Source organism: Canis lupus, chromosome 10, assembly GCF_048164855.1.
Source record: "Canis lupus baileyi chromosome 10, mCanLup2.hap1, whole genome shotgun sequence".
In the NCBI taxonomy this organism is placed as follows: Eukaryota; Metazoa; Chordata; class Mammalia; order Carnivora; family Canidae; genus Canis; species Canis lupus.
In genome coordinates this window covers 2,913,335-3,056,771 of record NC_132847.1, presented here as the reverse complement: position 1 = coordinate 3,056,771, position 143,437 = coordinate 2,913,335, and the positions used below count along the sequence as shown (strand labels likewise).

Here is a 143,437-nt window from a genome sequence, read left to right as displayed (position 1 = left end):
GGCGGGATGGGAAAAATGGGTGAAGAGGAGTAGGAGATGCAGGCTTCCAGTTCCGGATTAAATTAGTCACAGGGATGAAAGGTACAGCAGAGGGGATATCGTCAAAGTAATGTAATAGCATTTTATGGTGACAGATGGCAGCTACACTTGAAACAGAGCAGACACTGGACTCGGGTCCCCTTAACCCTGACCACAAAACCCAGCATTATTTGGCTACCTCCATTAACAACAACGATAACCACAAAAGCTAAAGCTCTAAGCCTCTTGAGTAGCACATCTTGCAGGAATGGGGGGGAGAAGATGCTTACTACAAAGACTGGCAAAGACTGAATCAAACCAGTCTGTGCCAAGATGGCCCCCAGCACTGAACTTGCACCCACTTTCCCCCTCATTCTCATACTAAAAATCACACCCAGGGATGGAGATTAAACATTCAAATGAAACACAATGCAGGAGGAAGCATGTTCTGTCCACTGCGCCTGCGCCCCAACTTCCTGGGGTTCCCCACAACAACATGCTCATACATCAGTCTTTCCTACCTCAGTCCCTTTTAAAAATCCCTGGCAGTTGTCTAGTGAGCTAGTCTGACACTTTGGTCGGGTCTGTGTCTCCCTTCAGCTGCACCTGTCGCTCCAATAAAGCCTTGACTGTGTTCCTAAATTTGGGTTACTAATCCAAGGTTACTAATCTGGTAACACATTTGTGATACATATATACTTGTCGAATCTCTGTATTGTACACCTAAACTAATGTAACACTGTGTGTCACCTATACTTCAATTTTATTTTTTTTAAAGATTTTATTTATTTATTCATAGAGACAGAGAGAGAGAGAGGCAGAGACACAGGCAGAGGGAGAAGCAGGCTCCATGCAAGGAGCCCGACACCAGACTCAATCCCGGGACTCCAGGATCACTCCCTGGGCTACAGGCGGCACTAAACCGCTGCGCCACTGGGGCTGTCCATATACTTCAATTTTAAAAACAAAATAACAGGGGCACCTGGGTGGCTCAGAGGCCGGGGGTCTGCCTTTGGCTCAAGGCGTGATCCCAGGGTCCTGGAATTGAGTCTTGCATCAGGCTCCCTGTGGGGATGCTTCTCCCTCTGCCAGTGTCTCTGCCTCTCTCTGTGTCTCTCATGAATAAATAAATAAAACCTTTTTAAAAAATAAAAAGTAGAAACAAAATAACATAAAAGCAGGGGGAGGGGCACCTAGTGGCTCAGTTGGTTAATCGTCCACCTTCAGCTCAGGTCAGGATCCCAGGGTCCTGAGATCAAGTCCCATAGGGATCCCTGCTTATAGGGGAGTCTCCTCCTCCCTCACCCTCTGCCACTCCCCCTGTTTGTTTTCTCTCTCTCTCTCTCTCAATCTGTTAAATAAATAAAATGTTTTGGTTTCTTTTTTACATTGGTGGAAAAAGTCAATCTATCAGAATAAAAATTAAGTAATATTAGGAAATTCCTAAAAAAACAGGACCTGCATGCTCTCTGGGACATGATGAACTTGTGGCACAGCTACCAAGAGGGAAGGGTGGAAGCTGATGAGAAAGTTAAGAAATAGTCTGAAGTACAGCTAGGATTGAATATATGAGAGAGGAGAACCATCAGATCAGTCGGCAAACGTAGGTCATTCAATAAAAGGCACTGAGACAACTGGAAAGGTGACCAATTAAAGAAAATACTAACAAAAATTAATGCCTAGCAGAGCTGTACTCCTTTCACTAAAATAAAATCCTGATGGATCAAATATTTGAAGTTAAAAGATTCAAACAGAAATGTCCAAGTCAAGATGGTGAACCATATTCATATCATACCTCCTATTCCCCTAATAGTTGAGAAATGGCAAGAGAAAACAGCATTTTCAAATGTATAAGTGCCACCCCTCCCCCAACAGTACAGGGAAGAGGAGAATGATGCTTTTGGTGGACCATCTAGTTTGAGGAATTACTGGAAAATAAGAAAGCAAGTGAGGTCCAACTTACAAGAAAAACAGAACAGAGCAATTTCATGGTGAGGTAAGAATTTTCTCACCAAACCTCTGTGGTGCTTCTTGCAAAGGGATCCTCGACACCTAACTTTTCAGGAGACCCGGGGCCAAGGATTCTGGGAGGAGTGCCTAGGTGGCTCAGTCACTTAAGCATCCGACCCTTGATCTCAGTTCAGGTCTTGATCTCAGGGTCTTGAGATCAAGCCCTGCATCGGGGCCTGGACTTGGAGCTTACTTTAAAAAAGAAAGGTGGAGGGGAGGACAAGGATTCTCAGAGACAAAATCCAGCCTTCTAATAAAAAAATATCACTAATCAGATAAGATTTTCTTTCCATCTTATAAGGCATCTTCCATTTGCAGTGATTTTACAAAATTGAAACACACTCAGGAATTCCAGAAATCCAAAGGCTTTTGCCTGAATAAATTAATGTATAAGACATAGCTGATATTGTACGAGACACTGCGTAAACCACCATAAAACTCCCCGAGTATATTCCAACCCCACCAAGTACCACTTGCCATGTTTTGCTCACAGCTCTTTCTAAGAGGGAAATAAACAATCGGGAGTGCAGGGCTGCCCATTCACCCCACCATAGAGAGACACAGAAGATGCTGAGTTCAGACAAAACCCAAATTCCCTTCTCCTTCTCTCTTCCTACACAAATACTTTTCAGAGACTTCTCAGGCTTTTGATTAGCTATTCTCCAAGACCATCCCCCTGCAAGGACTGCATCTGCTAAAACGGAATCATCCTTCTGACAACATCGCTGAGTTTGGCCGAGTCCTGCTCATGTTCCGGCAGCCTAACGTGTGCTTTGACTTTGTTCCAGAAGTTGTGATGGATTTTCACTTTCACTTCCTCAGCCCCTTTCAGGCAGCCTGCAGAAACAGAGCTGGCCCCGCCATGGGAGCAGAACTTCCTGGCCTTTGCTGCACAGTTGGAAATGGGCTCCGAGTGTTCTTAAGAAAAGGGGAGCCAGGCCCCGCTATCCTGATCCTCGTCCCATGGGCAGCCAGCTGAGGAATAAACACAGCTGATTGCCACAGAGAAAACAACCAGGCCAGACAAACCCTGAGACAGCCTCACCCCTTGTTAAAATTAAAGCAACATTGACGTTTCATTTCACACCCACTGAGTTAGCAAAGGGAAGGAAAGTTACATGATGGTCCCAGATTCCAGTAAGAGTGCAGGAGCCAGACCCATCCCCACACACAGGCCTACTGAGCTTGACCATCCCCGGGGCCAGATCAGGACCCAGTATGCTCCCATTCCCTCAGCTACTCACTCAGGTCATCTCTGTTGCTTGCAACCAGAGTCCTGACTGCAACAGGAATCCAACACAGAGATGTTTAGCACATCCTTGCAATATTAGAGATGGCCTCAGCTTATCAGACAAGTTTACTAAAAATACTGATGATAATACTAATAATGACATATCAGCACAACAGAACTGGATGGGGCCTTAAAATGATAGAAAGACTGGGAGTGCCTGGGTGGCTCAGTGGGTTAAGCATCTGCCTTTGGCTCAGGTCATGATCTCAGGGTCCTGGAATCAAGCCTGGCATCGGGCTCCCTGTAGTGGGGAGTCTGCTTCTCCCTCACCCTCTGCTCCTCTCCCTGCTTATGCTTGCGCTCTCTCCCTCTCTCAAATAAAATAAAATAAAAATCTTTTTTAAAAAAAGAAGAGATATAACTGAAACAGGAACTCATAGAGATAGAATCATACAAGGATGAACAACTTCTATCCAAGAAACACAGCCAAAAGAATACAGAGACGGTTATATTCAGGATAAATAGCATTAAATAATCCAACGAATGGCTCTTTGTTATGGTAAAGGGTACAGTTCCCAACCTGAATACTGATGCCCACATAACAAATGGCATAGCACCAATGTTCATCAGGCAAAACTCACAGGAAGTACAAAGAATAGCAGACACTTCCACAGTAAAAGCCTGAAGGGCCCTCTTTTTTCCAATGATAGCACAAGGAGACAAAAATAAGGATTAATTAATTAATTAAAATAAATATATAGAAGCTTCGGCAAATAATCTCTTTTGTGCATCTTCCCTTTAAAAAAGCCTCCTCAAGATATTCTCTCTCTCACACAGACACATACACACACACACACACACACACACACACAGTAGCAATAGGATAAAACCCTCATGACCGCCAGCTAAGGAAAGGAAGAACCCAGAATGAGCCCCACTTCATCCTTCTAAATGTATAAGCAGTGGAGCCTGTGCTAGGGCAAGAGTGGAACCTCTGGCTGGCCTTCGTTCAACCCCCGTTCTGCACCCCAACCCCACTTCCAAGTGACCTACATACATGGTCACACTTCGTGTTCACGGCCCTTCTGAGGCAGATTCATTTTACAGATGAAGACACCAAGCTGTCAAGAAGTTGAGTAGCCTGACACGACCTCCGAACCTCAGATCTCAAAGGAAAAGCAGCCCCTGAAGGTAGGGTGGACAGTTCAAGGGGCTTTTCTTTTTTTCTTTTTTTTTCTATTTTTTTATTTATGATAATCACACACACACAGAGAGAGAGAGAGAGAGGCAGAGACATAGGCAGAGGGAGAAGCAGGCTCCATGCACCGGGAGCCCATCCCGGGTCTCCAGGATCGCGCCCTGGGCCAAAGGCAGGCGCTAAACCGCTGCGCCACCCAGGGATCCCGGGCTTTTCATTTATTGGCTTGTTTTCAGATTCCATTTTGGGTTTTTCCACCATCTTTTCCATTGAAAATAAAATCAATAAGAAAATCTGTGAAAGGATTAGCACCAGCCTTCCTGTCTAGGAAATCTACCTGGCTCCCTCCCATCACCTCTGGGCTCACCACTCTGACCCCTGTCCTCTTCGGGGCACGGCTATGGCTGGACGTCCACCCTTATCTGCGCATGAGGCCGATTCATGGTGGACACTCAGGCCATCCAGGGTGGATGCATTGATGAGGTCACCAGAAATGGTAGGAGCAAGAGGCACAGAGGCCATTCTCACTATAGGATCTCCCTCTGTCCCCAGGGCCCCCCAGGGGTCTGTTCTTGGCCCTCCCCCCACCCCACTGTGATTAAGCATTCTCCCTGGATCTCAAATCTACGTCCTCTTCCCCATACCTGGTTTGCACCTGCCCGGGGTTCAGCCCTGGCCTCAGTTGCCTGCTCTCCATTCTGGAGCACTCTTTCTTCTGCTTGCCCACTCCCCTATTCCTGTTTCTCCCTGGCCCACTGTGTCCTTCAGAGGAAATCTAGGCCTCACAGCCTGTGTGCTCCCCTGCCCACCGCTGCCCCTTCATACATCACACCAAAAATTCCACTTTCCTAAAGACACCCTGCATGCCCTTCCCACTGGCTAGGGAATTCTGTATATGTGGGTTTTTTTAAGATTTTATTTATTTATTCATGAGAGACACAGAGAGAGAGAGAGAGAGAGGCAGAGATACAGGCAGAGAGAGAGAAGCAGGCTCCATGCAGTGAGCCGGATGTGGGACTTGATCCCGGGACTCCAGGATCATGCCCTGGGCCAAAGGCAGGCGTTCAACCACTGAGCACCCAGGTGTCCTGGGAATTCTGTTTGGTTTTTTGTTTGTTTGTTTTTTTAATTTAATTTTATTTATTTATTCATGAGAAAGATAGAGAGAGAGAGAGAGAGAGACAGGCAGAGACACAGGAAGAGGGAGAACCAGGTTCCATGCAGGGTGCCGGACATGGGACTCAATCCCAGGTCTCCAGGATCACGCCATGGGCTGAAGTCTGCACTAAACCATTGAGCCACCCAGGCTGCCCATGGAATTCTGTTTTTTAAATAACAGCTTGGGGACACCTGGGCAGCTCAGTCAGTTAAGCATTCGATTCTTGATTTTAGCTGAGGTTGTGATCTCAGGGCTTACATGTTGGGCATGGAGCCTGTTTGAGATTCTCTGTCTCCATCTCCCTCTGCTCCTCCCTAGCTCTCTCTGTCTAAAAAAAAAAAAAAAATCTGTTATTGAGACATAATTCAGATGCCATAAAATTCAGTATACAGGGGCACCTGGGTGGCTCAGTGGTTGAGCATCTGCCTTCGGCTCAGGGCGTGAACCCAGGGTCCTGGGATGGAGTCTCGCATCAGGCTCCCCACAGGGAGCCTGCTTCTCCCTCTGCTTGTGTTTCTGCCCTCTCTGTGTGTCTCTCATGAATCAATAAAGAAAAAATCTTTTTTAAAAATTTAGTATACAGTTCAATCGTTTTTAGTATATTCACAGAGCTATGCAACGACCATCACAATCAATATTATTTTTTTAATATTATTTTTTTAATATTTTATTTATTTATTCATAAGAGACACAGACAGAGAGAGAGAGGCAGAGACACAGGCAGAGGGAGAAGCAGGCTCCATGCAGGGAGCCCGACGTGGGACTCGATCCCAGGACTCCAGGATCACACCCTGGGCTAAAGGCGGCGCTAAACCGCTGAGCCACTCAGGCTGCCCCACAATCAATATTAGAACATTTTCATTACCCTCCCCCCTCAAAAAAAAAAAAAACCCATACCCACTAGCCTCCCCTCCCTTTCCTCTCCCAATTCAAGGCAATCACTAATCTACTTTCCGTGTCTGCAGATTGCCTCTTCCAGACATTTCACGTACATGGAATCACATAGCTGGTCGTTTATCACCGACTTCTCCCATGGATCATGTTTTTGAGGCTTATCCACACTGTCCCATGTACCAGGACTTTATTCCTTTATCTTGCCAAGTGATATTCCACTGTATGAACATGCCACATTCTGTTCTATGCATCAGTAGAAGGATTTTTCACTTTGTTTCCACTTTGGGGCTATTGTGAATAATGCTCCTATGAATATTCATGTTTTTATTTTTGTCGGGTACATACCCAGGAGTGGAACTGCCGGGTCCTATGGTAGTTCCATATTTGACCGTGAGAGGAATGGCCCCCTCCCTGTCTTCCCAGCTGGCTGCGCTGTCTCATGGTCCCACCCGCAGTGTGTAAGCCTCCCCCAATGCCTCCATCCTTTCACCAACACTTGTTATCTGACTCTTTTATCCTCACCGTGATACTGAGTGTAAAGTGGTTCTTACTGTGGCTTTAATTTACATTCCCATGAGAGCTAATGATGTTGGGGGTCTTTTTATGAGTTCATTAGCCACTTGTCTATCTTTTTATTTAAAAAACAAAATAGATATTCCTGGGTGCCCAAGTGGCTCAGTCAGTTAAGCTTCTGCCTTTGGCCCAGGTCATGATCCCAGGGTCCTGAGATTGAGCCAAGTCAGGCTCCCTGCTCAGTAGGGAGCCTGTTTCTCCCTCTCCCTCTGACTGCCACTCCCCCTGCTTGCGCTCTCTCTCTCTCTCCCTCTCTGTCAAATAAATAAAATCTTTTTTAAAAAGTAGTGAGAATTCCTTCACAATCTCTTTCATTTCTGCAATGTCAATGGTACACCCCCTCTTTTGCCTAGCAAAATTGCATTTCTCTCCTCAAACCCAGATTTTACTTAACCAGCTCATCACCTTCCCATCACACACACACACACACACACACACACACACACACGCACGCACACTTTCCTCACCACATTCTTCCATGTTCATGTCTGCCTCAATTACACCGTCACTTTGTCACCACCCCGTGTCACAGCCTGTGTGCTTACACATCAGGCTATGAGCTTTCCAGAGGTCAAGACGTCACCACTTCTGTCTTAGTGCCTGGCCCAGGGTGGGGCTGGCTGGACAGTCACTGAACTGGATGGGTCTGTGTTGATATCAAAGAAGAACATCAAGAACATCGCTGCTCTCTCTGGCAGTGCCTGGAAGGCAGGGAGTGAGGGTGGAGAAAGCAGATGTGAAGATAAGAGCCAGTAAGGAGACACCCTTCCACAGGTGAGTGACACCCCTATGGGTCACAAATTCTAAGGGTCCTGCAGCGTAACAGAGTCTCCCTACACCATATAAATCAGCTGCAAAGGAAGCACAGTGTGTGGACGGCTCTGGAGGCAACACTACACTATTAGCTATTCATAAAGTGCCTCTATGTAGCCCTTTTGCTTTCTCCAGAGGTATTTGGCATGAGGGACTTGACAGATAAGTTTGAAAGTTAAAACCAGTTCCCACTAATGCTTTCCGGAGGTCCTTTGGACGCTATCGCCGGCCATCTGAGTCTGTAATAAACACCCAGGGCTGAACAAAGCCTGGCAGGGCTGCTTCATCAGGGCTCAGGAGGTTTTATGGGATCCCTTTGCTAATTAAAATTCACTCTTCCAGACAGCTGTGATCTTTGGTGTCTTATGTACCTGAAAAATATATCTTGACATTTAAGCCATACTCGCCGGGATGGTGCTAGTAGCAATAATAAGCCACAAATTCCAATCAGAATGAAAATGCTAAATTCTGTGTTGAGGCTTGCTTTGAAGGGCAAGGACACCCAAACTCCTAAGGTTTGTCATGAATCCATCAACATCCAGAGGACCAACCCCTCTCCCTGTCCTTGGAATACAAGGCCATCACAACCCAAGGTCTGCTGCCCACTCCTGAAATCTGAGGCCATGACAACAATGAACCACCTTTTTGCTCTGGACAATTTGGGATGCTGTTATGGGCCAGCTGGCATCTGCACAGCATACGGTTCAGAAGTGCCCTGGGGCCACACAAGGTCAGGAAGCTGGGTGAGCAGAGTCTCCACCCCCACATCAGTCTCAGCCCCATGCCCACGATGGCATCCAGCCACCACCTCTGAGGGTCCTTGAACAGTGGAGAGGCACCTGAGCTGCTGCTGGGTCTCTGCTCCCAGGCATCCCTATCCTGGGCCCCCTGGCTTTCAGCCACCCACATAAAAGAAAGCTCCCAAGGCCTCCACCACATTCCCTCCCAGGCCCCCAGGAGAGAGAACCCACATAGCTGGGTGGGAATGCTCTGTAAGAGCAGCAGGGCTTTTCTGTCTTTGGAGGTTCAGGCCATTCACCCTGACCAGGGTGGCTCTATCATGTGAGCCCCAAACATACTCCCCCACCATGCATTTGCAGATACCACTGTTCAACCAGAATGCCCCTCTCCATCTGCCCCCAGGCCAGGACCACCCTCCTCATGGTGTCTCCCTTCACCTGTACCCCACCAACCAAGAAAGATCAACCACCTTCCTTCCGGGATCCCCTCATGCCTCTGGTGCAGACAGCCCTGAGGGGTCTGTCATTGCCTGTTCCCATATGCAGGGAACACAATGTCGACTCAGGGGTGCAGCCATGGCAGAGAGCACAAGGGGAGCTCTTCCCCGGTGGTTAGGAAGACCCACCATGGGCCTCATGGTCGTATCAGGCTCAGGGAAGAGGGGGAGCCCTGGGGTCTTCCCTAGTGAGAAGACCATTCAAGGAAACATTATCTTTGTTTCTTCTGCTTCCTCTAGGGGATGGCCAGAGAGCACAGCTTTTTCAGGGTACAGAGTCAAAAGACAAAGGCACAGTAGGACGGCCCAGAAATGGAGCAGGAGGGGGAGGGATACGGAACAGGTGCCCTGAGACCCCTTGATGATGCTCCGTGTCACCAAGCTGCTTCCTATTCTTTGCTCTGGGTCCCATCTGTCACCCGGCCACAAAAGGATTGTGTTAACAATACAAATGTATTACCTATTCACAAAATAAAATTTGTCTTTAAAATATGTACAAACGTGTGAGGTAGGTGCCAAGCGAGAAGCTGGCTACCAACACCACTATTGCTCTGGGACCCCACAGGCATGTCTGTGGGGGTGTCTGGGTAGGAGTGGTCGGAGGCACCCTGGGTGGGTCAACGCACCTGCTGTACCTCGGGGATGGCAGGAAGAAGTGGCCCAGCTTTTGCGGTGCTCGCTGCTAGGGATCTTCCTGAGCTCTCCACTTAATATTCTCTTCAGTTCACGACATTCTGACTGTGCCCTGGCTATTTGACCACTATTTGGTCTCCCTTTTTCTAACTCTTTTTTTTTTTTCCTTTTTCTAACTCTTATAGGTAGAATTTCTTTCTCTTTGTCTCTCTCTTTCTCTTCTCTCTCCCACTGTCTGGGACAATACTGAATGAAACAGTGCCCTGGGTATCAGCCTTATTCCTGATCAGCTAAGGATTATCTCTAGCCTGTCACCTCTAAGTGTAATTCTTGCTGTAGCTCCTTAGTAGATACCCTCTCCTAGTCCAAATCTACTAAGAGTTTGGGTGCTTTTTTGTTTTGTTTTGTTTTGTTTTAAATCATGAATGACTTTCAAATTTTATCAAATTATTTTTCTGCATCTATTGAGAAGGTCATCTGCACTTTTTATTCCTCTGCCCATTAAAGTGTTGGATTCACTAGTAAACTTTCCAATGTTAAATAAACATTGAGTTTCTGGAATGTCACAACCCTGACATAAATTGTTGGTATCTTTACCAACATATTGTTTTGATTCAATGTGCTAATATTTTACTTAAAAGGCTTTTTCATCCATGTTCAAAAGTGGATTGGCCCATAATTGACTTTTCTCCTAATTTTCTTGTCTAGTTTTAGTATTTCAGGTTTTAAATATTATGAGATGGGCTGAAGAGTATTTCCTCTTTTATGACCACAACAGTTTAAGACCAAGATGATCTAGGAGCACTGACGCTCAGTCTGCGGAGCATGTGACTCTTAATCTCAGAGTCGTGAGTTCAAGCCCCACACAAGGCATAGAGATTACTGAAAAAAAATTTTTTAAAAAGTCTTTCAAAAAGAAAAAAGGCCAAGATGATCTTCTCTTTTAATATTTTTTTAAAACTCACCTCAGTCTATTGTTCCCTGTATGAAAGATTATTTGCTAATAATTTAGTTCCTTTAAATGTTACTGGACTATTCATTCAGGTTGTCTATTTCTCCTTGAGGCAATCTCTTTAATTGCATTTTCCAGATGTTTTTAGAACGTTTTGGATATAAGGGCATGGAGTCATTCATATTTTTTCCTGCTATCATTTTAATCTTTGCTGTATCTTGTGTATATCTTCTTTTCATCCCTGAACTTTTGTGGGCACCTTCCATTTCTCCAGCTTTATTGAGATATACTTCACATTGCATAAAATTCCCCATTTACCATGTACAAGTCAGTGGTCTTCAGCATATTCACACCATCATGCAACTATCACCACCATCCAATTTTAGAACAAGTTCAAAATCCTCAAAAGAAACCCCATCCTCCCCCACCAGTAAAAGAAACTATATACCCATCAACCATCATTCCCCATTCCCACGGCCCTCTATGGCCTGAATTGTGTATGTCGGATGTTTAATTGTTTCACAAGTCAAAACAACAGGTTCCCTGGGTGGCTTAGTCAGTTAAGTATTTGACTCTTGATCTCAGCTCAGGTCTTGATCTCTGGGTTGGGATCCATGCTGGGTGTCGAGCCTACTTTATTTTTTTTAATATTTTTATTTATTTATTCATGAGAGACAGAGAGAGAGAGAGAGGCAGAGACATAGGCAGAGGGAGAAGCAGGCTCCACGCAGGGAGCCCAATGTGGGATTCGATCCCAGGACTCCAGGATCACGCCCTGGACCGAAGACAGGTGCTAAACCGCTGAGCCACCCAGACGTCCCAGCCTACTTCTAAAAAAAAAAAAAAAAAAAAGAGTCACAATAACATTAACAGGTATAAAATAGGTATCAAAATATACACAGAAAAAATATATATATACACAGAAAATTCTAACTCCTATCTCCACAATCCATAATCATTTTGGGCGGTTTTTTTCTGTATTTCTTTCTGCAAATATCAGGAAATGCAAATATATTTATTCCTGTTTTTCACCCTTTCCTAAAGGGAAGATAATATAATTTGCACACTATTAAATACCTTCCTTTCCACTTGTTATATCCTACAGCACATTGTCCTTCCGTTTTACAGTGGTGATGTTTATTTAAGCAGTTCCCTGTTGACAGGCCCTTGGCTGCTTTCCAGTCCTTCTGCCATTACAGATGACGCCATGGTGTATGACCTCATTCACAAGCCATGTCATACCTGTGCATATCTATCTATACAACCGAGCACCAGAGGCGGGACAGCTAGGTCAGAAGATAAATGCATTTGAATTTTTTATAGGCGATGCCACACCGTTCTCTGTAAGTGCTGTACAATTCTGCGTCTTCACCACCCGAGCTAATTCCTTACAGCCACACCACGTCATTTCAAATGTTAAGTTTTTTTTCCAACTGGCTTGTGAGAAATGGTGTCTAGGTAGTGGATCTCTCTTTTTTTTTTTTTTATAAGATTTTATTTATTTATTCATGAGAGACACACAAAGAGAGAAGCAGAGACACAAGCAAAGGGAGAAGCAGAAGGAGAAGCAGGCTCCCTGCAAGGAGCCCGATGCGGGACTCGATCCCAGACCCCAGGATCACACCTTGAGCCAAAGCAGATGCTCAACCGCTGAGTCACCCAGGCATCCCTAACATGGATCCCTCTTAAGAGTGAGATGGAGCATCTCTTGATGTTTAAGGACCATTTGCATTACTTTTTCTATGAACTATTTCCTCTGCTCATTTTTCTATTGGGTTCTGGGTCTTTTTCACACAAAAGAAAAAGGTCTGCTTAAATTGTCTATTGCTATGTATGATGTTGTGATTTATAAAAAGAAATGTGTTTGATCTTTGTCCTATTCCCTCTTCCCTCCTCCCCCAGGGAGCTCCCCAAATCCTCAGAATTTATGAGACTAGTGAGCATAACAAAGGTGACTTTTGTTATGTTTATGAGACTAGTGAGCATAACAAAGGTGACTTTTGACCCCCACCCAAGGATGGGAGCTGGCTGTAGAGAGAACCAGCCAGCATAGAATATTGGACCTTTCAGTCCCAGCCCCCTGATCTCCTGGGAGGGAGAGGGGCTGGAGATTGAATCAATCTTACCATTGGCCAATGATTTCATCACTCATGCCTATGTAATGAAGCCTCCATTAAAAAAGGACAGGGTTCTGGGAACTTCCAGGTTGGTGATGACATGGAGATTTGGGGAGAGTGGCTCCCCTAGAGAGGGCATGAAAGCTCCGTGCCCCTTCCCCATACCTTGCCCGATGCATCTCTTCCATCTGGCTGTTCCTAAGTTCTATTCTTTCATAACAAGCCAGTGTTCTAGTAAGTAAAGGGTTTCCCTGGATTTTGTGAGCCACTTTAGCAAATTAAGGAAACCCAAGGAAGGGATCGTTGGAACCTCCAATCAGAAGCACAGGTGATGGGACACCGGGGTGACTCAGCAGTTGAGCGTCTGCCTTTGGCAGAGGGCATGATCCCCAGAGTCCTGGGATCAAGTCCCACATCGGGCTCCCTGCCTCTCCCTCTGCCTATGTCTGCCTCTCTCTGTGTGTCTCTCATGAATAAACAAATAAAATCTTAAAAAAAGAAAAGAAAAGAAGAAGTACAGGTGATAACTTGGATTTGTCACTGGCACATGATGGAGAGAGCAATCTTGCAGGACTAGGACCTTAACCTGTGGGATCTGACTCTCTCTCCAGGGAAACAGTGTCACAGTTGAGTTGAACTACAGAACACCTAGAGGGTGTCAGAGAATTGTTTGTTTGATGGTGCGGGGAAATCCCTCATGTTAGAATTAATGATCACAACCTTTATTATGTAACAATCCATTCCAAACCATAGTGGCTTAAAAAAACAATGATTTATTGTTCCTCAGGATTCTAGGGTCAAAAGGGCTTAGCTGAGTGGTTCTTCCCAGATTGTACCCAGCTGGGCTTACTCACCTGGGTGCGTTCAGCTGGCAGCTGGGCTGAGCTGGACAGTCCAAGAAGACTTTACTTACTTGTCAGATGTCTTCATGATTCCTATGTAGGCTCTTCAAGTGGCTGGCTTGGGCTTCTTCACAGTATGGTGGCCCCAAAGTAGTCAGCTTTCTTGCATGGTGGCCGCCTGTCAAGAAGGAGGACACAAGAAGCTGCCTATCCTCTAAAAGCCTAGATTGAGAAGTCAGAGAACATCATTTCTGCGTTCTACCAGTCATAGAGAATCATGGGGAGCCCAGACCCAATGGATGGGAAATGAACTCTACCTCTGGATAGGAGAAGTGATGTGGGGTACAAGGAAGGAAAATTTAGTGGCAGCCATCTCTCAAGACCATCTGCCAGCTACGTCTATATTAGGCAATTTATCCCTCCATGTAATTAGTTAGAAATATTTTTGCCAGGGTATATGGTCTACTTTGGTGTATGATCTGTTGATGCTTGAGAAGAATATGTACTCTGCTGTGTTGGGTAGAATGTTGTGTAAATGTCAATTAGATCTTGGTACTGATGATTTTTTTTAATGTTGGTATTAATGATTTTCTGTCTAATTTGTCTTTTTAATTGATGTGTTGAAGTCTCCAACTAGAGTTGTGGAGTTGCCTATCTTTTCTTTCAGTTTTTTCTTCAGTTTTTACTATGCATATTTTATGGTTCTGTCATTTGATGTATACACATTTAAGCTTAATATAGGGATCCTGGGTGGCGCAGCGGTTTGGCGCCTGCCTTTGGCCCAGGGCGCGATCCTGGAGACCCGGGATCGAATCCCACGTCGGGCTCCCGGTGCATGGAGCCTGTTTCTCCCTCTGCCTGTGTCTCTGCCTCTTTCTCTCTCTGTGTGTGACAATCATAAATAAATAAATAAAAATTATAAAAAATAAAAAATAAATAAATAAATAAATAAGCCTTAATATGTCTTCCTGGTGGGGCAGGGGCTCCTTGATAGTGCTGGGCAGGGTTTATGAGTTCAGCTCCTAACTAAGTTTCTATGGATACCACCCAGCCTGGTCAAGGAGGGATGCCTTAAGTAGTGTTCCCCACAGCCCCCCACTGACACATTGAGGGGATGGTCTCATTACTGCTGAGCAGTGGTTAAATTCCTGACTCTCCCCTAGGTCTCCTCCAACAATACCCCAATAAGGAGGCAATGGGGTACTCTATTATTGCTGAGAGAAAGTGGAGGTCTAGACTCCCCACATAGTCTCCACTGACACAGCAGGGTGCTAGGGTGCCATTGCTATAAATTCTAGGTCCTCATTTGGCCTTCTCTGACACCACCCAGTGATGAAGACATAGATTGGGGTACCTCATTAGAGCTCAGCAAGTATGGAAGTCTAGGCTCTTCACACAGGTTTTGATGATGGTGAGGGGCGGGGAGTCATTTTTCCTGTGGAGTCTGGCTGACATAGAGTGGTTACTGTCTAAAAATTTTCTGTCTTGGTAAGCTGTCTCTCTCCCAGTCCTTTGAACACAGACAGCTGGCTTTATTGAGGTCTTACATCACTCTGCCTGTTTCTCTCCACCTTATATTTGGGTTTTTTTTTTTTTTTGTAGATTTTATTTATTCACGAGAGACACACAGAGAGAGAGAGAGAGAGAGAGAGAGAGGCAGAGACACAGGCAGAGGGAGAAGCAGGCTCCATGCAGGAAGCCCAATGTGGGACTTGATCCCGGTACTCTGAGATCACGCCCTGAACCAAAGGCAGACACTCAACCGATGAGCCACCCAGGTGTCCCTCTCCACCTTATATTTGTATTTCAGGACGTTTAGGTATACTTAGGAGGAATAGGGAAAAGTGTATCTACTCCAATTTCCAGAAGCAGAATGAAAGTTTCTTCTTAATACAATGAAATTTATCAGACCTATTTTATGGCTTTTAACTTTGAGTGATAGGAAAGATGTCCCCATTCCAAGGTCATAAAGAAATTTGTCATGTGATCGTCTAGTAATTTTATGATCTCATTTTTTTAATACAAAATTTGATCCATTTGATACTCGTCATCATGAGCATTGTGAGGTATGAACCCAACTTTATATTTTTCAAAATGACTAACCAGTTTTTCCAACAGTTGCTGCTATTTAATGTATAGATATGTCTATCTTTTTTTTTTAATTTTTTTTTATTTATTTATGATAGTCACACAGAGAGAGAGAGAGAGGCAGAGACACAGGCAGAGGGAGAAGCAGGCTCCATGCACCGGGAGCCCGACGTGGGATTCGATCCCGGGTCTCCAGGATCGCGCCCTGGGCCAAAGGCAGGCGCCAAACCGCTGCGCCACCCAGGGATCCCTAGATATGTCTATCTTTACTATATTAGGAGTACACCTCTAGAAGCATCTGGGTGACTCAGTCAGTTAAGTGTTTGCCTTTCGCTCAGGTTATGATCCTGGGATCCTAGGATGGAGCTCCACATCAGATTCTCTGCTCAGCTAGGAGTTTGCTTCTCCTTCTTCATCTGCCTTTCCTCTCCCCTGGTTGCACAATCCTTCTCTCTCTTTCAAATAAATAAAATATTTTAATTAAAAAAAATAGTACACCTCTAATTTTTTTGGCATTTAGCTATTATGCCTTGCCTATTCTTTTATTTTTAACTTTTCTTAATCTTTGTTTTAGACTTGTCTGTAGTGTGCAACACACAGGTTTTATTTTGTGATCTAATCTGAAAATCTCTTAAAAGATGAGTTTAGTGCATTTATAATTAATAATACAAAATATGTTTCTTCTTGGTTCTGTTATGTAATGTACTTGCCTACTACAAATACATTAAATTATTTTATTATTGTTCTAATTTTGGCAAGGTTTGTATTTTTATTTTGCTAATTACTAAAATTATGCATAAAGGATGCCTGGCTGGCTCAGTTGGAAGAGCATGAGATTCTTGATTCTTTTTGGGTGTCGAGATTACTTAAATATTTAAAAATAATAAAAAAATAAACTAAAATTATGCAATAATTAGATGTTAAATCTTTTTCTCCCAGGCTCTGTGTCTCCAGGACCTGAAACAGAGAGCCATGAGTCAGTCTGCCACAGTGTTGCTGTAGCTGCTGGAGCACTGGAATGGAGCCCATTAGCCACCACCAGATTAACAGGCCATGAACAGTGCCCATACGTTAAATCTTTATATAACAACTCTTGCCTCCTTCTTTTTCAGATATTCTTTATCTCCCCACTATGAATGGAGTGGGGGGAAGGGTGCTTCTAGCCCTCTCTTTCCCATTCTCTCCCTGTCCTCTACATCCCAATTTAGGACATTCATTTTCTTTTTCTTTACTTTGCTTGCCTAAAGGTTTCTTCATCTTTGTTTACCTTTGACTTAAGTGTGCTTAAAATCCTACTGCCTGATTTGCTAGTTTTAAAAATACCTTTAACTCTTAACTACAGAGAACACACTGATGGTCACCAGAGGGGAGGTAGGTGGGGGGATGGGGTAAACAGGTGATGGGGATGAAGGAGGGCACTTGTCACCATGAGCACCGAGTGATGTAGGGAAGTGTTGAATCACTATATTGCACACCTAAAACTAATAGTACACTGTATGTTAACTAAACTAGAATCAAAATTTAAAACTTGATTAAAAAGTAAATAATAGGGGCACCCAGGTGGCTCAGGAGGTTAACCGGCTGCCTTTGGCTCAGGTCATGATCCCAGGATCCTGGGATGGAGCCCCATGGGCTCTCTGCTCAGCAGGGAGCCTCCTTCTCTCTCTTCTTCTGCCCCTCCCCCTGCTTGTGCTCTCTCGCTCTGTCAAATAAATAAAATCTTTATTTCTTTTTTTAATTTATTTGGTTTCTTAGACAAGTGCTCAAGGGAACCCTGTGGTTGGTTATTGAATGTTTAACACTTGTCTCTAGCCTTCATACAGTTTAACTTGACTAATAACCCTTGGCTCACATTTTCTCTTATTGGCAATCTTGTGACTGTTACCCTGCTGTCTTCTGACTCTGTGTTGACTTTGAGCGATGGAGAAGTGTGATGCCAGCTGATTTTCTTTCCCTCAAGTAACAGTTTTGCCTGACTGTGCAAAACTCTTTATCTTTAAAGTCCAATCATTTTCTAAGATAGGTATTAACATTGACATTCTGTGTCAATTTTCTCTGGAATACATTGTGCTTTCTCAATGTATAGATTAAAATCTGTGTTTCGGGAAGCTTTCTTAAACACTTTTTTAAATGTTGGTTTTGATTCACTCTTTTGGTTTCTGCCTCATAAATTCCAATAATGCATCTATTGGGTCTCCCTTATCTGTTTTCTCTACCTATCACTTGCTATTTAAAGATAATTTTTAATTGATTTATGTCATTGTGTTAAAATTTATATAAAATAATATTTACAATTGTACCCATTTTTAAATTTTTTAAGATTTTACTTATTTATTGTAGAGAGAATGAGAGAGAGCATGAGAGAGTAAGAGAATCTCAAGCAGACTCCCCACTGAGCACAGAGCCCAACATGGGGCTTGATCTCAGGACCCTGAGATCATGACCTGAGTGAAACCAAGAATCAGATGCTTAGGGGATCCCTGGGTGGCTCAGCAGTTTAGTGCCTGCTTTTGGCCCAGGGCGTGATCCTGGAGTCCCGGGATCGAGTCCCACATCGGGCTCCTTGCATGGAGCCTGCTTCTCCCTCCACCTGTGTCTCTGCCTCTCTCTCTCTCTCTCTCTCTCTCTGTCTCTCTCATGAATGAATAAATAAAATATGTTAAAAAAAAAAAAGAATCAGATGCTTAGGGACGACTGGGTGGTTCAGCGGTTGAGTGTCTACCTTTGGCTCAGGGTGTGATTCGGGGATCTGGGATTGAGTTCCACATCGGGCTCCTTGCAGGAAGCCTGCTTCTCCCTCTGCCTGTGTCTCTGCCTTCTCTCTCTGTGTCTCCCATGAATAGATAAATCCCCCCCAGAAAAAGAATAAGATGCTTAACTGACTGGGCCACCCAGGTGCCCCTGTTCATTTCTGAAATTGTTTTGGTTTTTCTTCTATTTCCTAACTTCTACTACTCCCTAATATCCACCCACTATCCACCCATCTCTTTCTCTCTGGCTATTTCTATCCCAATGTCCTAAATTTCTGCTTTGTAATCTTCATCATGGTTTCAACTACTTAACTAAGGTATTTAGTAGTAGTAGTAGTAGTAGTAGTAGTAGTAGTAGTAGTATGTGTTGGAAGGTTAGGGTACAATTTCCCCCACTTTTGAAAACATTTTTTTTAAGATTTTACTTAATTTGACAGAGAGAGAGAGAGAGCACAAGCAGAGACATAGGCAGAAGAAGAAGCAGGCTCCCTCCTGGAAGCCTGATGCAGAACTCAATCCCAGGACCCCAGGATCACGCCCTGAGCTGAAGGCAGACATTCAGCCACTGAGCCAGCCAGGTGCTCCTAAATAAATAAAATCTTAAAAAAAAAAAAAAAAAAAGACCCTGGGAAAAAATAGCAAAGTAAAACTAAAAGAGGATTCATTCCCAAGCTCTGAGACCCTTCAACAGCCCCTCCAGCAGCTGGGTGCCCCCAGGGGATCTTGGGTCTGCCTTCCAGGGATGCATCCTCTTCCCAAAGGGGTTCTTTCTGGGTTGGCCACTTCTGAGTGCCCTCCTAGCCCACCCACTCCTTCTCACCTCTTCCCTTTGATTTTCAATCCTATTCACAGCAATGCCTCCTCAGGGAAGAGCCCTCACCTTCCAGGATCTGCCCCCTCAGATTCCTCCTCATCCCCCCTTCCTGTCCTGCTGCCCCACTGTGACAGCTTTGGGCTACAGTTATGTCATTTGAGTCTTGGAGCTTTCTTCTGTCTCCTAGATTCATTAATGGTGCAGTTTTGTGTTGTCATGGGTGGGGGAGGCAGGTGTCAGACAGAAATGAAGAGATCTAGAACTCAGCTCCTGCCTGAACCCCTCCAGGTGGTCCAAGGAGCTTCATCACCAAGTAACTTGATCTTGCCCACAGCTCACTTGGGAAGGCACAGGGAGCCGTCCCAGCCCATGATACTGGGGGGCCCTAGGCTGCCCTAATGTGGCTTTCTCACCAAGGAGCTGAGGATACTGCCCTCTTGCATGCTTAGCACCACATTTTTCTTGGATTTTTTTTTTTAAGATTTTATTTATTTATTTGAGAGAGAGAGAGAGAGAGAGTGTGTGTGTGTGTGTGCGCACGCACACACAGCAAGGAGGGGGGGCAGAGGAAGATGGAGAAGCAGGCTCTCTGCTGAGAGGGGAGCCCAACATAGGACTCAATCTCAGGACCTTAGGATCATGACCTGACCTGAAGGCAGACGCTTCACTGACTGAGCCACCCAGGCACTCCTTTTTCTGGGATTATTGAAACAGGATGCAATATTGCAGTTCAGTTCTGATGCTAACCATCAAGAACTAGCTAGCATCAGACTCTGCAAGTTAAAGCACAGACCCCAACAAGATTTCTCTGACTTCAGATGCAAGCTGCAGTTTCAGGGGTTCCCAGGCCACCTGCACTTCTGACCAGCTGGTTACAAATTTAGGAGTTCTCATGATCCCCTCGGTTTCACTAATTCACTCAAGTGGTTCACAGAACTTAGGAAAGTACTAGGCTTATAGTTTTATTATAAACGATATAAATCAGAAGAACCAGCCTAATGAAGAGACACATTAAGGCAAGGTCTCAGAAAGACCCAAACACTGGGCTTCCATGTCTTCTCTCTCAGCATCAGGATACAACACCCTCCCTGCACTTAGAGGCATTCACCAACCAAGAAGCTTACCCGAACCTCAATGTCTAGAGTATTTTTGTTTTTGTTTTTATTTTTATTTTTATTTATTTATTTGAGAGAAACAGAGAGAGAGCAGGAGTAGGGGTAGGAATATGGGGAGAGGGAGAAGTGACTCCCCACTGAGCATGGAGCCTGATGCTGGACTCAATCCCAGCACCCTGAGATCATGACCTGAGCTGAAAGCAGATACTTAACCGATTGAGCCACCCAGGCCCCCCTCAATATCTAGAGTTTTCATTAGGGTTTCATTACGTGGATATGGTTGATTGGATCATTATCCATGTGATTAAATGTAACCTCCAGCCCCTCTTCTATCCCCTAGCTCAAAGCCCTAAGCCTCTAATCACAAGGCTGGTCTTCCCCGGGTCATTGCCTTAACATAAACTCAGGTGTGATCCAAGGACCACCATGAATAACAAAAACTCTCCCATCACTCAGAAATTCCCAGCCCTCAGAAGCTTCATCCCAGCAACCCAAGACAAAAAGCAGATGAATTCTTTATTACAGCACATAAGGACTTTCGGGTGACTGTGCCCAGAACAGTGGGAGGCTAAAACCTGTCATCAGAGCAGCCAAAGAGACCAAGAAAAAGGCCCCAGAAAGAGAGGATGGCAGACAGGAGAGCTGTTTCCATAAAGAGCTACATAAAGAACTGTCTTGAGACTTGTTCCTCTGGCCTCAGAAGGCAAACCAGAAACGAGCAATTCTAGGTCCAGGAGACAAGTTGCTCATTAGGGAAAATGTTCTTCCCGTTTGAAGTGATTTCAGAGAGTGCCTGCCATCCCTGCAAGTGTCCTGGGGCTCCCATGTGTTAGGAAGAAAGATTCTTTCTGAAAGAAAGACCCTGCTCTGGGGGAAGGGACCAGGTGACTTCCAACATTTCCTGCAAATCACAAGAGCCTAGCGCCGTGACCAGATACTCCACACACACCCAGTTAACAGTCAATCTGTGTCACTGCCCTCCAGGTCTTGGCATATGATGGGGTGGGGGAGATAGAAGAGTACCCGAGAGCCCACCCTCATATACAACAGGTTGCAGCATGAGATTGAGTCATAGACAAAGTCTGCAAAAGGCCCCCTCGGAAGGACTCACTGGTCCTCTTTCATCCTCACGTCTCTCCTTGCCATGGACTGTGTCTACTCGGCTCTTTCCCCATAGCACTCTTATCCTCAAATGCCTATTCACAAGCCCCAAATGAGGCTCCAGGACAACCCTGCTCAGCCAGAAACTCATAAAGGTGAATCTTGAGCAAAGTGCCGTGGTCTCTGTTCTCCGTGGCCAGAGCAGCTTTGACCTCTCCTTCCTCAACATCCCCTGAGTCTGCTGTTAGCAGAGCCCTTCCCTGAAGGTGGGCTGGGGTGAGGTGATTCCTCCCTGTCCAAGCACACCTTGTGTCCCTCTCCTGCTCACCCAGTCTGTCTTCCTGGGCACTTTCTCTAGACTCGCCCTGCACAAGCTCATTGGGATTCTGCTGGGATTCTGCAGAGCAAGGTTCCAGCATATCCTCTCACCTCATCCCCTGCCTGTCCTGTCCCCTCTGCATGGTGTTCCCAGAGGCTACCCTTCTCTTGCTGTGTCCATGACTTTCACACTCTCCTTAGGTACTCCTAAGACCCATGGCTTCCCGTCCTCCCCAAATAGACCCCCAGTGCCTATTTCCCGGCCAAGTCCTCCTCCCATCTGTGATGGAGACACTCAACCATGGTTGAGTTTGGGATGGGAGGAACACATTCTTCACTTTGTTCATCTCCAACTACTTCAATATTTCACAATTCGGTGGCTGGCCAGCTATGATGGTTAGTGTTTTGTTTGTTTGTTTTAAGATTGTATTTATTTTTTTGAGAGAGAGAGAGAGACCACCATCAGGGGGAGCAACAGAGGGAGAGGGAGAAACAGACTCCCCTCTAAAGCAGAGAGCCCTATACAGGACTCTACCAAACCACCCTGGGATCATGGCCTGAGCCGAAGGCAAACATCCAACCCACTGAGCCCCCAGGAACCCCTATGATGGTTAGTTTTATGTGTCAACTTGGCTAAGCTGTGGTATCCGTTTATTCAACTCTCCACTAGTCTAGATGTTGCTGTGAGGGTATTTTGCAGACATGATTCATCCCTACAAGCAGTTAACTTTAGGTAAGGGAGATGATCCTCGATAATCTGGACGTGCCTTCAGCAAAGCACAACTTTTCCTGAGTAAGAAGAAATCCAGCCTTGGACCACAGTGTCAGCTCCTCCCTGATGGTTTCAGTCTGCCCTTCCTCACTGCTTCCCCTGCAGATTTCAGACCGGTCTCGGCAGTCTACAGCCATGTAAGCCTTGCAATGAATAAATCAATGTCCTCTCTGTCTGTCTCTTTCATGTACAGGCTGATTCTGTATAGGCCCCGACTGATACACTCCCTGACAGCATTGATTAACCTCAAATTCATCATTCTCCTTCTCTCGGCCCCCACCATCATGCCCACCAAGATGCTCTCCCAGGGAGTCCTCATCCTGGTGAATGGCATGGCCTGCCTTGTACCTGTCCACATCAGAAACCCAGGGGTGTCCTCCCTCACACTCCCAGTCAGCTGGCCCATCCCATCTCGAATCTGCACCCAGCCTTCCATCCTCTCTGCCTCTACCTCTTTCCTTCTGGCTTCAGCACAACCATGTCACTGGGCTCTCTGTCCCCATGATACATTCGTCCTCCTCATCCCATCCACCAGCTGCATGGTCTCTGAGAAGTCTCCTTCCCCTGTTTATCTTTTTTTAAGATTTTATTTATTTGTTGGACATACAGAGAGAGAGAGAGAGAGAGAAGCACAAGAAGGGGGACCAGCAGCCAGAAGGAGAGGGAGAAGCAGACTCTCCTCTGAGCAGGGATCCCGGTGTAGGACTCGATCCCAGGACCCTGGATCATGGCCCAAGCCGAAGGCAGATGTTCAACCATCTGAGCCACCCAGGCGCCCCCATTCCTCTGTTTAAAGGCCTCTCCTGTGTGTAGCATGAAGTCCACTCCCCATGCCAGCAAGCTCTTCCCGTCCCTCCCCATACCTCTTACTCCAACAGATAAGCCCCCAGTTCTGTGCCTGGAATGAGCTTCCTTCTCTCACCTCTGCACCTTTGCTTCAACTTTGCCTCCTCCTCAGCCACCTCACCTGAACAAGGCCAGATCCTCAGGCCTCCAGCTAGCACCTGGTTGGCTGCTTGCTTCCCCAAAACCCCAGCAAACTCAGCTTCCCTGGGAGCCTACTTCCAGGCCGAAAAATGCAATAAGCATTCAAGAATATTTGCCCAAAGAATATGAGGACAGGCCGATTTACCCGCTCTTTCCTTTCTCCCTTTTCCTTTTCCTAGTCAGAATGCAAACCAGAGAAATGCATTTAATTAGTTTGGGGGTTTACTAAAGGGAATTTCCTGGTCTCTGTTCATGACTTAACTGCAGATGATTAGGACAAAGAAGATTTCGCCCCTCAAGAACAAAATAAAACTGCTTTGACTCATAGGCAGGCTTAAATGGAGTTTTTTTCTAAATAAGTTCCCCTCTATTTGGTGATTCTTCAATATGTCCCAGAAGAACAGGTGGCTTCAGGTCACTTCTTTGGGGTCTGCAGCAGGTGAGAGGAGCTTTGCTCTGCTCCATGTTCTAGCTACTCCTGCCACTGGTGCCTTCATGACAGTATCAGATGGAACTCGCCCAGAGCATCTTCGCTTCTCAAAACAGAATCCTTGCCCTTGACTTTGAACCTTTGTCTCCAACCCTGTCATGGAATTCTTCTACGCATTAACTCCTTAGATAAAGCTCCAGTCCAACACAATCATCTAGACAGCAGAGCCCAGAGTCTGGTCCTGCCTGCTGGGCAGGGCCACCGGGGTCCCAGGCCTGTGGAGCTGGCCGGTCCCACCACCACAGGACAGCACACACAGCCTGCTGAAACGAGTAGCACTTGGCCAAGAAAGCACAGATGAACTTGCACCTGACTTTGACTTCCTTCCCACTTGAGATCCTTCCCTTCCCTCCCACGGCTCTCAATTCCTGGAATCCTGTGACAATGGGTCCTCCCTGGAAAACCAGGGACAGTGACGAAACCAGCATTTCTTGACTACTGCAAGGCATAATCTCCTGCAGTTAATTAAATGAAGAGATCAGAGGAAACAAAGATGGCAGACCCTGAATCCAAACAGTCTGGTGCCCATCGCATTGGTGAGGACAATCCCGGGGTCCCTAGGGGAGCCAGCCTCTCTTCTCACCACCAGGGGCTCCTCCTGCCGCCTTTGGCCCAAAGCTCAGTGCTCAGAGTTGGCCTCACCCCCCCACCCCGAGTTCTAGCCTCGCTCCAGAGAGACACACCATCCCCCAGTAATTTTCCACCCTGGCATTCTGGATTCCTGCTACTCAATCCGCTTGGAGACAAAGTCACACTTTTTATATGCTCAGAACTTTAAAGTCCTCTGATACAGAGATCAAACTCAAAGGGAAGAACAAAAGACATTCTATAGCTCCAGCAGCTAGAGGAACGAAGGGGGTGGCTGCCAACGGCAAAGCAGGTGAGCCAGCACCGAGCCCAGCAGGCCTGCCACCTGGCCGCCTGTCCCCGCGGCCCACTGCTATGGAAACCGCACACAGCATCGCGGCTCCCAGCACTCTCCAGGAGGAAGAGGTTTGCCAAGGCCACTCTGTGGGTAGAGAACAGCCAAGCAAGCCTCTGCAAGCTGGCCTTCCTGTCTCGGATCTGACACCTGCTCTTCATGGGCGTCTGGGACCTGGGATCGTCTCTCACCCAAAAGTGGGGAATAATATCACAAGATGAGGGGATAGATAAGAAATGTTGATTCAAAGGCTCTGGCCACTTCATGAGCTTGAAGTGACTCGGTGTTTTGATGACTGTGCATTGAATGGCAATGATGAGGATGGCTCTTGAGAAGCCAAGTGGGAAAGTGACCCTCCACTGCTTCCAGTCAGGACACATAATAGAGAAATTACTCTTCTTGGTTCAGGGATTCTCTCCCAGAACCCTTCCATGCAATGTGCAGACAACTGCCAAACAGCAATATTACACATTTATTACCACACCAAACTACAGCAGGTCTGTGCTAAGAATCAAAAAGTCGTGGGACACCTGAGTGGCTCAGCCGGAAAAACATCTGCTTTCGGCTCAGGTCAGGATCCCAGAGTCCTGGGATCAAGTTCCATGTCTGGCTCCATGCTCAGCAGGGAGTCGGCTTCTTCCTCTGTCTCTCCCCCACTCATGCTTTCTCTCTTAAATAAATAAAATCTTAAAAAAAAAAAAAAGTATAGTCACTAGTCTCTTCTGCATCCTGCACAGGCCACTGGAATTAAAACCAGCCTGGACATGGCTCTAACCATCTCCTTCCTCCACTAGGAAACCTTCGGCGACTGCCCATGGCCTGCAGGAAAAATCCAAAGCTCTTGATGTATGGCAGCACAAGTTCTCCACAATCTGTTTCTGATCTTCCCTCCCACAGCTCAGCAGCTTGGACCTGGCCTCCAGCCACCCGGTGCTCCACATCATCCCTTAAACATTCTGGGTTCCCTTCCACGATTCCTCATCTGGTTGCACCACAAAGCAAATAGAACACACTGTCTACTTCTGAGCAGCTTTACTTGTGCTAATAGAAACCTGGATAATACCTGGCAACTAATACAACACTGTGGAGAGAAGGTGCAAGTGGGATTACTTGGTACCAGAAGACAAGGAAGGATTAGAAATTTTCCCACGGGGGAGAAAGAGATGCTCTCAGACATTGCTGGAAAAGAATAAGATGGTTTAACCCCTGTAAGGGGAGACAGCTGGCAAAACCTGCCAAAATTATAGATGCAAGTACCCTTTGAGGCAGCAATCTTGCTTCTGGAAATTGATTCTGCAAACACCCCTGCATGCATACAAATGGCAGACGTACCAGATTATTCATTGGCACGTTCGTTGGAATGGCAAAAGATTGGAAACATCCCAAGTGGCCCTCAATAACAGGCTGGTTAATGTGCTATGACATCCACCCAGAGGACTCTAAGGCTCTGGGAGAAGCAACAAGGGAGATCTCTGTGGACCCCTATATAAAGATCTCCAGACTATATTGGTACATATAGAGCCTGCCACCCTTTACAGGACAGCAAAATTAAAATACATATTCATATACAATTGCATAAGGAAATATTAGAAGTAGAAACAAGAATCTAATAAAAATGGTTACCCAGAGAAGGTGTGAGCAGAGTTGAAATAGCAGATGACAACAATTTCTCATAGCAGTTGATTTTTGTTTTTTTTTTTGTTTTTTTTTGTTTTTTTTTTTTTTTAGCAGTTGATTTTTGAACCCTATAATTTATCTCACATTCAAAAATTAAAAATAATTTGGAAAGGATTCTACCTACACAAACATAAAACATTTTTAAGTTCAGTAGCTACAAAGACACAAAGTTGGGGTCCATTCTGATCCAAGGCATCTACGTCTTTTGCCTTTTCTTCCCCATAGAGAGCGTTCTAGAGGGAAAGCATTTTGTCCTTTTGATCTTTGTGCCTTGAGGAGCAAGCACATACTAGGCACTCAACAAATATTTATTGACTAGATGGCTGCTGTTTTGTGGAAACTGACAGCCACAGGAAAAATGACAAGGCGCCAGTGCACATGATCAGGACTGTTCACTTTATTTAACGAGAATCACCATAGTGATGAGAGACAAGTGAGAAGAATGGCAATGTGGTTGCTAACAGCAGAAGATCCAGGCCGACGGGCCCTCTGAGGCAAATCCTGGACCATATCCGAACGAGGGGCTCATTGCTGACTGGAACTTCATGCTTTGGGGGGATTTTATTGTAAAGTTTTATCCATTTCAACAGCAAATGCTGAAAATGTTTAAATATGCATTATCCCTTAAAATGAGTAGCTAAAATACAGGAGACTTGGTTTTCTTGCCATTTTTTCTTTGCTGATTGAAAAAAAAAACAGGAAATGAAATCTGGTTTATATATAATTTGTCACACATGTAATATATCCAACTTTGTAAGCACTCCAAGTTTTCATTAACTCTGCTGAAATATATTTACATTAAGAAATCTCTCAGCCCTAATGTCGTTAGTTTCAAACTTCCAAACTTAGTTGTTTTGCTAAAAATGCAGATTAGAGCCAGATGGAGGACTGAGCACCCCCATTTGACCTCCCTCCTAACCAAAATCCCATTAAATAACAGAAAAGTCTTGTTTAATTAGAAAAGGCAAAAGAGAAAGAAAAGGAAAGGAAAAAAATTCATAATGGCATGGGAAGATAAGAAAGATCACGGGATCAAGTCTCACATTGGGCTTCCTGCATGGAGCCTGCTTCTCCCTCTGTGTCTCTGCCTCTCTCTCTCCCTGTGAGTCTCTCATGAATAAATAAATAAAATCTTTAAAAAAAAAAAAAAGAAAGAAAGAAAGATCACCATCGTTGGAACATAGCATTTGTCCCCAAGCTAAACCTGAGGGCGTGAATACTTAGTTCAGAGAGGCAAGGCAGGGACTATCCTAGTGACTACTGACCCTCCAGGAAGGTCAGGTCACCTCTACACTCTCAGAAGAGTAGAGCCCGCCCTGCTCCAATAATCAATAAAAGCAAGTATGATCAATAAAATAAGCAAGCTAGTGGGGATTTTTAGATCTACAGATGGCAGATGGCCAAGAATTGCCAAACATTTGAGAAAACCAACACCATAATAAGGTAACATAGAATGTAACCTAGAAGAATTACAACCAGGGGCACCTGGGTAGCTCAGGGGTTGAGCGTCTGTGTTTGGCTCAGGTCATGATCCCAGGGTCCTGGGATCAAGTCCCACATCAGGCTCCCTGCAAGGAGCCTGCTCCTCCCTCTGCCTGTGTCTCTGCCTCTCTCTTTGTGTCTCTCGCAATTAAATAAATAAAATCTTAAAAAAAAAAACTGCAACCAAAGGAATCAATAGAGAAAAACATTCTAATAACTATAATTTCTATCTTCAGAGAGATAATAGAATATATTTCATCCATAAAAAATTAATTTCAATTAAGAAAAAACAAAGATTAACTTCAAACACTGAATAGGTGAGGTGAATATTAACACCAACACAGGTAAGGGGAAATTAGTAACCAAAGAATGGAAAATCAAACCAAAGAATTCCCTTCAGGCTTAGTGTGAAATGACAAACAAATAGAAAAATGTCAGTTAAAAAGTCATAAGATGTGGAAGGTAGACCAAGAAATTCCAATATCTGTATGACAGAAGTTCCAAAGAGAGAAAACAGATAAAATGAAAGTAAAAAAGTACTCAAAGAAAGAATGGGTTTGTAGGTGGGGATTCAGAGCTGAAGAGAGACACCAGTCTTCATACCAATAGGGTTAACTGGGTACCAAGCAGAGTGAATAAAAAGTGAAAGAGAATTTTCAGAAATCTAGGCATATCATGGTAAGAGACACACCATGGTAAGAGTTTGGAAAATCAAAGATGAGAGGAAAACCCAACTAGCTTTCCAAGAGAGGAAATAAGCTATCACAATAGAATTAAAATCGGCTTGACATTGGACGTCTTCACCAACAACCCTGAACACCGGAAGATAATGTTCTGAAAAGAAAAAAAGAAAAACAAAAAAGAAAACATTTTTAACCTAGAATCCAATACCCAGATGAACTAGCATTCAAGTGGGGATCAATATAAAGACATTTTTGAGCATGTGTAGGTTCATGCCACCTGTAAACTGCCCCCCAAGAATCCAAGAAAGTGGAAGATACAGGATCCAATAAATAACAGAAGGGAAAACAAAGTAGAAACTTAGAGTTGATGTGTTAGGTTGTTTAAAAAGTTAAATTTCAGTCTGGAATTAAAGTCTTAAATGCACTCAGTGTGGTAGGGATAATGGGAACAGCAAGGAGAAAAAGAAGCAAAATCACACACAGGTCCACATATTACTGTCCTACTGCAAGAACGGATCTTTTTTGCAAGTTACCCCATTAGAACTGCCAGACTTCCAAAATAACCTAATTTGGGATTTTTACTAAACTGTTCTGATTCCTTAAATAATTGGACTAGACAACATAGAAAGAGATGGAATACTTCCAAACTCGTTTTATGAGGCCAGAATCACCTTAATTCCAAAACCAGACAACGACTCCACCAATAAGGAGAATTATAGACCAATATCCCTGATGAACACAAATGCAAAAATTCCCAACAAAATATTAGCCAACCAGATCTAACAATACATTAAGACGATTATTCACCATGACCAAGTGGGATTTATCCTCGGGATGCAAGGCTGGTTCAACACTCATAAAACAATCAATGTGATAGATCATATCAACAAGAGAAAAAACAAGAACCATATGATCCTCTCAATAGATGCAGAGGAAGCATTTGACAAAATACAGCATCCATTCCTGATCAAAACTCTTCAGAGTGTAGGGATAGAAGGAACATTCCTCAGCATCTGTAAAGCCATCTATGAAAAGCCCACAGCAAATACCATTCTCAGTGGGGAAACACTGGGAGCCTTTCCCCTAAGATCAGGAACATGACAGGGATGTCCACTCTCACCACTGCTATTCAACAGAGTACTAGAAATCCTAGCCTCAGCAATCAGACAACAAAAAAATAAATAAATAAAAGGCATTGAAATTGGTAAAGAAGAAGTCAAACTCTCCCTCTTTGCAGATGACATGATCTGTACATAGAAAACCCAAAAGACTCCATCCCAAGATTGCTAGAACTCATATAGCAACTCAGCAATGTGGCAGGATACAAAATCAATGCCCAGAAGTCAGTGGCATTTCTATACACTAACAATGAGACTGAAGAAAGAGAAATTAATGAGTCAATCCCATTTACAATTGCACCCAAAAGCATAAGATACCTAGGAATAAGCCTAACCAAAGAGGTAAAGGATCTATACCCTAAAAACTACAGAATTGAGGAAGACACAAAAAGATGGAAAAATATTCCATGCTCATGGATTGGCAGAATTAATGTGGTGAAAATGTCAATGCTACCCAGGGCAATTTACACGTTCAATGCAATCCCAATCAAAATACCATGGACTTTCTTCAGAGAGTTGGAACAAATTATCCTAGGAATTGTGTGGAATCAGAAAAGACTGAATTGCCAGGGGAATATTAAAAAAGAAAACCAGAGCCGGGGGCATCACAATGCCGGATTTCAGGTTACACTACAAAGCTCTGATCATCAACACAGTGTGGTACTGGCAGAAAAACAGACACATAGATCAATGGAACAGAATAGAGAACCCAGAAATGGGACCTCAACTCTATGGTCAACTAATATTCAACAAAGCAAGAAAGACTATCCACTGGAAAAACGACAGTCTCTTCAACAAATGGTGCTGGGAAAATTGGACAGCCATGTGCAGAAGAATGAAACTAGACCATTCTCTTACACCAGACACAAAGATAAACTCAAAATGGATGAAAGATCTAAATGTGAGACAAGAATAGAGGAGAACACAGGCAACACCCTTTTGAACTTGGCCACAGCAACTTCTTGCAAGATTCATCCATGAAGGCAAGAAACAAAAGCAAAAATGAACTATTGGGACTTCATCAAGATAAGAAGCTTTTGCACACCAAAGGATACAGTCAACAAAACTAAAAGACAACCTACAGAATGGGAGAAGATATTTGCAAATGACCTATCAGATAAAGGGCTAGTTTCCAAGATCTATAAAGAACTTATTAAACTCAACAGCAAACAAATAAACAATCCAATCATGAAATGAGCAAAAGAAATGAACAGAAATTTCACAGAGGAAGACATAGACATGGCCAACAAGCACGTGAGAAAATGCTCTGCATCACTTGCCATCAGGGAAATACAAATCAAAAGCACAATGAGATACCACCTCACACCAGTGAGAATGGGGAAAATTAACAAGGCAGGAAACCACAAATGTTGGAGAGGATGCGGAGAAAGGGGAACCCTCTTACACTGTTGGTGGGAATGTGAACTGGTGCAGCCCCTCTGGAAACTGTGTGGAGGTTCCTCAAAGAGTCAAAAATGGAACTGCCCTACGACCCAGCAACTGCACTGCTGGGGATTTACCCCAAAGATACGGATCCAGTGAAACAGCAGGACACCTGCACCCCCATGTTTCTAGCAGCAATGTCCACAATAGCCAAACTGTGGAAGGAGCCTCGGTGTCCATCGAAAGATGATGGATAAAGAAGATGTGGTCTAGGTATACAATGGGATATTCCTCAGCCATTAGAAACGACAAATACCCACCATTTGCTCTGACGTGGATGGAACTGGAGGGTATTATGCTGAGTGAAGTAAGTCAATTGGAGAAGGACAAACATATGTTCTCATGCATTTGGGGAATATAAAAATAGTGAAAGGGAATAAAGGGCAAAGGAGAGAAAGTGAGTGGGAAATATCAGTGAGGGTGACAGAACATGAGATTCCTAACTCAGGGAAATGAACAAGGGGTGGTGGAAAGGGAGGTGGGCGGGGGGTGTGTGACTGGGTGACAGGCACTGAGGGGGCACTTGATGGGATGAGCACTGGGTGATATGCTATATGTTGGCAAATTGAACTCCAATTTAAAAAATTAAAGGGATCCCTGGGTGGCGCAGCGGTTTGGCGCCTGCCTTTGGCCCATGGCGCGATCCTGGAGACCCGGGATCGAATCCCACATCGGGTTCCCGGTGCATGGAGCCTGCTTCTCCCTCTGCCTGTGTCTCTGCGCCTTTCTCTCTCTCTGACTATCATAAATAAATAAAAAAATTTTTTTTAAATTTTTTAAATTAAAGAAAAAAAATAATTGGACTAGAAAGCCAGTTTAGCTTGTCTAAGTTAATGAAAGTGTTCATAAATTTTTTGCCTTTGAATTTACTCAAGGGCAGGGTTAAGGTGGGAGTACATCTAAGAGATTCATTTCAGTGATCGCATAGCATTTTCAGCACCCTCTAAACCACAGTATGTCAAGTTGTGCTACATGGAGAGCCGCCTGGGATGGAAGAGAGACCACATATGATTAGGAACTGTACAGAAAATGCTGTATCCTGATAGGTTCTCTTAAAAAGAGCACTGGGTTGACAAAATATGAAAAATAAGAATTCTTGGGGCTCCTAAGTGACTCAATCGTTAAGCATCTGCCTTTGGCTCAGGTTGTGATCTCAGGGTCCTGGGATCCAACCCCACGTTGGGCTCCCTGCTCAGCAGAGAGTCTGCTTATCTCTGCCCCTCCCCTGATCATTCTCTCTCTCTCTCTCTCTCTCTCAAATAAATAAATAAAATCTTTTGAAAAAGGAAAATAAGAATTCCTAATATATCAACATACCGAATTAAACAGAAATCTCTTCCATCCTTTCAAGTCCAATAAAGAAACTTCTTTTAGGAAAAGAAATAACAAGTGTTGGTGATGATGTAGGGAAATAGAACCCTTGTGCACTGTTGGTTGGAATGTAAATTGGTGCAGCCACTGTGGAAAACAGTATGGAGGTTCCTCAAAAAATTAGAAATAGAAATACCATATGATCCAGCAATTCACTTCTGTGTATGTATCTGAAGAAAATACTAATTCAAAAAAGATATTTGCACCCCCGCGTTCACTGCAGCATTATTTACAATAAACAACTTAAATGTCCATCAATGGATGAATGGGTAAAGAAGAGGTGGTATATACCCACACTCAGCCATAAAAAAAAAAATGAAATCCTGTCATTTGTGACAACATGGATGAACTCCAAGGGCATTATGCTAAGCGAAATAAATCAGACAGAGAATGATAAATTCCATATTATCTCACTTATAGGTGGAATCTAAAAATTAAAACTGAGTTCATAGATACAGAGAACAGATTGGTGGTGGTCAGAGGCAGGGGAGGTGAGGAGCAGTTGGCCAAGTGGTTGAAGGGTGTCCACAGGTACAAATGTGTAGTTATAAAATAAGTAAGTTCTGGGATGTAATGTACAGCATGGGTACTATAGTTTACAATATGTATAGTATATTGGTATAGTATATTTAAAAGTTGCTAAGAGAATAAATCTTAAGAGTTCTCATACTCTTATTCCTTCCTCTTATTCCTCTCATATGAGAGGAATACTATGTAACTACAGGTGGTGAAGGGTGTTAACTAGACTCACTGTGGTGATCATTTTGCAGTATGTACAAATATCAAATGATTGTGTTGCAGACTTGGAACTAATATAATGCGATAGTCAATTATACCTCAATTTTTTTTTAAATAAGGGGGAAAAAACTTCTTTGATTTACAACAATCAGAAGCAGGAGTTGTAGTCTGAATTATTAAACCCGATTCTTCAGCCCTTCTACATCCTTGCCACAACCTCATTGTGGGTGGGATGCACTTTCCCATCTCCTTCATGCAACCAATAGATTGTGAGCAGATATGATTCAAGCAAAAATATGAAATGTTTGTGTGCTGAGGTGTGCCCTCTCTCGGCCCCCACCATTACCCATGATGAGCATGGCCCTGCCCGTCCCCAGAGAAGGATAAGAGACATGAGGAGCACAGTTGCCTGGCCTGCCTGCAGCATGAAGCAAAGCCACACTAGCCAACCCGCAAACCCACAAGTAGGAAATAAGCAATCATTACTGTATGCCATTGATATTTGGAGATGATTTGTTATGCAGCATAACTATGGCAATGGCTAGCTGATACTTGGAGGGGCAGGGAACAGCTGTTACTGAATCGCTGCCTTATTAACATGGCTTCCCTCATGTGTAGGTAGAACATTCCACTCTGGCAAAAGTCGCTGCTTCCTGGGATGCAGTGGTGACACAGGCACTCTCATATGCTGCTGATTGATGAGTACCTTTCAAAGAGCAATTTGGAGATGACTATCAAGATTCTAAAAAAATGTGGGGCACCCGAGTGGCTCAGTCAGCTAAGTGCCTGACTCTTGAGTTCAGGTCAGGTCTTGATCTCAGGGTTGTGAGTTCAAGCCCCACATGGGGCTCCACCCAGCATGGAGCTTACTTTAAAAAAAAGAAGAAGAAGAAGATTCTAAAAAATGCTCACATCTACTGACCCAGTTAATTTCATTTCTGAATACTGATCCTAAGGGAGTAATCCTAAAAAGCAGAGAAGCTTTATGCACGATGGCAATGTGGTTTCTAATAGAAAGAAGCAGTGACTGCACACTTACCCTTTATGGTTTTCACATGCATTTCTCCTTCAATGCTTACAAACTCTGAGAGTTTTGCCGAGAAAGACTGAGAGACAGAGTCACCTTCCGGAGGCACTTCAAACACAGGGCCCATGGTCTTAACCTCCATACTCCACTACCTAAAATGGCCAAAAGAAGATATGTGATTCATTCACATTCTAAAATATTATGCAGCCATTTAAAAATACACAATCATTTTTAAATGCTTCAAAAATAGATGATGATATAAAGCTATACAGAAAAAAAAGTAGAACACAAATTAACCATCTCAAATCTTGGAATAAAGCAGTAAGCAAAAACAAATACATACACAATCAAGCACACCAAATTAAAGTTACAAGGTATTACTACACACTCACTAGAGATGCTCACATTTAAAAGCCTCGACAAGGGACGCCTGGATGGCTCAGTGGTTGAGCGTCTGCTTTCAGCTCAGGGCGTGATCTGGCGGTCCTGGGATCGAGTCCCACATCAGGCTCCCTGCAGGGAGCCTGCTTCTCCCTCTGCTTATGCCTCTGCCTTTCTTCCTGTGTCTCTCGTGAATAAATAAATAGAAATTTAAAAAAATAAAAGACTTGACAAGACCAAGTGTTTGCTGGGCTGTGGAATTCATACATTATTAGTGGAAGTGTAAATTGACACAAGCATTGTGGACAAGTCTTTGGCAGTTTCTTAAAATGTTAAACATTCTCCTACCTGATGACTCAGCAATTCCACCCCACTGCATTGACCCAAGAGAAATGAAAACATGTATCCACACAAATCCTTGGAGAACAATGTTGATTGCAGATTGAAACAACTGGAATGCTCAACAAGGAAATGGATAAATAAACAGTGGTGTATTCACTCAATGGAATACCACCCAACAATTTTAAAAGGAATGGTTTGCTGATGCGAAGGGAGAATCTCCAAAAAGTGTGTTATAGCTAGACAAGACAGATTCAAAAGAGCACATAGTTTATGATACATTAATATGAAGTTGAAAACCAGAAAGAGGGGCACCTGGGTGGCTCAGTTGGTTAAGTGTCTGCCCTCAACTCAGGTCATGATCCTGGGGTCCTGGGATCCAGCCCCGCATTGGGCTCCCTGCTCAGCAGACAGTCTGTTTCTCCCTCTCCCTCTCTCCTCCTCCCCACTTGTGTTTTCTCTCTCTGTCTCAAATAAATAAATAAAATATTTTTAAAAGAAAAGAAAACCAGAAAGAAAAAAAAAACACAAAAACCTAATAATTTGGAATAGAAATCAGCACAGTGGTTGCTTGGGGAGAGAGAGCAGTTAGAGTGGAAAGAAAAAGGATAGAATTTTCCAGCAGTAATGACAGTGTTCTATATTTTGATTGTGGTGTGAGCTACATAGATATATAAATATTTGTCAAAAATCATTGAACTCTACACTTAAGATCTGTGTACTTCAGTGTACTGTACCTCAATTTTTTAAAAGATTTTATTTATTTATTCATGACAGACACAGAAAGAGGCAGAGACACAGGCAAAGGGAGAAGCAGGCTCCCTGCAGGGAGCCCGATGGGGGACTCTATCCCAGGACCCCAGGATCACGACCTGAGCCGAAGGCAGATGCTCAACCCCTGAGCCACCCAGGTACCCTGTACCTCAATTTTCAAATGTGTATCAGTGGAGTTGGATACAGTGTCCCACTGAAGCTGAGGGGCAGATAGGCCAATCTGTGGAGTTGGACAACCCCCAAGACCCAGCGGGCTCTGGGCAGACCAAGCTTGATGCTCTCCTGGACAGTCTGGAGTGCTTTTTTGTGGGGCTTGGGGATCTAGCCACTTCTCTAGACTTTCTGAGGTCCCAGCCATACCATGGCTCGCCAAGGGTCTTATGCAGCTCTATCGGCTCATTCCCTCTGAGAGTTGAACATGGACCAGGCAGGCTTCCTCATCGCTCTCACAAGAGGAGATGGGGTGGAGGGTCTTGGGTGACTGTGACAGAGCTGGCCCTGCCCCAGGTGTTAGAGAAGTGGACACCATGGGGGCCTAAAATTAGTGTCAGCTGGTGGTAGGTTAGGACAGGGGCCTTGACCCGGGCAAGCAGAGGTCAGCAGAGCAAGAGCAGAGTGTTGCAAGGCCGTGGCCACCTCTCAGGGGATGAGAGGCTCCCTCCCAGCCCACAGAGCCAGGAGGGACCAAGGTAGGAGGGCTGAGGGCTGCTGCGTGGCAGGAAGGAGCATCTGGAGACGTACCTTAGCCAAACCCCACAAGTTGACAACCCAGACGTAACTGGGATTACCCAAGTAAGGCTCCCTGAAAGCCCTGGAAAGATGGAAAGAGACTGGCACACCCCAGGAGCCTGGGCTGCATCACTAGCAGGTGAACGTGCGCTCGTGGCGCCTTGGAGCAGCCAAGTTCATGTGCAGACAGACTGCACGAGACCACATTTGGACCTGTGGGCTGCACTACATGGGACTCCAAGCTTATATTCAGAAGGTATCAACCACAGAGAAATATGTGAAGAAACACAACTGAGAGAAAACAGGACAAAATGTCAGTAGCAACTGTCTTCCATCTCTCAGCGATAAGATTACAAGTGATTTTTCCCTTCTCTGTACATGTTTATTCTTATAACTTTATAATTTAAAAACATTGAAACATATCTGTGGACATGTGATTACACAGAGAACAATGATCGCCAAACGTTTTGCTTCGTATCGTGTTGTACGTATATTCACATATGCGCGCATACATATCCTGTACGCATATACTCACACACCTGTACGTTTGCCTCATGTTCTTGAAAAATTCTTGGAAATACCCTGAAGAACTTCTGTTTCTGTGAATTACACCTATCAATTTTAGCTGAATTAGATATTAAGATAGAGATTTCAAAATATTTATTTATTTTAAAATGGCAATTAAAAATCCAAGCCCATGTTAATATAAATAACATTTCTGTGAAAAATAAGCATGTTTTTGATCATTTCAGTGAGAAAGGTAGCATTCTGCTCACATTTGAGAATCTCTTAAATGTCTGGCTTTAGAGAGACAGCTGGATTCTCGGATCTATTCCCGCCTTCTACCTGCTGCAATGTCACACAGAATGTGGTCTCTGGAAAATTCCACTGCATGCTCAAGGGAGAAAGAGTGAAAAAGGCAAATGATATCTTCATGTTATTATGAAAATAGTTTTGGCCACACTTTTGGTGCTGCTAGCTTCTCTAGAGTATAATCACAGCTATGTAAAAGCAGACAGAAACATTTCTGAATCAAAGTGTCATGAAGCCCCCTAGTGGTGTCTCTAATTATTACAATTCCTGGCGACCAGAGGTGTTTGTGCGCATTTGGGGTGTAGTGTGTGTGCTTGTGAGGCAGTGTGTGCATGTGTGCTTGTGGTGTGGTGTGTGTGCTTATGGTGTAGTGTATGTGCATGCTTGTGGTATAGTGTGTGTGTGTGTGTGTATGTGAGTGATCACGAATCATGTCCACACGTGATAAGTGTATCTGTGGGTAGTATGGGATGTGTGTCATGTGTGCATGTGTTGCCTGTATGTGGTATTCTTTGCATATGGTGTGTGTGGTACATGTGTTTGCATGCATGTGTTACATTGTATGTGGCATGTTTGTATATCTGGCTGTGTGTGTGTGTGTGTGTGTGTGTGTGTGTGTGTTCAGGACTTGTATATAGGAGAATGGAATTACTACTTCATCGGCTTTAGTACATGTGCCTACCCTGCATAGGTGCTTTCCGGTTATGGAGACATCTATGATGGTGCACAGCATGGAGCTGTAAGTCCTCAGGAGAGGCTCACTGTCCACCAGCCTCATGATTCGGGCATAACCTCTCTTAACGAGGAAGACTTGCTTTTGTTTTGTTTTTGTTTGTTTGTATATTTTTTATTAGAGTTCGATTTGCCAACATATAACATAACACCCAGTGCTCATCCTGTCACCTGCCCCCCTCAGTACACATCACCCAGTCACCCCATCCCCCAACCCACCTCCCCTTTCACTACCCCTTCTTCATTTCCCAGGGTTAGGAGTCTCTCATGTTTTGTCACCCTCTCTGATTTTTCCCACTCATTTTCTCTCCTTTCCCCTATTATCCCTTTCACTATTTCTTATATTCCCTGTATGAGTGAAACCATATAATGATTGTCCTCCGATTGACTTACTTCACTCAGCGTAATACCCTCCAGTTCCATCCACGTCGGAGCAAATGGTGGGTATTTGTCGTTTCTAATGGCTGAGGAATATCCCATTGTATACCTAGACCACATCTTCTTTATCCTTCATCTTTCGATGGACACCGAGGCTCCTTCCACAGTTTGGCTATTGTGGACATTGCTGCTAGAAACATGGGGGTGCAGGTGTCCTGCTGTTTCACTGGATCCGTATCTTTGGGGTAAATCCCCAGCAGTGCAGTTGCTGGGTCGTAGGGCAGTTCCATTTTTGACTCTTTGAGGAACCTCCACACAGTTTCCAGAGGGGCTGCACCAGTTCACATTCCCACCAACAGTGTAAGAGGGTTCCCCTTTCTCCGCATCCTCTCCAACATTTGTGGTTTCCTGCCTTGTTAATTTTCCCCATTCTCACTGGTGTGAGGTGGTATCTCATTGTGCTTTTGATTTGTATTTCCCTGATGGCAAGTGATGCAGAGCATTTTCTCACGTGCTTGTTGGCCATGTCTATGTCTTCCTCTGTGAAATTTCTGTTCATTTCTTTTGCTCATTTCATGATTGGATTGTTTATTTGTTTGCTGTTGAGTTTAATAAGTTCTTTATAGATCTTGGAAACTAGCCCTTTATCTGATAGGTCATTTGCAAATATCTTCTCCCATTCTGTAGGTTGTCTTTTAGTTTTGTTGACTGTATCCTTTGGTGTGCAAAAGCTTCTTATCTTGATGAAGTCCCAATAGTTCATTTTTGCTTTTGTTTCTTGCCTTCATGGATGAATCTTGCAAGAAGTTGCTGTGGCCAAGTTCAAAAGGGTGTTGCCTGTGTTCTCCTCTATTCTTGTCTCACATTTAGATCTTTCATCCATTTTGAGTTTATCTTTGTGTCTGGTGTAAGAGAATGGTCTAGTTTCATTCTTCTGCACATGGCTGTCCAATTTTCCCAGCACCATTTGTTGAAGAGACTGTCGTTTTTCCAGTGGATAGTCTTTCTTGCTTTGTTGAATATTAGTTGACCATAGAGTTGAGGTCCCATTTCTGGGTTCTCTATTCTGTTCCATTGATCTATGTGTCTGTTTTTCTGCCAGTACCACACTGTGTTGATGATCAGAGCTTTGTAGTGTAACCTGAAATCCGGCATTGTGATGCCCCCGGCTCTGGTTTTCTTTTTTAATATTCCCCTGGCAATTCAGTCTTTTCTGATTCCACACAATTCCTAGGATAATTTGTTCCAACTCTCTGAAGAAAGTCCATGGTATTTTGATTGGGATTGCATTGAACGTGTAAATTGCCCTGGGTAGCATTGACATTTTCACCACATTAATTCTGCCAATCCATGAGCATGGAATATTTTTCCATCTTTTTGTGTCTTCCTCAATTCTGTAGTTTTTAGGGTATAGATCCTTTACCTCTTTGGTTAGGCTTATTCCTAGGTATCTTATGCTTTTGGGTGCAATTGTAAATGGGATTGACTCATTAATTTCTCTTTCTTCAGTCTCATTGTTAGTGTATAGAAATGCCACTGACTTCTGGGCATTGATTTTGTATCCTGCCACATTGCTGAGTTGCTATATGAGTTCTAGCAATCTTGGGGTGGAGTTTTCTGGATTTTCTATGTACAGTATCATGTCATCTTACTTCTTCTTTGCCAATTTGAATGCCTTTAATGTCTTTTTGTTGTCTGATTGCTGAGGCTAGGACTTCTAGTACTCTGTTGAATAGCAGTGGTAAGAGTGGACATCCCTGTCGTGTTCCTGATCTTAGGGGAAAGGCTTCCAGTGCTTCCCCATTGAGAATGATATTTGCCGTGGGCTTTTCATAGATGGCTTTACAGATGCTGAGGAATGTTCCCTCTATCCCTACACTCTGAAGAGTTTTGATCAGGAATGGATGCTATATTTTGTCAAATGCTTCCTCTGCATCTATTGAGAGGATCATATGGTTCTTGTTTTTTCTCTTGTTGATATGATCTATCACATTGATTCTTCTTTTAAAGATTTATTTATTTATTTATTTATTTATTTATTTATTTATTTATGAGAGAGAGAGAGAAAGAAAGGAGAAGCAGGCTCCATGCCAGGAGCCTCACGTGGGACTCGATCCTGAGACTCCAGGATCGCGCCCTGGACCAAAGGCAGGTGCCATACCGCTGAGCCACTCAGGGATCCCCCACATTGATTGTTTTACGAGTGTTGAACCAGCCTTGCATCCCAGGGATAAATCCCACTTGGTCATGGTGAATAATCTTCTTAATGTATTGTTGGATCCTACTGTCTAGTATCTTGTTGAGAATTTTTGCATCTGTGTTCATCAGGGATATTGGTCTGTAATTCTCCTTATTGGTGGGGTTTTTGTCTGGTTTTGGAATTAAGGTGATGCTGGCCTCATAATATGAGTTTGGAAGTATTCTGTCCCTTTCTATCCTTCGTAACAGCTTTAGTAGAATAGATATTGTTTCTTTTTTAAACGTTTAATAGAATTCCCCTGGGAATCCATCTGGCCCTGGACTTTTGTGTCTTGGGAGGTTTTAGATGACTGCTTCAATTTCCTCTGTGGCTATTGGCCCATTCAGGTTTTCTATTTCTTCCTGTTCCAGTTTTGGTAATTTGTAGTTTCCAGAAATGCATCCATTTCTTCTAGATTGCCTAATTTATTGGCGTATAGCTGCTCATAATACATTTCTTAAATCATTTGTATGTCCTTGGTATTGGTTGTGATCTTTCCTCTTTCGTTCATGATTTTATTAATTTGAGTCCTTTATCTTTTCTTTTTAATAAGTTTGGCTAATGGTTTATTATCTTATTAATTCTTTCAAGGAGCCAACTCTTGTTTTTGTTGATCTGTTCTACAGTTCTTCTGGTCTCTATTTCATTGAGTTCAGCTCAAATCTTTATTACCTCTCTTCTTCTGCTTGGTGTAGGTTTTATTTGCTGTTCTTTCTCCAATTCCTTTAGGAGCGAGGTTAGCTTCTGTATTTGAGTTGGTTCCAATATTTTGATGCTTGTATTGCAATATATTTCCCTCTTAGGGCTGCTTTTGCTGTATCCCAAAGATTTTGAATGGTTGTATCTTCATTTTCATTAGTTCCCATGAATCTTTTTAATTCTTCTCCAATTTCCTGGTTGATCCATTCATCTTTTAGTAGGATGCTTTTTAACCTCCACATATTTGAGTTTCTTCCAAACAATAAATGTGGGAGAGGATGTGCAGAAAGGGGAGCCCTCTTGCACTGTTAGTGGGAATGCAAACTGGTGCAGCCACTCTGGAAAACTGTGTGGAGGTTCCTCAAAGAGTTAAAAATGGAACTGCCCTACCACCCAGCAATTGCACTCCTGGGTATTTACCCCAAAGATATGGATCCAGTGAAACGGCAGGACCCTTGCACCCCCATGTTTCTAGCAGCAATGTCCACAATAGCCAAACTATGGAAGAAGCCTCAAATACCTTCGACAGATGAATGGATAAAGATGTGGTCTAAAAAAAAAAAAAGATGTGGTCTATATACACAATGGAATATTAATCAGCCATCAGAAATGATGAATACCCATTTGCTTCGATGTGAGTGGAACTGGAGGGTATTATGCTGAGTGAAGTAAGTCAATCGGAGGACAATCATTATATGGTTTCACTCATACGGGGAATATAAGAAATAGTGAAAGGGATTATAGGGGAAAGGAGAGAAAATGAGTGGGAAAAATCAGAGAGGGTGACAAAACATGAGAGACTCCTAACCCTGGGAAATGAAGAAGGGGTAGTGAAAGGGGAGGTGGGGTGGGGGGTGGGGTGACTGGGTGATGTGCACTGAGGGGGGCACGTGACAGGATGAGCACTGGGTGTTATGTTATATGTGGCTGTATGAGCATGCTGAGTCAAGAATATTAACCACAACCTAAGTAAATTTCACCCTAGTTGATTCTGAGGGGTCCTAGAGGGTGATCCTCTTGGTTCTGAGTGTACTAAGTTCTGTATGTTAGAAGATGCTCAGTTCCAAATTTATATAAACCAGGAATACTTGTAGAAAGCCCCAACATTGACCATCAAAACATAAGCGAGGTAAAGAGAGGGGCAGAATGGGAATGAAGAGAGAATATAATCTCACAGAATGAGTATTCTACTTGGTTCTGGGTGCATGCTGGTCATGTTTTAGAAAATATTAACTTCCAACCTTTAGAACAAAATGAGGCAGAGAAAACAAAACACACATACACACACACACAAAACATATCTCGTATATCTCCCCAAATTAAACTGAGTATGTTGAAGGGAATCTAGAAGTGGAAAATATATCTAAGACATGTAATTGTAGAAATATGAAAGTCAAAAATGAAGAGGTGGTAGAATATTGTAGTTAAGGTAGGAAAAGAGGAAAAATACTGGAAATTTTTAGTCCAGTGCTGCTTGGTCAAGAACTTGCTCTTCCCCTGTCCTTCCAGCTGGTCTTCTGGGGGTGGGGCCTGCTGTGAGGATTCTCAGGTGTGTGTACCTGGGGGACCTGCCCCGCCCCCTGCGGATGCTGGGCTCAGTGGGAACTGTTTATCCTGTGAGGCCCCTGTTCCCTGGTGGCCCCACCCCTCCCAGGCACAGGGTGACACCAGGAGGAACAACCACACTAACAGCGGCCAGATCTCCAGCCCTGGAGTCAGCTCCCGCAGTAACTACCACAGTCTCCCAGTCCGCACTGGCCTGGATGCTCCTGGGGCGGGGCGCTGATCAGCACAGCCTGGGGGCGCCGGGTGGCAGCAGGAGGGTCCTTGCTGTCCTGTGCCCTCCCTGCCTCCGCCTGTCCCGGGGGAAGCACAGGATCCTGGGCTGTGTCTCCCAGCGCCCGGGATCTGGAGCCTGCGCTGCTGGAATCGCGCTCCCGGGGCCACCGATCCCAAAGGCAGCAGAGCGCAGCCCCCTCCGCCCGGAGCCCCCGCCTGACCGTCCCGCTTCTCCCCAGGCCCCACAAGGCAGGCAATCCAGCCCTTTACGGAGACCCACAGTTTGGGTGTGCTTTCCCCAGGGGGAACTTCCTCTGTTAGTGACTCCGGAAAACTGGAGGCTCCACTGCCCCTCCTACGATTCTGATTTCCCTGCTAAGCACTTTTCTATCCAGGAAGAATCCGGTGCGGATTTTTATTATTTTTAAAGTTCCCACTTATCCGGGGCTGGGCTTTCCTGTCCCAGAGGCTTTCACTCCCCGGCTTTAGCGGTGCCCCTCCCCCACTTGATTCTTTTTTATTTTATTTTTTTCCGCCTTCCTACCTTGCTAGAAGTGAAAATCCTTCTCTCTGTAGCATTCCAGCTGTTCTCTCTTTAAATCTCAGGTCTAATTCGTAGGTGTTCAGGATGATTTGGAAGTTGTCTAGGTACGTTGGTGGGACCAGGTGAGTTGAGCACCAGGAAGACTTTTGAAGTGCAGTGCCTCGCTAAAGGTTCCAGAACTAGTTAGTGGTAGTAGGCCCAGGACTCAGACCCGACTGTGGTATTTAATCACTTTGTATTGAGGATTATCTCTAAGATTAAAAAATCATCAATGGCATATGATCAAAAAATGTGTTAAAAGGCAGACGAATTTCTGAAGAAAAATAATATGACAGCATCACCGTGGCATCCTCTCTGCTCAGTTATACTTGGTGTGTGTGCACATGCTTAGGCTCCCTGCAAATTTGGAAAGATATGATCTGTCCCCTACAAGGCACCAATGAGATGCCCGGCACCATGCAAGATACTTTCACATTCAAGTGTAAACAGAACAAGTACAAATTCTCCATCTCAAAAGTCAAGTGCACAAAATGTAACTATTTTTTCATAACTCGTTTTTAATTTTTTTAAAGATTTTATTTATTTATTCATGGGAGACACAGAGGCAGAGACACAGGCAGAGGGAGAAGCAGGCTCCCTACAGGGAGCCTGATGTGGGACTCAATCCTAGGACTCCGGGATCATTCCCTGAGCCAAAGGCAGATGCCCAGCCGCTGAGCTACCCAGGTGCCCCTCAATTTTAATTTCTGATTCCAATTTCTGTAAGCATAATTTAGTTCCTCCCAGAAAGACAGCCCTGTCTATGGTCACTCAGCACTTCAGGCAGAATCATCCCACTCAGTCCTCCCCCTTTTCCTCAGGTGGAGCCAGGGCTTTGGGGCGATGAATGCCTGTCCCCAGCCCCCAGCCCCCTCCTGGGCTGGCACCCATACCCACCAGCACCCACTGAAATCCAGCCCACCCCCAACCACAGCCACCTGATGGGAGGAGAAGCACCCTGCACGCTTTGTCAAACACTGTGAGTACTCCAGAGATTCAAGAGAGAGAGATCCAGGGACACACAGCTGCTCTCCTTCTCACCCCCTGGGCTCCCGGGACCTTTTAACCTGCCTGGTCTCCTGGCCAAGTGCCCTTCTCAACATATACACTGCCCAGCCCTGGGGGCTTCTCCTGCCAGTGGGCTTACCTCCCAGCAATGGCATCAACCTCCATTCTGCCCCACTCTGCTCTTTCATGCAGGAAAACATTTAGACAGAGTCCTTCAGTATTTGTTCCTTGAGAGTCAAACCAAATAAAAAACACCTCAATTTTCAAAGTAATGTTGCCTCTGCTGTGAATTTCTCAAATCTTATGTAGAAACTTGCTGGCTTTTTGTTCTCTCTGGGTCTGAGATCTCTGTGTCTTCCCTTGGCTGAGCCCAGGAAAAGCCCTGAGAAAGCCCAAAGGGACCACAGTGAAGGTTAAAACAGTAATTAACATGTACGGGACCGACCACATGCCAATATGACCAAAATGTATATCTGGAGCCCCCAAGAAACAGGGAGCCAGATCCTTGCTGGCCAGCTTGCACACCACCATCTTCCCCCTGCCCTGAAGGAAGGAAGGACTCACTTCCATGCCTCATGCCAGCTCCCCAGATCCCAACCAGTGCAAGTCTGGAAGGGTCCATTTCCTTGACATGAGTAGGAAGGCAAAGGCCACGGGCAATATAAGCAGATGTTCTCAACAGAATCCCTGGGGAAGTAGTATATATGCACATACCTGGGCCCCACCCCAGAGGTCTAGGGCAGAGCCTGGAAATCTGCTTTTCCAAGAAGCTTCCAGGTGGTCCCGGTGCCACTGGTCCAGGACCACACTGTGTGAAGGAGCCAGTGGCTTGAGGGAGGGGGACAGAGACACTTGGAGAGGTGGTCTTCAGAGAAAAAACAAAGGTAGCATTGAGAGAAGCAATTGTATGAGAACCTTTAACAAGATAGATGTGTCACTATAGATGGATATGGATGCATAAACATATACATACATACACAGATTAGATATAGATGTAGATATAGATACAGATATATTAGATATATTAGATATATTCCAAAATCTTTGTTTTTTCTTATTGTTTCCTGGTAATATCTTCTTGACTCTCCTTAAGAGTTCTCATTGCAGGGGTGCCTGGGTGACTCATTTGGTTAGGTGTCTGCCTTAGGCTCAGGTCATGATCCTGGAGTCCTGGGACTGAGCTCCAGGTCAAGCTCCCTGCTCAGTGGGGAGTCTGCTTCTCCCTCTCCCTCTGCCCCCCACGGCTTGTGCTCTTTCTCTCTCTCTCTTTCTCTCTCAAATAAATAAAGTTTTAAATAATAATAGTAATAAAATAATTTTCATTATAATTACTTTCTAAATTTTTGTTACAATTTTAACTTTTTCATTTACTTATACATTTTTTGTTTTTTGCATATTTTATATTTATATCCTATTTTTATTTATTTTTATTACAGTTATTTATTTTATACATACATACCCATACATATATTATATATAACAAACATACATCCAGATTATAAAATTCAGTAGAGGTGGTAGAAAATAAACTATATGTTGCTGGTAACATAATTCATGATCCAAAAGGTCAAAAAGAGCTAACATTCTCCCAATCATCATCCGCTGCACACACCCCAAATCCTGCCCCCTCCCTCACTTCCTTGAACTCTTGTGATAAAGCCCCAACTGGGTTAACTCCAACTCTCCCAGGGCAGCCCCAGTGGCTTAGCGGTTTAGCACTGCCTTTGGCTCAGGGCGTGATCCTGGAGACCCGGGGTCGAGTCCCACGTCGGGCTCCCTGCATGGAGCCTGCTTCTCCCTATGCCTGTGTTTCTGCCTCTCTCTGTGTGTCTCTCATGAATAAATAAATAAAATCTTTATAAAAAAAAATCCAACTCTCCTGCAGAAGGGGGTTGGAAAAAGTCACAAGCCACATGGACCTGACCGTGAACCTCGAGAGACAATGCAACCTGCCCGAGCCACGCTGCGCTTCCCTCTTCTGTCCACCAGCCGGGGTGCAGAAGGCTGGTCCATGCTTCCTCCTCCCTACATACCCTCCCACCCCCAGAATCTGTCCCACCTCCCCTCCTCCCACCTACTACCTGAGATTCACAGCGGGTCCCTCCTCACTTTTCCAAGGCTTGAATCCAACAATGCTCCCCTCTCTCCTACCTCATCAGTTCTCACTCTACAAGATCTTCAACAGCATATAAAAAGGCTGTTATCTCTTCCAACCAAGAAGAACAAATGAAAACACCTTGGCTTGTACCTACTTCCCCTGCCAGTATCTTCCCCATTTCTGGTCTATACTTATCTCTAATTCCTCCCCATCCACCATCTCTCTTCAACTTACTTCAGCCAGGCTTTTTGCACACAGTTCTGACAAATTGACCTTTTCAAGGTTACAGATTATTTCCACCTTGATCCCATGGCCAGTCCTCAGTCACCATCTAATACATCATCTTGGTCACTCTTTTCTCCTTGTAGCATTTTCCTCCTTGGGTTCATACTATCTGCTGGGCCTCCCTCTGCCCACCTAAACATTCCTTCTCTGACTCCTTGGCTGGTTTCTCCTCTTCTCCATGACCTTCTCTTCCCCTCTAGCTCCCCTGGCTTTTTTGGTGACTGCTCATGCAGAGACCCTCCCACCTCATCCCAGCAAGTGGAAGACCATATGTGACTGGCTCTTGTCAATGAGTTGTGAGAAGACACAGATCACTTCCCAACAAAGCCTGACACATGACTCTCCAGCTGTCTTTTCTCCTGCCACAGCTATTTGGAGAAATCCTCACGTTGACATGCGGGACCAAAAAACCAAAGCAGCCTGATCGTTGAGTCACTCTGTGAAAGACAAATGTCCTGGAAATGAGCCTGGACCTGCGTCGGGCTTCATATGATTGAGCAATAGGCTTCTGTGTGTCCAGCCACTGGGATTTGGGGGCTACTTGTTACCAAGGCAGAAAAGCCTAATCTATCCTGACCAATACAGCCACCTCATCCAGTATTACAGCTTTAAATACGATGTGCATGCCAATAACTCGTAGGTTTATAGATCCAGCCAAATTTATCTCCTAGACTCCAGACTCAAATATATATACCTGCTTACTAAACACTCCATCTGAGATGTGAAACATCTCAAACTTAATGTATCCAAAACCGAATTCTTGATTTTACCTCCACAAATTTCTCATTTCAGCTGGTGGCAACTCTACAAACCACCATAGTCCATAGTTACCAGCCTCCACTGCTACCTCCCTGATCTCACCTATTGCTACAATACCTCCAATTAGGGCTCCTGCCCCTACTTTAACAAACTATTTCTATACACTATCTACCTATACAATCTATTCCTAGCAGCTTAGTGAGAGAGAGCCTTTTACAACCAAAGTCAAATCAAGTCATTCTTTCTCAAAATCCTATCATGACCTCTCATTTTAGGTAGAGTAAAACCGAAGTCTTTACTGTGGCTGCAAGACCATAGAGAGTCTAACTGTGTTAGCCATTAGAATCCCCGCACCCATTCTGGCCCAGGCATACCAGCTTCATTGCTCTTCATCCAACATGTAGGGCACACTCCTGTCTTAGGACATTTATCCTAGCTTCTCCCTAGAACACTCTTCCTCCAGGTCCTGAAAATCTCATTCCCTCTGCTTATTTTTTTTAGATCTCACCTTCCCAAGGAACCTACCCTGAATACCTTTTTTAAAATTACAGAAAGTTCCCATCTTGCCACTCCCAATCCTTCTAACCCAATTCTACTTGTCTTTTTCTTCCTTAATACTTATCACTTTCATATATGTCATAAAACCTACTTCTTTATTCATTATGTCTCCTCACACTAAAATGTAAGTCCCATGAAGGTGTGTTTCTTTGATTGTTCATTGATATAACCCAGATGCCTATATTTGGGCACAGAAGCAGTCCTCAAATGTTTGTCAAATAAATATGTAAATAAATAACTCTCCAAACACAATAAAAGATAAAGTAGCCATTCATGAAAAGAAAAGCAACATGGACAACAAACAATGAATATTAACCCCAAGATGAAAGAAAGAAGCAAAGATGAGTAATAATACAAGATACAACACATGAAAACTTCCCCTATCTTAAAAAAAAAAAAAAAGACTTTGAAAACTTCCCCTATCTGAAAAAATAATAATTTTCCAGTTGAAAATGTCAAGCTAAGTACCAGGCAGAATTCATTTTTTTTCTTAATTTTTTAAAGATTTTATTTTTTTAAGTAATCTCTATACCCAACATGGGTCTTGAACTCACAACCCCAAGAACTCACAACCCCAAGTAAGCTGCTTGCTCTACTGACTGAGCCGGCCAGGACCCCCCACAGAGTTTTATTTTTAAAGTCATAAACATAGGCATTTCCTGTGGAATTTTTTTTTAATTTTTTATTTATTTATGATAGTCACAGAGAGAGAGAGAGAGGCAGAGACACAGGCAGAGGGAGAAGCAGGCTCCATGCACCGGGAGCCCGACGTGGGATTCGATCCCGGGTCTCCAGGATCGTGCCCTGGGCCAAAGGCAGGCGCCGAACCGCTACACCACCCAGGGATCCCCTCCTGTGGAATTTTTAAACTACAGTGATCAAAAAACCAAAAACTTACAGCCTTCCTTCCAAAAAGGAGGAACAAGATACTCACCAAAGAATATCACACTTACAGCATATTCATCAAAAAATCCACCATACATATACCCTTTCTGAGGGAATTATTTAAGGACATTCTTATCAAGATGAAAATCAAATCAGAACAATGACCTCAAGGTAGGAGAAAGTATACAAGTATACTTATATATAAGAAATACTGGTGAGTGGTAAATCTAATAAAAATATAACCTGCTTTATGAATTAACTATACCACACTGTGCATGAGAAGCTGGGTACTACCTCTCCACCAAATCATGAAATTCCCAGCTTTCCATTATAACATGGAAATAGGATATAGGAGGTGGGCCTGAGCGGGTCCAGAAAGCCCAAATAAATAATTCAGGATCAGATCTTCTAGTACGGGGATCCCTGTGTGGCGCAGCGGTTTGGCGCCTGCCTTTGGCCCAGGGCGCGATCCTGGAGACCCGGGATCGAATCCCACGTCGGGCTGCCGGTGCATGGAGCCTGCTTCTCCCTCTGCCTATGTCTCTGCCTCTCTCTCTCTCTCTCTCTCTCTGTGACTATCATAAAAAAAAAAAAAAAAAAAAAAAAAAAAGATCTTCTAGTACCAGTCCCTACTGCTTTGGGGTCATTCCTGCAGCCCCACCCATGGCCTCAAAAGGATTCCCTAGGACCATGAAATGAAGAAGGGAAAAAGCACAATATGTCAGTACCTGCCTGAAGTGGACAGCCACACAGGAAATAACAACAACAACAATTTTTTAAATAAGTGGAAATTTTAAATGTCAAAAATATAATAGTAGAGGGGCACCTGGGTGGCTCAGTCAATTAAGTGTCCGACATTTTTCTCTTTTTTTAAAGATTTTATTTATTTATTCATGAGTGACACAGAGAAACAGGCAGAGACATAAGCAGAGGGAGAAGCAGGCTTTCTACAGAGAGCCTGATGCAGGACTCGATCCCAGGACTCCAGGATCACCACCCAAGCCAAAGGTAGATCTCAACCACTGAGCCACCCAGGTGCCCCTAAGTGTCCAATTCTTGATTTTGGTTCAGGTCATGATCTCAGGGTCATGGGATCGAGCCTCGTGTCAAGCTCTATGCTGAGTATGGAGTCTGCTTGAGATTCTCCCTCTCCCTCTGCCTCTCCCCCACCTGTCTCTTTCTCTCTCTCTCCCTCTCTAAAAATAATAATAGCAAATAATAATTACTAATATAATAATAAGTAAAAATATTTAAAATAAAATAATAATAATAAAAGAAAGATCACAATAGATGGTATAAATAATAGGAAAGGTAAAACTGAAGAGAGAACTGGTCAATTGGAATATCAGATGAAGGACCCCTCCCAGAAGGAATCAAGAAACGTTAGTGAGTTAGAAAAATATTAAAAGGAATGGAAAGAGATTTAGAGGATGGAAGTAGGAGTGTCAATACCTAGATAATAAGAGTCCCACAAAAGAAAAATAAGAAAGGACCAGGAGAAGGAGGGAGGAGAGACAGAGGGAGAGAAGGAAACTAAGAAAGGTTAGGAAGTAAAAAAAAAAATGTATTACTAAATCATTCTTACTAGAAGGCAAATTAATAAATGTCTAAAACTGAACCAGAGAGATGTGGAAATTTATGGGATACAACTAATGGAACTTGAAAGAAAATGTGTAGGGACATCAGGGGGCTCAGTGGTTGAGATGAAGGCATGATCCCGGGGTCCTGAGATCGAGTCCCATATCAGGCTCCCTGCAGGGAGGCTGCTTCTCCCTTTGCCTGTGTCTCCGCCTCTCTCTGTGTCTCTCATGAGTAAATAAAGAAAATCTTTAAAAAAAAAAAAGAAAGAAAGAAAATGTGTAACTCTACAGGTATTTATTTGGAAACAAGAAGTATTAAAAATAAATGAAATAAGCATTCAACTCCAAACACTAGAAGAACAGACGAAATCCAAGGAAACGAGAAAGGGAAACAATGAAGAGACTTGCAGATAAAAAGATAACAGAAAAGAGTAGTAAAGATGATAGATATTCATAAAATTATAAAATGTTAATAACTTTTAAATCTGGGCAAAATGGATACTTTCACAGACAAAATTTAAAAGACCAAAATTGCACAAGAAGGAAAGATAATTTGACTAGATTAATAATTTTGTCTTCATTGAAATGGTGGTCAAAGACCTCCTCCCACCCAAGACTAGACAAAAAGAAAAAAGCCTGGCTCTAGCCTGGTTATTTTACAGGTGGAATCCTTCCAGACTTACAAGCAACAATTAGTTCTCTTATACAAGTTGCTCTCTTGAACTGCACCATCTAATACAGTATCCACTAGCCCCCTGTGGCTCTGAGCCCTTGAAATGTGGTCAATAGAACTGGGAAAGCAAATTCTTATGTTTAGCTCATCTTCATTAAATTTAAGTTTAAATGAACAACTGCTACTGAATTCCATTATTGGGGAAAATTTTTTTAAGGTTTTATTTATTTGACAAAAAGAGATAGCAGGAGCAGGGGAGGGGAGGAGCAGAGGGGGAGGGAGAAGCAGGCTCCCCGCTTGATTTCAGGAACCCTGGGATCATGACCTGAGCTGAAGGCAGATGCTTAACGGGGATGGGGACGGAGCCACGCAGGTGCCTCTGGAAAACTTTTAAATGTTAATTAAATTTAGTACTTCCTAAACTTATTCAGTCATGAAATCTTTTTAGTTTCTTTTTTATTTGCATGAAGTAAATTATAATTCACTACTTTTAGTATGCAGTTCTGTGAGTTTTGCTAAAATGCATAGGACCATCTAACCAACATCACATGGAAAACAGTTCTCTAGCCTCACAACTGTCCCTCATACTTCTCCTTTTTAGCAAAACCTTTCTTCCACCCCTCACCCCTGCCAATCACTGACCTATTCTCTGTTTCCATAGTTATGCTTTTTCCAGAATGTCATATAAGTAGAACCTCAAGTGTGCAAACTATGGATGCATCTACTCGAAAGCTTTTCCAGATGTTTGAAACAAAGCGAGTATGTGGATCTCCTTTTTCAGCTGTAAATTCGTGAAATCTAAAGACACACCCTGTATTCCTTATAAAAATATCCAAATTAATTAACATTGGTCTACACTAGCATGAACCAATACAAAACTAATTTATTTTTTTTAAAGGTTTTATTTATTTATTCATGAGAGACAGAGAGAGAGAGAGAGAGAGAGGCAGAGACACAGGCAGAAGGAAAAGCAGGCTCCATGCAGGGAGCCCGACGTGGGACTCGATCCTGGGTCTCCAGGATCAGGCCCCAGGCTGAAGGCAGGCGCTAAACCGCTAAGCCACCCAGGCTGCCCCACAAAACTAATTTAAATAAGATACCACACACAAAGGCAAATATATATATGCAAATATAAAAATTATTTATACAAAAAAGTATTTATAGATTAACCATTTGTACAAGGCCACTATGGAGAAACCTTTAACACTCTTACACTATTTTAAAGGACATAAAAAGGGGCGCCTGGGTGCCTCACTCTGTTAAGCATCTGCCTTCAGCTCAGGTCATGATCTCAGGGTCCTGGGATCCTGCTGCAGTCAGGATTCCTGCTCTGCAGGGAATCTGCTTCTCTCCCCCTCTGCCCCACCCCTTTTCCCCTCTGCCCCTCCCCCTCTGCTCATTCTCTCTTGTTCTCAAATAAGTAAATAAATAAGTTTAAAAAATTTTTTTTTTAGATTTTATTTTCTTATTCATGAAAGAGAGGCAGAGACATAGGCAGAAGGAGAAGCAGGCTCCATGCAGGGAGCCCGATGCGGGACTCGATCCTGGGACCCCAGGATCACGCCCTAGGCCGAAGGCAGGTGCCAAAAAGCCAAGCCACCCAGGGATCCCAAATAAAATCTTTTTTAAAAGAACATAAAAGATCATCCGAAAAAAAAATTAAAAAATAAAAATAAATAAAAATAAAAAGATCATCCGAAGAAGGAGCTTAGCAGCACTTTAAAGGTCTCCCTCAGGGATCCCTGGGTGGTGCAGCGGTTTGGCGGTGCCTGCTTTTGGCCCAGGGCGCAATCCTGGAGACCCGGGATCGAATCCCACGTCGGGCTCCCGGTGCATGGAGCCTGCTTCTCCCTCTGCCTGTGTCTCTGCCTCTCTCACTCTCTCTCTCTCTCTCTGTGTGACTATCATAAATAAATAGAAATTTTTAAAATTATTTTTTAAATTTTTAAAAAATAATAAATAAATAAATAAATAAATAAATAAAGGTCTCCCTCAAATTAACCTATAAATTTAATGCAATTCCACTATAACTCCAACTGGATTTATTACAGAACTTGATAAACTGACCCTGAAATTCTGATCCTAGCAATGGCAGACTGGTTGATTTAAGCCAAGCTTCCCACAAGGAAAAATTTAAATGCAACTTAAGATATCTCTTAGATCTTCTTAAAAAGTATTTAGAGGGATCCCTGGGTGGCGCAGCGGTTTGGCGCCTGCCTTTGGCCCAGGGCGCGATCCTGGAGACCCGGGATCGAATCCCACATCGGGCTCCCGGTGCATGGAGCCTGCTTCTCCCTCTGCCTATGTCTCTGCCTCTCTCTCTCTCTGTGACTATCATAAATAAATAAAAAATTTAAAAAAAAAAATTAAAAAAAAAAAAAAGTATTTAGAGATTCTGGCCCTAAGGAAGATAGAGTGAACACAGTCCACTCCATCTCTGCCACTGAATGTAGCCAAAAATTCCAGACACAATCCATGCCACAGTTCTCTGAGGACTCTGAAAAATAAATGGTGATGGACAGATTGGAGAAGAAACTGGCAGTCAGTCGCTTGGGGTCTTTTTCTCCCATATCTCATGGTCCAGGTTCAAAGGCAGCACAGATTCTAGAATTATATCCAGGATACCAACAAAAATGGCTCCAAGAGGAGAAAAAAAATGTTCTAAGAGAAGCCCTCCCTTTATTGTCTGTGGAGCAAGCAGAGAACCCCTAAGAGATAGAGAGAATAGGGACTCCCCTTGGTTGATGGGTTGGTTGGTTTTTCTCTCTGGGCCCCGATCCCAAGTAAGCTTGGTCTTGAAGCTTCAGCCCTGTGCTTTCTTATTCATCTCTCTCCTTGGAGTCCCATAAAGTTGTATATGCAGTCCTGGGCTCACTCCCAACATGCACATGTGTGGCTCTGACCCCAAACAGGACACCAAAGGCTTTGAGGACTTAATGACGTGTTAGCCAAGTGACCAGGACTCATGCCTCTTTAATATACAAAGAACCAGGCCATTGTGATCCATTTCCAAAAGAAATTACAACACATCAACTTCATGATGACCAAGCTGTTGGAATTATCAGAGCTCGTAAACGGTCTGGTTCCTCTCGTGGCACACGGTAGGACTGCATACCCCCATGCCCTTGAAGTGAAGCCTGGCCATGTGTCCACTCTGGCCAACCGAATGTGAGCAGAAGAACCTGGGTTACTTCTATGAGGAAGCCTTTAGGAGCAGAGATCACTATTCCTCTGCTCCTTCCCGCTGCTGGGATAACAAAGAAGTTCCACAGGATGGGGCCTCTGCCAGCCCCGTGTCCAAGAGGAAAGGATGGGGAGAAACTCTGGCAATGAAGGTAGCTGTGTGGCGTGATCATGAAATAAGCTTTTGTTGTTTAGTCACTAACACATGGGTGTGGTTCTGAGCCCCAGGAATATAGCAGTGACCCAGAGGGACAAGTTTCCCTCTGAGCTCCATTCTAGGAAGGGGAGATAACCCTACTTAAATAAAATTCGGCAGGAAACCATCATTCCCATTGAATTTTTTAAGGTAATTTTTTAAGGTAATTTATTCCTTACCCGTCAGGAACTGATAAGTAGTACCACTAGAGGAAATAAAACTGGGTCAAGTGCCCAAGAGGGCCTGGAGGCTGGGAGGTGTGTGTGTTTTAGAGCAGTTAGGGACTGTGTCTCTGGAAAGTTGAATTGAGCTTGAGTATGAAAGATGTTGATAAAGAGTCAATCAGGCTAAGATTAGGAGAAAATCATTCCAAGGAAAGAGGGAAAAACATATGCAAAGAATAAATGTGGTGTGCTTAAGAAACAGAAAGAAATCATGTGGGACTTAATAAATATACAGATAGGGGTGTCTGGGAGGCTCAGTCGGTGAAACATCTGCCTTCGGTTCAGGTCATGATCCCAGAGTCCCAGATCAAGCCCCGCATTGGGCTCCCTGCTCAACGGTGAGTCTGTTTCTCCCTCTCCCCACCCCCTGCTAGTGCTCTCTCACTATTTCTTTCAAATAAATAAAGTCTTAAAAAAAAAAAAAAAAGAAGAAGAAATCTACAGATAATGATAATGAAATGGAATCAGAAAGGTTGGCAGGGGTCAGATCACACAGGGCCTTGTAGACTGCAATGGCTACATGAGGATGGACAGAAATTGTCAAATCCACTTTGGACCACTAGATGGAGCCAAACATTGATATTTGTTACTCAGTTCTGGTTTTTCTTTGGCAGAAATTTAAAAGCATTCGTAATATTCTTTACTGGAAAGTAGACAGACTTCAACTCCCCTTAAAGCAGAGCAAAGCTTCTCAACTAGTGAGGCTCTTGGGCTATTAGCTGTGCAGAGATACTGATGTCCTTGGCCCCGGGGTGACCTGGTAAAGTCTGAAGAAGCCAGATTCCCCAAGTGTTACCTCTGTCCATTCATAATGCTGTGTTATACAGCAAATATTATCATGTCCTAGGTGGGTCTTGATGTTAAAAAAAAAAAAAAAGGAGGTACAACATTATAGAATGTTGTTGCTTCACATTGCATCGTTCAGAAGAGCCATTTGCTTCAATGGGCCATTCCTGGCCACAGAGTACCAGCTATGGCCAGATACTGAAGATTATAAAATGCCAACAAAAGTGTAAACATCTACATGTGAGATACAGGGGCTTTCAGCTGATGGGCCAACTCATCATACCAATGAAGCCACGAGGTTCCATGTCTTTGGATACCACTTTGGAACAGGCAAGTCACTGAACCCACTCTGCCGTGCCGCCTAATTCAATCCAAAGTCCACATCAAGGAGAAAATGAGCCGCCTGCAACCACAGCATGCAAACACGAAGCCTCTTGCAATGGGAAGCAGTGAGAGAAAGCTATAAGCAGGGGGCTGAAAGGATCAGGCCTAAGTCTGGGGAACAGAGGAACAATCTCGCCTAGAACAGAGTAAAGCCCCAAGATGTAAGATGTCCTGGAGAGTGTCTGCAAAGCGAGGTGAGAGTCCACGCAGGCAGGGGCACTGGGAAAAGAAGGGCAGGGCCAGATGTGAGTGACAGATGGAGTCTGAGAAATGTAGTGAGAAACCTTCAGACAATTAGAAAGAAAAATGAGGCAGAGGGTAGACTCACACTCAGAAGGAGGCAGCAGGCAGCTGAAATTCAAGGCATAGAAAAACAGGTCTGGAGAAGATTGAAGAAAGGACCAGGAGGATGTGGAGAAAACATGGGGAGGGGGGATTGAGCTACATATTTGGAGATAGGGCCTTTCTAATTAGTATGGGACATTTCAAGCATATGAAAAATCATAGAAAATAACAAACCTGTACAGTTTTTAAAATTTTACTATTTGTACCTAAAATAATCATATACATCCTCTTCACCAAGTGGGCTCCAAACCACAGGTTCCTCTTACCAAATTTTCTCCAAAGTTGGCCTCATATATAGTAAAATTACAAAGAATTTTAAACTACTGTGTGTTGCTAGGCTTGAAATAGTTACATGCAAATTCAGTTACCTTCGCTATGGGGCCCATCATAACCTTTCGATAATACATTTTTTAAAAAGATTTTATTTATTTATTTATTTATTTATTCATGAGAGACACAGAAAGAGAGAGTCAGAGACACAGGCAGAGAGAGAAGCAGGCTCCCGGCAAGGAGCCTGTTGTGGGACTCGATCCCAGGACCCGGGGATCATGACCTTAGCAGGAGGCAGACACTCAACCACTGAGTCACCCAGGCATTCCCGATAATACTTTTTTTTTTTTAAAGATTTTATTTATTTATTCATGAGAGACACAGAAAGAGCAGAGACACAGGCAGAGGGAGAAGCAGGCTCCATGCAGGGAGCCCAATGTGGGACTCGATCCCGGGTCTCCAGGATCACGCCCCGCGCCAAAGGCAGGCGCTAAAGTGCTGAGCCACCCAGGGATCCCCCAAGATAATACATGCCTTATAATGCCCACTGACTATTCTAAAATGCAATTCATAGATAATAAGCTTGCCAACACTCAAAATTCCAAAAAAATTAACATAAAGTCCTATTATATAAAGGAGAAATCAATTATAAAGTGTATTTCAATATATAAATAAGGCACAATCACTGCTAAAAGAAATAAGGCAACCAGGCACTTGTACCTAAAATCCCTGATGGTGACAGTACGGGTATTGCCTTTTTTTTTTTTTAGATTTTATTCATTCAAGAGAGACACAGAGGGAGACAGAGACACAGGCAGAGGGAGAAGCAGGCGCCTCACAGGGAGCCCGATGCGGACCCGATCCTAGGACCCTGGGGTCACGCCCTGAGCCAGACAGACGCTCAACCGCTAGGCCGCCCAGGCGTCCCTATGTAGGATTTTTTAATTAAAAAAAAAAAATCTTGATTTTCTACCTCGCCTAGAGCTTGTTCTGAAGAGTGCTGCAGAAAAGTGTCGAAATAGAAAAAGTAAGTCATGAAACGAAAATCAGAAAGAGGAAACAGAGCCAGGATGACACCAAAGCCCTCGGGCTGTGTTCCGAGCCAGGGGAGGGGGCAGGACCCAAGTCCTCTCAACTGCCAGGAATATGGGTGCTGCTTTTTAGGTTATGATTTGTACTTTCCTGAACTTTTTTAAGGTTAAAGGAAGGAGAGAAGGAGGGTGATGAAGAGGAAGGAGAACTTCGCGAAGATGGAAAAAAAAAAATCCCTGCCCGCCCGGACGGAGACCGCCGCCCCCCCGCGCGCCCGCCCGCGCCCAGTCCTCCGCCCGCCGGGGCCACGTGACGCGGCCAAGATGGCCGAAGGGGAAGACGGCTCCCTGGCGGGGCGGGAACCGAGGCCGGAACCCGGAGAAGAGTTCGAGATCGTGGACCGCAGCCAGCTGCCTAGCCCCGGCGAACTGCGGAGCGCGGCGAAGCCTCAGGCGGGGTCGGAGGGCTGGTCGGCGCCCATCCTGACCCTGGCGCGGAAGGCCACGGGCAACCTGTCGGCGAGCTGCGGCGTCGCGCTGCGTGCGGCCGCAGCGCTGGGCGGCGCGGACGGCGGCGGGGACGGCGGCGCCGCCAGCGGAGCGCGCGCAGGTAGGCCGGGGCGGGGCGGCGGGGGTCGAGGGGCGGGGGGCCGCGCGCGCCCGCTGAGCGGGTGGGGAGCCGGGCTGGCGAGGGCGTCGAGGCTCCGAAGCCTGTCAGACGAGTTCTGCAGAACCAACCTGCTACACGTGTGCTTTACGCTGTGCGAGCCGAGCCAAGAGAGGTCAAGAGAGGTTTGGGTGCCCGGAGATCCGGCGGCCCCGCTACCGCACCAGGCAACATCCTGACCCTCGGTGCTGGATAAGAAAATGCACGAGTTAAAGCTTACGTTGTCTGTATTCATTTTTTAAAAACTGAGGAGCTGAGTCTCCAGTTCCGCTCTGGGCGGTGAACCTCGAGATGCGCGCTCCGACGTGGAAGTCAGGAGGCGGTGGTTCCAGGTGAGCCGTGTAGCCAGCTAGCAGTCTGATGCCCAGACTGTGCAATGGGGACTTTTGGGTTCCCCGGGGAGCTCTTCTCCTTTTCAGCCCTTGTTATCGGGGATAGACTTTCAGCATGTTAGAAGAATGGAAATAATGGAAATACTAAATGATGATTTTGAGTGTGAACTGGAAAGCCTTTTAAAAGCCAGATATGAAGAGCTGTGCTCACCCACAGAATAGCCACACGTAAGCAATGCTTAAATGTTAAATTAAGGGACGCCTGGGTGGCTCAGGGTTGGGCATCTGCCTTCGGATCAGGGCGTGATCCCGGGGTCCTGGGATCGAGTCCCACATAGGGCTGCCCCCACAGGGAGCCTGCTCCTCCCTCTGCCTGTGTCTCTGCCTCACTCTGTGTCTCATGAATAAATAAAATCTTTTTTAAAACATTAAATGGAAATTAAAATTTCAGTTCCGTCTTCATAGAAAGTGCTGTGGGGCAGAGTTGAAGAAAGTCGGGTGTTATATGTTGGCAAATCGAATTTAAAATTGAAATAAATAAAAATAAAAGTAAAAAAGAAACCACTGAGGAGGGCACTTGATGGGATGAGCGCTGGGTTTTATACTATATATTGGCAAATTGAATTTAAATAAAATTTAAAATAAATAGAGGGAAGTCGGTAGTGCTAAGAATCATAATGTGCCATCGAGGTTTCTTGATTCCCTCCTCCCCACGGGTAAATTTGCTGTTTAGAAGTCATCACTGAACCAGCATAGTGAATCCTGAGAATTTCAGTGGTTGGGAAAGTAATGAGTAGAGGAAAGTTTACAAACGGACTTGTTTTGAGATTCTGGCAGTGGCAAAGAGGTGCAGAAGGTAATGAAGGCGGCTGTTCACACAGGAATCTAGTTCCCACTGCCTTTGCACACACCTGTGGGTGTTTGATTGTGAACCAGCCATTGCCTCCAGTGGTTTTCAGTGATTTCCAAAAGTCAAGGCATGAGGCGTTCTGGAGGCTTCTGAGATCATGGAGCAAAAGCAAATAATAAATGTTAGTCATCCACTGATATATGACATGTGCCAGTACCTAGAATAGCACCTGGCACAGAATAATAATAAATATCAGTTGAACACATGTATTTGGAAAATACTTGATTTCAATTTATAGTGGCGCTAAAAGTAGCAGCCAACATTTGTATCATTTGTTTCATGCTTACTAGGTGCCAGGTATTATTAGTCTTAGATCTGTACCTACGTTATATTCCTTTAACCCTCAAAATAACCTCAGGTGATAGCAGGACTGACTTCTGGGTGCGCATCAATGCATGGTTTGGCCAATGTGATCACCCAGGTACTGGGTGAGGTGCCCTACACTTTAAATTCTTATTATCTTCAAATGTGTGTTTTGTAAGTGAAACCTACTGGGACAGAGGAGCCCTGAGGGGCCTTGGAGCCAGCTGGTGTATGGGCCCACCTTCCACAGACCGGGAGGGGTACCTGCTGCAGCTGCCCTGGGGCTTCTGCCTGCCCACCCTAGCCCCTGCTCCATGGCCACTGCTAGCCCAGGGAGGGTTGGGGTTGTGCCCTCTGAATCTCAGGGCTTGGCTGGGTGGCCCCTTGCCAACCCAACCAGATACAGACTTCATCTCTGCAGGAAGTGGCAATCCCCTAGGGCCTTTAAAAGGGGAGAGGGAACTTCCATACCTCCACCCACGGAGCCAGCCTATGTGCCAGCCCATGTGCTTAGCCCCATTTTATAAAGAGGGAAACCAATTTTTTTAAAGATTTTTTTTTTTAATTTACTCATAGACACAGAGAGAGAGAGGCAGAGACACAGACAGAGGGAAAAGCAGGCTCCATGCAGGGAGCCTGATGTGGGACTCGATCCCGGGCCTCCGCTGCACCACCGGGGCTGCCCAGAAACCAAATTAAAGAGAAGTAATTTGACCAAGTTACTTCAAAGTAGCAGAGCCAGGGCTTGAGCCAGGCTGTTTCTCGAGCCTGTGCTTAATCATGACATTCAGTGCCTCAATGCCTATATAAGCAGAATGCCATATACCATAGGGATTATTTTAAATGTAAGGATAACATTAAAGGAATAACTACCCTCGGATTTGGCACAAATGGTGAATGAACATGGCTTACCCAGGGTGGCAGTGTGGGGAACTGCTGGGCTGTGTGGCCAGTGCAGAGGTAACTAGAATTTGAAGCCATCAAGTAGTATAGGAATAGGGATGGGGGGCAGCAGGCTCTGAAGGAGGCTTCAGAAAAGCAGGTCAGGAGAAAACAGTGGCCACCACTTCAGCCACGGCCAGGCCAGGGCCAGCTCATTCATCTCTTTTCCACTGATCCACATACACAAGCAGTGAGGACAGAGATTTTTCAGAAGAGCAGTGAAGGAGCAGAGATTAAATGTGAGCAGCGCTCTTGCCAGATAAAAATCCATTGGTGATGGAGGTTAAAGGAAACTGATGTGGATTAGTGTAGAACGCTTTGAATAGTTATTTTATTTTTTTAAAAAAGATTTTATTTATTTATTCATAGAGACACAGAGAGAGAGAGGCAGAGACACAGGCAGAGGGAGAAGCAGGCTCCATGCAGAGAGCCCAACGTGGGACTCGATCCAGGGTCCCCAGGATCACACCCTGGGCTGCAGGCGGCGCTAAACCGCTGCACCACCGGGGCTGCCCTGAATAGTTGTTTTAAAACGTTATCCCCCATGGGCCCTGTTAGCGCAGCGTGCCACTGTGATCCTGTACTCCGTGGTTGACAAAAAGAAATCACACCATACAAAATATCAGTGTAGAGTATGTCCTCCTGCACAGAAACTGTCCCCAATCCTATCAGAGCTTTCAGAGAGTGGTTGCAAAGCCTGCTTGTTCCTAAGAGTTAACATGACCAGCACAATGCTTGCGCATGGGTGCTCTTTTCTTCTATAATTACTTAGATATGTATTTGCGTCAGACAGGTGGTATGTATGATTATGCCTTTCTCTGTTCTCGTCCGTGGGAAATTTTATTTTCCATGTGTCTAAGTGTAACAGGTGTGTCTAAGTGACCCTCCCCAGCCAGTGGAGAAGCCCAGTAACATTTTCCATGTCATGCTGCTGAAATCCAGCTAGCCCTTGAGATAATGAGTGGAAATTCCTGACAGTTGGGAAAGCATTAAGGTTTTCTTCCTTGTCAGTAGAGAGGAACACTGTACTGTATTGTAAGATTCTCCAAGACACCCTAGGGCTACCCAAAACTAAAACTCAAATTTATAAAGAATCTATAATGTAAAGCCCAACAACAACAACAACAATAAAAAAAAAACCTGTACTGCCCACCAGACATCGTGCCTACTCTCTCTCTATACCAAAGGTGACAAGCTGGCAGCCCTATGAGTTCTCTGTGTCTGGTAGTTGCATTTTATATGCTGCACAGTATAAAAGCATTTAAACAAAACAAAACAAAATGTTAGCCAATGAGCAGACTACCTAAAAACCCAGATGTCCAGCTTCTGAAAACTCTGCATCCGACACTGTTGACCAGCATTTCTCCTGCTGGAGGGTGGTGCTCAGCTGGGTTGCTCCCTGGGTATCTATGGGGCCCCGGTCCCCTCCACCTCATCCTCCCTCAGCAGCACTCGATTCTGTTCCCAGCCTGGCTCCTGCACAACAGTCAAGATCCAGATCCCTGAGCAGACTATTTATTTGGCAATTCAGGAAGTATAGAACTTGGTATCATTCTGTGTGTTGTGCTGACTATTATTAATGAAGCCTTAAGAGGTGACTAGCTTGACCAAAGTCACAAAACCAGTAAAACTGAGAGATGGAATGGCTTAAAGATACACTTCACATTTTCCATAGCTCTCTAAATGGAGCACTGATGGGAACAGGTGAGTCATAAAGCAGAGGGATGGATAGGATGGCTGCAGAACACAGCCACGTACCCAGGAATGGTGATAGTGATGTGGGGAACAAAGGCAAAAAATTAATTAATTAATTAATTAATTAATTAATTAATTAAATTTCCTTACAGCCTACAGCCTGCTGACAAGTCCTTGAAACAAGCAGAGTGACATTCCTCTAGGGACTCAGCTGCCTTGTGTTAGTTAACACTTTGCCAAGGGCAAAAGGTAATCTTAGCCCAAACCCCGGAGTCTTGTAAGTCTATTTTAACAAATAAAAATTACTTCGGAAACTTGAGCCAGGCTTCCTTTGTCTCTACTCTCCCAAGACCCATGTTGGCAGTCATCCCCCAAGCATATGGTCCACCGAAATATATCTGAAGGGTCTTACGACTTACGGTTTATTAGAAGGTAATAAATGACCTTTCCCCAACAATAGCTAGCCCCCTCAAGGTCCTGGAGACCTTGCTTCCAAAATTCCTTAGAAACTTAGGCTATCCCTAACCCCGTTCCAACTTGAGAGCATATAATGGGCCACTCCTCATGACCCCAGTGCAGCTCTTTCTGCCCACAAATCCTGTCCCTGTGCTTTTTTAAAACCACCTTTTTCCACCAAAGACGTCTCAGGAATTCTTTCTTGGCCATCGGTCCCGCACCCCAACATCTTTCCTCATCAATAGGAGCCACTGCCACCCAGTTCTGATCACCTGAAACACTAGCCTTCATGTTTTTTGCTCATATGAGCCCCTAAAAAAAATCTTCAGCTTTTAAGGTTGACATGTAAAATTCTTCATCATGATTTTAAAGTTCATATTTTCTGGCTAATTGAAAATATTAGCTTTTTATTTTTTTTATTTATTTTTTTAAATATTAACTTTTTAAAATAAAAGTGCTACATCATTCTTTAAGTGGTATGTAAATATCTAAATGATTTGATAAGTACTACCATCCATCTTAAAAATAAATGACAAGTTATTTGAAAACTTTACATTTTATTTACAGATTTTTATTTTTAAGTAATCTCTACTGAGTGCAGCATGGGGCTGAAACTCACAACCCCAAGATCAAGCAAGAATCATGCACGCTCTACCAATTGAGCCAGCCAGGTGCCCCTGAAAACTGTATATTTTCCCTTTTATTCCTTGAACTTGAATTCCACTTCCATATGTTTTTAAAAATTTTATTATTTATTTTATTTGAGAGGGAGAGAGCAAGAGAGAGAGAGATAGCATGAGCAGGGGGAGGAGCAGAAGAAGAAGCAGACTCCTCTCTGAGCAGAGAGCCTAATGTGTGACTCAATCCCAGGACCCCGGGATCAAGAGCTGAGTTGAAGGCAGATGCTTATGCCACTGAGCCACCCAGGCACCCATCATTTCTTATTATTTTAATGGTTATTCATGCCATAAGAAAAATATTTTATACACTGAGAACTTTAGTCACAAGAAAAGTTTATTGAATTTTAATTTATTTACATTTTTTTCCTGAGATATATGATAGGATGACCAATAGAAATTTTCTCTTAAAAATCTTTTAAAAGAGATGCCTTATCAAAAGAAAATTATCAAAAGAAAATTATACTTGTAATTCTTTCACTTGGTTACCTTATTTAATCCAGAGCACTCCAAATGGTTGGAGACTCCTGAGTGTTGCTTATTTCATTACGCCTTTGCCGATATGATATTTTTTGACAAAAAGACTTAGTTTGTGTGTACTTCAAATCCATTTTCTTCAAAAACATGGAGCTACAGTTTGGGCCTACAGTTTTCCATCTAATTTATGGAACATGTTCATCAAGTTAATGGTACATCCTAGGAGTATTGAGACTGGCTGAGAATAATTACGTGTATGCATGGGGAAAATTTTTTTAACCTTCTAAATTCAGGCTAGCCGCAGAAAACTAGAGACCAGGGGATCCCTGGGTGGCTCAGCAGTTTAGCACCTGCCTTCGGCCCGGGGCGTGGTCCTGGAGTCCCAGGATCAAGTCCCACATCGGGCTCCCTGCATGGAGCCTGCTTCTCCCTCTGCCTGTGTCTCTGCTTCTGTGTGTGTGTGTGTGTGTGTGTGTGTGTGTGTGTGTCTCATGAATAAATAAAATCTTTAAAACAACAACTAGAGACCATCCACTCCAAGACCAGGTTTTCTTAAATGAGTACAATAAAGCAGTGAGAGATTGGATGCTCTTCATGTTTTGTTTGGGTCACTTGAAGGAGGCTTCACTTCCACTTGGTGTTGTGACTCTCTGGACCCCAGATCCATGTGATATAGTTTTGAGTAGTGTTGTTGGTGAGGTCCATGGTCAAGAAAGAATTTTTAAAGATTTTTTTTTTTTTTTTTTTATTTATTTATTTATTTATTTATTTATTTATTTATGAGAAACAGAGAGAAGCAGGCTCCCTGCAGGGAGCCGGATGCAGGACTCTATCCCAGGACCCCCAGATCATACCCTGAGCCAAAGGCAGACCCTCAACCACTGAGCCACCCAGGTGCCCTGAGAAAGAATTCTTGAGACGTCTTTGGTGCAAAAAGGGGACTTTTTTCTTTTTTTAATGGGACAGGACCCATGGGCAGAAAGGGCTGCTGCACTGGGGTTTATGAAGAATGGTTGATTATATTCTTGGGAATTGGGGGAGGTAAGGAAAAAGGTGTCCAAAGGGACTTCATATGCTAAAGACGACTCCGGATACCAGAGGCCTTGCTATTGTCAAACTAAGGTTGCTTTTCCCTCTAGGAAAGCTTTAGTGTTAGACGGTTGGGAGCTTCCTGGAGGCGTGTCAAACTCTTTCAAGTATTGGTTAATGGGTGCAGGTTATAGGGAAATTTAATTTTATTTGCATTCCCTTTTGCCTTGGTTTCCTACATCTTTGTGGAGGGGAGGGTGGTGTTAGGGCTCCAGGAAATTGAGACTATGTGTCTCTGGAAGTTAGGCTATTGGTAGCAGGATGCTTTTTCCTTTTAAATCACTAAGGCATTGGCAAACCGATGGAGACTCATGTCCTGCAGGACTGTGATCTTTATCAGTTAACCATAACCGTTTTTCACTTCCCTTAAATTTAGGGCCGCCAGGAGTGCCTGGGGAATATCACAGATATCCCACCTGGGGTGGGAGGGATGCGGTGTGTCAGTTAGTGCTCCGTCCTCAGCTTGCCTTCTGCTCCCTCTTCAGATGCATCAGAAGGAAGATGTGGGATAGGGAGTGAATCTATAACCAGGCTGCCAGGACTGGAGTGCAAGAGCATCCTGGCTCTGGGGGTCCCAAACAAGACGAGGTTCAGCCCCTGGCTGCTGGTAAAATCCAATAATAGAGAAACGAGTGGTGGTGAAACGGGAAAAGAATTTATTGCAGTGTGACAATACCGGGAAGACGGTGGGGTAGCGTCTCAAAGGTGGTCTACAAAGTGCTGAAAATACTGTAGATTTATATAAGAAAAATGTGGGACAAAGGACAGTGGGTGTGGGCGAGTGGTCAGGTCGGGTTGATCCTTGTCTTGGGCTCAGTCACATGGGGTCTGGCTGGCTTGGAGTAGTCCTTATTGCTTGAGGGGGTAGTTTGGGTTCCCATCAGGGGGTGCCTTGCCCACAGTCTTTTGCTGCAGGTGAGAGGCTGGAAAGAATTTAATCAATTAGAAAGTATAGACTGAGGTCAGAGTGGAAGTGAAGGAAGCCCTCTTTCACATGGGGCTAACCTGTAGAGCTGTGAACTTGAGGGGCAGAAAGGATCTCCTTCAAACATCTGGGCTTGCCTGGCGCTCGGCACATCCCTGTTCTGATGAGCATAGCTCTGGTTTACAGATCTGGCGTGGTGTCTTCTTCAGTAATCTTTACAAACTGCTTCTATGTTTATTGGCCTACTCAGGGTTTCACCCTCCTCTTAATGAGGCTTTACAATTTTTTTCTTTGCCAATTAACCAGTCCATTAACACTTGGAATTTATAAATGGAATACATAGGATTCTTTCAAAATTTAAAATAATTACACCACCCCCACCCATTTAATCAACCCATTTTTCTCTGTTGAAACGTTTAGACCGATTTCTCTTTCCCAGCAGCTGTCTTTCGTGGGTGTTTTGAGAGACTTTAGAATTTTTAGTCCCAGGCTGTTGGAAGTCTCAATAATATTTACTTACTTAATACCTTTATTATAAATTCACGATCATATGGCTCTCTTTGATGTAGCTATCTATGTGTGCACTCTTTTATCTATATGGACTTTTTTGTTGTTTGTTGTTGTTCTTAAGATTTTATTTATTCATGAAAGACACAGAGGCAGAGAGACATAGGCAGAGGGAGAACTTTTCTTGCAGGGAGCCCGATGGAGGACTGGATCCCAGGACCTCTGGATCGCGACCTGAGCAGGAGGCATATGCTCAACCACTGAGCCACCCAGGTGCCCCTATCTTTAGGTTTATATTAATGATAATGAAGGCAAACAGCTATCAGCAAAGGATTCCTATCAATGTTACTTTATACAGAGTATATAGTTCAAAGGACAATTGAGCAAGAAAGTTAAAAGGTTTCCCGTGCTGTTTTCAGAGTCCTGGCAGACAGTAAACATGGAAAGCTATTTAACCTCAGTAGACAGGTGCCCGCTGGCAGGACGCGACTCCAGCCCTACCCCCGCGTCAGGATGGGGTGCGGAGGACTTGGGGTCCTTCTCCCGCCAGGACTCGTGCACAGCGTGGAGGGTCTGATACCGATAGCTCACAAACTTTTTTTTACTCTCAAAGCAAAGCAACAGTAATGGGAGTTGAAGTGGAAACGTAGCTGAGTTCTTTTCTAGCGGTTTGACATACCAAAAAAAAGCGTAAAACTGTTTTCCACTGTGGCTCAGGCGCAGAGGCTTCCTTGGAAGCACTTGAGTTGACACCGTCGGAGTCAACGGGCTCCGGGGACCCGCAGCGGACGCGCCCAGCTGGAGGCCACGCCCACGAGGCTCCCGGGCGGAGAAGCTCCCGGGCGGAGAATGCAAGATGGCGCCCGGGAGCTTCGTGGGCGTGGCCTCCAGCTGGGCGCGTCCAATCGGGATGTCCAGCGGCGGAACGCTTGCTCCCCAGCTCGCCCTCTAGCTTGGGGCGGGCTTTCTGGAGTTTGGCGCCTTCCATTGGTCGAAAATGAAATGCTGGTGAAGTGCCAATCGCGGTGGGTCTTAGTAGGGCTGTCGCCTTAGCAACGCGCGGAGCCGCCTGGGAGAGGTCCCCAGAGACTGGCCGGAGAGCGGCCCAGGTGCCCAGGTGCAGCCGTGACCTCCAGGAATCAGAGGCGGGTTGGCGGCGAAGCCCAGTTATCCGTCCAGCCTCACGTCCGCGCTGCGGACAGATCGCCTGCCCCCCCCTACCCTCCCTTCCCCCCACGGCCGGTCCTGACCGACCTCCTCACCGCGGACCACCCTCAGTCCATTAACGAGGCTGTCCTGATTTCTGCCCCAACAGCTTCCAGGTGCCAGATGATGGAGGAGCGTACCAACTTGATGCACATGATGAAACTCAGCGTCAAAGTCCTGCTCCAGTCTGCCCTGAGCCTGGGCCGCAGTTTGGATGCAGACCATGCCCCCTTGCAGCAGTTCTTTGTAGTGATGGAGCACTGCCTCAAACACGGGCTGAAAGGTGAGCCTGAGAGGGCGTTCGGAGTCGGGTAGTTGGGGCCAGCTGTTTGCTCGGCACGTATTCATCAGTGCTGGGTATTGTTCTGGATGCTGGGATGACAGCAGGGTGCAAAACAGGCGGGGTGCCCGCTCGCCAGATCCGACGATGAGAGCCGCACCGTCCGAGGGGAAATGCCAGGCAAGCGGCATGTACAATATTTAGCGTTCTGGTAGCCACGTTAAACGATAAATAAATAAAAAGAAACAGCTGACATTAATTTAAGAGCACATTTTATTGCCCCAGTATATCCAAAATATTATGATTTTGACACTGAAGCCGTATTTAAAAGCCTTATTGATGAGATATTTTAAATTCTACTTCATTCTACTAAGGCTTAAAAACCTACCATGTGTTGTTTCATAGCTCATGGCAATTGCACTGGCTACATTTCAGGTGCTCAGGAGCACATGTGGTCACTGACTCTCGCAGACAGCACAGTTCTAAGGGACCAGACAGACAATAAACCCAGAAACACACTTAATTACAAAATGCTACACATCCAAGGAAGCAGCAAGGGTTTTGGCTATAGTGAGAGGGGAGGTCTTGCTGGGGCGGGCAGGGTGGGGTCGGTGAACTATGAGCTGAGACCTAAAGGAGAAAGAGCTGTGCAGAGATTTGGGGCAAGAGCATACCTTGCAGGGGTGGGGAGAAACAGGTGGGCAGAAGTTCTGGGTGAGACCAAGCTTGGTTTGAGGAAGATGCCAGTGGGTTCTGGGGAAAGTGGAAAGAGATGAGGTCAGGGAAACCAGTTGGCCAGGCGGGGAAAGGCTGGATCATATAAGCCATTATAGGTCATGTGAGGAGTTAAATTTTATTCTAAGTATATGTCTGCAGGATTTTAAGCAAAGGAAAACTGACCTGACTTACATTTTTAAAAGAACTTCCACGTTGTGAAGAGATTGTGAAGGGAGGGAGTGGCTATATTAGGAGCATGGAGACCCACTAGGTTATTGGCAGCAGTTCAGATGAGAGATGGTGGTGCTGATATGAAATCCAGCACTGATGTTGGTATCAGGTAGGAGTTAGAAAGGGGAAGGATTTCTACAAGCTGTATAAGTTTACATATATACTTGTTTTATTTCATTGGAGTAAGAGGATATAGTCAGGATATCACAGAAACCCTGTCACCAGAGAAAGGAGAGGTCATTTGTTAACTTGACTTCTTTGAGTCCCCAGGACTAACTCAGAATTAGCAGTAGAGCTGTGAATTGTCCATTTGGCTTTTGGGAGAGACTGTGGGTGCCTGAGGACATTTTTACAACCTGTTCTTATGAATAACACTTTTGTTTTCCCTTTTAGTTAAGAAGAGTTTTATTGGCCAAAATAAATCTTTCTTTGGTCCTTTGGAGCTGGTGGAGAAACTTTGTCCAGAAGCAGCAGATATAGCCACTAGTGTCAGAAATCTGCCAGAATTAAAGTGAGTGAGAAGTAGTTAACACTGAATTAATGTTTAATAAAAACTCCCTCGTATTTACCAATTTCTCAATTCCTTGCTGATAAAAACTTTTTCTGATTTAGAACAAATTGTAACATGAGCCATCATATTCCACTTAAACTTCAGTCCCAGCTCTGCTGCTCATTATCCTCAGGATTTTGAGTCAAGATTTGCCCCTCCCTGAGCCTCAGTTTCCTTATCTTTAAAATGGGGACAGCAATTCCTGTATGTCAAATGAGGTTGTATAGTTTGAAAAAGTGTGGGGCACCCGGCTGGCTTAGTCCGTAGAGCACTTGACTCTTGATCTCAGGATCATGAGTTCAAGTCCCATGTTGATCATAAAGATTATTTTTAAAAAAGGGGGGGGGGGCACCTAGGTGACTCAGTGGTTGAACAATTGCCTTTGGCTTGGGTCATGATTCAGGGGTCCTGGGATCAAGTACCACATCAGGCTCCCTGCAGGGAGCCTCCTTCTCCCTCTGCCTGTGTCTTTGTCTCTCTGTATGTGTCTCTCATGAATAAATAAAATCTTTAAAAAAAGAAAAAAAGGAAAGATGTTGTCACCTGAGGAGCAATTACAAGAGTAAAAGAGGTCATCATTATGCCCTTGGAATCCATGCTTTGGATGCATCTGGGCAGTTTTCTGAATAATATAATTCAGGCCGGATTTTAGATTATGAGACATGGGACATTTGTGAAAAACTGAGACTGACAAATCATTTGCCATGTCTGGGTTTGCCCTTGGGATCCCCATGCATAGGTTCAAAAATGAAAAAAACAGATAGACTACAAACAAGGCGTCATCATGAAATCTGCATTTAGAGGGGGAAGTAGAGATCCTTGGGCCCATGCAGAAGAGCATTCTTCAGTCTCCCAGAGGGGGACACCGCTGTCCAGCCTCTGATGCTTCTCCTGTAGAGCCATCCTGTTCCATCTTCAGATAGTAATATAGCATTTACAAAGAGCCTGCCGTGTGCCAGGCATTGCGTTAAGGACATTGTAGGATCTCATTTAAACCCATACAACAGTCTCCAGGAAAGCCGTTGGCATCCCCACTGATAAGTTCAGAAACTGACACTGAGCAGCTAAGTAAACTGCCCAAGGTCCCTTGGCAAGGGAATGGTGGAGCCAGGAAGGGAACACAGCTCCGTGGGACTCGAATCCTCTAAATCCCACTGACCTCCATTGCTACGGAGCCCTGTGCAGTCTCCTTGATGAAATTGAACCTCTGTGCCTGTCCGTAGTTAAGCCCTCGGGCCTGTACCACAGAAGGCAAAAGCCTTTTGCACCATGACAACATTCATATACGTATTTGTTGACCTCTCAGGAGCTCCCCAAGTCTACTTTGTTTCAGCAGTTCCTTCTGTGGTCCTGCTGCCCAACCCTTCTGACCAGCTCACCCCCCTCATGAGTGAAGCAGTGGAGATGGAGTTCCGGCGTGTCCAGATTGGAGCAGACCTGGGCTGGCTCTCCTACCCTCAGACCTCTGTTTCCAGTTATGCATGGGAGGCATTTTCAAAGTCTTATGCTAACAAAGAGCTTACTGTCCACTAAACCCCACTATCTCTGTTCCCTTTATTGCTCTGTGGCTGTGCACAAGTGATAGGCTTAGGTATGGAAATCCTCCCCTGTCGCCAAAAAGGAAATGTACAGTAGTTCCCTTCTCGAGGCCTCCAGAGGAGTAGCCTCTGTGAGAGAGGTATTTCTTTCACTCTTTCATTAAATAGTAACCTTCTGAAATTTTGACATTATTTTGGAGGTTATGACTAGTGTTTTTTGGGGTGGAAGGGTTGTTTGAAACTTGCAGGATGCATTTTGCATCCTGAGAGGAATCTCTAGTCTGGCATTTAGTCCCCCTAATTGAAATGAAAATATCTTTTGCAGTATGACCCCATGACCCCAAATTTTTCATTGTTTTCAAGTCAGTTTTTTTGTTGTTATTTTAAGGTTTTTATTTATTTGAGAGAGAGCATGGGGCAAAGGAGGCACGGGGAGAGGGTAAAGCAGGCTCCCAACTGCGCAGGGAGCCTGATGTGGGGCTTGATCCCAGGACCCCAGGATCATGACCTGAGCCGAAAGCAGATGCTTAACCCACTGAGCCACCCAGGCGCCCCACAACATCAGTTTTGAGGTGCCTGCGTGGCATTCATTTATATAGCTCATTTGTTTTAACTGCCATTTGGGCTTTCTGCTTGTCTTCAGTTTTTCATTATCCAAAGAGTGTGCAGACCATTGCCACACATACATTTTTATGTGCATCCTAAATTATTTCCTTAGTACACATTACTAGACGTAGGATTTTGATAACCCCATCAAATCGCCAGCTCAAGGCATGCTGCCGATTTACATGGCTGGCATGCTGCAAGTGTCTGCATCCATTCGCCACATGGTGCCAACTTTCAGCATCTTTCTTTTTTCTACTTTATTTCCTTTCCTTTTTACTCTGGTTTAACCTCATTTGTTTGGGGGAGGAGGGGCTTCAAAGCCTTTTGTATTGATGGAGTTGGATTAGATGCGCCTGGCTCTGAAGCCCTCAACCCCCACAGCTCCCTTTGATGAAGATACTAAATACACTCATTCTGCTTAGAATAGTCTTTCTTTCCTCAAGCACTGTTAGTTCTACAGTTGGGAAGTTTTTTGTTTTCTCTTGATGTGTGCCTTTGCAAAATTATCTCTAAGATTGGTTGCACAACAGCGTGAATGTACTAATGAAGGGTACAAATGAAAAGGTAAATTTTAGGGGCACCTGAGTGGCTCAGTGGTTGAGCACCCACCTTTGGCTCAGGTCATGATCCCAGGGTCCTGGATGGAGTCCCACATTGGGCTCCCTGCAAGGAGCCTGCTTTTCCCTCCACCTGTGTTTCTGCTTCTCTGTGTGTGTGTGTCTTGAATAATGAATAAAACCTTAAAAAAAAAAAAAAAGGAAAGGCAAATTTTATATTTTGTGTATTTTACAACTAAAAATAAAACTGCATCTTTGAGCTAATGCCTAGAAATGTGAAAAAAAAAAAAAAGAAATGTGAGGGTTCAACACTGTTTTACGTATTAATTTTTTTTTTTTTTTTATAATAGAGACAGACAGAGAGAGAGAGAGAGGCAGAGACATAGGAGGAGGGAGAAGCAGGCTCCATGCCGGAAGCCCGACACGGGACTTGATCCCGGGACTCCAAGATCGCACCCTGGGCCAAAGGCAGGCACCAAACCACTGAACCACCCAGGGATCCCCTACGTACTAATTTTTTAAAGAAATGTTTATCCATTATACAGACCTAACCAGATTGTTGCTGGCCTCCTGTGAAATTTTATGAATACATGCAAAGTTTTATCTAATTGTGTTTGTTCCAGAAATCAGATTTCTTTGTGGCTTAAGAGTTTTTTTTTTTTCTCTTGTCAAAACCAACCAACCAACCAAAAATACATGTCCATGATACAAAATTCAAACCATACCCAGAGGTTTTCAGAAAGTGGTTTTCTGGGCCTTCCCAGACTGTGCTCCACCCAGGCCCCAAAGCTGCTATTCTTATGGTGTCCCTGCGTTAATACACGTGTACATGCTGGGATATGTGTATCTCTTTAGATAACCGAGGGGTTTGAGGGGTTTTGGTGTTATGCCTTAACAGTTCAATTCTCTAAATTCCAGGACAGCTGTGGGAAGAGGCAGAGCCTGGCTGTATCTTGCACTCATGCAAAAGAAACTGGCAGATTATCTGAAAGTGCTCATAGACAATAAACATCTCTTAAGGTATTTTACCTCCCATCTTTGTTTGTCTTTTGCTTTGTAAATATTTAGAACATAGTTCTGGAGACTGTTTTGAATTAAAACGAGTGTACAGCATACACAGCTTTTACTCGAATTACTGTTCATCGTGAGCATCCTATGGCTTAGTTTTTAAAGAGTTTCATTTTCAAGCATGGCTATCTGAAAGTTATGAATGAAGTTTCATATTTTCATTTTGAAAAATCATTTCAGTAATTGACAGCCTACTCGATTAAGCTTCAACAAAATGTACATATTGGATTTGTTGATGACATGGGGGACAAATGACTTTAAAACTAGATGCAGGGATCCCTGGGTGGCGCAGCGGTTTAGCGCCTGCCTTTGGCCCAGGGCGCGATCCTGGAGACCCGGGATCGAATCCCACGTCGGGCTCCCGGTGCATGGAGCCTGCTTCTCCCTCTGCCTATGTCTCTGCCTCTCTCTCTCTCTCTCTCTGTGTGTGACTATCATAAATAAATAAAAAACAAAAAAACTTTATAAAAAAAAACAAAAAACAAAACTAGATGCAGTGGACAATTTTAAAGTATAAAAGCCTGCTTTTTTTGTAAGGGAACATACCTATAATAGTACCTATTTTAGGATTCCGTATCCATTTTGTAAAATTTTCTCTCAGCATCAGTAATGACTAATTGGCTGTCCCTGGAATTTATGATTAATTCATTTTTGATACTAATAAATATATATAAGCAAAAATAATCCTCCTAAAAGGGATTTTTTTGAGAATATGAGGATTTGTAAGGGAGGAATCTTTCTAGAGTTCATTTTTTTGTGTGATTGAGTCAAAAATATCTTTTACATACGGCTTGCCACTCAAAATTTTTCATCATTTTCAAGTCACAGCTTATTGTTGAATGTATCTTTGCATGATAAATACAGATTTCAAATACTTTGTGTACTTGTGCTTTGAGTACAATCACACTGAGTAACTTTGAGGTACAGATTGTGTTCTAGTGAACTAATTCTTTTTTTAATTGAAGTGTAGTCAATATCTAATGTTATGTTAGCATCAGGAATACAACAGAGTGATTCCACAAGTCTACGCTGTTATGTTGTGTTGCATAGTTACCAGCTGTCACCATACAAAGTTATGCTAGTACCATTGACTATATTCCCTATGCTGCACCTTACATCCTCATAACCTGATGAACTAACCCTTAAGACACCGAGTTTCTCAGCAGTCACACACACACATATACAATGGGTAAACAAGCACATCATTGGTGACCTGGAGCAGTAGTAGACGGGATGGAGCCACACTGCGAAAGTTGAAGCAACTGGGAAGTGAAGTCAGAGCAGCCAGTGTTGCTCCATGGAACACAGGGAAGAGGGAAGGGTTTCATTCTTGGATGTGGGGGGCAGTATGGGATCCTTCTTCCCATTCACATGAGTGTAGACATAGTTCATAGCAGTGTGGAAGAAGACGCCAGTGGGGACAGGAGGGGCAGAGTGATGATCAGGAACACAGGAGCCAAGAGGAGATAGGAAGGACTGGAGTCTAGGGTCCAGATGGAAGAGTCAGCCTCAGACTGGAGGTGGGAGGAGCCTATCATCAGCCGCAGGAAGAGAAAAGCCAGAGAAGAAATAGCAGCACTCAAAGCAGGGGTGGGAGATAAAACGCAGAAGGCAGTAAGTAAAAGATATCAGGGAGTTTGTGGCATCTGGTGAAGGTGGCTAAGAGGTGAAAAGGCAGGGCAGGGGATACCTGGGTGGCTCCATGATTGAGCATCTGCCTTTGGCTCAGGTCATGATCCCAGGGTCCTAGGATTAAGTCCTGCATCAGGCTCCCCCCCACCCCCGGGGAGCCTGCTTCGCCCTCTGCCTAAGTCTCTGCCTTTCTCTGTCTCTCTCATGAATAAAATAAAATAAAATAAAATCTTTAAAAAAAAAGGGGGGGGGCAGGGCAGGTTGGGGGGAGGGGGTGGTGAGCACCCGTTCCTGAGCCTGTTGTGTCCATCTCTTTCAGTGAGTTCTATGAGCCTGAGGCATTAATGATGGAGGAAGAAGGGATGGTGATTGTTGGTCTGCTGGTGGGACTTAATGTTCTTGATGCCAATCTCTGCTTAAAAGGAGAAGACTTGGATTCTCAGGTAGGACGGGAATCTTGGCTCAAGGTAGAATGCCTCCATTGGGCTGGGGATTTCACACAGGACTGTGGACATGTGCTGGACCTTCTCAGGGGCAGAGGGCAGAGGGTGTTTGCTTGAAGGCTGTGCCCGGTGCCATGCCAGGGCAGAGGGGGAAGCACTGGGGAAGGGGAAGTCTGGGCCAAGGCACAGAGGCACATGTAGGTGGAAGCTGGGCTCAGTTTTCAGGCTATCCGTGCCATGCTAAAGGCCATCCTTTTGTCTCTGGAACGTCAGGAAGCTGTTGGAGGTTTATAGGCAGTGTATACTGGCCTACTTAGGCTCAGGTTTGAGAAAGATCAATCTGGCAACCATCTAGGTCATGAGTTGGAAGTGGCCAAGAGTGGAGACAGCAAAAACATTGGGCAGACACGTCCCCCAAGGTTAGGTGGGGACTGGGAAGTTAGAGACTGGGGAGGGGAGATGATGCAAGAGCGCTAAATGGAAGCAGGCATCAAGGAGCAGAGCACCCTGACTGTGGGGACAACCCTCTTGGGATGCTTTCTTCCTGCCTGGGTGCAGGTGCCCAGGGCTAGGGCCTCAGCTGGTGGTGGGGACGGGAAGTGCGTAAGGGGAAGAGACCCCCTGATGCCTCCCCACCGCTACCCCTTTTCAGGGCACAGATCTGAGAAATCTATAGCTTCCCCTAATCCCTCCATGCCAAGGCCAGCTTTTGTTTCTTTTTCTTTTATTTTTCTTGTAAACTCTCCTCCCTTTTTCTCCAGTAGTTTTGTTGTTTCTGCATGTTGAAAATTTTTCAAAAAATACAAGGAAGTATTTTTGAAAAGAAAGAAAACCTTACACAGAATCCCATTGCTCAGAGACAGCTAATTAATTTAATGTTACACTCCGATATCTATCCTTCTGGCACATGAGTAAGATTGTGTATGTGTGTTTATATATTCTAGAGATATTTGGACTTTTTTTTTTTTTTTTTTTTTTTGGACTTTTTTTGTTAAACCAAAACATAATTATTCTGGGCACACCGTTTTGGAATTAATTTTTTTTAACACTATGTCCCACATGGCTCTCAATGTCAGTGAGAGATATGAGCCATTTAAATGGCTGCACAGTACAAGCATGGCTCAGACTGCAGGTTGGGTTCCAGACAACTGCAGTAAAGTAAATATCGCAATATGGGAGTCATGGCTTTTTTGGTTTCCCAGTGCATATAAAAGTTATTTTTACTCTATACTATAGCCTATTAGGTATGCGATAGCATTATATATATATTTTTAAGTGTAAATAAATAATAAAAATAAGCTAAATAAATAAATAGTCCATGTTCATACCTTAATTTTAAAATACTTTCTTGCTAAACAATGCTGACCATCTGAGCTTTCAGCGTGTCATAATCACTGATCACAGATCATCATAACAAATGTAGTAATAAGAAAAGTTTGAAATACGTGATGGCCAAAATGTGACCCAGAGACAGGAGGTGAGCACATGCTGTTGAGAAAACAGTGCTGATAACACCTGCCCAACTCATGGCTGCCACAGACCTTCAATTTGCAAAAAATGCAGGGTCTGGGAAGTGCTGTAAGGCAATAAAACAAGGTATGTCTGTATTTCATTTTACGACCATACTGTAATTTGTTTAACCAGTACCTTGTTACCTGCTGTTGATTCCATATTACAACAGCAATATTATACACAGCCTCATCCTCTTTGCACTGTCATCCATTCATTTTCTTAGGATACATTTTGGGATTACTGTGTCAAAGTAAACATTATACGATAGTATGGTGACATCACAATGAGCATTCTTTTTTTCTTTTTTTTTTTTTTTTTTTTTTATTTACTTATTCACGAGAAACACAGAGAGAGAGAGGCAGAGACACAGGCAGAGGGAGAAGCAGGCTCCACGCAAGGAGCCTGATGTGGGACTCGATCCGGGGTCTCCAGGATCACGCCCTGGGCTGCAGGCGGCACTAAACCGCTGCGCCACCGGGGCTGCCCAAAGATTTTATTTTATTTATTCATGAGAGACACGGAGCGAAAGAGAGAGGCAGAGACACACGTGGAGGAGAAGCAGGCTCCATGCAGGGAGCCCGACGTGGACTCAATCCCAGGTCTCCAGGATCACGCCCTGGGCTGCAAGCGGCGCTAAACCGCTGCACCACTCGGGCTGTCCCCACAATGAGCATTCTTGATTTTTTTCAATCTAATAGAGCAAAACAGCTCATCTCACATTCACATTTTGTTATAAGCATGTTTAGGCTTTTTAAAAGATTTATTTATTTATTTTAGAGAGAGACCATGTGCACATGAAGCTGGAGGAGAGGCAGAGGGAGAGGATCTCAAGCAGACTCCCCACTAAGCACAGAGCCTGACACAGAGCTCGAACTCGCAACTCTGACCAAAATCAAGAGTCAGTTGCAGGGCACCTAGATGGCTCAGATGATTCAGCATCTGCCTTCAGCTCAGGTCATGACCTCAGGGTCCTGGGATCCAGCTCTGCATTGGGCTCCCTGCTCAACAGGGAGCCTGCTTCTACCTCTGCCCTCTTGAGCTCTTTCACTCTCTCTCTTGCTCTCTCTTAAATAAATAAAATATTTTTAAAAAACTAATTAGGGCAGCCCCCGTGGCGCAGCGGTTTAGCACCGCCTGCAGCCCGGGGTGTGATCTTGGGAGACCCAGGATCGAGTCCCACATCGGGCTTCCTGCATGGAGCCTGCTTCTTCTCTCTGCCTGTGTCTGTCTCTGCCTCACTCTCTCTCTTTCTCTCTGAATAAATAAATAAATCTTTAAAAATAAAAAAATAAAATTAAATTAATTAAAAAAAAGAGTCACTTAACTGGCTGAGCCACCCAGGTACTCCTATTTATTTTTTTAAAGTAGTCTCCATGCTTGAACTCATGACCCTGAAATCAAGAGTCACATGTTCACAACTGAACCAGTCAGGTGCCCCTCATATTTACATTTTTAAAAACTCTGTAGGTCAGGTATTTATTACATGTTTTATTTGCCATTGGTGGTTCGGTTTTTGTGACTCCACGTCCCAATTCCACCCATTTTTCTGAGTCTTCCATTTTGTTCCATTCCTTTATTACACATTAATGATAATAACTGTCAGAATTTGGTTATAGGGCATCCTGGGTGGCTTAGCGGTTTAGCACCACCTTCAGCCCAGGGCATGATCCTGGAGACCCGGGATTGAGTCCCACTTCGGGCTCCCTGCACACAGCCTGCCTCCCCCTCTGCCTGTGTCTCTGTCTCTCTCTCTAAAAAAAAAAAAAAAAAAAAATTCTGCTTTCTTTCAGTTAGTTTTCCCTGCAAGGGGGAAAAAATGTTTTTTGCAGTCAAATTTATTTGTTCTTTTCAAAGATTTTATTTTTATGCAATCTCTACCCCCAACCATGAGGCTGGAACACACAACTGAGAGATGAAGAGTTGCATGCTCTACTGACGGAGCCAGCCAGGCACCCCTGCAGTCAAATTTAATGGACTTTTTCTTTATACCTTCTAAGGTATTATTCTTGGAAGGTCCTTCTCCATCCAAAAATTAGCCTAATTTTTAAAATCAACTGTGTATTTTTTACTTTTTTCTTTTTTAGGTTTTATTAGAGTGAGCGCTTTTGCTGAGGGGAGGAGCAGAGGGAGAAATAGACTCCCCAGTGAAATGGGGAGCCCAATGCTAGGCTTGATTCCAGGACCCCAAGATTGTGCCCTGAGCCGAAGGCAGAGGCTCAACCACTGAATCACAAAGGGCCCCTTTTTTCTTTAAATTTAAATAATGCCTGTCAGGAGCACCTGGGTGGCTCAGTGGTTAAGCCTCTGCCTTTGGCTCAGGTCATGATCCCGGGATCCTGGGATCAAGTCCCACATTGGGCTCCCCACAGGGAGCCTGCTTCTCCCTCTGCCTATGTCTCTGCCTCTCTCTCTTTCATGAATAAATAAATAAAATCTTTAAAAAAAAAAAAAAAAAACCTGTCATTTGTTTTGACATATTGTGAAATGGAAGTCTGGGTTTCTTTTATAGATAACCCAGTTTTCTCAATGTCATGTATCAAGTGCATTTTTCTACTAATTTGAAATTTTACCTTTATTATGTGTGAAGTATGCTCAATCCACTGAGGTTTATTTCTGGACTCAGAGGTCTAGTCCCTAAATCTCCTTATCCTATGCCAGTAACACAGTTGGTTTGTTTTTTAAGGTTTTATTTATTTATTTAAGAGACAGTATGAGCAGGGGGAAGGGCAGAGGGAGAAGCCAACTCTGCACTGAGCAGGGAGCCCGACGTGGGGCTCGATTCCAGGACCCCAGATTCACGACCTGAGCTGAAGGCAGTTGCTTAATGACTGAGCCACCCAGGTGCCCCCACAGTCAAGATTATTAGAGCCACATAGTCTTTCTCACTCCTGCCTACTTTGTTATACTTCCTTTTCACACATAGTTCAGTCTTGTCCATTCTGCCGTGTGAACTTGAACATCACTTTGTTAGATTCCAAAATAAAAAATCAGTTGGGATTCTTACCAAATCACAGATGTGATTGAGCCCCCTGGTCTGAGGTTTGTTTTTTTTAATCCTGTACTGTTACTTACTGTTATTACCATTACTTAGAGACAATTTTGAGTAAACTTTTGAAGAGTCATCAGAAATGGGCAGCCCAGGTGGCTCAGCGGTTTAGCACCGCCTTCAGCCCAGGGCATAATGCTGGAGACCCGGGATCTAATCCCACGTCAGGCTCCCTGCATGGAGCTGCTTAAAATCTTTTAAGAAAAGAAAAAGAAAATGACAGTAGTAGGCTGTTTCGTTCATTTGGGTTTGTTTTTTTTTTAAGATTTTATTTATTTGAGAGAGAGAGAAAGAGTGCACAGAAGTGTGGGGAGGGGCAGAGCAAGAAGCAGGCTCCCCCCTGAGCAGGGAGCCTCAATTCCAGAGCCTCAAGGTCATGACTTGAGCCAAAGGCAGATGTTTAACCAACTGAGCCACCCAGGTGCCCCACGTTTTTAGTTTTATTTTTTATTTATTTATTTTTAAAGATTTTATTTATTCATGAGTGACAGAGAGAGAGAGAGAGAGAGAGGCAAAGACACAGGCAGAGGGAGAAGCAGGCTCCATGCAGGGATCCCGACATGGGACTCAATTCTGGGTCTTCAGGATCACACCCTGGGCCAAGGCAGGTGCTCAACCACTGAGCCACCCAGGCATCCCGAAATGTCATATCTTTTAACCCATAAATATAATTGAATTCATTCATAGGTTTCCTATTGTGATATTACCCCTGCATTCCTAAAATAAACCCAAAGTGGCCATTGTGTGTTGTTGTTCTAGCATATGCCCAGATTTTACACTCCTTTTTCCCTTCATGGGTCAGAATTGTAATAATTGTAAAATAAGCTAGATAACATTGTTCTTTTCTTTGTTTTCTGTAACTGTTTATTAGAGCAGAGATTATTTTTTTCTTTCAAGGTTTTTTCCTGGTATGACCTCTTCAGCTTTATGCTTTTTTTGATCCTGGTTCTTGGACCACTTTAATTTTTTTACTTAGTTCTTGGTCAATGTTGGTTTCCTGTGTCTTAGGACAGTTTTTTAGTCATTTATATTTTTCCAGAAGTCATTTATTTCACTCAGATCTATTAGTTATATGACAGTATTCCCTTACAGCTTAAAGTCTCACTTTTCTCATTTGCAGTATTGTGCCCTTGCTAAATATTGATCATAACCTGATAGAGTTTTGTCTATTATGTTGGATTTGAAGGACCGACTCTTGCTTTTATTGATCAGTTCTGCTTTGGGAGAAGGGCTTTATTTGCTTTCTGATCATGAATGTCTACTTTGAGTGTTAACTCCCCCTTCTTTCTGTAGTTGAGGATTTTTTTGCAATTAAAAATGTATTTCAAAAAAAAGGTATCTCTTTTTTATTAAATTTTATTATTTAGTTTTTCTTTAAAGATCTTATTTTTAAGTAATCTCTATATCCAACATGGGGCTTGAACTCCCAACCCCAAGATCAAGAGCTGCCTGCTCCACCAACTGAGCCAGCCAGGTGCCTTTTATTTATTTTTATTATTTAATTTTATTGCAAAAGACATGCATGCTTGTTGAAAAAAAAAAAAGTTTATCAAGTGAAAAGTGGAATTCACACTGCCCCTATCAATCCCACTCGCCCCCATAGATAATGATAAAAACTGAGGGGAGAATCTTTCTAGAGACGTTTATGTTTTTTCTGTGCGTTTTTATTCATAGATTTCATTTCAGATTAAATCCTTTCTTGCCCCTATTTCTGGGTAAGGAAGGTACCAGCCAGGTAACCAGGAGCCATCACAGTCTCTCACAGCTGGGAGTTGACTGGGCCTTCTTGATGAAGAAGAACTCCATGATTACTGTCAGCTTGGTGGCTAGGGAAGCAATGGCTGAAGGCTTCCTGTTTTTCGGGGTTTTTTTTTTTTAAGATTTTATTTATTTATTCATGAGAGACACAGAGAGGCAGAGACACAGGCAGAGGGAAAAGTAGGCTCCCTAGGGGAGCCTGATGCAGGACTCAATCCCAGGACCTTGCGATCATGACCTGAGCCAAAGGGACATGCTCAACCACTAAGCCATGCAGGTGCCTCAAGGCTTCGTGTCTTGCTTGTATGTCTTCCCAGCTGAAAAAGTGGGACTGGAACAGCAGAGGCTTCTCAGGCACCTCTGTCCTCATGTGGTCTTCTCCACTTTCCCCTCACGTGGTGGCTCCAGGGTAGCCAGAATTCCTCCATGGAAGCCCAGAATTCCTCCAAGGAAGCCCAGAACTCCAAAGGCAAATGCCCCCCTAGGGAAAGCCAGGAAGAAGCTTGTGTTGCCTTCATTAATGTGGCAGCAGAAGCCACAGCATCATTTCTGCTGCTTTTTACTCAAGACGAACACTATAAAGCTGCTCAGGTTCAAGGGTAGGGAATATAGATTGGTAGGAGGTATAGCAGAGAAGTTGGAGAGACCATCAGCTGTGGCTCTGGCTTTAACATACATGGTGTTACTGTAGGGGTGCCTGGGTGGCTCTGTTGGTTGAATATTCGACTCTTGGTTTTGGTTCAGGTTATGATCTCAGGGTTGGGGGATTGAGCCCCGCCTAGGCTCCGTGCTCAGCACAGAGTCTGCTGGAGATTCTCCCTCTCCCTCTGCATCTCCCCCTGTGCTCATGCGTGCTCACACCCTCTCTCTCTCTAAAATAAATTTAAAAATCCTTTTTAGGGTGATGCCTGGGTGGCTCAGCAGTTGGGTGTTTGCCTTCAGCTCAGGGTGTGATCCTGGGGTCCCACACTGGGCTTCCTGCATGGAACCTGCTTCTCCCTCTGCCTATGTCTCTGCCTCTCTCTCTCTGTGTCTCTCATGAATAAGTAAAATATTTTTTTAAATTAACTAATTAAAAATAAAAATCCTTTTTTAAAAATGTGTTACTAGAAAGAGTTAATGCTGTACCTATCACTCTGAGGCTTACAACTTTCTCCTCGAGCTGGTTTTATGGCATTATACATCAATGTTCAGTGTTCTTTGTGCTCTGTGATGCAGCCTTTACAGGAGTGATAAGTAGCTCTCTAGTGATGGACCCAGTGTTCCCATTTTTCAAGGAGTGACTTCACTCTCACAGGAGTGGACGGTGGTGGTGGACCAGACTTTCATTCTCTCTCAAGTGCTTTATTTATTTCTGGACAGAGCCCTTGATGTTCTGATGGGAAGCATTTGGGTCATCCCTCATTCTCCACAGCAGCACAGTTCTCCTGGAAAATGGGATGGGGATCATTTTACCCAGAGTATAGGGAAGGAAGGAGCAGAGTGTCAGTTAAGGTTACTTACCCCTTAGTCTAGCAATCCAGGCCTTTTTTTTTTTTTTAATTTATTCATGAGAGACACAGACTGAGAGGGAGAGGCAGAGACACACACAGGCAGAGGGAGAAGCAGGCTCCATGCAGGGAGCCCAATGTGGGACTTGATCCCGGGACTCCAGGATCACACCCTGGACTGAAGGTGGTGCTAAACCACTGAGCCACCCAGGGATCCCCCCCGCCCTTTTTTTTAAATAACTTTGTACCCAAAGAACTTTGCTGATCTTTGTCAGCAACTTGATTGTTGAATAAATCCTGACAAGGATTAAATTGAATCCTTGTTAAGGATTAAATTAAATCATTAAATTAAATTAAATAAATCCTGACAAGGATTAAATTGAATCCTTGTTGAATAAATCCTGACAAGGATGAAATTTCAGAATATCCTCCTTAAATTCTGTTTTTGTTTTTGGGTTTTTTTTTTAAGATTTTATTTATTTATTCATGAGCAACACAGACCAAGAGAGAGGCAGAGACACAGGCAGAGGGAGAAGCAGGCTCCATGCAGGGAGCCCGATGTGGGACTCGATCCCAGGTCTCCAGGATCACGCCCCGGGCTTCAGGCGGTGCCAAACCACTGCGCCACCGGGGCTGTCCTAAATTCTGGTTTTTAATAAGTTTTTCTTCTAGAAGGTATTTGGGTTATTTTTCTCTTGGTTTTCTCTTGGTTCAGTTGATTGCTATTTTGTTGAGCTGAATAGCTCAACTAAATGTTTGCACAAAAGAGACAGGAATGTAAATGGCCTGAATTTTAAAGATGTAAGTTTTGTGGAAAACAGGGAAAATTTCTTTTATTTAAACTTGTACATTTTATGTCAACCAGGTTGGAGTGATTGATTTTTCCCTCTACCTTAAGGATGTGCAGGATCTTGATGGTGGCAAAGAGTAAGTACTGCACTGCAGGCTGCTGCTCTTTCCATTTTTAATGAAATTCTGGCAAAGAACGCTACATTTGTTTTGTTTGACGTTTTCATTTTCATCAGGCATTTTGAGTTACAGCGGTAATACATTAGCATTCCCATATGCAAGGGATTGAGCTTTGCTGAATAGACTGGACAAGTGAAATGTCCCCGTTTACACTGCCCCCATCCCCCCAGGTCAATCCCAGGCTGGCTCCTCCCTAAGAGGAGGCTGCTAGTGTCTCCTCCCACAGCTTTTCTAAATGCCTTGCAGGTATATATTTGTCGGCAGTATAATTTGCCTATGGTTTACATATATAAATATATAATGAATATAAATAGGGTGGTACTATTATGTATACATAATAAGTTGCCTTTAGAGTTGTTCTTTGATCCTGGTGTGTCTTGGATATCTCTTCATACCACGTGTAGCTCTCCCTCATGTTTGTTAATAAGAGCCTCTGCTTTTTTTTTTTTTTTTTTTTTAAGATTTTATTTGAGAGAGAGTGCACAAGTGGGAGCAAGGATCAGAGGGAGAGGGAGAAGCAAATTCCCTGATAAGCAGGGAGCCCAGCATGAGGCTCGATCCCAGGACCCTGGGATCATGACCTGAGCCAAAGGCAGACACTTAACCAACTGAGCCACCCAGATACCCCAAGAGCATTCTTTTTAAAGGAGCTATTCTGGGGAAAAAGAAAAGTGAACAAAGCAAGCTATGTGTATAACATGCTATCATTTGTGTTATGATAAAGAATATATATCCATATTTGTATGTTGTACTTCCATACTCATGGACATTTTCTAGATTAGCATATAGACCTGTCAACAGTGGCTATCTGGTGGGGAAGAGGCTGGGAAGCAGGCATGGGAGGGAGTTTCCCTGTAAGTCCTTGGGTTGTATTTAAATATTTTACCACATGCATCTATTACCTGTCTTTTAAATGTCTTCTGATAAGGATTCTCATGGTCTTGGTACCCTAGCACCATGCCTTATCTGGCAGTGAGAATCCCATTAATGTTTCAGGTGTCTTGAGTTTGAGGATTCACCCACTTGAACCTTAAGCAAAAATACATTCTGGGGGCACCTGGCTGGCTCAGTCGGTAGAGCATGTGACTCTTGATCCTGGTGTGAGTTAGAGCCCCACGTTGGTGTAAAAGATTACTTAAAAATAAAAATTAAAAAAATATATACATATATAGTCTTAATGTAAAGAAATGGAAATAAACATTATCAACCAATAAGAGAATAATTGAATGAATTATGGAACATTCAAAGTATTCCATTCTGTGATATATTATGTAGACAGAAAGAACAAATTTGACCTCCTGGGTATAGTAGACTTACAGGGATTTCCCCAATGTATAATCGAGTGAGAAGAGTGATGCTTTCCTTGAGTGATGCTGAGAAGTGTATACAGTTGACTCTTTTTTTTTTTTTTTAAGAGATTTTATTTATTCATGAGAGAGAGAGAGAGGCAGAAACACAGGCAGAGGGAGAAGCAGGCTCCATGCAGGGAGCCCAATGTGGGACTTGATCCCAGGTCTCCAGGATCACGCCCTGGGCTGAAGGTGGTGCTAAACCGCTGAGCCACCCAGGCTTCCCTATACAGTTGACTCCTGAACAACACAGGTTTAACCTGCACAAACTCACTTATACACAGATTTTTTTCAGTAAGTACAGTACTATTAAATGCGTTTTCCTTATGATTTTCTTTTTTTTTTTAAGATTTATTTATTTATTTTAGAGGACGGACAGAAGGAGAGGGAGAGAAAGAACCTCAGGTTGACTCTGTGCTGAAAGTGGAGCCTGCTATGGGGCTCCATCTCAAAAATCAGAGATCAGACCTGAGACAAAACCAAGAGTCGGCCACGTATCTGATTGTACCATCCAGGCACCCCTCCACTTAAGATTTTCTTAATAGCATTTTCTTTGGCTTATTTCATCATAAGGCTGTGGTATAATACACATAACATGCAAAATTGTTAATTGATTACATAATTGGTAAGGCTTCCAGTCGATAGTAGGCTATTAGTAGTTAAGTTTTTGAGGAATCAAAAGTTATATGCAGACTTTCTACGGCTCAGGGATTGGCATCCCTAACCCCTGCATTTTTAAAGGGTCACCTGTGTATCATCTTTGTAAACAAACCTAAGAAATTCCTGATAAATTTTTTATGTTTCAGTTACATATCTGTATAGATAATACAGTCATTGTGATCCTATGCATATAGGCTCAACAGACTACTAAGGTGGGTTACCCTGCAGAGCTACGTGAAGGGCAGAACAGATAAAAGAAAAATTTGACCATGCTGAATAATTCAGCACCTGTGTAGAATGAACCCCCGTGTGTACATACTGAAATTGGAAGTGGAAAAGAGCCTAACTTTAAAATGTTAAATAAAGCCTTTAAAAAAAAAAAAAAAAAAACCAGACTGGTCAGCTTTATGTTTTGAAAAGCCTCTGTTCTCTTTGGAGCCATCCTCTTTCCATTCAACATGACAAAGGCTGCTTCATCTGCCACCTCAAGGGAGGGCCATTTGCACCTGACCAGGGGTGTTTGCACCTTGTGGTGGTGTTTGCACCTTGTGTTCCAGATGGCTTTCTCCTGGGCCGGGTTGTGGTGGGGGTGGTCTGCAGGAGGAGGCCTGTTGATGGTTCTGCATCCCCCAAGGCCCTAGCTGCTAGGCCCGCCCTACCTGCACCTTGCCCAGCTTTGCTCTCCATACACTCCTGGATGGGGACCAGGCATATGTTATTGCTGAGGTCCGATTGTCCCTTGGTTTCTTGATGACACTGGTACTTCCTCAAGTTGACTGGCATGTTGGGGATGGTAATAAAGTATTAGCCGTGAGTAAAAGGAATTTCTCTCTTCTTGTGCTCTTTTTAAAAGGCATGAAAGGATTACTGATGTCCTTGATCAGAAAAATTATGTGGAAGAACTTAACCGTCACTTAAGGTAGGACTCACTCCTTCTTCCAACGTTACAGTTCATTCTCGATGCCCGTGTGCTATTTCAGGGAGCATTTGTGACTTGCCGTATGTTCATAACAGACTCTGTCTCCAGACTAAGAGGAACGGTTATGCTGTGCTCGTGGTTGCAGACTGGAGAAATATGATTTCTTGACCAAGGAGTTTTGGAAATTCTTTGGTTCTTTGTTTGCTGCAGGTAGAGACAGTGTAGAAAGCAACCAGACTAAACCTGTACTCTATACTCCTCAGCCCCCTAGTTGGAAGTCACTGCCACGGGAAGCACTGTTCCCACTGGGAATCAACACACATCCCTCTGGGGTGCCTGGGGCAGGATAATAGGGCTGAAAACCCACCGGGATAGACCTTTGGTGACAATTCAGGAGCAAGTAGCAGACATCTATGCCTTGATTTTTCATTTTAATTGGAAAGCCACTGCTGTGTTTCATGAAACTAGCGGCCGGCAGCAGTGTTGGTGGAGTGGGCAGAGATTCTCAGGCAAATGTGTTTGGGAGACCCATTGCCTTCTTCAGCAAGGAGTCCCCTCAGAGAGTGTGCTGTGGGCATCAGCCCTGCTCCTCGGGAGCTGCTCCCCTGGCCCCAAGTGCCAGCCAAACAGCCAAAGGAGCCAGCATGCCATAGAACATGCCTGCGGAAGGCTGCTCCAAGAGCTCCTTAGGTGTGATGTTGGCAGTTGCTGTGAAAGATTCTTGATAGGTCCTTCATTGATTGTTTTTCTGAGGAACAGATGTCAGATTTTATCGAAGGTCCCTTAGCATTATTAGTGTAATCATGACTTTTATCCCTTAATTTGTTGATGGGATGTATCTGATTAGTAGATATTTTCATACTGACCCATTTCTGTATCATGGGCATAAACTCTACTTGATCGTAGTTTTAGTAATCATTTTTTTTTATTTGTATTTATTTATGATAGGCACACAGTGAGAGAGAGAGAGGCAGAGACACAGGCAGAGGGAGAAGCAGGCTCCATGCACCGGGAGCCTGACGTGGGACTTGATCCTGGGTCTCCAGGATCGCGCCCTGGGCCAAAGGCAGGCGCTAAACCGCTGCGCCACCCAGGGATCCCCATTTTTTTTAATATGTAAACTGACCTAACTGTTCTGTAGTTTTTCCCCTCTGGCATGGTGTCAGAGTTATGCAGCTTCACAGAATGAATTAGGAAGAGCTTCTGGTTTGTGGGCATTATTTGCTCCTTGAAAATATGAAGATGGGGGTGCCCAGCCAGCTCAGGGGAAGCAGGTGACTCTTGATCTCAGGAACATGAGTTTGAGCCCCATGTTGGGCATAAAGATAACTTTTAAAAACAAAATTTACTTTTTTTTAACAGAAAACATGAAACGCAAAACATTTATTGAGGCAGTACTTTGCCAGGTTTTCAGTTTTTCCTAAGTTGTTTGTTTATCGAGGTCTCTTTCTCCTGAAGATAGGTCTTTTTTGATCATTTTTCTAAGAAAAATATAAATTTTAGTGACATTTTCTAAGTTATATAGTTGAAATAGAACTGAAATTGTATATTTTTAAAACTGGTAATTATCAGGGTGCCCAGGTGGCTTAGTTAAGCAGCCAACTCTTTTTTTTTTTTTTTTTTTTTAAAGATTTTATTTGTTTCTTCATAAAAGATAGAGAGAGAGAGAGGCAGAGACACAGGCAGAGGGAGAAGCAGCTCCATGCAGGGAGCCCAACATGGGACTCGATCCCGGGTCTCCAGAATCACACCCTGGGCTGAAGGCGGCGCCAAACTGCCAAGCCACACGGGCTGCCCTCAGCAGCGAACTCTTGATCTCGACTCAGAGGTCTTGATCTCAGGATCATGAGTTCAAGCCCCAGGTTGGGCTCCACACTGGGTGTGGCATCTACTTTAAAAAAAACAAAAACAAAAACCTTGTTATTCCCTCCATATCTTTTGTTTGTGTTCCTCTTTCATTTTGTGTCATTGTGTTTTAATTTCCCCCGCCCCAATGCTTGAACCTTGATTCACTAGCCTTACCAGGTTTCTTTCTTTACCCACCCCCCTGGCAAAAGGCACCAGTTTGGGGCAGTAGAGCCCTTTTACCTAAAAGTATAGGCTCTGGAGTCAGACCACCTGGGTTCACATTCTTGTGCCCCTCCAGACAGAGAGATATGGACATGAGTGAGTTTTCCACTGTAAATTCGTGTTTCCTTATCTGTGAAATAGGCAGCAATAAGATTTACTCACAGAATTGGAATCATGGGGAGGGTCACATGAATTGATGCATTTGAAGTGGTTAGAACAAACAGGGCCTGGCACGTCATCCAAAAAGTAAGTTCTGCTCATTATTGTTGCCATTACTTTTATTATGAGATTACATTTGTTTGACATGTTTTTGAGTAGGAAAATAGTACAGATGGCTTAAAGAATATTTGAAAAATGAGGCAAAGTATAAAAAGATTTAAAAACCACCTTCAATCCTACAACCCCAGAGTACCAATGTCTTGTTATGGATATTGATTTAGATATGTGACTGCCAGCACATTTTTTGTTCCCATCTATTGTGTTAGGAGGGGAAAAACTATTTTCTTTCTAGTTGGCTAAAAATGAAATGGGTAGCATTTTTTAAAGATTTATTTATTTAATGAATAAATTAAATTTATTTAATTTATAAATTAATAAAAATTAATTTATAATTAATTTTGTGGGGGGAGGGGCAGAGTGAGAGGAAGAAGCAGACTCCCCACTGTGGGGGGAGCCTGATGTGGGCTCGATCCCAAGACCCTGAGATCATGACCTAAGCTGAAGGCAGAGACTTAACCACCTGAGCCACCCAGGCATCCCTGGATAGCATATTTCAGGGGAAAGACTTTGAGAGCTTTTCAGTAAATGTGTCCACACGCGCACACACACATGTGTTTAGAATTCTCCTCTCTTGGTTCGTTGGAGATCCTCAGCTCTATATCCATCCCATGCAGGAGACCTAGGAATCCGTCCTCCTCATTCTCAGGCTGGGGGGATGGCCTTTAGAAGCTCAGTTACTTAATGTGTTGCTTTCTCTAGCTGCACCGTTGGGGATCTTCAAAGCAAGATTGATGGCTTGGAAAAGACAAATTCAAAACTTCAAGAAGAGGTTTGTAACTTACTGAAGTTCATAGAACAGAATGGCCCAAGCTGAAGAGCAATGGTGTGACTGAGGTGTCGGACTAGAGCCGCTCGCCGATCGGAGTGGGAATTGCTGAGCTTGGGTTGAGCGGCACAGGGCGGGGGGTCATGGGTTCTCAGAGTGCTGTGTCCTCAGGGTGTCTGTGTTTCACCCTGTCCAGGGCTTCCCTCGAGCCAGTTCTAAGTGACTTAGGTTTCAGCACCTCCCAGGGGACCCGGGGAAGACCAGGCCTCCTCGGGAAAGCCCAGCTTCTGTGCTGAATGTGCTTTTCTCTTCCTCTTTACCCACCTTCCTCTGATATAGTCTGTCCCCCTGCTGCCCAGAAGGCACAGACTCTGTTATGAGGTAAAAGTCACCCTTGCCCACCCCTTCTGTGTTTCGGCCTCTCAGGAGCATGGAACCAGTCTCCCCACAGTGTGGTCTTTCTCTGCTTTCTCACTAGGAAGAGAGAGAATGAAAGGACAGGAAGAAGGAGGGCTGAGGCCCAGGAAGAAAGCTTGCTGCCCGCTGCCCGGCAGTCTCCTTGGTGGACACATCTTGTCTCCTGTTAGCAGGAGGGGGGTTGCTCAGCCTTTCTGAGGCTTTCCACAGGTAGCGGTCCCTGGCTGCTCGGGCCTCCCCACCAGGTCTCCCTGGGGAGGAAGAGGGCTGTGACAGGGGCCAGGATGTGACCCCCCACCTCAGTGTGGAAGCAGGTTATGGCCAAAGGAGAAACACAGAGCATGTCTTTGTATGGAGAGCCCAGTTGAAGGCTTACTCTGAACTGACTGCTCTCCCCCCGGGGCCAGGCCTGAAGAGCTTTAATGAGAGGAGCTCAGATTTGTGTGAGGAGAAAGCATTCACAGATGAACTTCACGGGAGCAGCTTCACCACACTTAGAATCAGAGGCCCTGAGATTCCTTTGGGTGGGTGGGCCTCTGGGCCTCAGTTTAGGTAGGCAGGTCTTTGGGCCTCAAGGTTCTCATCTCCAGATCTGATGATAACCCATACCTTCCAATGTCCTTGTAAAAGTTAACACTGTGTTATATAAATGTGCCTAATACAACACTTGGCGTGTGCAGACATTAGTTAGTTGATTTTAGAACAAACATTGATTCTTTGTTCTCCCTGGTGAGGTGGCATACTTTCAAGGAAGGTCTCATTTAGCTTTAGAAACTAGACAACCAGGTTATTTTTTTCTTCAAAGGCCAACAGTTGGAAGAGAAAACATGCTTTAGAGAAACGTCCCTCTCTCCAGGGTGTGTTCTCTCAGTCTTCAGGGAGCGGAACAGGAGTTAGCATATGGCTTTCGCCTGCCTCTTCCCTTGTGGCAGCTAGCAACTCCTAAAGCCTTCAGGTTTCTTACTTGAGCACAATAGTTTGTGTTGAAAGACCCCAGTTATGGGTCCTGAGTCTGCTTGGACTTAGATGCTGGTGACAAAGAGGAGCAAGGAGTTCAGGGCTCCAGGGCCTCTCTCCCTGAGTGATGCCAGGAGCACAGGCCAAGTTCTCATCTTCTTGCCCCTTCCCCAGCCTGCCCCTCTCTCCAGGCTGTGTGTAGAAGCTGGAGAAGGAGAGGCAGGCAGGTGTGGTCACACATCTCTGGCCGCCTCTCCTGAGAGCCTCCCCCTTTGCGGGTCTGTAAGGCATCCTGTTTGTACACACTTTGCCAGAAAATAGAGTGACTCCTTTGGGGACAGGAAGAGGACTTTCGAGCGCCCGTCCTCAATGGTTTGGTTGTGATTCCTCCCTCCAGAAGGTTTTTACTCTCCCTTTACTGATAAAATATCTCTTTGCTTATCAGCTAGGAAAACTGAAAAGAATGAAGACTCCGGGGGAAAAAAAGCCCATAATCCCTCTGCTAAGCAAGAGCTGCTGTCGTCATTGGCGTTTATATAATCCCCAGCTTCTCCTAAGCATTTTTAACATAGGGTGATTTTTTAATTAGAAGTGAGAACATTAAAAAAAAAAAAAAAAGAAGAAGTGAGAACATTCTATATGACCCACTTTTTTACCTCTGTTGATATTATGCCCTGAGTATGTTCTCAAGTCATTTGAATCCTTTGCAAACATTTTACTCACTACATGTCTGTTTGATGCTCCTACTGTCATTAATTAAACAGTCTCTCCAGTATTGGACATGCAAGTGCCTATCATTGTGTCCATACATTTTGCCCATGTTAACTAGTTTGCTCTCATTTTTTTTTTAATGTGAATGTATTTCCTATTCAAAATAAAATAAAAAACAAAATAGCAAATAATGCAGAAATCCATCGCCAGTTGTGAAGATGCCAAACATCAGCTTTTAATTTGAACAGTAAGATGAATTTTGATGTTAAGGAACATAAAATCTTTCTTTATCAGCTTTCAGCTGCAACAGACCGGATTTGTTCACTTCAAGAAGAGCAGCAACAATTAAGAGAACAAAATGAGTTAATTCGTGAAAGAAGTGAGAAGAGCGTGGAGGTGAGATGCTGGCCTCACTAGGGCGTCCTTGTTTGGGGCGTCTTTGCCCTCTCACCCCACCTGCAGGCCACCTGGACCACCACTCCCTCACCTCTGGGCCTTTGCACTTGAAACCTCTGCTCACAGGCTGGCCCTCTGTGATGCCACCCCTGGTGCCCATCTGTAGGCCGGGGCCCCCTGCCCCTACTCCCATAGCTCTTTGTGCCTCCCTCTGTTAGAGAAATCCACCCAGTGCTAAAGATCATGCCGGATAAGTGAAAATCCATGCTGAATGATGCACTGAATGGAGGCCTTTCCCCACTAAGTACTACTCTGCTTTAAAGAAAATTAAATATAAATTATTTTCCAAACCTAACTATTCAAAAGTCTATTGGCTTGCTTTTATCCTTCGAGTTCAAATTTTTTTTTTTTTTAAAGATTTTATTTATTTATTCATGAGAGACAGAGAGAGAGAGGCAGAGACACAGGCAGAGGGAGAAGCAGGCTTCATGCAGGGAGCCTGAGGTGGGTCTCCAGGATCACACCCTGGGCTGAAGGTGACACTAAACCGCTGAGCCACCGGGGCTGCCCCAAAGATATTTTTGAAATAGCCTTTAGCCTTTCTCTATTATGCTTAAAAAACAGGGGCACCTGGGTGGCTCAGTGGTTGAGCATCTGCCTTAGTAGGCTCAGGTCATGATCTCGGGGTCCTGGGTGTGAGTCCCACACCAGGCTGCCCGCAGGAAGCCTGCTTTTCCCTCTGCCTGTGTCTGCCTCTCTCTGTGTGTCTCTCGTGAATAAATAAAATCTTTTTTTAAAGAGTAGAAATTATCCTACATCTTTAAAAATTGTGGCATATTTTTTAATGTTCCTTTTTTCTTTTAAATAGGCTCTATGCGGGATCCCTGGGTGGCGCAGCGGTTTGGCGCCTGCCTTTGGCCCAGGGCACGATCCTGGAGACCCAGGATCGAATCCCACGTCGGGCTCCCGGTGCATGGAGCCTGCTTCTCCATCTGCCTGTGTCTCTGCCTCTCTCTCTCTCTCTCTCTCTCTGTGGCTATCATAAATAAATAAAAATTTAAAAAATATATATATATATAAAAAAAATAGGCTCTATGCCCAACCTAGGGCTTTGAACTCATGACCCTGAGATGAAGGGTCACAAACTTTACCGACTGAGCCAATCAGACATCCTTAGGGTGTATTTTAAAATATTTTGTAGTTAGGACACCTGGGTGGTCCCAGTCCTGGGATCCTGGGATCAAGTCCTGCATTGGGGTCACTGCTTGGTAGGGAGCCTGCTTCTCCCTCTGTGCCTCTCCCCCACTTGTGCGCATACTTTCTCTCTTTCTCTCTCAAATAAATGAAATCTTTATTTTTTTAAAAGAAACTGTTCCTTTTTTTGTTTAAGATTTTATTTATTCATGAGAGACCAAATAGAAAAAGAGGCAGAGACATAGGCAGAGGGAGAAGCAGGCTCCTTGCAGGGAGCCCGATGTGGGACTCGATCCCAAGACTCTGGGATCATGCCCTGAGCCAAAGGCAGGTGCTCAACCACTGAGCCACCCAGGCATCCCATAAATGAAATCTTTTAAAAAAAGTTAAATTCTTTGTAATTAGCTCACTTCCATAAGCAAACCATTCCTCTTGGCATTCTTTTTGATACAGATAACAAAGCAAGATACAAAAGTTGAGCTGGAGACCTACAAGCAAACTCGGCAAGGTCTGGATGAAATGTATAGTGACGTATGGAAGCAGCTGAAAGAGGAGAAGAAAGTCCGTTTGGTGAGTGTACAGGACTGAGCATCTTTAGAAGGAATTCCCCAGGAAGCCCGCCAGGTTCTTTGTCGGTACTTTTCACACACCTGCTTAGATCTGCTTTTTTTTTTTTTTTTTTTAAGATTTTATTTATTTATTCATGAGAGAGAGAGAGAGAGGCAGAGACAGGCAGAGAGAGAAGCAGGCTTCATGCAGAGAGCCAGATGTGGGACTCTAACCCAGGACTCCAAGATCACGCCCTGGGCTGAAGGCAGACACTCAACTACTGAGCCACCCAGGCATCCCTAGATCTGCTTTTTAAAAACAAATGAATCTTTTATATAAATTTTTTCAAGGGTGAAAAAATATATTTACGGAGAATCAGATCGTCCCTTTAAAAAAAATTTGGGAGTGGGGCACCTGGATGGCTCACTCAGTTAAGTGTCTGCCTTAGATGTGGAGAAAAGGGAACCCTCATACACTGTTGGTGGGAATGTGAACTGGTGCAGCCACTCTGGAAAACTGTGTGGAGGTTCCTCAAACAGTTAAAAATATACCTGCCCTACGATCCAGCAATTGCACTGCTGGGGATTTACCCCAAAGATACAGATGCAGTGAAACGCCGGGACACCTGCACCCCGATGTTTATAGCAGCAATGGCCACGATAGCCAAACTGTGGAAGGAACCTCGGTGTCCAACGAAAGATGAATGGATAAAGAAGATGTGGTTTATGTATACAATGGAATATTCCTCAGCCATTAGAAACGACAAATACCCACCATTTGCTTCAACGTGGATGGAACTGGAGGGTATTATGCTGAGTGAAGTAAGCCAGTCGGAGAAGGACAAACATTATATGTTCTCATTCATTTGGGGAATATAAATAATAGTGAAAGGGAATATAAGGGAAGGGGGAAGAAATGTGTGGGAAATATCAGAAAGGGAGACAGAACGTAAAGACTGCTAACTCTGGGAAACGAACTAGGGGTGTTGGAAGGGGAGGAGGGTGGGGGGTGGGAGTGAATGGGTGACGGGCACTGGGGGTTATTCTGTATGTTAGTAAATTGAACACCAATAAAAAAAATTAAAAAAAAAAAAAAAGTGTCTGCCTTAGGCTCAGGTCATGATCCTGGAGTCCTGGGATAGAGCCCTACATCAGGCTCCCTGCTCGATGGGCAGACTGCTTCTTCCTCTCTGCCACTTGTACTCTCACCCACTCTTTCTCTCTCAAATAGATAAAATCTTTAAAAATAAAATATTTTTAAGGGCTTACTTAGTTTACCACGAAGTTCTGCATTTTTGCCAATTTTATCAGCCTTTGTCAGGGATCATCGTGAGATCAGAATCGTGATTGCTTTGCCAGTACACCTCCCTCAGTCACAGCCTCTGGTCTGTTTCTTTCCACTCAATCTATATGCCAGTGACCAGTGTTTTGTTTTTTTGTGTTCTTACAAGTAGGTTCCACGCGCATCGTGGGGCTTGAACTCACAACCCAGAGATCAAGACTCACAGGCGCCTTGATCTAGCTAGACGCCCCAGCCAGTGTTTTTTATTAGACCCAGCTCTTAGATATGCTTTGTTTCTTTGCTTCGTTGCACGAATGTGGAGACCTATGTCCTGAATTACCCAGGACAGAGCTGGTTCAACATGGTCACACCCTTATTGCCATAATCTAGCAACACAGTCCCAAAACTCCAACATTGCAGCGTTGCATTGTTGGGCAGACATTCTCTGAGACTGTGCATCCTGGTCTTCAGGTTTAAAGAACATTGTTGGTAGAACTCGAGGCTCAGAGTGCCACCTGCCAGCTTGCCTCTTTTTTTTTTTTTTTTTTTGTAAGATTTTATTTATTCATGAGAGACAGACAGAGAGAGAGAGGCAGAGACACAGGCAGAGGGAGAAGCAGGCTCCATGCAGGGAGCCCAGTGTGGGACTTGATCCCGGGATCACGACCTGAGCCAAAGGCGAATGCTCAACCACTAATCCACCCAGGTGTCCCTGCCAGCTTTCTATTGACTGCTACAGAGCCAGTCACTATAAAATGAGAAAAAGAGAAAAATTTAATCCAGTTCTGTTCCAGACAGACTCTCCTAGATCTCCCTAACCTCTTCTGACTTGGGGTTTGTATTTCTGGCCTTGCCCAAGAGACACCTTAGAAAAACATATCTCTCTGTCTACTTCAATAACACTTGCCTTATTAATATGCTCTGAAGGAACTGGAAAAAGAACTGGAGTTACAGATTGGAATGAAGACAGAAATGGAAATTGCCATGAAGCTGCTAGAAAAGGACACCCACGAGAAACAGGACACCCTGGTTGCCCTCCGCCAGCAGCTGGAAGAAGTCAAAGCCATTAATTTACAGATGTTCCACAAAGTTCAGGTGGGAGTGGGCTGCGTGTCCATACCGCAGGCTGGCTTTCTGCTGCTTGTTGCATACTGCCTTTACGTCCATCCCCATTCTTTCTGCAGGAGAGAGGAGGACACCTCTGCGAGGTCTGGTCCCTAGGCCCTGTCGCACCTTCCTGCTCTTAGGTTATTTGAGCCTCCCAGTGGTCCCCAAGAAAAGTTTGTAACAGGGTGGGGGGCCTAAGGACAGGGTCAAACCCAGTGACTGTGTCAAGTGCCCGGACTGGCACAGCTAATACATAGGCCTGAAAATGGAACAATGTCTTCTGAATCCAAAGTTGAACTTGGCCTGTCTTTCCCTTCGCTGTCTCTATCATGTGTCTGCCCCAAGGAGATGGAGAAGCGGAATAAGGCGCCCTAGAAGTTAGTATTGCCTTCTCAGGCTTTGCCGTGACGTTCATCTAGCTGGGTCTCCAGCCTCGCAGCTGGCAGGTCGCCTCTCCTGTCATCTCCAAGGGATCATTCCACAGCTTGAAAGTAGCATCTGAGGTGGCAGAGCTTCCTTGCCCAGAAGCTACGGCAGTCCCTGGGATCATCCTCTGTCCTTCTCCAAACTTCTTTCTTGTTCTGAAGTTCTCTTTTCTGTTTTTAATGTTCAGACTGACCCACTTCCTCCTCCCTAGCTGTGCTCTGACTCTCCTGCATCTGTGTGAGAGAAGGCGTGAGGGCAGACACACGTGTTCTTTTGCCCTGCCTTTTTTAAACTGTTATATAACTGACATTATCATAATAGCAGCCGTGGAAATTAAAGCATAGGGAGAAAATGGGAAACAGTTTCACTGTGTTCCCTCCTGACACATTCTCTGTTTTAATCTGTGTTTTCTTCTGCTTTGGGCCAGTCTGTAAACTTAATATTAAATGCACGTCAGGGGAAACCATACCACTGTAATAACTTAGCAGACCCTAAAGTAGAGAGCATTCCAGACCAGCAGTCTTGTTCCTCATAGCTATGCAGGGACCCGGGTTCGTGGCAGCTCCAGCTGTCCAGGCCACTCTAGTGGGTGCCATTCTTGCCACCCGAAGGGGCGAGAAGAGCAAAAATCCAGAGCCAGGATTTCCTCCCAGACAACAGCAGAGAAGTTGGACACATCATTCCGTTCAATTGCACAGCCAAGGGCGAGGTAGCATGGCCAGGCGTGGCTGTGAGGGGGCCATGGGGCTGCCATGTCTGGGCTGCCAGCCAGAAAGGGGGTAACATCAGGGCTGGGAGACCTGGTTGTCACTATCACCATCAGCCCCACTGAGCTCCTGGAAGTCCCATCCAGTCCCAGAATCCTCACCATCCACAGCCCCTGGGTGACAGGCAGCACTCCCCATAGAGCCTGGGAGGCCTGTGTTCGAACCACAAGACGAACCATTTTCCTCATGTTAACCCATCCCACCCAGCATCAGACAGTAGAGCTGAAACAGGACTGCCAGGTGCCTGTTTGCAAAGGGAAATGAGGGACACGCATGGCAGACCCCAGCCAGCTGTGGCCATCTTTGGGTTGGCTGGGGAGGAACCATGAAGGCTGCCCAGGGTACCGGGGGCTCCATTTGTTGGCACATCTGGCTCCCCTTCCTCTGTTGGCTGAAGAACTAGTCAGCCCACCTCTGGCCCCTGAGAGGTCCACCATCTCCATGGCCCATTGGAAGTGGGCTCAGAAAAAAAAAAAAAAAGAAGTGGGCTCTCAGGGAGTGCAGCCTTCCCAGTGGCTGGCTGCTGTGTCTATCTGCTGGCCTGCAGTTGTCTTAAGGATCAAACAGTCACAGGATGTCTTCCGGCCCCACTTATGGTTTCTTTGCAATGCAGTCCCCTGAGTCATTGTCTCCGTCTGTTTCCCCTCATCTGGGTGTCAGTGAGCAGGTCATTGTCCCGTGTACCTGCCTCACTGCTTCACTCCATTAGTCCCTCCCTCCCTCCTATCAGTGGCCAGTGATCTGCAACAATAGGCCAAGGGGTGCTTTCCTTTCCTGTACCTCGGATCTCTACTGCAGGGTGTCCTGGGGCCTTCAGTGTTCACTTTGTGGTTTCTCTCACTCACTTCAGGGCACAGAAGTGGTGGCTTTGCTAACCTGTCATGCCCCTGCCCTTGGACTCTGCTCCTGTCCCACCTCTCTGCAAACCCTTCACTCATGGCCCCTGTCCAGACGGTAGGCCCTGCCACCCAGACCAGCTCTCTGGCTCTCTACAGCCACTGCCTCTGCAGCCCCCGCACACTTGGTGTGAATTCCAGGTTTGGGCAAGTGACACTTTTGCTAATTGTCTGCCATAATTAACAATGGTCACCGGCTCTTGGGCTTGTCACAGCTGCTTGGACGCTCCCAGCCCTGGACTGCTGAGTCAGTGCTGCGTACAGTACATTTCCTGGGGCAGCAGCACACCCCCCACCTTCCCTCTTATACGGCTGGGTTTCAGGGATAGGGGATTTGATATTGTCCCTCAGGTCAGGGTACGCTATAATAAAACACTTCCTGTTTTATTTTATCCTCATGCCTACTCTCATCCTTATCCTTTTGGGCCCATATTCCACAATGTTTATTTTTTATGGGTATTTGTCATTCTAAAACACACATCATTTTGAGTATGTACGTTTTAATTTATATAGGTGGTATTGTGCATGGCTCTCATCTCACCTTTTTTCCCCTCAGAGCTACATGCGTCTTGGGTGTATCTGGTTTGGGCTTCAAAGTGGTTAGTCCTGGTATATGCATCACTGCCTCTTGCCCGTTCCCACTGCGACAATGTTCTGTTCCTGCCACTCCACTGGCACAAACCAACACTGGGGTACACATCCCCCCAGGGGGCTTGGGAGGGTCTCTCTAGCAGATAGAAAGTGGAGTGCCTGCCGGACAAACACTTCCTTTGTGTCCTTGGTTTGTGGAAGCCCAGTTGTGTTGCTTTCCAGGGGACTGCACCAGTACACACCGTCCCCTCCAGCCCTGTTTGGCCACATCTGTATTGTGAGCATGCTTGTTTTATATGCATTTGTCAGCCTAGTAAGTATTAGCGTCCCTTCATATGTTTGTTAGCCATTCATGTTTCCTGTTCTTGCTGGGTCATGTTTCTTGTCCTTGTTTCTTTTTTAAATTGAAGTATAGCTGACACTAGTTTCAGGCGTACAACATAGTGAATCGAGTTCTGTTACACAGTGCTCGTCACAATAAGTGCAGTCACCATCTGTTACCATATGACACAATTACATTGTTATTGACTATATTCCCTGCACTATATTTTTTCTTTTTTTTTTTTTTTTTTTAAAGATTTTATTTGTTTATTTATTCATGAGAGGCAGAGGGAGAAGCAGGCTTCATGCAGGGAGCCCAACCTGGGACTCAATCCCAGGTCTCCAGGATCAGGCCCTGGGCTGAAGGTGGCGCTAAACCACTGAGCCACCCGGGCTGTCCCGGTCTCATTCTTTTCAAAGACTAATATTCCATTTTATATATGGACCATTTCTTCTATCCATTGATGAATGGACACTTGGACTGCTTCCACATCTTGTCCTTTGTAAAATAATGCTGCAGCGAATGTAGTGGTGCAGATATCTTTTTGAACTTGTGTTTTCTCCAATGAAATTACTGGATCATATAATATTTCTGTTTTTAAAGATTTTATTTATTCATGAGAGACACAGAGAGGCAGAGACATAGGCAAAGGGAGAAACAGGCTCCTCACAGGGAGCCTGATGTGGGACTCAATCCCGAACCCCAGGATCATGCCCTGGGCCAAAGGCAGATGCTCAACTGCTTGAGCCACCCAGGTGTCCCCTATTTTTAATTTTTTGAGGAATTTCCAGACTGTTTTTCACAGTAGCTGCACCAGTTTACAACCTGCCCCTGCCCACACAGAGCAGTGAGGCAGGCACAAGAACTGTGTTTAATAAATGAAGCAGTAAACTGTAGTCACCGACACATGGATTGAGGGGAAATAAACAGCAGATACAATGACTGAGGGGACTGTATCATCAAAGAAACCACGAGTCAGGCATGAAGAACATCTGTGACTGGTCCCGAATGCAACCTCCAGGCCAGCAAACAGATCATCAGAAAGCTGGTCTCCTCCTCCACCAGCACTTGTCATTTCTTGTCTTTTTAGCACTGGCTATTGTCCCCAGTGTCCAGTGACATCTCAGCGTGGTTTTGATTCTCATTTTCCTGATGGTTAGTAATGGTGGGCATCTTTTCACCTGCTGTTGGCCATGTGGATATCTTCTGTAAGAAAACGCCTGTTCGGGTATCTCTGTCCATTTTTAATCAGATTGGTTTTGTTCTTGTTTATCGTAGGAGTTCTTTGTATATTTTGGATACTAACTCCTTATCAGACAGAATTGCAAATATCTTCTCCCATTCAGTAGGTTGCTATTTTATTTTGTTGAATGGCTTCCTTCACTATGCAAAAACTTTGTAGTTTGATGTTATCCCAACAGTCTGTACTTTGTCTTTTGCCAGAAAAATATTGCAAAGGCCAGTGTGCCAAGAGATCACAATCTATGCTCTATGGTTTTAGGTCTCACATTTAAGTCTTTAATCCATTTTGTGATGTATGAAAGTCGTCCAGTTTCATTCTTTTGCATGTAGCTGTCCAGTTTTCCCAGCACTATTTGTTGAAGAGACGGTCTTTTCCCCATTATATGGTCTTGCCTCCTTTGTCGTAGATTAATTGACCATATGATTTACTCCTGGGCTCTCCTGTCCTGTTCCATCAATCTAGGTGTCTGTTTTCATTTGAGTACCATACTGTTTTGATTATTACAGCTTTGTAGTATAGTTTGAAATCTGGGATTGCAATGCCTCCAGCTTTATTCTTTCTCAAGATGCCTTTGGCTATTTGAGGTCCTTTGTAGTTCCATACAAATTTTAAGATTATTTGTTCTAGTTCTATGAAAAATACTGTTGGTATTTTGATAGGGATTGCATTGAATCTCTAGACTGCTTTGGGTAGTCTACAGATTCTGGATATTTTAACAATATTAATTCTTCCAATCTGTGAGCATGGTCTTTCTTTCTATAATCTTCAGTTTTTTTAATCTATATCTTACATTCTTCACAATATAGGTCTTTCATCTCCTTGGGGAAGTTTATTCCTATTGTATTATTTTTGATGCAATTGTAAATGGGGTGGTTTTTTAATTTTTCTTTGTGCTTGTTATTAGTATATAGAAATACAACTGATTTCTGTATATTAATTTTTTATCTGCAACCTTACTGAATTCATTTATCTGTTCTAACGGGTTTTTGGTGGAGTCTTTCAAGTTTTCTGTATAGAGTATCATGTATTTGCAAATAGTGTCCATTTTACTTCTTTCTTACCAACTTGGATGCCTTTTACTTCTTTTTCTTGTCTGACTACTCTGGCTGGGACTTCTAGTTCTTTGTTGAATAAAAGTGGGAAGAGTGGACATCCCTGTCTTGTTTCTGACCTTAAAGGAACCTCAGTGTTTCCCCACTGAGTCTGATGCTCAGCTGTGGTTCTGTCATTTATGGCCTTTATGATGTTGAGGTATGCTCCATCCAAACCCAGTTTGTGGGCAGCCCTGGTGGCGCAGCGGTTTAGCGCCACCTGTAGCCCGGGGTGTGATCCTGGAGACCTGGGATCAAGTCCCACGTCAGGCTCCCCGCATGGAGCCTGCTTCTCCCTCTGCCTGTGTCTCTGCCTCTCTCTATGAATAAATAAGTAGGGGCACCTGGGTGGCTCCAGTGGTTGTGCATCTGCCTTAGGCTCAGGTCATGATCCTGGGGTTCCGGGATCGAGTCCCACATCAGGCTCTCCACAGGGAGCCTGCTTCTCCCTCTGCCTCTCTCTCTGCCTCTTTCTCTCTTTCTCTCTCTCTCTCTCTCTCTCATAAATAAAATCTTGAAAAATAAATAAATAAATAAATAAAATCTTTAAAATAAAAAAAGAGATGGAATAAACCCAGTTTGTGGAGAGTTCTTACCACGAATGGATATTACATGATATTATATTTTGTGAAATATTTTTCCTGCATCTATGAAGATGATCGTATGGTTTTTACCCGTCATTTTGTTAATATGTTGTATCACGATTGATTTACAGATATCAGGCAAGCTCTGCATCCTGAAATAAATCCCACTTGAGTGTGGCAAGTATTCCTTCTAATAGCTCGGTGCATTCAGTTCACCAATATTTGAAGGATGTTTGCATCTGTATTTATCAGAGATGTTGACCTATAGTACCTCTGTTCTGGTTTTGGTATCAGGGCACTGCTGGCCTGATAGAATGACTTTGGAAGTTTTCTTTCCTCTACTGTTTTTTGGAAGAGTTTGAGAAGATTAAGCATTAACTCTGTTTAAATAACTATTTGGTAGAATTCCCCTGTGAAGTCATCTTGTCCTGGACTTTTGTTTGTTGGGAGTTTTTTTTTATTACAGATTCAGTTTCACCACTTTGAAACTGGTTATTTCTTCCTGATTCATTCTTAGACAATCATAAGTTTCTTAGAATCCATTTACTTTATTCACAAGAGACACAGAGAGAGGCAGAAACATAGGCAGAAGGAGAAGCAGGCTCCTTACAAGGAGCCTGATGTGGGACTCAGTCCCCGAACTGGGATCATATCCTGAGCCAAAGGCAGAGCTCAACCACTGAGCCACCCAGGCCTCCCTCTTACAGTCCTTTGTATTTCTGTGCTGTTAGTTGTTACTTTTCTTCTTTCATTTCTGAATTTATTTATTTATTTGAGCCCACTCTCTTTTTCTCATTGAGTCTGGGTAAAAGTTGATCAGTTTTATCTTTTCAAACAACTGGCTCTTGGTTTCATGTGATCTTTTCTATTGTTTTTTTAGTCTCTGTTTCACTATATCCACTCTTAATTATTTCCTCCTTGTACTGACTTTGGGCTTTTGCTCTTCTTCTAGTTGCTTTATGTATAAGGTTAGATTGTTGGTTTTGAGATTTTTCCTTTTTTCTCGAGGGAGGCTTTTATCACTATAAACATCCTTCTTAGAACTGCTTTTGCTGCATCCCAAAGGTTTTGGACCATTGTGTTTCCACTTTCATTTGTCTCCAGGTACTTTTTTAAATTTCTCCATTGATTTCTTAGTTGACCAATTTGTTAGTAGCATGTTTAGCCTCCACATGTTTGTGTTTCTTATGGGTTTTTTCCTGTAATTGATTTCAAGTTACATACTATTGTGGTGGAGAAAGATGCTTGGTATGATTTCAGACTCCTTACATTTATTGTGACTCCTTTTGTGGCCTAACATGTGATCTCTCCTGGCAAATGTCCCAAGTGCACTTGAAGAGAATGTGTATTCTGCTTTAGGATGGAATATTCTATATGTATCTGTTAAGTCCATCTACTCCAGTGTGTCACTCAAAGCTTCTGTTTCCCTATAGATTTTCTGCCTGGATGATCTATCCATTGATGTAAGTAGGGTGTTAAAGTCCCCAACTATTGTATTACTATCAGTCCTTTTTTTTTTTTTTTTTTTTAATCAGTCCTCTCTTAATGTTTGTTAACAGCTGCTCCTTGTAGTCGGTGTTCCCGTGTTGGGTTCACAGATATTTACAGTTGTTAGCTCATCTTGCTAGATTGATCCCTTTTTATCATTATGTAACGTTATTTTGTCTGAAATAGGTACTGCTACCCCAGTTTTTGGTTTGATTTGGGTTTTTTTACTTCCATTTGCATGCAGTATGTTTTTCTATCCCTTCCTTCACTTGCAATCTGTGTATGTTTTTAGGTCTGAAGGGAGTCTCTGGAAGACAACATGTAGATGGGTCTTGTTTTTTTTATCATTCGTCACCCTATGTCTTTTGATTGGAGCATATTTAGACCATATACACCTAAAGTTATTACTGATGGGGTGCCTGGATGGTTCAGTCAGTTGAGGATCCGGGTTTTGGTTTCAGCTCAGGTCATGATCTCAGGGTTGTAAGATCACACCCTGCATTGGGCTCCACGCTCAGCACAGAGTCTGCTTGAGATTCTTTCCGCCTTCCTGGCCCTCCCCCTTGCTTGCATGCATATTCTCGTGCTCACTCTCTCTCAAATAAATAAAATATTTTAAAGTTACTATTGATAGGGGTGCTTGGGTGGCTCAATTAAGTGTCCAACTCTTGATTTTGGCTCAGGTCGTGATCTCAGGGTCATGAAAACATGCCCCAAGTTGCTGTCCTTACTCAGTGGGGAGCCTGCTCCTCCCTCTTCCTCTGCCCCTCCCCATGCTCATGTGTTCTTTCTCTCTCTAAAATAAATAAATGCAACTTAAAAAATAAATAGAATAAAGAATAAAGTTCTTACTGACAGGTATGTACTTACTGCCTTTTTATTCATTGTTTTCTGTTGATTCTTGTAGTTCTGTCTTTTTTGTTTTTTTTCAAAGATTTTATTTATTTATTCATGAGAGACACAGAGAGAGAGTCAGAGACACAGGCAGAGGGAGAAGCAGGCTCCCTGTAGGGAGCTCAGTGTGGGACTCAATCCCAGAACTGCGGGCTCACATCCTGAGCCAAAGGCAGAGGCCCAACCGCTGAACCACCCAGGCGTCCCTCTCTCTTCCTTGCTTTCTTCCCCTGTGATTGATGGCTTTCCACAGTGTTATGCTTACATTCCTTTCTCTTTACTTTTTGTGTACGTGTTGTAGGTTTTTGATTTGTAGTTCCATGAGACTCATATATAACATTCTGAATATAAACAGTTTATAATAAGTTCTCTTAAGGTCTATTAAGGTCTGTCAAGTTTGAACACATTCTAAAAATCACTACATTTTGGGTTGGGGGATAGGGTGACTGGGTGACAGGCACTGAGGAGGGCACTTGATTGGATAAGCACTGGGTGTTATACTATATGTTGGCAAATTGAGCTTCAATAATATATATATACAATTATATATATATATGTAATAATATATATATATATATATCACTACACTTTTACTCTCTTTTTATGTATATGATGTATTTTATATCCTTTTATTTTATGTATCCCTTAACTACTTTCTGATATAATTGCCTTTACTACTCTTGTTTACCTTTCTTATTAGCTTCATAACTGATTGATCCAACCCTTACTTTATGTTTGCTTTTACCAGTGAAAGTTTTCCCTTTCATAATTTTCTTACTTGTAGTAATGGCCTCCTCTCTTCCACCAAAGAAGCTCCTTTAAATATTTCTTATAAGCCTGGTTTAGGCATAATGAACTCCTTTCACTTCTGTTTGTCTGAGAAATTCTTTATCTCTCCTGCTAGGTAGAGTACTCTAAGTTGTAGGATTCTTCCTTTCAGTGCTTTGAATACATAATGCTGCTCCCTTCTGGCCTGCAAAGTTTTTCTTTCTTTCTTTCTTTCTTTCTTTCTTTCTTTCTTTCTTTCTTTCTTTCTTTCTCTTTCTTTCTTTCTTTCTTTCTTTCTTTCTCTTTCTTTCTCTCTCTCTCTCTTTCTCTTTTTCTTTTTCTTTCTTTCTTTCTCTTTCTCTTCCTTCCTTTTCTTTCTTTCTTTCTTTCTTTCTTTCTTTCTTTCTTTCTTTCTTTCTTTCTTTCTTTCTTTCTTTCTTTCTTTCTTTCTTTCTTTCTTTCAGATTTTTATTTATTCATTCATGAAAGACACAGAGAGAGAGGCAGAGGGAGAAGCAGGCTCCATGCAGGAGCCCAATGTGAGACTCAGTCCTGGAACTCGAGGATCACACCCTGAGCCAAAGCCAGACGCTCAACTGCTAAGCCACCCAGGCGTCCCACTTACAAAGTTTCTGCTGAAAAATCTGCTGATGGCCTTATTGGATTTCCCTTATATGTAACTATTTGCCTTTTTCTTGTTGCTTTAAAGATCCCCTCTTTATCTTTAAGCTTTGCCATTTTAATTATCATGTATCATGGTGTGGACCTCCCTGGATTCATCTTGTTTAGGGTTCTCTGTGCTTCCTGGGCCTGGATGTCTGTTTCCAGGTTTGGTTAGGGAAGTTTTCAGCTAGTTTCCAGGTTTGGTTAGGGAAGTTTTCAGCTATTATTTCTTCAAATAAGTTTTCTGCCCCTTTCTCTCTCGCCTCCCTCTGAGATATATATTATTCAGATGTTGGCATGCTTGATGTCTCAAAAGTTCCTTAACCTTTTTGTAGTATTCTTTTCTCTTTTTGCTGTTCAGCTTGGATGCTTTCAATTTTCCCTCTGTCTTCCAGATCACTGAGCCAGATTTTCTGCATCCCCTGATCTCTGTTGAGTTTTTCTGGTATACTTTTCATTTCAGTCATTGTATTCTTCAATTCTTACTGTTTCTTTTTTAAAATTTCCTTTTAAAAATTTTTTTTAAAAAATAAATAAATAAATAACATTTCTTTTGGTGGAAGTTCTCACTGAGCTCATCCACTCTTCTGGCAAGTCCGGTGAACATCTTTATGACCATTACTTTGAACTCTTTATCAGGTTGACTGCTTACCTTCCTTTCATTTAGTTCTTTTTCTAAAGTTTTGACTTGTTCTTTCATGTGGAGCATATTCCTTTGTTTCCTCATTTTGTTTGACTTCCTGTGCTTATTTATGTGTATGAGGCAGAATAGCTACCTCTTCAGGTCTTAAAGAGGTGACTGACCTTGTGTAGGACTGTGCCCTGTGTAGATTGTGTGTGTCTGAGGTTTTGTGCTGGGGCTTCATCAAGCACGTGTGCTGGGGCTCCCAGGGCACTCCATGGAAGTTGGAGCTGATGGAGGACATGGGCCAGGGGGCCCCAAGGTACTCCAAGAAGTGAGGGGGGCGGGTCCCAGGATGTTCTGCATACTGAAGATCCTGGTGGGATGGCTGGAGCTTAAATGGGTACAGACCAGGAGGTCCTGAAGGGCTCCACATGGGGTGGAGGGCCAGGTGGGATGGCTGAAGTGGGGATAGACAAGGCAGAAGGTGGGGTCCTAGGGTGCCCTGGGCAATGGGTGCCCTGGCAAGTCATATAGAGCCAAAGCAGGTATAGGCCTGTTTTGGCAAGACAGCTGGAGCTGTAGCAGGCACCATCCGGGGTGTCCAGTATGTGCTGCACTGGTTCCACCTTGGCAGGACAGCTGGAGCTTGGGAGGGCCCCTCGGGGACGCTGAGGGCTGATGAGAGCTGGGGAACTGGGGCTCACTGAGGTGTTGGGCTGTCCAGAATGGCTGGACCACACTGCTGTTTGTGCTATCAAGGTGAAGGGGGACCATCAGCAATGGTCCTCACCAGCGCCTGCTCCCCAGCAACTGGGGAGCATTCCAGCAAACTCCCCCAGAGCCTGGCAGATGCTCTGGGAGTTCACCCACAATCCAGCACAATCCAGCTACCATTTTAAACTGCAGCTTTTCCCCGTGCCCCAGGGCAGGTGCACATGCACATAGGCCAATTGGTGCTCTCCCACCCTGCCACAGGTACAGCACCAGGGTTGGGTTACCGTCCTGTGTCCGCACCTCTCCTGCCCTTCTCCGTGTGGTCCCTCTGTTTGGCGTGCAGAAACTGTTTGGTCAGCCCTATGTTCTTAGGGGGAAATCACAGTAGGTGTTGGTGTAGGTTTGGTGTGTCTGGAGGAGGAGAGGTTACGGTCTTGTGCATCACCGTCTTAGAGCCTCCCCTTGTCTTGTCCTTCCCGATTAGCATTAATTCTGCATGTAGTCTGGATATCAGTCCCTTCCTCGAATACAGTATATCCCCTCTCCTCCTCCTCTGGTGTCCTCAAGTCCTTATTTTTGATGTAGCCAGGTGTGCTAACTTTTCACGTCATGGGCTCAAGTTGGGATTTTAAGAAGCCCTTTCCCAAGCCTGTGTGTCAAAGACATTCTACACTAGTTTGATGAACCTGACAGATAGGTTTCTGAAAGTATCTAGAGTTAACTTTCATGTTCAGTCTTACAGATCTGCATTTGGTTTTCTCTACACAGTCAGCTACCACAAAACTAATCTTCTCTTTTCTCGTTCACATTGGCTGTGCCAACCCTGATCGTAGATCAGGTTCCTATGTGAGGGGAACTGCTCCTGAGGTCTCTCTTGAGTCTGTCTACCTGTTTGAGTTACCTAATCAGCACAGCTCTGTGTAGTAAGTTTCATGTCTGTTGGCTTGCTGTAACGAAGTACCAAAGACCAAGTGGCTTGACAGAGCTGCATTGGTTTGCAGTCGGGAGCCCAGAAGTCTGACTTTGGGTGTCAGCACAGTCGCCTTCTGGGAGCTGTGAGGAAGACCAGACAGAGCACCCCTGGCTCCTTGGCTCATGGTGGTTGCTGACCACCATATGTGATCCTTCACTTGACATACGATCCTGCAGGCATGACTATGTCCATACTTCCCCTCTTAACAAGGACACAAGTGATACTGGATTAAGGGCCCACCCTACTGCACTATGATGCCATCTTCACTGATTATGTCCATGATGGCCCACTTCCTAAATAAGGTCATGTTGTGTGGTACTAGGGGTTAGGACTGCCATGTACAGATTTGAGAGGTACAGAACTCAACCCATTACAGAGGACAAGCCTGCCCTCCTTGCCCCCTATTCCCTCCCCCTCCTTTTTTTAAGATTGACTCTATTTGTAAACCTTTATTCTTGATGCAAATTTTAGAACAGTTTATAAAGTTCCTTTTAAAAATCAAGCTGATGGGCACCTGGGCAGTTCAGTTGAGCATCTGACTCTTGGATTTGGCTCAGGTCATGATCTCAGGGTTGTGGGATTTGAGCTCCACACTTGGCAGGGAGTCTGCTTGGGATATTCTCTCTCCCTCTCTGCCCCTCCCCAACTTGTGTGTGTGCGTGCTCTCTCTCTCTGTCTCAAATAAAGAGATCTTTTTTTCTTTTAAGATTTTATGTATTTATTCATGAGAGAAAGAGAGAGAGAGGCAGAGACCAGGCAGAGGGAGAAGCAGGCTCCTCACAGGGAGCCCAATGTGGGACTCAATCCCAGGACCCTGCGATCATGTTCTTGAGTTGAAGGCAGATGCTCAACCACTAAGCCACCCAGGCGTCCCTAATAAAGAGATCTTTTTAAAAATTTTTTTAAAAATAATCCAGCCTGAACCAAGCTGTGACTGGACCCACAGGCTGGAGCAGTACAAGCAGCAGGGGCAGGTGGGACTGGAGCCCAGGATTGAGGTAGGAGGTCCCAGAGTAAATTCATTAAAAAAAAAAAAAAAAAAAAATTCAACTGAATTTCATAAATGGGGATTACATTGGATTTATAGGTTAACTCGAGAAAAATTGATCTCCATAGTATATAAAGTCATTCCATCCCAAGAGTATGGGATAGCTTTTCATTTAGTCACATACTCTTTCTCTCTCTCTCTCCCCCCCTTTTTTTTTTTTTTTTTTTTTTGTCCTTTTTACTGGATAAGTGTCTTACATTTTCTCCAGGTGAGTTCCTGGATTATAATTGTTGTTGCTCATGTGACTGTGCCTTATTTTGCTGTATCATCTAGGTTGGTCTTACTGATACAGGAAAGAGCTCGTGTGCTTGCGCGCTTGATCTTCTGTTAGCAGCCTTGCACATCACCAGGACCTGACAGTTCTCTGTTAATCTGTTGGCTTGAGGTGTAATTGATCATATCATTGGTAAATAGAGTTTAATTTCTTTACCCTCAATTTTTATTTCTTAGAGCATTGGCCAAGCTGTCCAAGACTACATTATGCAGTAGCAGAAACCATGGGCAAACTTGAGGTCCTGCTCTTAAAAGGAATGTATTTAAAATCTTCTCCCTTAGCTGTAATGCTTGCTAGATGTTTGCTGTGTGATCCTCAGTGAGTTAAGGCGGTTCACTTCTGTTATCATGATTGAGTGTTGGATTTATTAAATGCTTTTTTTCCCCTGTATTGTATCTCTTTTGATAATCATATTCTTTTTTTCCCCTTTATTTGTGTTGTAATTTATATTGATTAACATTCCTGGAATCCTACCTGCTTATGATATATTTAAATAGACTCAGTACCATTAGCAATAGTTTGTATATAATATAGATGTTTATTTTTTAGGTGGACTTCTAGTTACCTTTCCTCTTACTAACCTTATTTGCCTTCAGAAGGTTGGGCTGGCACCGTAAGCTTTCCTGCTCTCTTAAAGCTCGCTTTCTCTGGAATTATTCATATAAGATAACAAATGTCTGTTCTCAAAGAGTTTTGAGAACCCACCTCTGTAACAGGACTCGCCCGGGTCTGAGACTTTGGGAGCAGGGAGACTCTGATGACCATTTCAATTTATTAAATGCTTACTAACCTATTTGTACTTTCTATTTCTTCTCTGGACAGTTTTGATACATTTTTTACAAAATCTATTTTGTTTAGGTTCTCAAATGTTTTAGCTCAAAGAACCACCTTCTTTTCCTAATATTCTGTATTGTCTATCGTTTAATGTTTTTCATTGATTTCCACCCTTACTTTTATTATATTCTTTCTGATTTCTTTGCGTTTGCTCTGTACTTCATTTTCACCTGCTGAAATGCATGCTTGGCTTATCCATTTTATCTTTTCTTTAATATCATAAAAAATGTTATATGGAGGTGCCTGGCTGGCTCCATCAGTAGAGTGTGACTCCTGATCTTAGGGTCATGACTTTGAGCCCCACGCTGAGGGCAGAATTTACTTAAGAAAATAAAAATAAATAACAAAAATGTTATTTGAAGTTAAAAATTACCCGCAAGTGCAGCTTTAGTTGTGGTCCTCAAATTTTAACAAAAGCATATCATCTAAGAAGCACATTTTTCACATCTTAGCATCTCCGAAACCTAGATGCATCTTAGAGTCAGTAGCATGATGTGTTCCAAGTACCAGGTTTTTCTTTCTTAGTAGTATATAAAAAATTTTTTTAAACATTTTTTTTTAATTTTTATTTATTTATGATAGTTACACAGAGAGAGAGAGAGAGAGGCGCAGAGACACAGGCAGAGGGAGAAGCAGGCTCCATGCACCAGGAGCCCGACATGGGATTCGATCCCGGGTCTCCAGGATCGCGCCCTGGGCCAAAGGCAGGCGCCAAACCGCTGCGCCACCCAGGGATCCCTCTTAGTAGTATATAAAATTAAGACACATCTTACACTCGGTACATCTTCAGTACCACACAATATTGCATAATGTTTTCACTAGCTTTTACCTCTGAGTATTTCATAATTATTCCTCTGGTTTATATTTTTAGCTCAATAGTTCTAGTAATATGCCATTTAGTTTCATTTCCAAGATATGAGGGACTTTTAGTCATTGTTTTGTTGTTAATGTCTAATTGTTTTAGATTAAGATCCAAGAATACAGTCTGTATATTATTCTTAACAATGTATTAGAACTTTTTTTTTAAGATTTTTATTTATTCATGAGAAACAGAGAAAGAGAAGGGCAGAGACAGAGTAGAAGCAGTCTCCGTCCAGGAAGCCCGATGTGGGACTCAATCCCAAGACTCCAGGATCACGCCATGGGCCAAAGGCAGGCACCAAACCGCTGAGCCACTCAGGGATCCCCAAGAACTTTTATTTTTAAAGTGTCTCTTGGGATGCCTGGATGGCTCAGTTGGTTAAGTATCTGACTTTGAAGTCCTGATCTCTCAGGATCCTGGGATAGAGCCCTGCATCCTGCATGGAATCTGCTTCTCTCTCTTCCCCTCACATACACACACACACACACACACACACACACACACCTGTGAGCACACTGTCTCTCAAATGAAGCTTGCTGGGGAGAGGGGGTGGGGAGTGTCTTCTTGTAGACACACAGAGATGTGCTTTTTTGCCATACCCTGTCCACCTGCTCCCTCAGCACCTGCCCTGGTTCAAAGCCTGGATTCAGAAGTCACATAGTCGCAGGCGTGAACCTGTTGCACCACTCATCCATGCTAGTCTCCACCCAGGCGCACTCTCTGAGCCTCCCTTTGCCCAGAGAAGGGGGCTAACCATCCCTCCAAGGCCAGATGAGCTCACTTGTATGCTGGGCACATGGGAACAGCTCAGTAACAGGGTCAGATCCCACTCTGAAGTTCCTTTTTGAAAAGAAACATGAACCTTTCGTAGAGGAAAGGCTCATTACTTCATTCGGGGCCTTTCTTTGTGTTGATGAAGCTGGGAGCTGTGACCCACATTGTGGGGAAGAGCAGCAATTAATGAAATGCTCCTGAAAGTGTTGTTAAAGCAGAGGATAAAATCAAACCTGCTCTTAATTCCGAGTAGGCACAGTGGTAAGAGAGAGGCAGAGTATGACCCCTTTTCCTTGCCTTGGCAGAATGCAGAGAGCTGTTTACAGCAGAAGAATGACGCCATCACATCATTTGAAGAAAAAAACAACCAAGTTATGTCCAGCATGAAACAGATGGAAGAAAGGTAATCACTCCCCCTGGCAAATACTCCCTAGAATGCATGGGACATTCTCTGGACCTGAAGTCTCTCTCAGAAGGACAGACAACTTCCTTCTAGTGGTCCTCTGGGACCTAGTCCTGCTGAGCAAGGGGGCTGATTGCCAGCCTTGCCTAAGTGTATATTCCTTTAACCAATGTTTTAGTGACTATCACATTGTCTTCTCAGGGGGTCAGACCTATACAGTGAGCTCTTTGTCACTGTCATATTTACACATCAATCAGTAGTGGATCACAATAGTCTGAAAACAGACCCACACAAATGTGGCAACTGATTTTCTTATAAAGGTGCAAAGGCATTTCAGTAGAGAAAGGTAAGTATTTTTAATAAATGATGTTGTAACAATCAGACATCCATAAACTTTAAGAAAATGAACCTCAGTCTATATCTCATGCATCATACAAAAATTATCTGCACAGGGATCATAAGTCAAAATGGAAAACTTAAAATTTATAACTTGTAGAATAAAACATAGAAAATTTTTGTGGCCTTGGATTAGTCAAAGAGATCTTAGACAAGACATGAAAGCCTGGGGTCCACGGGAGGAAAACTTGATAAACTGGACTTGATCAAAATGTAAAACTTTTGTTCTGTGAAAGACATGGTTAAGAAAAGAAAAAGAAGAAAAAAAAAAAAAAGACATGGTTAAGAGAATAAAACTGTTAATGATTGGGAGAAAATGTCCACAAATTGATCACATAACTGACAAACTACTTGTATCCAGAATATATAAAGAACTCTCAAAATTCAACAAACAACCCACTTTAAAAATAGACAAAAGTCTTGGACACACACTTCACCAAAAAGGACAGACATATGGATGGCAAGCAGGCACATAAAAAGATATTCATTGTCACTAGCCATCAGGGCTGCGCATATTATCACATTGAGGTACCAATACACAACTACTGGAACAGCCAGAGCTTTTTAATGATAGCAGTGAGTTCTGAGAAGACTCCAGAGTGACTGGAATTCCCCTACATTACCTGCATGGATGCAAGATGGTACAGCCACTTTGGAAACAGTCTTTTAAAGCTTAAACATACCCTTACCATAGGACCCAGAAGTCCTTCCCAAGGAAAGTGAAGACTAATGCTGACACAAAAACTCCTACACAAACATTTATATAGCAGGTCTGTTCATAGTTGCCAAACCTAGAAGTGCATCCGAAGTCTTTTCATCTAGTGAAGGATAAATAAACCAGCACTCTATACAGTGAAATAATACTGGCCCATTGGAAGGAAGGAACCACTAATACCCAGACTGAGAGTGATCTCAGATACCATGCTGAGCAGAAGCCGCAGTCTCAAAAGGTTATAGGAGGAATAATTCCATTTGAAGGACATTGTTGGAAAGACAAAGCCATGGTATCAGAGAACAGATCAGTGGTTGCCAGGGTTTAGGGGTGACTGCAGAGGGGAGCACTAGGGAGCCTTCCAGGGTGACAGAGCTGTTATGTCTCCTGGTCTCCTGATCCTCCTGGTTGCCGCAATAGCCATGAGTCAGTTTTACTGTTTGTGTATTTAAAACCCAAGCCACAGGAGTCTGAAAAGGTACACTACCACCGCCAGTCGTCAGTCATGAGGGCAGCTTTCTCACGCACACCTGGTTCTTTGGGTGCAGGTTACAGCTCTCAGAAAGGGCACGGCAAGGGGCAGAGGAGCGGAGCCTCAAGGTGCAGCAGGAGCTGGGCGGCCAGACGTGCGCACTGCAGCAGCAGCTCTCGCAGCTGCATGAGCAGTGGTAGGTGGAGGGGAGGGGGCGCTCCCTGGGGGCTCCCTTCTGAGTTTAGCCCTGCAAGGCTGGGATCAGAATGTGTCCAGCCCAGTGATGAGAAGTGCCAGTGTCCCCTTCCATAAGTGAGGGCACTAGTTCCAGGGAGAGGGTTGGGGTTCAGAAACATCCCTGGGCCCCGCAGCTGGTGACAGGAGGTGTGCAGTAGCTCTCCCACCCCCATCCTGTGTCCTCCAGTGGAAGCTGGCTATGGGTTGGAGAAAGCAGAACACGTGTTGCAGTCCCCCCCACCCCCTTAGTAGAAAGTGTTTGGGACACTTTTCCTTTCTCTCCACTCACGTGGGATCAAGTGTGTGCCTGCCCTGCTTCCTTGCAGGGTCCTGGTGTCCCCTCTAGAAGGGCAGACGGATCCCTGCAGGTGACGGGTTCAGACACCCGTATGGCAGTTCTGATTGCTATGAATTCCCATTTCCCAGGTGGAAAATGGGTTGGAGGTTATACATTTTCCATGCACCTCTCCCTCTGAGACTAACTGAAGTTCATTTTGGGAAAACAGCTCGAGTCTAGAGAAAGAGTTGAAATCAGAAAAAGAGCAGAGACAGGCTCTTCAGCGAGAATTACAACAGGAGAAAGACACTTCCTCCCTACTCCGAGCCGAGTTACAGCAAGTGGAAGGATTAAAAAAGGTAAGGCAGCCATCCTGGGGAGAAGAGCTGCCGGCATCTCCAGGAAGCCTGGCCACTTGGAGCCCTGCTAGGGGTGCAATAACAGGGAGACGGCTGCACTGGGAGGGGGGTCCGGGAAGAGTGCCAGGGAGGAGGCTTGGATGACGCCACGGAGAGATGCAAGCCAGGAACCTCTCAGGCCACAGGAAGCGTGAAGGTCTGTCATGGAGAAGGAGCAGAGAGCAGTGAGGCCGAGTAGTGGCGAGTGGAGGAAGGAGGCACTGGAGCTGCAGCCTTGGGTGGGCACACTGATCATGGGCCCCCGAAGGCTCTGGAAGAGATTTGGATCTTATCCTGAGCGCAGCAGGAAGCTGTTGGATCCCTTTCGGTTTTAGGATGGTCACTAGCTACTGTGTGGATGGGGGCTGGGCTTGCAGGAGAGGAAACCGTAAACGTGAACACTTTACAGCAAGTGCCAGTCCACGGCTTCCCCCGAAAGGGGCTTGGCCACTGCCCAGGGTTGGCTATCCTGGTTCCCCAGAACCATCTGGTTCTGGTCCTGGGCCACGCCTGGGAAGCCAAGCTAACCAGAACCCTCCACCCCTCTAGACAAGACCTGAGTCTAGTCTCTCTCTGGAGTCCCCTCAGTTCTCTGGAGAAGGTGAGCCCTGGATCTTGAGGCAAAGGCTTCAGAGTGCATGGGGAAGTAGGTTACCCGAATGGCATCTTTGCCTGCAGAATAGGCCCCCCAGGGGACCCAGGCAGGCTATGAGTTCTCCTCAGGATAAAATCCCCAGCGGTCTCCCCCACAGTGCCAGTGAGAGCCGGCTGCTGCCAGGGTTACTGGGGGTGTTTGTGGCCTCCACAGCTGCTCCCAGCAGGACTGGTACACCATCCGCTGCACACCTGCCCTAGCAGAGGACCCTTGGGGATTTCATTGTGTTGAACGTGGTGATGGGCACTGCTGCACGGCCCCAATGAGCCAACCAACCCCCTTTGATCTTTGTTGGAAAGTGTCTAAGAGTCTCTCCCAGAGGAGCCCACTGGGGAGGGGAACAGCTTCCTTGGGGGCTTCTGAGGCTCTCTTTGGTCTAACACTTGAATTGCACACCCTCCCCATCCCCCACCTGCACTTACATACACACACAACAAACTACATATAACGTGGTCATAGGGCCCTCATGTGCCTGTGTCATCAGGTTCTCAGGGAGAAGGCCCCAGGGCAGCTGGGAGGGAGGTGCCCACCACTCAGGCTCCCCCTCATCAGCTCTGAACCCCAAATCACTCTCCTGGGTATTTGGGCCGTCGCCAGCCTGTGTCTTCAAAGGGCACAGGACACAGATGGCAGTGGGTGTCCACATGTGAGCTTCACTGCCCACATGCACAGGTGGTCTCGGGGCTCCAGAAGGCTTTCCATTCTTAGGCCATGAATGAGATTTCACATGTGGCCTCCATCAGCCTTGGTCATTCACTCCCAGGAAGTGTCTTAGTTTCCAACAGACCTGCCCTTCCCAGAAATCCGTTTCTTTAGATAAGCCTTCGCTGTGCTTCTGCAGGAGTCGTGGCTGTGCAGGTGTAGAGGCCATTCTCTGTTTAAATAGACTTTTATAGCCACTCAGCCGGCAAGGCCTGGTTCACCCCATGAGGGCCTCTGCTCTCCTGTCCCAGGGCCGTGGGACAGGAGAGCCACTCAGCAGAGGTAATCCACAAAATAACCCCTGCTCCAGTGAGATCAACACCACAAAACTGCTTTGTTCTTGAAAAACATCCTGACCTCCCTGCTGCTGCCATCAGGGTGACAAGCCTCCGATTGGTCCATTTTAGGAGCTGCAGGAGCTCCAGGACGAGAAGGCAGACTTGCAGAAGGTTTGTGACGAGCAGGAGCAAGCTCTCCAGGAAATGGGCCTGCACCTCAGCCAGTAAGAAGCCCACCCTCCCTGCCCTCCCACCTGCGTCAGGGCCACCACTACCCTCACCCCAACAGTCACACTAGCCTGTCCACTGGGCCCCAGACAAATTCTGCTGTTCACAAGAGGAAGGGCTGGTCCGGGGGCCTGCCAAGTGTTGGAGGGCAACCTCCCAGGAGAAGTCAGGCCTCAGAGCCCAGCGCCGATCAACTGAGGCATCCAGAAATCCCCCTGGTGAGCCCTCCTGTCCATGAGCTCAGCCTCTAGGTCCCAAGGGAGCCAGGTGGGCAGGGGCAGCAAGCAGGGTGCTGGCTGGGCTGCAGTTAGACCAGATGAGGCCCCATGGTTTGAGGGTTCCAGCCCCCCAACAGGGTAAGCACAAATCCCTACCTCCCTTTCTGGATGTTCTCACCTGCCAGCATCTGTTAGTCTGTCCTTGGTGCTGCTCAAGGAGCACAGACCTTGGAACCTCTGCCCCTCCTTTGACTTGACACCTGTCTGCCCTGGTGTCCCAGTCCCGCCAGGTTGCTCTGCCCATCTGATAGGTCACAGTGCTGCATGGTAGGATTTGCCTATTTGTGTGATGGTTGCGCTTTCGGAGCCCCTGGGGAGCCTTATCCCCTTATGAGTCAGGATTCATGGTTGCAGAGGGACGAAATCCAACTCACATACTTGAGCCAAAAAAGCCATCCGGAACCCATGTCTCACTCCTGCCTTGGCTGTCCATCTTCTGCTCCCTCACAGGTGGCTTGGGCTCCCACTGCGCCACAAGCATCCTGTTCTAGCGCCTGCCCCAAGCACAGTGACCTAGAAGCAGCAAGGAACACAGCAGTGGCGCATGTCCCAGACATCCCTCATCAGGCTGCGTAGAGGTCGCCATGTCAGGAGCATAGGACATGGGCAGGGGTCCCCAAGGAGCTGCTTCCCCCCGCCCCAGCATCTTGCAAGCCCACACCACATGATAGAAGGACAGGGCTCTCTTCATATCCCCCCTCCTCCAGCTGGATGCACGGCCCAGGTTCTGTATTTTGGCAGCATCTGGGCCCTTCCCCAATTGGGATTCCCAGGGATGTGCTTGCACACTCAGGCTGCCATCTGAGCAGCCTCTGGTCTGAGCCGCTCCGGGTGGGACGAAGGCCCTAGCGCTGTTTCCCAGCCCTCGAGTCTCGTGGCTCAGAACCCTGCCAATCTGACACTTAGATCAGGTTAACCCCACTGACTGTGTCGGCCAATCTCAGCTTTCACAAAAGGGCTCAGACCCCCGCCCCACCCCACAGTTAGAAATACACACTGGTTCAGTTCTACCAGTTTAGACCATGTTCAGGCCTGTCTTCTGTGTAGACAGCTCAGGAGCTAGGGCAACACCAAGCGGCCCTGACCTCTGTGCAGGACGATTATAGGTGGAGCAAGCAGTAGGAGGGGCTAGGCCAGCCCTGCAGACTTGGAGTCCCGCCCCACAGAAGCCCCACAGGGGCCCCACACACCCACTCAAGCACATGTCCCATGCAGGAAGGTTGCCCAGAGAAGCCAGAAACCTGACTTCTAGGAAATTATTCTCAATTTTTAATTTTTTTTTATTTATTTATGATAGTCACACAGAGAGAGAGGCAGAGACCTAGGCAGAGGGAGAAGCAGGCTCCATGCACCGGGAGCCCGACGTGGGATTCGATCCCGGGTCTCCAGGATCGCGCCCTGGACCAAAAGCAGGCGCCAAACCGCTGAGCCACCCAGGAATCCCTTCTTCTCAATTTTTAAATGGTCCCTAGTATTTCAAAGTCTTTATTTTTTTTAAAGATTCAATTTATTTATTCATGAGAGACAGAGAGGGAGAAGCAGATTCCATGCAGGGAGCCTGACGTGGGACTCGATCCCCGAACTCCAGGATCACTCCCTGGGCTGAAGGCAGGCGCTAAACTGCTGAGCCAACCAGGAATCCCCTTTCAAAGTCTTTTTAAAACTTACAGGCTGACAGTCTGTTTTGGGCCACATTTGGTCACAGGCTCAGCCTCAGAGTGTGGCAGGCATGAGCCAGCATGCTGTGACTCTGGGATGATAAAAGGTGAAAAGTGTGTTCTGGAACTGCTCTCCTAAGACCCGTCACCCTCCCCAAGCCAGACAGTCACTGTGGACTTGCTGCATCTGAGAGCTTCTCACACCTATAAATTATTTTTCATTCTTTTTTTAAGGTCAAAGCTCAAGATGGAAGACATCAAGGAAGTAAACAAGGCGCTGAAGGTACTAGATTATTAACGTTATTACCATCAGAATCACTGCCTCCGGCTTAGCCCAGCTCATGCTCTGTGTATGCTCAGGTTCTCAAGTTAGGTGAGGAAGTGTCCTAGAGGCGGCAGGGGTGGCTGTCACCTGTTGACAGGTCAGACAGTGCTGCCCAGAACCACGTGATCTGACACATGATGCTGATGGGTGGCAGGGCCCAGCCCAGCCCAGCCCAGCACCTGGGTCCTGATTCCAGCCCCTCAGCTAGCCGCCGTGGGTCGGCAGTGAGCCTAAGGCATGGGTGCCCAAATCAAGGACACAGAAAGTGGCAGAAAGAGAGCTGGGATTTTTAAATAGGGAGCATGAGACCTCTCCCTGTAAGTGCAGGGGCCCAGAGCCACCCTGCCCTGCTGCAGTGCTCTGTGCTGCTTCTGAGGACCATTCAAGCCCAGGCCCAGGCCCTGAGCTGGGCCACATTTCTGGACTATCTCCAGGGGAGGAAGCAGGAACCTGTGAACCAGATGACCCAGTATGGGTGCCAATCTGGCCAGGTAGAGACGGGAGAGAGGAAGGGGTGGCCTGCCTGGGACAGGCATGTCTGCCCTCAGGCCCCCGCTGGATCAGAGACCCAGCAAATCACAGGTCTGAGGTGGCAGCCCCGGACGTGTCCTTAGCGTCACCAGCTTTTCCCTCCCTCGTAGATGGAAAGCTCCTTGGATGTGGTTACTATGAGCTGCTTATCTTTGCTGTCCCTGCTGCCCACATGTGTCAGTGACAGCACCACAGGAAGGAGCTGATGGACCAGCGCTGCAGCTCCTAAGGTCACTCTGTCACTGGGAAAGTGATGGCTAAAGGATGCTAAGGAGCCAGAAAAGCTTATCATTTGAGCATTTAGTTTCTGGGGCTGAATTAATGGCACATTCTCATTTTCCTTTAGATCTCCAGAAAGGCACTTTAAAGCCTCAGATTCCGCCTCTCCCTGCTCTGCTCTGAGGGTTGAGGCTTAGCATGTGGGCAGGGGCACAGTGGCAGGTCCATGTGGTCTGTGATGGGCCCGGCCCCTCCTTCCACCCCATTCAGCCAGCAGCCGCCGTGGAGCAGGCCTCCTCAGACCCCAACTCTGCTACCTCAGCCCAAGGAAGGGGTGGGAGAGGCTCAGGGTGACAGGAAGCCAGGGACTCCGGCTTGAGGCCCAGAGGTGACCTGCAGGGACCCAGAAGCCCAAGTGCCCATGGCCTGGGAGGCTGCGTCGTGCGTGAAGAGGCCACCCTCCCTCCAAAGCACTGTTAGAAGAGTGGCCCGGCCACTGCCGTAAAGTGAGCTTCTCTGTGGTCTCTCACCTCTCAGGGCCACACGTGGCTGAAGGATGACGAGGCAACGCACTGTAAGCAGTGTGAGAAGGAGTTCTCCATCTCCCGGAGAAAGGTACATGGAGCAGGTCTCCCACCAGCTCCTGGAGGGCCCCTTCCGCCCGTTCTGTGGGTGCCTGTGGGTCGGGGCTACTGCACCGTGACCATGTTCGCTGGGGTCCTGGCCCACGCACACAGCCTTCCTGCTTGTCCCCACCCAATCTTTTCAGTAACTGAGAACACTAGGTGTGTCACCGAAAATTCACTGTGAGCAACAGGACCAATATCTGGCCAAATTAGGCAAAAACCACCTGAAGAGAACCTGTGGGTTTGTTAGCAGGCCTCAGGACGGGCATCTGAGCAGCATGAAGAGCTTGCTGGCGATGTGGGCAGGTGCGGGCCTCCAGGTCCTCGAGGACAGAAGTCTTCGCCCAGCCTTTGGCCCAGGGTCGACAAGGCTTTGAACTAGTTGGGCAGGACAGGGGCAGGCCACAGACCCCTCCCCTGCCAGCAAACAGTACCGCATGGGGGTGCATTTTCATCCATCCCCAAATCCTCACCCGTGCCTCACTGCAGGTCCTGAGGCTGCCCCACATGTGGCCCCACCCTGAGGCCAAGGTCCAGGGTCTAGCCTGAGGGAGGCAGGCTCCGTGGATGCTTGTCTTGACCTGTGCCCAGGGCTTAGGCAGCTGCCCCGCCACCAGGCAGGGTTGACTAAAGAAACCTGGAGTCTTTTCCAGCTGACTGCAGGGAGTACAGGGATCAGGGCCCACCAGCCACCCCAGTAAGACACATGCTAGAGCAGGAGAGGCTCAGTCATCCAGACACACAAAGGCACGCCCTCTACCAGTACCTCACGGCCCTTAGAGGAGCACAAACCTAGAAACCAGAGTTGACCAGGACCCCTTCCACTTGGACACCTGCTTCTGGGGGAGGGCCGGACTTCCAAAGGCCTACTGTGACTGCCTCTTCTCTGCTCTCTAGCACCACTGCCGCCACTGTGGCCACATCTTCTGCAACATGTGCTCCAGCAACGAGCTGGCCCTGCCCTCCTACCCCAAGCCCGTGCGCGTGTGCGACAGCTGCCACACCCTGCTCCTGCAGCGCTGCTCCTCCACTGGCTCCTAGGCATAGGGCCTCCGCAGGGCCTGTCTCGGTGCCAGGGCAACCCTGGAACAGTGCCAAACCTCGGTCTCAGGGGCTGATGCGGGGGGGTGGGGAGGGGCAGGGAAGCGTTTCCTGAGGGTATCAGAGGCAAGACTCTGATCCCCATTGGGTCTGCGGGCGCTCCAGAACCATGTTCCAGCCTGGGAGGTACGCACTTTTCCATGCTGTCTGGAATTAACCCATGGGGACAGACACTCTACCTTCTCACTTGGCTACATCGCCGGCTTTGGCTCAGATGATAATTTCATGATTTTGCTACTGTCATTTTTCACTTTTCAAAAAATTAACCAGTTTTTCAGCAGCTATATATTAGTGTAGTGAGCAATCCAGTTCCTCTCCTCCTACCCCCAACCCTGCACTGTGCCTTCCCTGCTTCAGAGATTTGCCATGTCACACCCTTATAGGTCTCTGGGCCTACAATAAAATCCTTTATTTTTCATTCTGGTGCAGAAAATTGTAGGCTCTTGTGTCAGGCTTCAAAGGGGTTGGCCTCAGTGCCACCCCTGTTGTCAGGCCTAGGACTAAATAAAGACCCTAGGGAGGTGAGGGCTGGTGCATCTGCTGGGTTCAGGCACAGGCTGTGCCCTGCCCGGTTTCCACCAATGGGCACAGGGGAGATAACCTTACTCCTGTTACCAGATCTCAGATGCTGTTCCTTTACACAACAGGGAGCTGACACAAACGATGGGGATTGATCTAGTGGATTCCAGATAGACACCTGTGGAAAGCACCTGCCAGGGCAGTCATTTTTTAACTTCCAAAGCCATGCTAGGACAGGTACTGTTTATAAGCTGTGAAAACGGACTCCACGCATGCTCACCCCCATCCCCAACAGGACCAAGGCCTCGAGTGTTCAAAAGGAAGCAAAACTAAGTGCTGTAACGCTGTCCAGACTTAGTCCATCCACCTGCCCTCAGGGGACTGCCCAGTCCACCTCCCTGTTGTCCTCTAGGCTGGCCTGGTTCGTCTTGGGCTCTCACCCTGCAGGAGGGTCCCTGCAGCCTAGCTGATTCCAAATCTGCTACCGCTCGCTGAAATCCATCTGTTAGGAGAATAGGAACCTGGGCAGCTCAGCAAAGTTAGGTCCCTGTGTTCTGCGGGGCCCAGGTACAAAGTCCTGTTCCTTGCGAGCTGTAGGTTTTCCCATCCAATCAAGAAGTACATGGCAGCCAGAGCAGCTGCCAGGGTCCCCCTTCCCTTTCATCACTTCCTCGGAGCAGCTTTTTCCAGAACCTTTATACATACCACTGCACTGCCCCCAGCTGGTCTAGCACGAAAGAGCTATCAGTACCTGGTTTTCAGGGTACCCAATTTGGACTCCAACTTGCTGGGGAGCCTTGGGCAGGTCACTTCACCTCTGTGCCTTAGCGCTCATCTGCACACACAAAAAGGGAAGCAGAATACCTGAGTCCTAGACCACCAGGCAGGGTATTCAGTGCTCTTGCCTGTATCCTACCCAGGTTTTTCCTGCTCCCTCCCCCCATCTACAAGTACTAGACAGGCACTATTCAAAGATCACAGAGCCAGTTACAAATATTCAGCAGCGTGCAACAGAACTTTCCTACTCATGCATCAGATATGCACTTGAACTCTGGGACCTGCATGCAGACTGTGGTCTGGCAACCTTCCTGACCCTGGGCAACAAGGGACCACAGATGACCAAGGCCAGTGTTCCTCCAGCTGAACCACCCACTCATTACCCAGGGGCCAACTCCCCACAGCATCTGGAGGGGTTCTGGTCCTGGCCAACAAGTACTGCAGGCCGATGGAACACAAGGTTCCAAAAAAGCAGAAGGGTCCCAAGACTCACTTTTCAAAAGCTAAATGGTTCTTTCTGCATGAACTTACCCTTCCTCCCACTTCTAGTTCCTTCTCAGATTCCTCCAACAGGCCTTTGCAACACAGATAACCCTCCCATAAACCAAGTTAGCTGATGGGCCTGGGGAAGGAGCCCTCCATGAGCCGGTTCCCCACACAACTCCATGCAAGATCCCAGGGGCAGTACTAGGCCTGGAACACAGCTGAATAGCAACCCCAGAACTACACCTCCCCTGTAAAGTTGCTCTAACCCAAAAGACAGCCTACAGGACACATTCCAAGTACAAGACTTTTGTACCCCAGCCTGACTACAGACCTTTCTCCTCCACCACGGGGGGCGGGGGGGGGGGGCGGGGGGCGGCACCCAGTTCTCTGAGGGCCTGCAGCAGGCTGGCAGGATCCATGGAACCCTTCACACAGTTCTGTGCAACATTCTGAAATGCTACCATCTGTAGACACTTTAAAACAGCTAGAATCCTAATCATCCCAGATGAAAGAACATCTTTACCGTTCACAGTGAAGTGAAAATGCCTTAAAATCACTATGGTTCAAGCTTTGAGTCTTTACTAGGATCTACTGAATTCTTTGGGGACCATACCTTTAAAAAGTGTTTAATGCCACCTATTCAAGAGTTACCAGGAGTTCTGCCAAAACAAATGGATTTCAGTTACTGCATTAAAACGACTAGTCCTTTCTAGGACTTGGTATTCTACCTCAGAAACATCACAGAAGAAATCAATTCTGATCCTCAGTTTGTGGTCTTTGGGAATCAAATGTTAAGATCGAAGAACTTCATCTGAAAATCACTTAATAAGCTAGTTCTTCTGAAGGACCCCCACCCCATGCAAGCAAAACTTCAAGAGGCCACCAGGGTGGGAAGGGCAGCTCCTCCTCAGAACCCCCTTGCCTATGGCCCTGCCTCCTTAGCCACACTGCTAAAGGACTCCAAGAACATGCACAACATGCAGTGAGCATACTTCCCACTGCTCCCTTTGTTTTGTCCAAGCACACAGCCATTTAGACAGTTTAGGTTAGATCCTGTGCAGCCAGGCCAATCACACAGCCCTTCCACAAGGGCCCAAAAGTGACATTTACCTTCAGTTGAGGAGTCGGCCGACCTCTACACAATGGCCTCGACTGCCAAGCCTCCTGCCACAGCCAGAGACACGGGCCACTGTCACCTACGCCCCAGGCAGGAAGAGAGCACCAAGAAACAGTCCACATGACACTGAAGCACAGACAAGACAAAGTGCAGTTTTTAAAAGAAGATTTATTTGACAAGTTTCACTTAGCGCAATACACCTAAAAGGAAATCACGATACAAGGAAAAGTTTAAATCAAGGCCTCAGAATTTCATACAAACACCAAGACCAAAATCCTAACGTATGGTGTTGCGTCTCAAAGTTGCCCATTAACTTAAAAAAAAAAAAAAAAGCTTAAACTTACGTGCCTTAGAGGTTATTAAATGAAACTAGAATTAACAAACATGCCAAATGTGTTCACTTTTAATCGTAGACACAGATCCTATATTGCGTTTTACAAAAAAGCATGTCTTTCAACATGCATCCCAACAGTGTTCAATGTAACGTGGTAGAAGAGCAACATTTAACATAATTCAACTGCTTTAACCTAAATACACTTGCTGCTTATTAAGTACATCCTACAATAGAACTAGAGAAAAGCTGAAAATTGTTTAACAGTTCTAGTTTACTCAGGTGTTACATCCTAGATGAATGTTTGTGTTCAAAAATACTGAACCTTAAGTCTTTAAAACAATCCTGATTCCCACTTAGAGTAATAAGCATCAATCACAAGCTTGTATTGCAAAACTGTTAAACTTTTTTTTCTTTAAAAAACGTTGACCAAGAGTCAGTGATCAGGATCAGTTACATTCCCCATCCACCACTCATACTGGACATGCTAGACATCCCTCCCATTCCGTTCACTCCCATAGATGCACGGCTTCCACTACTGTAGTAGCTGCTGCTCACTGCTCCTTGGCTGCCTGCAGAGAGATCCAGGTGACAAGTCAGCAGAATCATCAGATTAACAGGCCAATAAAATATAGCATTCCAAGAAAAAGTTTAAAAAGTATACGAGTACAAATGGCTGCTGTCCAAGTGGCGAGAAGCATGTTTGGGAAAGGGGACTCCCGACTCCAAACAAGTCTCAATTAACCCCTTCTCTCTGCAGTACCAACTTGCCAGACTCTTGTGCTACCATTTAATTGGATGCTTCAGGATCAACATAGAAAATTAAGTTTAAAGGAAAACTAGTGTTTTTCAAAAATTGCAAAATTACTAAATGATGTTTTTAAAGCTAAGCAAGGCATTTTTAAAAAAAAATTTTACCATAAACATTCACAATGTGTCCATCGAATGGCATATATGAATAGGGAGGACAGGGGCAGTCTCTTGCTTTTCCTATTCATGGTGGGCAGGAAGTGAGATGACAAAAGTTGGGACTAAAGGCAACTCACTGTGCCCAAAATGGCAGCCTCCATGGAGTTAAGTCAGAGCCATTGACTGCTATAGAAATATTACAACATATCAGTATTTGCTATTGGGAATTTATATTTTTTGAGAAAATATTTACCTATGCAATGTTTGATTGAAAATCACTGGAGTTTTCCTGTAAAACTTGGTCTGCAAAAGGATTTTGTAGGGTAAGACTATAATACCAAAATCACCATTCTTTAGACCAATTGAAAAAAAATAAAAATAAAGCAATCCTAGGATAAACCTGACTAGTAAATACGGTCCTAAACCCAACCACCATTCTACTATTTAAAATTCTCCCTCCATCTAAAATGGATTTAATGCTAACCAAAGACAGAAAAAAAAAAAAATCAACAGTTTAATTTTTTAAATAAACGGAGGCAGATGTTTTCTGGCTCGACATTATTCCAAGTTGCAATGACTACTTTCAATTTCTGTAACACTTCCCCCTCCCCATGATTGGTTCTGAAAATTAAGCTAATAAGAACAAGTTACTTTTGGATCAAAAGCAAATATTTATTAACCCAGTTTTACCAAAAGGAGCCTGCATATTCCCCCAACTAAGAAACCTGCCTAAAACTTATTTCAAGTATATAAAAAGACATCCTTACCATATCCACTCATGCTGCTCTGGCCGCCATAGCCGCCTCCATAACCACCACTCAGCTGCTGACTGGCTGGGCCACCATAACTGGACTGGTTTGCTGTTAAGTTAAGAGAACATTAGAACCTTGTTCCATATGTAATGTGGTACCTGGTGGTACCGGGCTTGTAATTCTAAGTCTATGATTTTCCAGTCTTGATCTGATATCACTATAACCCTCTGCCTCCTCCTGCCTATTGCCTATGACCAAACTACCTTTCTATCCATCATATAAACTAGACAAACATTTATAAACCAAAAGGCTAACAGTATATGCACATCAGCAGGACTAAATCCACGTGATTCCAGTAGGTAGAGGCATTGAGATGATTTTAGAATACTGCTTAACTGGATTTAGTGGGGTTTTCCCCCATAACTTGTAAGTAAGGTTATGTCATACAGTTGATCACCGAACACCTAATTATACCCAACTAACCATGCCCAAAACTTTGACCTTGTGCTTTTAACTAATCATTAATTTCAGACTTCTACTTCATACTTAAGATAATTCAACTAGTTTCCACAGTCCCCTCCCCCAAAACTACTTAAAACTAGTTATCTAAACATTTTAACTCACAAGGATTTAAATTAGCCAGACACAAAATCCAAATTGAAACCTCTTTGCTTAACTGCATTATGCTAAACTCATTAAAATATAAATTAACTTATATAATTGACTTATATAGATATGTTTTGGTTTTTAAAAAAACTAACGATATTTACACAAGCCCATGCCTCCCATCATTTGGCTACCATAAGCACCACCGCTTGCTCCTGCTGTAGAATTCAAGAAGAGTTCTACATATCTGTGTTCTGAAATGAGAGAAAAGGCATACAAGGTTAGCTTAAAAAAAGACACTAAAGTGATATTTACACAAACCCATGCCTCCTAGCATTTGGCTACCGTAAGCACCACCGCTTGCTCCTGCTGTAGAATTCAAGAAGAGTTCTACATATCTGTGTTCTGAAATGAGAAAAAAAAAATTTTGAAAGTGTTTGTTGGTGAAAGAAAGAAGATAAGCACTTTAAGTTCTTAAACAAGTAGATCTGTGAACTTCAAATACTTTTGGTAAAAATAACTCTAGCTGCTTCTCAGAGGATTAACTACACTGGTTTCAAAAACCAGCCTTTTGATTTAAACATTCACCTAAATTGTTTTACATTTGTCAATTAAGAATATACTTCAAGTTCGTGTTACCATCAATAACTCCTTTTCAATCATACTAATTTTTAAAACCCACATGCTTTTTAAACACACACCAAAAGAACTAACGCATTATTGGAAAATAAATTTCTCACACATCCTTATTACTTCTCTATCCACAAACATTGGTCTGGTCACCGTTAAAAGAGACCCCAAGATACTTAAAACCACACTTACGCATATTTGCTTTGTCTTTTGACATAGCTGCCACAGCATCTTCATGAGTTGCAAACTCGACATCTGCTTCACCAGTTACTCTGCCATCAGGACCAATTTCAATATGTACTCTCACAGGGTTAAGCGGTGAAAAAAACTAAATACAAGGTATTTCAGAAAACAAAGTCAAATATCTACTGTTACAAGAAAAAAAAACAATTTACAGCTTAATGTTTCACTTAGAGTTAAGACTGAAGTTTTACTGCTCTCCTGGAACAGAAAACTTATAAATTTATCTTACACTTACATTATAAATGTCATTCTCAGTAGCTCTGTAAGGTAATCCCCGCATGTGTACACAATGTCCTGTTGTGCTCTGGAAAGTAGAGCCACCATCCCCATATCTGTGATCAGACATTCCTGAAAAACAGTAATTGAGGTCTAGATTGACAAGAGTGTAAGTACTCTTCAGCTGAGAAGTTCAATTCTTACCTTACCTCTTCCAAATCTATCGGACCCAAATCCATAGCCATCATTATAGCCATTATAATCATCATAGCCTCCATAACCTGAAAAACAGTAAGTACAATCAATCAAATGAAAACAGTTACATGAGGAACAGACCCTGTGATGCCTGCATATTCTCACGTACCTCCACCATAAGCACCACGCCTCATCCGTTCAAAGCCAGCTCCCCTGCCAATGCTGTTATACCCTCTGCCAGCTCCAGGTCTGTCATAGGGACCTGGCCGCTGCATGGCCATAAGCTTTCGTGGTGGATCATAGTGAGTTCTAACTTCAGCTCGACTGCTCTTAAAGATTTCGATATACCTAAAGCATTGTTCACGAGGGAAGGGGATGGGGAGGGGAGAGAAAACATTAGTCCACTTCATACAGGTATTTAGTTACACAAGAAAACAATGTAGTCATAGCCATGAAACTGACTAATATTTAAAGCCAGATTTCTTATATTTGCATAGGCAATGACCAGAAATTCACTCAAATGTAAGATTTTTATAAATGTAAACTTTATATATAGAGTAAAACACTCCTCTGAGGCAGAGCCCAACCTTAGAGGTAAAGAGGAGTACTATAAATGTCTTAGGAGGGAAAGAGTTCCACTCAACTTTCAACATTTCAGGTCTTAAATCCATTGGCAGCATGTATAGCAAGTGGGCTAAAAAGCCAGCCTCCACCAACAGTCTAGCCCACACTACACATTTCATTTCGCCAGTAATACCCCAGGCCTATGCTTTTAGTAGGAATCAGCATAGGTAAGCGCATGCTTCAATGAAAAATAGTCACAAGCAAAGAGAATAAAACCTTTTGTGACAATTTCTTGAAAGCTATGCTTATTAATACATATGCAGAATATTTATACAGCAAGAAAAAGTTTGTTGCATTTCAACTTTAAAAACAAGATCAGAAAGTATCACATTTTCTTATGGTAATATTAATTTACTAGGTGGGTGTTATTACAGCTAAAGCCAGGTTTGTATTAACATTTTTTTAAAGCCATAGTCTCTCAACTCTATTGATTAGAATTAGGAATCTTACAATATTTGACAGGGAGATCAAATTAACTGGGGGCAATTTTAAAACCTAAACTTTCATCTCAATGTATGATGGGACTTTAAAAGAAAATTTGGAAATTGTGGCAAACATCAATTAGTGGAGACTAGAAAATATATTTTTCTTCTAAGCAGAGAGAATATGGATTTAATTGTTTACCATAAGAAAAGTGACAAATCCAACCAACCATCCATCCCCACCTGTGCCCTATTCTTTCCTTGTGTTTCTTTAGAGCCTTTTCAGCTATTTCCTGTGAAGCAAACTGCACGAAGGCCTCCCCCGTACTCCTCCCCTGGAAGTCCACCGGCAATGTTATCCCATTTGGCACGATTTCCAACCCTTCAACCCAAGGACAAATAACCCCAGTAGGGGGGCAATATTAACATCACAAGCCCAGAAATGATTCTTCTTATAGCTTTAAATAAACCAGAATTTTAACTTTAGGTGAACGGTATGCTTTCAACAGTACTGTTTACATATGCATTGTAATATGAAGTTCCATTATTACAAAGTACAACTCAATTCTTAACACACCCCATGGCATAGTATGTTAAAAACAAAAACAAAAACACTTGAACACAGGATGCATTAAGAATAACAATTAACACTCTAATCTATGCAAATTAATGTTGAGATTTACACAAGAATTTAATATAATTTTCAAGCAATATATACAACAGTTACTAAACTTCAAACACACCTTTTACCTCATTTTATATTTCAATGTTTTAAGTTAGTGGAACTTCAACTTTTTTTAAAAAAAATTATACATTTAAACATTTTATATACAAACTGAAACATTGCTTAAGTCATATAATTGACAAACATACAATCTAAACTTTTCAACAAACAACTGATCTACACAGCACAATCATGCACTCTTATGCTCTAACAGTAGTATGATTCACTTCTGGAATTTCCGTCTATGAAAAATCCTTTCCGTGGATACATTCCCAAGCTTACAAAAAGGGCTTAAAGCACTTTCCTAGAAGATATGAAATTATGTTCATATTTAACGTTGACAGATAGCATTCAATTCTCACCAATTTAGACAAAAACAATCAAAACAGACTTGATTTCAAAAATTCTGGCAAAACATTAGGACTTGATACATTTCTAAGATTTTATTACATACTACACTAAACCATGAAAGGATTTCTTGTTAATTCCATTTTATCACATCATGAATATTAAAAGTTACTGAAAATATATGATTTAACATTCTGCTAAACATGCAATTTTATCAGCTCTTCAGCATAAAAACATTCAAATACTTTAGGCCCAGAACAATTTCAAAACACTTTCTGTATTTCAGATACTGAGACTACATTCAAACTACTCCTACATTAGATTGGTTTATATTTAATTCCCTGGCTAAAAAACCAACAGCTCCTTCCATAAGTTTTTTTTTCTTCTTACAGAAAATTAATTAGACCATTAGAGACATTTCTGGGCCCAAGACCCAAATGTGTCTTAAGACATAGGCACTTGCCATAAATTACAACAACCTAACTGATACTAATCTAATGTTAAGTGATCTTACCTTTAACTTGAAGTACTTTGCTGAACAGCATTGTGAGGAAAGTAAAGCTGTTGAGGACAATCCTTAAAGATCTACTCTAACTACAACACTAAGTATAGGCAAAGTTAGCATATTGGAAGTACTTAATTTCCACCTTTAAGATGGGCTTAAATTATTTGAAGGTCTCCAGGAAGAAGAAAACATTTAATTCATCTGCATATACTCACACTTGTTTAAATATCTAAGCTACTCAACTTTAAGGTCTATTAAATCACAAGTTGCCAGAAACTAGCCAGAACTCACTGCTCAGCATCAAACAGAACTACATACCTGAGAAGAACTGAACAATTTCTTCCTTGCTACATCCAAAGGGGAGTCCTCTAAGCCGTACAAAGCCATCATTGGCCGTGTCAGGACTATTTGGACCAGTATGCTTCAACACCCAATCCATTTCAACGTTGTTTGACTTGAATACTGAAAGAGGTGCTTAGAATTAGTCAATTTTGGAAAGTTAGAGAACAAAGTTCAGACTTCCTGGGTCTTTAGATAATCTAGGAAGAGCTGCCATAAACTCCCTTAGATGACCATTTCCATGCGGTCAAATACCTAAAATTCAGAAGGGGTAAGATAGAGCTCTATGTGTTTAATGTTTTATTTACTGTTACTAGGGCAACATAAATCAAACCTTCAACATATCTGTGTCCCATAGTTTCTCTGTCTTTTTTCAGGGCCAATTTGACTTCATCTTCTGATTCAAGTTCAACAAAAGCCTCGCCACTCGGTCTGCCTTCTCTGGTGTAGATGAAACGAATACCTTGAGCCCCATTTTGAATTTTGCAGTCTGGAAAGAAAACAACCGTTAATACGGAATTTAAAACAAAACAAAAAAAAACCACCTCTGGGTGATACAGATGAAACACCTGTTCATGCCCCTGCTACAAAGTAAAGTTTCTGCAAAGCACAGAATGACCCATATTACCAATTCCCAGGGCTGCTTTCCAGTACTTAAGCATTTATCTTCTCCCAAACTTTCTTATTCCCTAGACATGTTCCCATTACATCAGGAAAATCCAATAGCCAAAGCAGTTTCTTAAAGTTATCTCCAAGTCCTCTCCACTGAACATCTTTAGTAACTTCTCATAAAGTAAGTCTGGAGTCTAATTTTATGCCACGGAGTCTGGTTTCAAGTTTTGGTCTGGGGCACGTGATGGTTTTACCTTACTAGCAGCAACATACAATTTCTCCTGCGAATCCAAACTGCAGGGCCAATACTCACCTAAAAGGGGATCAATGTTAGCAAGCTAAAATGCTCCAGTTGCACAGCTGAAGCCAAACCCAGTCTTGCTCACTGCAAGGTGGCTTCCAGTGTACTTGGTTCTCGTTTTACAGGTCCTTTTCCATTACCAACGCTAAATTCAGTCAATACTACAAGTATCCTTCCAAAACCTGTGAATTTCTTCCGAATATACCCTTCTCAGTCTAAACTCACATTAACAATAAGGACATTTTTGTAGAAATTATTCAGGAAACCTGCTTACTGGAAAAAAGCCACAGACAAGTGAACTTCCCTGGGGCTTCAATGTCAACTATAAAGTGAGCCAGATCAAGAACTAAATGAGCAAGAACTTTTCACAATTACCAAATCTTGATTAAGAAAATTGTCTGAAATTAAGAAGAGACATTTTAACTTTCTGAAGCCGAATGCCCCCACTTCAAGGGCATACCGAAATTGGAAATAAACTGTTATACTTTAAAGATTTGCAAAATGTTTAGTATTGTTTGCCCAGCTATTGGACAATTTTCTCAAAATGGAGAGGAAAATTCCATTTATCCTTTCGAAAAAACAGCCATAGAAAAGACTAAGGCTTAAAAGTAGGTAAAGAAGAAAAAAAATCCGCCAGAGGCCGCTCTCACCCACCCTACCCCCACCTCCACCCCCCGGGGTTCGGAGGGCGGGCGGGGCTTTCGCAATTTCCATTGCGTAACAGCAGCCCTCCAGGCGCGAGCAGCCCAGCAGGAACGGCTGCAGCCCGCGCCCCGCTAGGGGGCGCCCCAGGCCCGCCTCGCCCCGCCCCGCCCCAGCCGCCCGCCTCCCCGCCCGACCGCCGGCCCGACCGCCGGCCCCGGCCACCAACTCCCGCCTCCGCTTCAAACTCACCAGAAAAAAAACGCTGCACTTCATCCGCCGAGCAAGACCAGGGCAAGCCCCGGACCTTCACCACGAACCCCTCTCCGCCTTCGGTGCCCAACATCATCGTCTCTTACTGGGTCTCGGGGCCGACACAGGCTGCAAGACGAGCGACGAGCGTCAGAGAACGAGGAAAAGGCATAATTAAACTGCCCTCCGACCTCGAGGCGCCGGGCGGCCCGCGGCGCCCCAGAGGGGCCGAGCCCGTACGGACGCCCGAACCCTGCCCATTCCGACACCCAGCACCCCTTCGGCCAGCGGCCCGGCCCCCAAAGCCGCTCTGGACACCCGGTGCCGACGCTCCGAGGCGAGGGGGCCCTGGCCTGGCGCCAGCGTGGATGCAAGGAAATGGCGGCGGCCGCTTCCGCTCCGCCTCCTCCGACATCTCACACAATAGAGTCGACGCGGCCTGCAGGCCTCCACGGCCCCGCCGCTACTCAGCCAACTATTCCTGGCTCCAAGCGGCAGCCCGCACCTCGCCGGTCACCCCCAGGCTCTACAGAAGTCTGGAGGTAAGCAATCCTCCCAAAAATGGCATCCTCGAGGATCGCTGGGCGGCGAACACCAAGCGGCAACACTCACCTGAACACACGACTTCGGCGTGGCTGAGAAGAAATGGCCAGCGGGCGCCTGCGCAACCTAAATAAGGCCCTTTGAACAAGCTCTGCGCACGCGCAGCTGGGTGCCCGCACCGCCCCCTTGCGTCACAGAGAGCCCCGACGCATGCGTAACTTCTCGAGCCGCCCCCCACCGCCAGCGAGCTATTCTGCGCTTGCGTCTTAGGCTTATTCCCCCCACCCCAAGAAACCCGCTCTGCTTTTTTGCGCCTGCGTCATCCCGCGATTATTGAACTTGGAGCCTCCGCGGTTTATGATTTTAGTTTCAGGCGCATGCGTCTTCCTTCAAACCGGTCTGTCGCCTCGCCCGCCGAGTGGGGGAGGGGAATGGTGGTAATCGCTTCCCAGTGGGTACGGTCTGTAAGGCAGTCCCGAGCCCTGGCGTGTGGCGCGGTGGCCTTGTCCTGCCGCCCTTAGCCTGTTACCGTGCTCGGAGCCGGCCCGAAGGACAGCCGCTCCCCGCCTTGGGGCCGCCTGTACCCTCCCTCTCCCCAGAGCCGGCCCACGACCCGCTGGGCCCCTCCGCGGGGCTGCGACGTGAGGGGCACGTCGGGGGTGTGTGTGCCTCCACTCCTTACCTGCCCGCGCGGGGTCCCAGTGCCCGTGCCGAAGGCCCGCACCCTGCGACCCCCGCCGCGGCATCCCGGGGGGGCATCCCGGGTGAGGCCGGTCGTGCACGGGCGGGGGCAGCCGGATGTCGCGTCCCCCGTGGTGTCTAGTGAGCGCCGGGCTCCGCTCTCCCCCAAGTGGGCTCCTGCTTATTTCTTCAAAGGCTAAGCGGGACCCCCGGGCCTCCCCGTGTGCGCACCTGGTACGGGACTCGTGAGACTCGTGGTTCCCGCCGGCACTGCGGGAAACTACCTGACCCGCCTGTCCTCACCGGCTCGGGCCCGGTGGGCACAGGCCCTGAACACGTGAGCAGTAAGGTACGTGGAGCACTTAGGGTAGGCCTCCCTGATGTTGGAAGATGCAGGCGAAGCGTGCTCCTGCCCAAGCGCAATGGCTTTGGAGGCCAAATCCAGATCTGGCAGGTCCGAGAAAACGAGAGAAAGACATCAATGGAATAAAGAGGATCGATGATCCAAGAGAGGAACCCCAGAGTGGGGAAGGGCCAGACCTTGGAACGATCTTGGCCACCATTTAGGTCTTGGCAACAGTGTTAACCCCGAGAGAGGGGAAAGCATTACCAGCTGTTTAACAGTGAGCAACAGGAGCTGTTTGTCCAGGAAAACGGGGAGGGAGGAAGAGGGACCCAGAAGGATCAGGCAGTGTGAGTACTGCTGCCTGCCCTCAAGTGAAAGCAGAGCTAGAGGAAATGGCAATTTGGCTGGAGTCACCAAGATGTGGGACTCCCACATCTTCCAGACAGTATAGGTCTATCTCTGGGGGGATTCAAAATGAAGAACACTTTTTGCTCTTAGATGCTCTCTCCAGAATATCACAGACACCTCCCAGACGTTTCTTCTCCTTAAAATATTTTATTGTTAAGATTTGATTTTATTTGACACAGAGTGCACAAGCAGGGGGAGCAGTGGCAGACAGAGGGAAAGAGAGAAGCAGACTCCCCACTGAACAGGGAACCCCACAAGGGGCTCAATCCCAGGACCCTGGGATCATGACCTGAGCTGAAGGCAGATGCTTCTCCAACTGAGCCATCCAGGCCCCCTAATTTTTTGTTTTAATTAGGATATAACTTTAACATCTGGCGATGTCTTAATAGGTTACAGCATTTGAGAGTTCTGGTCTTATTAAATGAGCAAAGAACACTGGTTTATGGTCAGATGAGGGGGAAAACCCCTGATCCCTTTAGGTAGGGTGTTTTAAGAAGTCACGTTTTTGGGACACCTGGGTGGCTCAGTGGTTAAGGGTCTGCCTTTAACTCAGGTGTCTGCCTTCTGCTAAGGTCTTGATCCTGGGGTCCTGGGATCAAGTCCTGAAACAGCCGACTGAATGAAGCCTGCTTCTTTCTCCCTCTGCTTGTCTTTGCCTCTCTCATGAATGAATAAATAAAATCTTTAAAAATAAAATAGGGATGCCTGGGTGGCTCAGCAGTTGAGTGTCTGCCTTTGGCTCAGGGTGTGATCTCAGAGTCCTGGGATCGAGTCCCACATTGGGCTTCCGGCATGGAGCCTGCTTGTCCCTCTGCCTGTGTCTCTGCCTCTCTCTCTGTGTCTCTCATGAATAAATAAATATTTTTAAAAAGAAAAAATAAAATAAATTTTTAAAATCATGTTTTTTACCTTTTAACAATATGGCCACACTTCCAAGATGTTTGTTTTTTCCTAATTTTTTTCTATAGTTTTCTTGGGATTTTCTAACGTAATAAGAATGGGGGCGGGCAGCCTGGATGGCTCAGTGGTTTAGCGCAGGCTTCAGCCCAGGGTGTGATCCTGGGGACCCAGGATCGAGTCCCACATCGGCTCCCTGCATGGAGCCTGCTTCTCCCTCTGCCTGTGTCTCTGCCTCTCTCTGTCTCTCATGAATAAATAAATAAAATATTTTAAAAAATAAATAAGAATGGGGGCACCTGGCTGGCTAAGTTGGTGGAGCATGCAATTCTTGATCTTGGGGTTGTGAGTTTGAGCCCCACATTGGGTGTAGAGATTACTTAAAAATAAAATCCTTAAAAAAATAAATGTAATTGTATGATCATCATAGACTAGATCACTTACTTAGGATAAATTTCTAGAAGTAAAATTATTCAACAAAAGGATCTAAATCTTTTGAAGGCCACTAATAAAGGTTCTAGCACTTCACAAACCTTTTTGTGGTGTGTGAGGATTCCATACATCTTGTTTTGCTGGCACTGAAAATTTCCTGTCCACTAATCATTGCTAATGTAATACTGAAAAAAACCCTGTCTCTAATCTGCATCTGTTTGATACTGGTGAGGTAGAATGAATTTTATACATTTATAGCCAACTCCCTGTTATATAGATTGTCACTTTTTCTTCTTTCTTCAGTGATCTTTTGGTCCTTATTAAGGCCATTAATCCCTACCTAAAATATTTTTCTGTTTGCTTATCTCTTACTTGTTCTAATATTTATTTTTTAAAGACTTATTTGTTTTAGAGATAGAGCACTAGTGAGAAGAGCAGAGAAAGAGGGAGAGGGAATTTCAATCAGACTGTGCTGAGTGGAGCCAACATACTGCTCAGTCTCAACCATTCTGAGATCACAATCTGAGCTGAAACCAAGAGTCCCACAATTAATCAACTGTACCACCCAGGCACCCCTGTTTTAATAATTAGAAACAAAGATGTTTTTAATTTTGATGAAGTCAAAGCCATGGATACTTTCTTTTATCTTATTAATTTTACTGTCTTTTATCTTTTTTTATATAATGGTTATGTAATCTTTTTTTTTTTTTTAAGATTTTATTTATTGGGACGCCTGGATGGGTCAGGGGTTGAGTGTCTGCCTTCGGCTCAGGGTGAGATCCTGGGTCTGGGGATTGAGTCCCACATCAGGCTCCCAACATATACAGAGCTGGCTTCTCCCTCTGCCTGTGTCTCTGCTTCTCTCTCTGTGTCTCTCACAAATAAATAAATAAAATCTTTTAAAAATATGTTTTATTTAGTATTCATTTTTGAGGGAGGGGTAGAGGAAGAGGGAGAGCGAGAATCCTGAGCCAACTCTTCACTGAGCCAGGAGCCCGATGTGGGTCTCAATCTCACAATCCTAAGATCATGACCTGAGCAAAAATCAAGAGTCGGACACTTACCTCACCGAGCCACCCAGGTGCCCTGCCCTGGCAGTTATGTGATCTTTGACCTTAACAAGAAACAAAAACACAAACTGCATAAAAGTTCATGATGAAAGCACTCACTTCCTCTCCTTTCCTTCCCCCCTCCAAGATGTACTTTCTTTTATCTTTAAGTTTAGAAAGCCATTTCCCATACAGAGGTAAAGGATGTGTTTATTCATCATCTATCTCTTTCATCAATTCTAAAAAAACATTTCTTCACAGTTTAACCTCTCTAAAATAGGAATTCTTTAAAAAAAAAAAAAGAGTGGCATGTTATAGTTTAATTGGCAGCGTTTATTTTCTTACTGGTACCTAAAATAATGGTTTGTCTTAAATCGATGACATCCTAGTTTGGGTTTTTTTTTTTTTTTTTTAAGATTTTACTTATTTATTGACAGAGAAAGAGAAAGAAAGACAACATAAGTAGATGGAGCAGCAGGCAGAGGGAGAGGGAGAAGCAGACTCCCCGCCCAACAGGAAGCCTGATGCAGGGCTCGATCCCAGGATCATGACCTGAGCCAAAGGCAAATACTTAACCGACTGAGCCACCCAGGTGCCCCAACATCTTAGTTTTGATGGAAACTGGTATATTCCACTTTTTAATTTTTTTAATGACATATTGCAAGCTATCAAAATATTTTTATAGATTTTTTTGATATTGTGAAGAAATGTTTGTCATAATTGTATGGGGGGAAAGAGCAGAAAACAAAATTATAGTAATGTTACATTAAAACACTGTGACCAGGGACGCCTAGGTGCCTCAGTGGTTGAGAGTCTGTTCAGCTCAGGGCATGATCCTGGGGCCCTGGAATCAAATCCCACATCAGGCTTCCTGCATGGAGCCTGCTTCTCCCTCTGCCTATGTCTCTGCCTCTCTCTGTATGGCTCTCATAAATAAATAAAATATTAAAAAAAAAAACTGTGACCAAAGAAATACAAATTAAATGAAATAACAGTACAACAGCTTTCACCACTAATTTACAAAGTAATGACTGTTAAAACAAGTAATAAAGAACTGGAGGGCAGTCCAGATGGCTCAGCGGTTTAGTGCTGCCTTCAGCTCAGGGCCTGATCCTGGAGACCCGGGATGGAGTCCCACATCAGGCTTCCTGAATGGAGCCTGCTTCTCTCTCTGCCTCTCTCTCTCTGTCTCTCATGAATAAATAAATAAATAAAATCTTAAAAAAAAAAAAAGAACTGGAAAGAATGCACGGAGGTGACATACACATATATTGCATTGTGGTTGGAATGTAAATTGGTACAGTCTCTCTGGAGGACTATATGCAATATATATTCAAAGTCTTAAGATATATGTATATATATTCCTTTTAAGGGATGCATGGCTGGCTCAGCAAGTTGAGCATGGGACCCTTAATCTTGGAGTGGTGAGTTTAAGCCCAGTGTTGGGTATAGAGCTTACTTTAAAAAAAAAAAAAAAATTACAAGAATGTTCATTGCCACATGAAATAGGGAAATTTTAGAAAACAATTGAAATGTCTCTTGTATTGAATAAACTGTGGTACAGCTTTACCATGCATTCTCTTTTTTCTTTTTTAAGATTTTATTTTTTATTCATGAGAGACACAGAGAGAGAGAGAGAGGGGCAGAGACACAGGCAGAGGAAGAAGCAGGCTCCATGCAGGGAGCTCGATGCAGCACTCGATCCCGGAACTCCAGGATCATGCCCTGGGCCGAAAGCAGGTGCTAAACCGCTGAGCCACCCAGGGATCCCCTTTACCATGCATTCTCACCTGGGTTGATATTGCCTCTGAAAGTGGCAAAAACTGGTTCTCTAGTGGGGGGAGGGTAGGCAAATACAATCTTCGTTATTACAATGGTTTATGGCCACCTAAAAAAATATACAGTATATCTATGCAATTAACGTTTCATGTGGGGGAAGCATGAGGGGAAAAACTGAACAAAAGTCTCTTTTGGGTGGCAATCATAAAAAAAAGTTGAGAAAAATTGATCTATATAATGGAATACTCCACAGTCATTAAAAATAATGGGGATGGGACACCTAGGTGGCTCAGTGGTAGAGCGTCTTGCCTTCAGCTCAGGTCGTGATCCCCGGGTCCTGGGATGGAGTCCCCTAGTGGCTCCCCATGCATAGCCTGCTTCTCCCTCTGCCTATGTCTCTGCCCCTCTGTGTCTCTCATGAATAAATCTTCAAAAAATGTTTTAAAAAAATAATACAATGAAATAAAAATAGTGGGGATGCCGGGGTGGCTCAGTCCGTTCAGCCTCTGACTATTAATTTCAAGCCTCTGATTGCTGATTTCAGCTCAGATCATGATCTTATGGTTGTGGGATCTAGCACCCCATTGGGCTCAGTGCTCAGTAGGGAGTCGGCTTGAGATTCTCTCTCTCCCTCTGCTTCTGCTTCTCCTCCCTGCTTACACGACCTCTCTCTCAAAGTGAATAAAAATTTAAAAGTAGGGGGATCCCTGGGTGGCTCAGCGGCTTGGCGCCTGCCTTCGGCTCAGGGCGTGATCCTGGAGTCCCGGGATCGAGTCGCGGGATCGAGTCCCACATCAGGCTCCCTGCATGGAGCCTGCTTCTCCCTCTGCCTGTGTCTCTGCCTCTCTCTGTGTCTCTCATGAATAAATAAATAAAATCTTAAAAAAAAAATCACGGTGATTTAAGTGTATATTTTTGAAATGTTTACAATATTCATTGTGTGAAAAATAATCCATAGCTCAGTTTTCTGAAATGTGTACTATAATCACACACGTACAGAACGTTTATGTGTAAATACACCCAAAATATCATCCAAAATGCTTACAGGGACTTTAGGTGATGTGAGCATGCGTGAATTGCCTTGTTTTGTTTCTCAGTGTTTCCCATCGTTTTAACGCTCAACACTTGTCATTTGTAGATATGAAACTTCACATTAAATTGTGACTGAGCCTGAGAACCGCAGGACGTGGTGTCTTCCCGCCCTGCTAGCGCCTCCAGACGAGCGGCTGGAGCTGGCGGGCCGGGAGCCAGTATCAGCACATCCCGCCCCTCCGCCACGCGGCCTCCGCAGGGCCAACCGCCGCTCCCAGGCCCCGGGCTCGCTCCGAAACCTCCGGGCTGCCGGCCGCCTGGCGCAGCAGAGACAAAGGCGGAGGCGGAGCGTCCTGGGGGAGGGGCCTGGCTCTCCCCGCCGAGTGGGCTGCACCAGGGGCGCGCCCCTTCGCTTGGCTGCCCGCATCTCCTCTGAGGCCGAACGCGACTACCATTGTTTTGAACTTTCTAGGTAGTGACTGTGGTCTTTAGGATTTAGCCCAGCCTCTCATTGTGGTTGAATCCTTAAGTCAGGTGTTCAAGATGCACTTACGGCTAATGTCATTTCTTACCTTTAATTTTTTTTACTTGGGGCACCTGGGTGGCCCCGTGGTTGAGCGTCTGCCTTTGGCTCAGGTTGTGATCCCGGGGTCATGGGATTGAGTCCCTCATCGGCTTCCCATAGGGAGCCTGCTTCCCTCTCTGCCTGTGTCTCTGCCTCTCTCTGTGTCTCTCATGAATAAATAAATTAAAAAATAAAAATTTATTGTGGTGGGGATGTGGGTGGCTCAGTGGGTTGAGTTCCAACTCTTGGTTTCAGCTCAGGTCAGAAACTCAGGGTTGGGAGATCCAGCCCTGCAAGGCTCTGCAAGGTGCCTGCTTGTCCTTTGCAGTCTGTTCCTACCCCTCCCCTAACTCTCCCACACTCTCTCTAAAAATGAGTAAATAAATAAAATCCTAAAACAGGGCACCCCCGGTGGCGCAGCGGTTTAGCGCCACCTGCAGCCCGGGGTCTGATCCTGGAGGCCCAGGATCGAGTCCGCATCAGGCTCCCTGCATGGAGCCCGCTTCTCCCTCTGCCTGTGTCTCTGCCTCTCAGTCTCTCTCTCTCTCTCTCTCTGAATAAATAAATTTTTTAAAAAATACTAAAAAAAAATACTAAAACAGTTTTTAATGTGGTAAAATACGCATAACAAAAGAGTTACCATTTTAACCGCTTTTAAATGTACAATTCAGTGGGATTAAACACATTCACAATGTTGTTCAAGTATGGCCACCAACCATCACCAGAAGGTTTGCATCATCTTAAACTGAAAAGCTGCCATTTAAGTGCTAACTCCTCATTCTCCCTCCCCAGTCCCTGGTGACCTCTATTCTGTCTCTAGGAATTTGTCTATTCTAGGTACCTGATGTAAGCAGAATGGTAGAATATTTGTCCTTTGTGTATGGTTTATTCCACCCAATGCAATATTTTCAAGGTCCACTGTAGTAGCATATGTCAGTTTCCTTTTTTATTTCTTCTTTAAATATTTTATTTATTTGAAAGAGTATGTGTGAGACAGCGAGCACAGGAGCAGTGGGGAGGAGTAGAGGGAGAAGCAGACTCCCCGCTGAGCAGAGACCCTGAGATCCTGGCATGAGCCACAAGCAGACACTTAACTGACTGAGCCACCCAGACATCCAGAATTTATTTTTTTTAAGATTTTATTTATTTATTCATGAGAGACAGAGAGAGGCAGAGACACAGGCAGAGACAGAAGCAGGCTCCATGCAGGGAGCCTGACATGGGACTTTGATCCTGGGACCCTGGGATCACGCCCTGGGCCAAAGGCAGTGCTAAACCGCTGAGCCGTCCGGGCTGCCCC

The 143,437-nt window shown here is 44.7% G+C and overlaps 2 protein-coding genes, 1 long non-coding RNA gene and 1 other non-coding gene across 18 annotated transcripts; 1 reads left to right on the top strand and 3 right to left on the bottom strand.

The window, feature by feature from the left end:
• Positions 1-16,707: 16,707 nt before the first annotated feature.
• Positions 16,708-16,831, bottom strand: LOC140642055 (small nucleolar RNA SNORA54). Its single transcript, XR_012038634.1, has one exon. It is a non-coding gene; the product is annotated as a small nucleolar RNA SNORA54 (small nucleolar RNA).
• Positions 16,832-58,585: 41,754 nt separating this feature from the next.
• Positions 58,586-123,273, top strand: RUFY1 (RUN and FYVE domain containing 1). 6 transcript variants are annotated; one of them, XM_072840478.1, is made up of 19 exons: positions 58,862-58,894; positions 59,205-59,283; positions 68,580-68,753; positions 70,092-70,209; positions 73,868-73,969; positions 75,969-76,092; positions 84,764-84,825; positions 87,730-87,795; positions 90,844-90,913; positions 93,290-93,391; positions 95,039-95,155; positions 97,343-97,510; positions 113,665-113,762; positions 115,419-115,538; positions 116,086-116,215; positions 118,019-118,113; positions 120,288-120,336; positions 121,666-121,743; positions 122,652-123,273. In XM_072840478.1, the coding sequence occupies exons 3-19, from the start codon at positions 68,594-68,596 to the stop codon at positions 122,793-122,795; spliced, it is 1,803 nt and encodes a 600-aa protein (XP_072696579.1). In that variant the 5' UTR covers positions 58,862-58,894; positions 59,205-59,283; positions 68,580-68,593; the 3' UTR covers positions 122,796-123,273. The 6 variants fall into 6 exon arrangements, 5 of the variants coding, with proteins under 5 accessions (XP_072696575.1, XP_072696579.1, XP_072696578.1 ...); XR_012037629.1 differs by lacking the exon at positions 59,205-59,283 and having other exon boundaries at positions 58,586-58,894; positions 121,020-121,743; XM_072840474.1 differs by lacking the exon at positions 59,205-59,283 and having other exon boundaries at positions 58,588-58,894.
• Positions 66,480-68,135, bottom strand: LOC140641115 (uncharacterized). Its single transcript, XR_012037630.1, has 2 exons — positions 67,944-68,135; positions 66,480-66,755 (listed from the first exon to the last, which is right to left on the bottom strand). It is a non-coding gene; the product is annotated as an uncharacterized lncRNA (long non-coding RNA).
• A 2,629-nt stretch (positions 123,274-125,902) lies between the features above and the next one.
• On the bottom strand, positions 125,903-135,172 carry HNRNPH1 (heterogeneous nuclear ribonucleoprotein H1). 10 transcript variants are annotated; one of them, XM_072840484.1, is made up of 14 exons: positions 135,018-135,172; positions 134,406-134,534; positions 132,933-133,088; positions 132,578-132,721; positions 130,926-131,064; positions 129,806-129,984; positions 129,651-129,722; positions 129,461-129,594; positions 129,175-129,310; positions 128,698-128,757; positions 128,517-128,606; positions 127,762-127,854; positions 127,248-127,297; positions 125,903-126,657 (listed from the first exon to the last, which is right to left on the bottom strand). In XM_072840484.1, the coding sequence occupies exons 2-13, from the start codon at positions 134,500-134,502 to the stop codon at positions 127,248-127,250; spliced, it is 1,350 nt and encodes a 449-aa protein (XP_072696585.1). In that variant the 5' UTR covers positions 134,503-134,534; positions 135,018-135,172; the 3' UTR covers positions 125,903-126,657. The 10 variants fall into 10 exon arrangements, with proteins under 10 accessions (XP_072696585.1, XP_072696587.1, XP_072696586.1 ...); XM_072840486.1 differs by having other exon boundaries at positions 128,547-128,606; XM_072840485.1 differs by having other exon boundaries at positions 134,911-135,024.
• Between the last annotated feature and the right edge of the window lie 8,265 nt (positions 135,173-143,437).

What these genes read in the sequence shown, in the direction of transcription:
- HNRNPH1 (XM_072840479.1), bottom strand. Translation starts at nt 134,502, where the DNA reads ATGATGTTGGGCACCGAAGGCGGAGAGGGGTTCGTGGTGAAGGTCCGG. An exon ending in GGGACACAGATATGTTGAAG is followed by an intron (nt 132,722 to 132,932) that starts GTTTGATTTATG and finishes CACCTCTTTCAG; the next exon opens with TATTCAAGTCAAACAACGTT. An exon ending in AATTGTTCAGTTCTTCTCAG is followed by an intron (nt 131,065 to 132,577) that starts GTATGTAGTTCT and finishes CTTGGGTTGAAG; the next exon opens with GGTTGGAAATCGTGCCAAAT.
- RUFY1 (XM_072840474.1), top strand. Translation starts at nt 58,609, where the DNA reads ATGGCCGAAGGGGAAGACGGCTCCCTGGCGGGGCGGGAACCGAGGCCG. An exon ending in GACAATAAACATCTCTTAAG is followed by an intron (nt 73,970 to 75,968) that starts GTATTTTACCTC and finishes CATCTCTTTCAG; the next exon opens with TGAGTTCTATGAGCCTGAGG. An exon ending in ATGAAACAGATGGAAGAAAG is followed by an intron (nt 113,763 to 115,418) that starts GTAATCACTCCC and finishes CTTTGGGTGCAG; the next exon opens with GTTACAGCTCTCAGAAAGGG.